The sequence below is a fragment of the Emys orbicularis genome, chromosome 1 (genome assembly GCF_028017835.1).
Source record: "Emys orbicularis isolate rEmyOrb1 chromosome 1, rEmyOrb1.hap1, whole genome shotgun sequence".
Classification (NCBI taxonomy): Eukaryota; Metazoa; Chordata; order Testudines; family Emydidae; genus Emys; species Emys orbicularis.
Genome location: NC_088683.1, coordinates 144909228 through 145017208, shown reverse-complemented (window position 1 = coordinate 145017208; position 107981 = coordinate 144909228). Strand labels below are relative to the sequence as shown.

The window sequence follows — 107981 nt, the reverse complement described above, 5'->3', positions numbered from 1 at the left end:
TTAAGGCATCTCATTTTCAAAATGTAACCAAAGCCTATTTCATGCCCTTACAGGATGAGTTTTGCTAATAGCAGATATCACTGACTAAAAATCCAACACAAACGGTGAATCAATGGGAATGATGTCATCAAAGGATGACATATCCCCTCTGGCTTGGGTAACAAATGAAGTAGCTGCCCATTGGTTCTCAGACAACCAATCAGAAAGTATGTTTTCTCTGTCTGCACTGAGGTTATAAAAGGCTGCAGGCTCAGACAGGGTCAGCATACTACTGTGGTGATTTCAAGAGGTGGCTTAGCCAAGCCACACTTTGTCAGGCCAGTCATAATCAGGCCAGACCAGGAAGAAATCAAAGAAGGCAAAATAAGAGCGAGAAAACCAAGTGAACAGAGCCAGGAACAGAAGGAAAGAGAGTCAGGCAAGCCAAGCAAAGAAAGACACAGGCAAGTGGAGCCAAGCAAGGAAAGATCCACTGAAGCCAAGCAAGTCAAGAAAAAAGCTAGGCAGGCCAATTCCTGAGGAAAGACTCAGGTAAACCAAGCAGAGAAAACAAAAGAAAGCCAAGAAAGTCAAGCCAAGTGTTGCTGGAACACTAGAAGTCTGCAACATGTCTGAGACTGAGTCAGAGTCTGAGCACTCTGGGGAGACCTCAACCGCAAAAGACCCTAAGGCCAAAATCACCCATTCTTCCTGGGCTGGGCTGCAGTTCTCTGTCAGTCGCATAGACAGATTGCTCCGCAAAGGACAATTTGCAGACCGTATTGGAGCTGGAGCCCCAGTATATATGGCCGCGGTGCTTCAATAAGTGACTCATGAGATTGTGGATATTGCTGGGGAAGTCGCTGCACGCAGCAAGAAGCGTGGGATTTCCCCACGGCACTTGCAGCTGGCCATTCACAGCGGCTCAGAGCTCAAGAAACTGCTGGGAGGTGTCACCATCTCTCAGGGCGGAGTCCTGCACTTAAATCAGCCTGTGGTTTTACCTTCCAAGAAGAGGAATGGCAGGAGAGCCATCAAGAGAAGGATTGCCCCTGCTCCTGTCCCTGTTAAGTGAGAACAGAGCAAAGGGGAGACTGCCACCCCAGATTTGGGAGAAATGACATTGACTTGATTGCAAGGCTCTTTTCAAATGCATCAGTATGGTCTAATAAAAGCAGTTAAAATGCCTGGTCTTCTTTTGTGAATTAATTTCCTCTTTTACTATCCTACAATTTTAAGGGATCATTCAGTTGGTCAGGTAGCTGCATTGATAATATGGTATAAAAGCCTAGAAAGATAGAACTCAATCATTTCATTAAGAAATTTACATCAGAAATTGTCTAAATGGTGTCAAGTATCAGAGGGGTAGCCGTGTTAGTCTGGATCTGTAAAAAGCGACAAAGAGTCCTGTGGCACCTTATAGACCAACAGACGTATTGGAGCATAAATGTCTAAATCGTGTAGATTCTGGGAGGTGATTTCTGTGTTTTTTTCAGGCATTTCCCCAATAGATTGAAGATTAGGAACATTTTTCCCATAGTGAAGTTGATGTGTATTGCATGTTTTGTGAAAACAGAAGAAAGAACAAACTCATGACAGAAAAATTTAATCCATTACACAGGAAGGATAAAGCCTATGGGCCTGCTTTTTCTTTTTGTTTTGTTCTTTTTAGTTACCCCATTATCAGAGACGCTAAGCTGTGGCCACACTCAGGAAGTCCGGGTGCACTATATCCTGAAGCCAGAGGCCGTGGGGGAGCAGAAGGAAATCGTCTTTTACTATTTGGTAAACCTGGACATACTGATCTTTTCTATGTATAGGTGACAACAAGAGATAGGCTCAAGTGCCTGCCAGACAATCAGTCCCTGGACAGTAATTCTAGGTGGGGCCCCAAATTGTGTGTGGCCTGGGGCAAGAACTTGTACCTATATTATCCATAATCCTTCACACTCTTTTCCTTGGGCTGATGCTCTTTGCTGAGACCCAGTGCTGGATACCAACATTTTATGAGGAGAAGAAGAGGAACTGGGTTCTATTGCCCCTGATTAAACACAAAGAATTTTGCTAGCAGAGATCAATAGAGCAGCTCTGCTGGCTCCAGCCACCTGAGGCCCAAAATTCCTGACATTCCTCTCACAGGTTCCCCCATTCTAACACCTCTCCTACTCATAATACCCATAACAGGAAGGCTTCTTCTTCCATGCAGGTGATGGCCAAAGGAGGCATTGTGCGAGCAGGGACCCAGGCTCTGGCTGTGGAGCATGGTGATGGTGAGCTCTCACCACCCCTTCCCTTATCTTTGTCCCGGGAGGCTAGGCCACTGTGACTGAAACACAGGCTGCTTCCATATGCAGTGAGAGGATCATCATGTGCCATCCCCTGAGATGGGGGAAAAAAGAGGGGGAGAACGAATTTCTTTCCTCTATAGCCATTCTAGCTCTGCAGCTCTTGCCGAGCTCTAATCCCGCCCCAGCGGCTCATATCTCCTGACTGATCTATTCTTTGTCACTGATGTCAGTCTCAGGAGACTCTCATCTTGAGTAATTCAGGCTGGGTTTGCTTTAACCCTTGTGTAGAAATCCACCCAATCTGCATCCCTTCCTCAGCCACCAGGCTCTTACAAAATCCTCCCTTTTATTTTCTGGGGCACGTGGGGCTTCTGGGTTCCTGAGGGACACAGTTAATGATGAGGGTCTAGAAACTAGATTGAGTCTCACCAAACTCAGGTCACCAGTATGTGCCAAAGCAGTAAGAGCCGATGTTCTCATCAGTAAATCAAGTTCCATTCCCTGTGTTTCCATGTGGTCGGAATCCCAGCCGTAACAAGTTTGGCATGAACGGAAGCCTAGAGACTTCTGAGGCCCCAGACCCCTCGGTCTGCTAATCCACGTAGGTTAGAGCCAAAGGGATCTAAGTGGGTCCTGGGTTCAGATCCTGCCCTGGGATCCCAGCTCTGGGTGTGACCTGGGGGAGGCACATTCACTCCTCTGTTCCCAGCTAGGAAATTGGGGTGACAAAACCAGAGCCCAATGGCAACCCCAGTTGTCGTGTGTCAGGGGAGGTGCAAACGGACATAGGGCACTTGGCACAGACTCACTGGAGATGCCTGTTGTGCTGTAGCCTTGGGATAACCTTTGCCTTCCTCCCATGGAGCCCAGCTGAGGTTCCTTCAGTGCCCTTGGAGACAGGGCTCCCTCCTCTCCTGCCTGAGATCTCTGGTGCGGTGCCAGCTCTCTGCCGCAGGGCCTGGTGGAAGTGTGAGGAGTCTTGGTTGGGTCTCACACAGCCCTGATCACATCTCCCTTCCCTTGTGTCTTCCAGATGAATTTGCCATTGCTGAGTACAGCGCCCCCTGCAGCAAAGGTAGCATATGAAAAAAAAGAAAAGAAAAAAAAAAAAGAAAAAAAAATTAATGGAGATATCCTATCTCCTAGAACTGGAAGGGACCTTGGTCATCGAGTGCAGCCCCCTGCCTTCGCTAGCAAGACCAAGTACTGATTTTGTCCCAGATCCCTACGTGGTCCCCTCAAGGATTGAACTCACAACCCTGGGTTTAGCAGGCCAATGCTTAAACCACTGAGCTATTCCTCCCCCTAGAGAGATGACTATGAGGTTTTCACACTGCTCAGGGCTGCTCAGTGAGAACAGTGCTGAAACCCAGCCTGAGTCTCCTCAGCCTGTCTGAAGGGTTGTAAAAGTTGCTGTTCTCTTTTGCCCCATGTCCTGGGGTGGTCTGCCAGCACCCCTAAGTGCTCAGGGGAGAAGGGAACACCAACTCCCCGGCATTGTCAAGTTCCAGATTCAGGCCTTGAGTCTGAGGCAGCAGGCTTGGTTAGTCCCAAGATTACGTTCTCCCCCTCAGTCAAAACAAGTCTCTGCTTCTTTCTGTGTCTGTTGCTGGGACAGAGCAAGAGTAAGTCCTTCCAAAACCCAAGCTTGGGATCCCTCTTCTCATCAGGGCTTTTTTTAAACAGGCTGCAAAGCAAAACAGATTGATGAAAAACCATCTTCCAGGGTTGGGGTGACTCAACACTGCTGGGAAAGGGGTCGGGGCTGAAGCCCTGAATGTTCTAGGGATGCGTCCGGCCACTGTGGTAGAGAAGCCATAGTCTGGTCAGGGCAGTGTCTCTGCAGCTCCAGAATGAGGTGACCTACAAGAGGGAAAGCTTCCCCTCCATGAGTCATTGACTCCTCTGTAACTCTCTCACATTCTCTTTTCCCCATCATAGCCAATGTTGAGCAGGAAAATGCGTGAGTGATGGAGTTGTATTCTGGGCCCTGCTGAATCCTCTCTGCTCATCTCTGCATGCAGCAATTCCCCCAGGCGAAGTGGTTTGATATAGTGGTGAGGAAAACCCCTCAGCACCATATAATTAATGTTATAAATAAATTGTCATGATTCTGATCAGATGCTTGTGGCCTCTTTCCTGGTTACTAAGGTTTATCCCTTCTCCCCTGCTGGGATCAGATTGCAGGATAGTCTCAACCTTAAAACAGATCCAGAGCCGTTCCCAGCCATCGGTGCCAAGGAGGGGTTGGCAGGACATCAGAAGTGACTGGAGACAGAGGGTCTCTCTGGGAACAGCCCTGGTGCCTGTGATCTGTGAAGATCTGTGCATCACATGGGCCTGTTTAGTTGTGCAGGCAGGGAACAGACCCTTCCCTGATGGCACAATCCTGAGGAAGTTCTGAGGTTTCCTATCCTGTTTCCTGCACTGGGGATGATCTTGGCCTAAGCTTCAGTTGCAGGGCCAAACTCTTCCCTCAATGACATTTGCAGTCAGTGGCGTGGTGCAGGTGTAACTGAGGGGAGATGTGAAGACCCTGGGGGCAGAATTTCTCCTGCTGGGTCTCCGTTGCAGCTGATGAAGGAAAGAGCCCATCTTAGCTCTCAGAGGAAGTTTGTGGCACTGGCAGTGGGGAAAAACAGTGTTTTACTCATAAAATGAGTATGGTGTGTGTGAAGAGTTGAGTCTCAGCAGTCTGGAAAACGGGAACATGAGCTGGCCATGGAGAAGGGAGTTGGAATAGTGCAGCCAAGAAGTAAGGGAAGCAGAGGTGAGGATTTCAGCGTTGAGATGGGGCATGTGCGCATGCATGCACAAAATGTGCCCATCCACATCTACATTGTAGCCCTAAGTATTGTTGAGCTGGCAGCATAGGCACTGACTTATTTTTCCCAGTGGGTGCTCCACTCCCACTCCACCCCAAGGCTCTGCCCCGCTCCACCTCTTCCTGTCCCCACTCCGCCCTCTCCTCCGAGGCTCCACACCAGGGCCGGCTCCAGGGTTTTGGCCGCCCCAAGCAGCCAAAAAAAAAAAAAAAAAAAAAAGCCGCGATCGCGATGGTAATTTGGCAGGAGGTCCTTCGCTCCAAGTTGGAGTGAGGGACTGCCCGCCGAATTGCCGCCGAAGAGCTTGACGTGCAGCCCCTCTCAGGAGTGGCCGCCCCAAGCACCTGCTTGGCAAGCTGGTGCCTGGAGCCGACCCTGCTCCACACCAGCTGCCAAACAGCTGAACGGCAGCCCAGCTGTGGCTGGCGGGTGCTGACCACCCCCACTGTTTTTTTTCCCCATGGCTGCTTGAGCCCCGGAGCACCCATAGACTCAGCACTTATGCCCGATTCTCTCCTCACTTGTAGCAGTGTAAATCTGGAGTGACCCCAGTGAAATCAGTGGAGTTACACTGGTATATAATTAATGAACCACAGGTGGTTCACCAGCCTGGGAAGCAGTCTAATGAGTGGCGCTGTGGTTCACCAGCAGTTATAAACCCAATTTGACAAGCCAGAGAAGGCAGGTTAGACTGGCAGTGCCAGCAGGAATCTGAAACCCATTTCTTGAGTTGAAGAGGGTACTAAGCAAGCAGGGGTGAGTCTCATATATTCCCCATGGTCCCATATATGGCCAGTTTACATGCGTCAGCCATAAATATGTTAGTGTTGCTGAGGCCAGAAGTTAAGGTTTTACGTTATGGCGAGTTGAATGAATGTGTTGTTTACCATGTATCTTTATCTATTTCAAACGGAGGGGCGTTCCTTGTGGGGTGTTAAGGTCTGGTGAACAAGGTTTTCCTAACCTCTCTGTTCCCTGTGTGAGGCGCATCTGTAGCCAGCACAAACAGCCATGGAGAGCTGCTAGGCGTGCTCACCAAGCTGGGCAATCATTCCAAACATATGTGGGCTTTTTAAAGGGGGGGAATTGGCTTCTGGTGTATGTGACCCCTGGGAATTGGTATTTACAATTGTGACCAGACTGGTCAGTGTTGGGCATTGGGGCACAGCTGCTGGAGGACTGCGACGTCTATACTTGCACTGTGTCAACCACAGTAGGGTCGTCCATGACTCAACATCATTTGGGGAGGTGGTGTTACTGTGTCACTATAATGGGGCACCTACATCAGCAGGAGGCAAATCTGAGTGTAGCCTCATGCACAACTAGGTTGACGAAAGATGACTTATGTTGACCTAACTTTGAAGGTTAATCTACACTACAAAGTTTGCCAGCATAGCTATGTCCTCTAGAATCATGAAGAAGAAGAAAAAATTCACACCCCCGGCTGACATAGCTATGTCAGCAAAAACCCTGCTGTAGACACAATTATGCTATGAGAAGAATGGTGTCAGCTTAGCTAATGTTGTTTGGTGAGGTGATGTAGCTATGTTGACAGAACTCCTGTCAGCTTACCCTATGTCTCCATGAGGGGGTTCTGCCAGGATAGCTATACTGGCAAAGGCGCTGTAGTATAAACAAGGCCTGCGTTAACCACATTTTTGGGCAGTTAATTTCCCTTGTTTCTGAAGGAAGAGGCATTAGTGAGGGCGCATGTTTGGAGGGCACCTGTGGGAGGGGAATGATGATCTGTCATGTTAACTACCAGCTCTGCCCGCCTCCTGGCCCCACCATGCCCGCGGTAGGGCTGGAAGGGCCATGGGAAGAAAGGAGGATGGTAACTGATGGGCTTTTAGGAGCACATCTACCGGCTGGAGGCTGCAAGAGGAATAGGAGGGAGTCCAGGCTTCGTATCCACTTCAGGGAGCTAGTGCAAAGGAAGGGGCTCTCCGTAGCCCTCTGCAGTACAGGAGAGCTGTTGATGTGTGGAATGGCCCATTCATCTCAGTGGAGTCTGCTCAGATGAATTAGGAAACACCAAAGAGATGAATAGTCTAACACAATAGCTCTGGGTGGTGTGAAATGACCCATTCATCGTAATGGGAGTTCCCCTCTACCTCAGTTTCAGTTGTGGAATACCATTGTTCAAGGTAATCTCACTATACATATCAGTTTTAGAGCAACTGGAATATTAAAATATTTTTATTGGGGGGGGGGCAGTATCTGAGGAATGCCTGAACCAAATTACTCCAAACTTGCCCCATTGCCCCTGTTGTGGCATACAAATATCCTAGATAATCTCATTATGCATGTGGATTTTAGAGTACTTTGAAAATTAATAGAAGTTCATAATGCAGGGGGAGGACATATATTGGAAACCTCTTGATCAAATGTCCTAAATTTGCACCATAAATTCTACCCCAGCCCCATAATAGCTTTTTAATTATTGCTTTCCCAAAAGGGAAGTGGATGGTGGAAATTATCCACTATTGATCCCAAGAGAGTAATATCAGGATCAGAGCCATAGTTTGGGCGCCAAGTATGTGTAAAAAAAAGTTATAAGAAGTGTAAAATGTGGATGTTGATTCCACCCCCCTGAACTCTGGGGTACAGATGTGGGGACCCACACGAAAGACCCCCTAAGCTTATATTCTACCAGCTTAGGTTAAAACTTCCCCAAGGCACAAATTCCTTTCCTTATCCTTGGATGGTATTGCTGCTACCGCCAAGTGATTTACACAAAAATTCAGGGAAGGGTCACTTGGAATAGGGATCCCCCCCCAAAATATCCCCCCAAGCCTTTTCACCCCCTTTCCTGGGGAGGCTTGAGAATAATATACCAACCAATTGCCTTAGCAATGTGAGCTCAGACCAGACCCTTTGTCTTCAGGACACTAAAAACCAATCAGGTTCTTAAAAGAAAAACTTTATTTATAAAAAAAAAAGTAAAAGAATCACACCTGCAAAATCAAGATGGAAGGTAACTTTACAGGGTAATACAAAGATTTAAAACACAGAGGATTCCCCTCTGGGCTCAGCTTCACAGTTACAAAAACAGGAATAAAACTACCTCTGTAGCATAGGAAAATTCACAAGCCCAAACAAAAGATAACCTAATGCATTTCCTTGCCCTACTTACAATTTCTGTGGTTTTAGATGGATTATTCCAGGTATATTTTCAGGAGATATTGTACCTGCTTGGCTTCTCCCTCCATCCGGAGAGGGAACAACAAAAGAGAACAACAACAAATCCTTCCCCCCCAGATTTGAAAGTATCTTCTTTCCTCATTGGTCCTTCTGGTCAGGTGCCAACTAGGTTATTTGAACTGCTTAACCCCTTACAGGTAAAGCAATCCAGTACAGCTGCCAAGGAGGGATTTTATGCTACTACATACATAAAGGTTGCTACCCTTCCCTCTATATTTATGACAACAACATAAAACAATCTTGACTACTAAACCAACCCTGTGGCTATTTTCAAGAGAAGGTTTTTTTGAGGGCCTTCCCCCTAATCAACTTTCTCTTATCCTAACCTATTATGTCATGCTCCCAGCACTCTATTCTATAGGTACATGCCATGGTGGAAAGGGACACATTTTCACATCTAGCTCCAGTCCCACAAAGTCAGCAGTTACCCTGATTTTGAGGAATTAGGAATGTAATGGATAATTTCATTTTTAAAGGTGATCTATAAAAGGGGCAGTAACTGAGACTGTGCCATTGTTTGATTTTCTTCTCTTGTGTAAAGAAGGCATGATGATTTGGGGTCTAGGTGGGTTTTTTTGTTTGTTTGTTTGGGGGGAGGGAAGATACATTTATGTTGCCTCCTTTTATATTAAAAATCTAGGTCCTGTCTAGCCTGGAGTACTCATACTTTGGCTTTGTCTAGACTAGAATTGGTGGCCTTGTTATAATTTTAGCTAATTGATTGTAAATGCTAATTATGTTGATAACTGAGGCTCTCCACAAATGTTTGTTCCGGACCACCAAGTTTTGTGGTTTGTCCAAGCTGAGCCCCCATGTCCTGATACTCTGCAAATGTGTGGGTCTAGATTAGCATTTACAATCATTTAACAAGCAATTGTCAATCAATTACAACAGGAGAACAAAAAGAATGAGGAGTACTTGTGGCACCTTAGAGACTAACAAATTTATTTGAGCATAAGCTTTTGAGGGCAAAAAACTCTGTGTTCTATCTGATTTTGTTAATAACTATTTAACTTCAGTGCCAAATGAGTATTTTGGATAAAGGATGCATGTGTGCAAGGAAGGAATGAGAGAGACAAATTTCCCCCCAAATTTTTACTATCCTGGGGGACTAGGACAGTCCCCCTTTCACCCCCTAAGTGGCACCCCTGAGGACAGACACCTCCCCACCCGGGCAGAGCTGCTTAGCACTCGCAGAAATGGGGGAAGGCAGTGGCAGTGACTCTGCATGGGCCCCCCAAACTGCACCCATGGTGGACTCCCCTCCCCCTCTCCTGACACTGCAGTGGACCCCACCCACTCCAAGCCCCAGGCTCCCTCTGCCTGGAAGGACACTCACCTAGTGCTGCCTGCAGTTGGAACAGACTGGGAGCTGGAGACTGCCCAGGAGATTTAGGTAGGAGGCGGGGCGACCCAGGTGAGCAGCATCTCATTGCTGCTGATCAGGCAAGGCTTCTGCAGAGCAGAGGGAGTCCTGCACTCCCTGCTCACCTACCACTAACCCTGGCTGGAGCAGCTCCCTGAGGCTGCTGGAGGAGAGGCCCCACTCCCCACTGAGGGCTGAAGCAGGGCTGGGTCAGCCCCTGCTGCAACCAGCTCAGGGGCCACAAAACAGCTGATGGGGGGCAGGGCTGCATTCAGGGGAGCCTGCCAAACAGCTGATAAGCACAGTCGCCTACCAGCTGATCAGTGGGGGCAGGGCTGCCCCGGAACTGCTGATCCGTGGCCGGGGCCGCAGCACCACTATTGCCGGTGGGTGCTGAGCACCCACTAATTTTTTCCCATGGAGTCGGTACCTATGGCTGGCAGGATGCTTGGATTCCAGTTGTCATGTGTTGAAAAGCAATCACAGCTCAGGAAACCGCTGATATTTTAGTCTTCCCCACAAACCAGCTTCCTGGCTGTAGAAGTGAAAATGGAATCATGGGCAGAGGAAGGAAGAGAGAGAAAGGATGGTGGTTTCTAGTAAACACCTTCTCTAACCAAACAGCCAGCTTATTAGACACTACACCGCAGTACAGATAAAGCCATGTTAAGAGCAGGCAGGCTCTGATTGTGCTCACAAGAAGAGATGTCCTTCTTCCTATGTAATAACAACCTGCATTCTTCTTCAGGCTGGAGTTTGATGCTGTGGTTGAGAGTCCTGGACTAGTTATGGAGAATCTTTACTCCTTCTCGTGACACTTGCCGTTCCTTTTTTTGTGGATGCAAGGGCTGCAATTCCCACTTACAGGTTGGGTGCTGAAATTGTCCAGAAAGGACACTCAATTCTATGTCAGTCTCTGCCAACTCCACACCAGCTTACCACTACCCCATCTGTCACGCTGCCTGGAGTGGCTCACAACCATGCAGTGCCGTAACAAGGGCGAGGCGAGTGAGCAGGAGCGCCACCAGCTTTTCTGCCGCCCGAGGTGGCGGAAGGTCCCGCCCCGAAATGCCGCCCCCCACAGAGGCGGCGGAAGGTCCCGCCGCCGAAATACCACCGCGGTCACTGCCCCCCAAATTGTAGCGCCCTAGGTGTGACGAAGTGGGAATGTTCGTGATGTGTTATTTGAATGCTGAGTGGGGAGTATTGACCTGGGAAGGTTGCAGGGGAGTTTTGCTGGGGCTGCCTGCACTGGGGAAGGGAGGATACCTGAGCATGTAACATGAGAACCCAGGAGGGGGGTTGGAGGCCAGGTGACACCTGTGCCCGGGAAACTGGACAAAGGACACAAAGGCAGGGGGAGGAGCCGGGAAAAGGCCAGAAAGGAGGAGGCTGAAGGGAGTGTGGAGGTTTGGGAGCTGGCTGGAAGATGGAGAGTGGGGACCCGACAGGGCTGTGGCCTCCCTGGGGCCCCCAGATGGACCTAACTAAAGGGGGAGGGGGCTGTTGTCGGTACCGGCAAGACCTGTTTTGGACTGTGTTCCTGTCGTCTAAATAAACTTCTGTTCAACTGGCTGGCTGAGAGTCATGGTGAATCGCAGGAAGCCGGGGGTGCAGGGCCTGGTCTCCCTAATGGGTTGTGACGGCCCTGTGAGTGAGGCACTTGCCTCGGGCGCACAAAGCTGAGGGGCGCAGAAAGCGGCAGAGAAAAAAAAAAAAAGCTGCTGGCACAGAGATATTTAGGGTGATCTCCCGGCCGCCCCCCCGCGCCTCCCCCGAGTGTCCCCCAGCCTAGGGTTACCATACGTCCGGATTTCCCCGGACATGTCCGGCTTTTTGGTGCTCAAATCCCCGTCCGGGGGGAATTTCCAAAGAGCCGGACGTGTCCGGGGAAATAGGGAGGCATAAGCCAGGGTCCGCCCAGCACGATCCGCCGGGTCCGCAGCGCAGCCCAGCTGCCCCAGCTACAATGCTCAGGTGGGGCTCGGGCTTCCCTCGCGGGCGGGGACCCCTTTCCTGTGGCCCCGTTGCCCCGCGCAGCTCGGAACCCGGCGCCGCGGGAGCTGTTTCCTGCGGGGACAGACAGGCCGGGGAACGTGCTCGGCGGCAGGAAGGAAGCTGTGGCCGGGGCTGCAGGGACCTGCGCTGCCGAGCGTCTGAAGCCCTTGGCAGGCAGAGGCTGCCGGGGGAGCAGGGGAGCAGGGCAGGCGGGGGACGCAGAGGCTGCAGGGGCAGGGGAGTGCAGGGGCTGCAGGGCGAGGAGTAGCAGTGCAGGCAGGGGCATAGAGGCTGCAGGGGCAGGGCAGGCGGGGGCGTGCAGGGGCTGGGCAGGCGGGGGGCGCAGAGGCTGCAGGGGTAGGGGGGTGCAGGGGCTGCAGGGCGAGTGGGGAGCAGGGGTCTCAGAGGCTGCAGGGGCGGGGGGGGTGCAGGGCGAGTGGGGAGCAGGGGTCACAGAGGCTGCAGGGGTGGGGGATGCAGGGGCAGGGCAGGCGGGGGGCGCAGAGGCTGCAGGGGCAGGGTGGTTCAGGGGCTGCAGGGCGAGTGGGGAGCACGGGTCACAGAGGCTGCAGGGTTGGGGGGGTGCAGGGGCAGGGCAGGCGGGGGGCACAGAGGCTGCAGGGCGAGTGGGGAGCAGGGAAGCACTTAGCAACCCCCAACCAAGATCAGAGCGGGAGGGAGGAGGGGGAATGCAGGGTGCTCAGAGGAGGGGGCAGAGTTGGGGCAGGGGCTTTGGGGAAGGGGCGGGGCTGGGGTGGAGTTGGGGCGGGCCGGGGGTGGGGAAGGGGCGGAGTTGGGGCAGGGCCAGGCCCCCGTGGAGTGTCCTCTTTTTTCAGTGTTGAAATATGGTAACCCTAGTATCAGGCCCCGGCTCACAGCTGAGTATTTCTGTTTCCATCCTGTAGCGGGCAGAGAGACTCTACAGTCCCACAGTTCATGTTTACAAGTAAGGAACATCCCGCACTAGTCGCTAGCTGGAAAAGGTGAGGGCTATTGAACACAATGGTGCTTAGCAGATCTTTTCCCACAGACCCTTTCCCCCTGGCTGGCTGTGCAGGGCAGAGCCCTAGCTGGATGGGACATACCTTGGCCTGAGAAGTCTTGGGTGAAGCTGTGATCTGGGGCTGAACAGGGATAAGGTGGTTGGGAACAGAGAGGCCAGGAGCCATTGGTCAGGTTGGTGAATTCATTTATTTATAATGTTTGTTTCCCTCTTCTTGCTGCTGTTTTCTCTGTCGCTCCATCCATCCACCTCAGCCTGCGCAGGGGCTAAGCAGGTGGGACGTGGGAGGCTGGGAACACGACTCCATCCCTCACACATTGCTCTGCTCGGCTCCCACTGTGAGGGGAAAAGGAGCGGGAGAAGAAAATTGCCACGCCTCCCCTAGGCCTTGATACAGAGCCAAAAACACGCATCCAGGGCTGGGCACGGCTGCTCCACCGCAGGGAGCATAGCACTGCCAGGGCCCTGGACAGGAGATTCTATGGCCCTGACCTCTCCCTACCAGGGACAGGGCCTTGCCTCATCTGCGTCCACACGGAGTGTCTCAGAGCACTGGGGAGGTGAAGCACAGGATCCAGCGCAGGCTGTGTCAGCCTAGGGTCCAGCTGGAACCATCCCTGCTGTGTCTGACACTACAGAGCGGCTGGGATTCACCTGGGGCCACAAGATGCTCGGTGCCATAGACATGCTGAGGCTCAGCTTGGACATTTGCTTTGGGAGCGAGGTGCTGATCTGAGGAGCATGTTCTTCTCCCCACCACTTTGTTCCTATGGTACCCAGCGCAGACTGGAGTGAATCCATTTACACAAGAGCCATCAGTGCCCAGGGGAGGGAAGGGAGCTCCCTGCACGGGGACTGAGCAGCTGCCTGTGGATCAGCACCAGGGGGAATGGAGCCCAGAGAAGCCCCTGGATGCTGAGATCCTTCCCTGGGCCTCTCAGACCTGCAGAACAAGGGCTGGGAAAAGGAGGCTTCTGCTGAGTCCTGCTGTTGGGAGACCCTCCCCTCCTCTGTCTGTCTGGCTCTCCTGTGCTTTGGTTCTTTCATTCACTCTCTGATCCTCCCTGTCACGGATATTTTGGCTCCTCTGATCCTACCCAGAAGCAGGAAGTTCAGACCCAGCTGCTGGGGAAAGGGGGGTGCAAGGAATCTGAGCTTATAGGACAGGCTGAGCGGCCTCAGGTTCTTATTTGATCTGAGCCGGGACAGCCCATCTCTGAAAACGTCACAGAAACAAGTGACCCAGTGAGATGGCAGGGACTTGCTGGCTCTGATTGGGCTGGAGCCTTCGCCCCGCCCCAGGAAGAGCCTCTCAAACCACTGCAATGACACAGTTTCAATACGGCTCACGAGGCAGAGGCTGCAGCAGGGAGATGTGTAAAGTGAGGGATGAAAGGAGCATCTATCCCCCGGAATAAGCAAAGACGCCATCAGTGCAGGCAACAAACCCCTGTGCAGGGGAAAAAGCCACCAGCTCCGACTGCACCGGGGATGCACGCCTGGAGCTGAGCTCTCGCAGTGGGGAGTAGATCCGGGGGTGCGGTGAGTAGGACGAGGGGAGGAAATGGCTCTTCATACGCTACCTTTGCTGCAGGGGGCGCTGTACTCAGCGATGGCAAATTCATCTGGAAGACACGAGGGAAGGGAAATGTGATCAGGGCTGTGTGAGACCCAAGCAGGACTCCTCACACTTCCACCAGGCCCTGCGGCAGAGAGCTGGCCCCGCACCAGAAATCTCAGGCAGGAGGGGAGGGAGCCCTGTCTCCAGGGGCACTGGGGGAACCTCAGCTGGGCTCCATGGGAGGAAGGCAAAGGTTATCCCAAGGCTACAGCACAACAGGCATCTCCAGCAGGTCTGTGCCAGGTGCCCTTTGTCCGTTTGCACCTCGTCTGACACACGACCGCCGGGGTTGCCGTTGGGCTCTGGTTTTGTCACCCGATGTCCTAGCTGGGGAGGTGGAGGAGCGAATGTGCCTCCCCCAGGTCACACCCAGAGCTGGGATCTCAGGGCAGGATCTGAACCCAGGACACTCCCAGATCCTTTTGGCTCTGACCCACCTGGGTTGGCACCTTCCCTCTACAGTGCGGGAGGGGTCTGGGGCTCGTGGTGTGAGCATGAGGCCAGTGGAATATGATCCCTCGCCCATAATCCCGGTGTGGCCCACACTCTCATCTGGGAGAGGGGTGACGCTGCTGAGATGGGCCTGTTGTGTCCAGAGATGAGAGGGGGACGCTGTCTGCGTGGGGCAAACCGGTGTCAGGATGGTGGCGGCAGGGCCGTTTGGGTTGGAAGCAGGAGGAGAAGGGAATGGGGTTTGCCCTTGAAACTGCATGGGCAGTCGCTGAGCAGGCAGTGCTGGCGTGAGGTTCCCAGCTCAGCCCCAGGCCTGTCCCCACCCTCAGGAGGCAGCACGGGAGTGGGGAGGTGGATCATCGAGAGAACGAGGCCAAACACAATCCCGAGCCCAGCGGGTTCCCCTGTGGCTCTGACTGTGGCCTCTTCCTTCCCTGTGACAGGCCCATGGGGGCTAACGTCCCCCCAGCACTGCCCCCACACGCACCCGTCTCGTAGTAATCATAGACTTTCACCAGTGCCGGCTTCAGGCTCTGTACGGGGAAGTCCTGCTCCACCGCGAAGGAGAAGCTCTGAGTCACGTTGCTCACCTGGGGTGTGTGTGGGGGAAACAGACGAGACTCAGGAGGCAACTCTGAGCCACTTCACCCTCTCCTTCCCCATCTCCCCACCCCTCATTCTGCAGGTCCAGCATCTGCCCCCCTTGGCTGCAGGACCTGGCAGGGATTCAGGCCCTGAGGGAGAAGCCCTGCCGCCCCGATCCTCATCCCCCAGGTACAAGCCGCTCTTCCTGGTACCCATAGGCTGGGGGGAGAACAGGAAGGCCCCAGCTCTATATGTTGGGGGGGAACAGGAAGAGCTGCACGGAAATGCTGGGGAGCAGCAGCAGCTGTGCAGGAATACATGGGTTTGTTTTCCCCGGCCCCGCCTGAGAGATCCCCGCTCAGTGCCTCTATCAAAGGTATGTCAGGGGGTGACTCTCCCTGGCCCATCCCGGCCCCCTGTGAGCGCTCACCTGCTCCATGTAGAGCAGCACGTGGTTGGTGCTCAGTTCTGTGCGGTAAATGTGGTGATGTCCTTCCAGCTGCCAGCGGTAAAGAGAGAGAAGCAGGATGTAACTGAGCTCCCTTCGAACCACCCCAGAGCCCTAAGCAATGGGATGCTGAAGCAATCTCAGAACTGTTAGCAATTATCTTTGAGATCTCTTGGAGGACGGGTGATTTCCCAGGGGATTGGAGGCAGGCAAACAGAGTATCTATCTTTAAAAATGGGAACAAAGAGGACCCAGGAATTCATAGACCAGTCAGCCTAACATTCATACCCAGAAAGATACCAGAAGAAATTATTAAACAGTCAACTTGTAACAGGATTACAAGATAAAGCCAGCATGGATTTGTATGTCAAGAACAAATTGTGCCAAACCAACCTCAGTTTCTTCTCTGAGAGGGTTATGGGACCAGTGGATAGTGGGGGCGGGGAGGGAGAGGAAAGCAGTAGTCATCATATATCTTGATTTTAATAAGGCTTCTGACACAGTCCCACATGACATTCTCATAAGAAAATCAGGGAAATGTGGTCTAAATTAAATTATTATAAGATGGATGTACAAGTGGTTGAAAGACTGTACTCAAAGGGCCGTCATCCATGGTTTGCTATTAAACTGCTAGGGTGTATCTAGTGGGGTCCTACAGTGGTCAGTCCTGGGTCTGGTACTATTCAACATGATCATTAATCACTTGGATAATAGAGTGGAGAGCATGCTTCTAAAATCTGTGGATGACACCAGCTGGGCGGGGCTGTAAGCATTTTGGACAGGATTAGAATTTAAAACGACCGTGCCAAATTAGAGAATTGGTCCGAAACCAACAAGATGAAATTCAATAAAGACAAATACAAAATACTACACTTGGGAAGGAAAAATTAAATGCACAACTACAAAATGAGGCATAACTGGCTAGGGGGTAGTACTGCTGAAAAGGATCTGTGGGTTATAGAGGATCACAAATTTAATATAAGTCAGCAATGTGATGCAGTTGTGAAAAAGGCTAATATCATTCTGGGGTATATTAACAGGACTGTCATATGTAAGACATGGTATGTAATTATACCACTCTACTTGGCATTGGTGAGGCCTCAGCTGGAGTACTGTGTCCACTTGTGGGCACCACACTTTAGCAAAGATGTGGATAAATTGGAGAGAGTCCAGAGAACAGCAAGAAAAATGATTAAAAATGTAGAAGATCTGACCTATGTGGAAAGGTTAAAAACTCTGGGCATGTTTAGTCTTGAGAGAAGAAAGCTGAGGGGGAACCTGATAACATATTTGAATATTCTTAAGGTTTGTTATAAAGAGGATGGTGATCAATTGTTCTCCATGTCCACGGAAGGTAAGACAAGAAGTAATGGGCTTAATTTGCAGCAAGGGAGAGTTAGACAATTTTTCCTAAATCCAACCTAACTGTAATGGTAATTAAGCACTGGCACAGGCTTCTAAGGGAGGCTGTGATTTCCCGTCCCTGGACATTTTTAAGGACAGGTTAGACAGACACCTATCAGGGATAAGCTAGGTTTACGTGGTCCTGCTTCCTCACAGGCGGCTGAACTTGATGACCTTTTCTGGTCCCTCCCATTCCTACAGTAGAGTCCTGTGTGGGACTATTTTTTAATCCCGCTCCCGCTATTATGGCAACGGGTCCTGCGGGATCCCAATCCCATTGCAGAGCTCTACACTAGTCCCACACAGGGCTCTATCCTATAGCTCTGTGATTCTTTGCTGGTGCCTTAGACACTGACTCTGTGGGTGCTCTGGGGCTGGAGAACCCATGGAAAAAAATAGTGGGTGCTCAGCACCCAATGGTGGCCCACTGATCAGCTCCTCCCCTCCCCCGCCCCAGTGCCTCCCACCCACCGGTAGTCAGCTGTTCAGTGGTGTGCAGGAGGCTCTGGGGGGGGGAGGGAGAGAAGCAGGGGCAGGAAGAGGCAGAACGAGGGCAGGGCGGGCTCGGGGGGGGGGGGTGGAAAGAAGGCAGGGCGGGGGCAGTCCTTGGGGGAAGGTGGCAAGTGTGGGCAGGGCCTGGGACACAGCAGGGGTCAAGCACCCTCAGGGAAACCAGAAAGTCGGTGCCTCTGGCTGCTGCTTTAAAGGAAGAGGCAAAATCTGTACTGTGGCCCCATGGGCAGTGCATAATGCAGGCTGGGAGAGGCTAAGCATCCCCAAACCACCGCTAATGCGCCCAGCCGTGGCCTCGGGGCTGGGCTGCAGCAGGCTCCGAGCTCCTCCAGAGCTGGAGATTGGGGCTGCTTGGCCAGGCCAGTTGGGGTTCCTCTGATTGTGGTGGGGGACTCAGGGCTCCTCTGGCCCCAGTGGGTGAGAGTGTGGGGGCATGGGGGTGGGGCCTCAGGCAGAAGGAGCAGGGCAGGGGTGGGGCCTTGGGTGGAAGGGGCAGAGCGGGGGCTAGCCTTCTCGAACGGGGGTTTCGTGTGCCGCCTATGTATGGCCCCACCCAGCTGGTGGAATGATATGTGAAGTATCACGGTTTGAGACCTGTGGGGCTGGGCCACAATCAAGTGCAGCATCAGCTCATTGTCTGACCCATCTCCTGAGGGGAGGGCTGTGGCTGTGGGCAGGGCTGGGCTCTGGGCACTGCCTCCCCTGTGCTGCTCACAGGCTTCATTAGTCTGATGGCATCACACCTCAGGGCCCCTCAAGGGATACCTCCCAGCGTCTGAGTCTCCCTGAGGAGATGCAGGGCCCAGGGTGGGCTCAGGAGTTGCAGTGTGTGTGTGGGGGCGGGTGTTAGAGCTGGGGGAGAAGAGAGGGATGCAGGGAGGTGGGGGCTCCTCATTCTCTCTCCCAAGCACCCCGCGAGCCCAGCCTGATTTCCCCTTACAGGAGCACTGCCCCCTCCAGGGGAGACTGTGAGGTGCCTCCAGCCAGGCCTGCTCCCCCTGTGTGTAACAGTTTATCAGGGAGTCACTGAGTGGGAGCTCAGGGGGATGGGATGGGACGGGGAAAGAGTGGGGAATCAGGGGAGGGTCAGAAAGAAGATATGAGGTCAGAGAGACGGGAGACAAGGGGGGGTCTGACGCTGGACAAGGGACTAGGGAGGTGCCAGGTTGCACTGGTAAAATGAGGGGTTGGGGTTTGGAGCTGACCGGGGCCAGAGTGGGGTTGGAGTCAAGGGGCCCTAGATGCCCACTGGGTGAGGTTGGGGTTGTGGGGAACTGGACTCCACTGGGTTGTGGGGCAGATACCCCTGGGGGGCTGCAACCCATACACAGAGCAGGCCATTACCATCCTCACTGATGACTTCATAGGTACGAATCCTGACAGCATCTTAACGTCAACGATGACCATGTTGGAGACGGGGCGTTTCCCTGTGTAGCTGGGAGACCAAGTGGGAAACGAAACAAGGTTTAATACATCTCAGCACAGAGCTGATGCACCTCCCACCCTGCCTGGCTCCTGCTAGTCCAGTGCTGGTCCCTGGCTCCCTGCTCTGCCACTACCTGTCATTCCTGCCCCGCGGCCCAGCCCCGCTGCTATCCCAGTCCTGGGCTCCCCACACAGCTCTGCCAGTGCCCCTCAGTCCTGCCCTTGGAGCAGTGGAAGTTTGTTGAAAGTCCCTGAAGCAAGACAGCATCCTTTCCAATAAGGGGTTCAGTTAAATTACTCCCATCGTTGGTGGCAGGAGGAGGAGGGAACAATTTAAATCAGGATTTAAATCACTTGTTTTTTTTAAATTATTGATTTAAAATAGGGTTGAGGGTTTGTAAAACCAATGTAAGTATTGGTGCTACTGCTACTTTAGATTTGCAGTTTGTGATGAACTAAGTTATAAAGACTCGTGTTTCTAAATGCCACTACGGCTAGGGGGATCCTATTTGAATTTGACTGAACTTCTAGACAGAAAAACAAAATACTGGAAGTGAAGGCGCTCTTTCTGCAAACTGTTTAGCAGGTACTGTAGGGGATATATAGAACAGGTCTGGTATGAATGATTAATAACTAGTGATTCCTTCCAGCCCTCAAAAATGAGAAAAGCTATCCACCTCTGTTTATCCCAAAATAGGATGCACTTAGGAATAAAATGGTTCACATCAGGTGAGACCCCCCCTTTGTCTATGGACCCACAGTTCAGCCAAGGTCAGGAGTTGCTCTCCCCAAGAAGAGAAACTAAAATGGCTAATGAGAGTATTGTTAATCACCTAGAAAAGAATCTCTCATTCTTTGCATATGGACAAAACCTCTTTCTCCCTCCTAATCTAGCTAAAAAGAACTCCAAGTTATCAAGAAAGGGTCATTCCCTGCTTTCCTATGCAAAGTGGCCCAAGAGATGGGTGGGGAAGCTGTAAGTTAAACAAACCAGAAGTGTGGCTGTAAGATTGAAGGTCAAATTGGGTGAACTGCCCGTTTCCCCAAGAAATCAAAACGATTATCTTTCCACCCCAAATTAGAAGCTGAACATTGTTCTTGCTAGTAAATATTAACCTTTCATGATTTTTGTATGTTAAACTCTCGTAATAGTTTTATATACTAACCAAAAGCCTTTTCATTTCTTGTATCTATATAGTTATTGCCATATACATATTGAAACTAACCCAACGGTGAAGGGAAGATGATGGAAGGAATGCAATCATTTACTCTGGTTTTTACCCCAACTTCACTAATATAGCTCAGACAGCAAGGGAAGGGAACCCCTCAAAACTACTGAAAGGTATCTACAGAAGTATGTTATCATAAACAAGACTGTGTAATTAATAAGGGATGCTTATGATCCAAGACAGGGTAGGCCCACTGCTTAGTGAAGAGGGAGATACAGCTTGCTCAGGAAGGATAGACAGGGGAAAAAGGGAGGAGGTGTTGCCTTATATATTAAAAATGTACACACTTGGACTGAGGTAGAGATGGACATAGGAGATGGAAGTGTTGAGAGTCTCTGGGTTAGGCTAAAAGGGGTAAAAAACAAGGGTGATGTCATGCTAGGAGTCTACTACAGGCCACCTAACCAGGTGGAAGAGGTGGATGAGGCTTTTTTTAAACAACTAACAAAATCATCCAAAGCCCAAGATTTGGTGGTGATGGGGGACTTCAACTATCCAGATATATGTTGGGAAAATAACACAGCAGGGCACAGACTATCCAACAAATTCTTGGACTGCATTGCAGACAACTTTTTATTTCAGAAGGTTGAAAAAGCTACTAGGGGGGAAGCTGTTCTAGACTTGATTTTAACAAATAGGGAGGAACTCGTTGAGAATTTGAAAGTAGAAGGCAGTTTGGGTGAAAGTGATCATGAAATCATAGAGTTTGCAATTCTAAGGAAGGGTAGAAGGGAGAACAGCAAAATAGAGACAATGGATTTCAGGAAGGCGGATTTTGGTAAGCTCAGAGAGCTGATAGGTAAGGTCCCATGAGAATTAAGACTGAGGGGAAAAACAACTGAGGAGAGTTGGCAGTTTTTCAAAGGGACACTATTAAGGGCCCAAAAGCAAGCTATTCCGCTGGTTAGGAAAGATAGAAAATGTGGCAAAAGACCACCTTGGCTTAACCACGAGATCTTGCATGATCTAAAAAATAAAAAGGAGTCATATAAAAAATGGAAACTAGGACAGATAACAAAGGATGAATATAGGCAAACAACACAGGAATGCAGGGGCAAGATTAGAAAGGCAAAGGCACAAAATGAGCTCAAACTAGCTACAGGAATAAAGGGAAACAAGAAGACTTTTTATCAATACATTAGAAGCAAGAGGAAGACCAAAGACAGGGTAGGCCCACTGCTTAGTGAAGAGGGAGAAACAGTAACAGGAAACTTGGAAATGGCAGAGATGCTTAATGACTTCTTTGTTTCTGTCTTCACCGAGAAGTCTGAAGGAATGCCTAACATAGTGAATGCTAATGGGAAGGGGGTAGGTTTAGCAGATAAAATAAAAAAAGAACAAGTTAAAAATCACTTAGAAAAGTTAGATGCCTGCAAGTCACCAGGGCCTGATGAAATGCATCCTAGAATACTCAAGGAGCTAATAGAGGAGGTATCTGAGCCTCTAGCTATTATCTTTGGAAAATCATGGGAGACGGGAGAGATTCCAGAAGACTGGAAAAGGGCAAATATAGTGCCCATCTATAAAAAGGGAAATAAAAACAACCCAGGAAACTACAGACCAGTTAGTTTAACTTCTGTGCCAGGGAAGATAATGGAGCAAGTAATTAAGGAAATCATCTGCAAACACTTGGAAGGTGGTAAGGTGATAGGGAACAGCCAGCATGGATTTGTAAAGAACAAATCATGTCAAACCAATCTGATAGCTTTCTTTGATAGGATAACGAGTCTTGTGGATAAGGGAGAAGCTGTGGATGTGGTATACCTAGACTTTAGTAAGGCATTTGATACGGTCTCGCATGATATTCTTATCGATAAACTAGGCAAATACAATTTAGATGGGGCTACTATAAGGTGGGTGCATAACTGGCTGGATAACCGTACCCAGAGAGTTGTTATTAATGGTTCCCAATCCTGCTGGAAAGGCATAACGAGTGGGGTTCCGCAGGGGTCTGTTTTGGGACCGGCTCTGTTCAATATCTTCATTAACGACTTAGATATTGGCATAGAAAGTACGCTTATTAAGTTTGCGGATGATACCAAACTGGGAGGGATTGCAACTGCTTTGGAGGACAGGGTCATAATTCAAAATGACCTGGACAAATTGGAGAAATGGTCTGAGTTAAACAGGATGAAGTTTAACAAAGACAAATGCAAAGTGCTCCACTTAGGAAGAAAAAATCAGTTTCACACATACAGAATGGGAAGAGACTGTCTAGGAAGGAGTACGGCAGAAAGGGATCTAGGGGTTATAGTGGACCACAAGCTAAATATGAGTCAACAGTGTGATGCTGTTGCAAAAAAAGCAAACATGATTCTGGGATGTATTAACAGGTGTGTTGTGAGCAAGACACGAGAAGTCATTCTTCCGCTCTACTCTGCTCTGGTTAGGCCTCAGCTGGAGTATTGTGTCCAGTTCTGGGCACCGCATTTCAAGAAAGATGTGGAGAAATTGGAAAGGGTCCAGAGAAGAGCAACAAGAATGATTAAAGGTCTTGAGAACATGACCTATGAAGGAAGGCTGAAAGAATTGAGTTTGTTTAGTTTGGAAAAGAGAAGACTGAGAGGGGACATGATAGCAGTTTTCAGGTATCTAAAAGGGTGTCATAAGGAGGAGGGAGAAAACTTGTTCACCTTAGCCTCTAAGGATAGAACAAGAAGCAATGGGCTTAAACTGCAGCAAGGGAGGTCTAGGTTGGACATTAGGAAAAAGTTCCTAACTGTCAGGGTGGTTAAACACTGGAATAAATTGCCTAGGGAGGTTGTGGAATCTCCATCTCTGGAGATATTTAAGAGTAGGTTAGATAAATGTCTATCAGGGATGGTCTAGACAGTATTTGGTCCTGCCATGCGGGCAGGGGACTGGACTCGATGACCTCTCGAGGTCCCTTCCAGTCCTAGAATCTATGAATCTATGAATCTATGTTCTGTGATTGATAAGAAGTATTTGTTATTACAGATGGGTTCTCTAATGGATGGAATAATGACCCATTGAAACACATTTTTAACTCATTAAGAACTTTCAGTTGTTACAGCTGTTAGTAATAATGACTGGATTAGACATTCCTTTTCACTCATCAGTCAGGTAAATGGAGTTCCATAAAGAAAATTCCATCAGCAACTAGAAAAACAGAACATATGGTAAAAATAATCATGGGAAAGTACTTTTTCCTCCAAAAAGAAGTTTCTTTATCTCACACTGTATAAAAGGAAAGAGGGTTGGAAAGTTAGTTTGGGAATGAACACTCTCAGCATTCCACCAGGTACAGAAGAAGGGAATATATGTGAAAGAAAACAGTCGATTATAGTAAAAATCTTAAATGAAACAAACTGTACCATAGAATCCCTGTGGATATAAATTCCATGTTTGAATAATAAGAGTACAGCAGTAGGAATATGCTACTGACCACCTGACTTGAATAGTGACGGTGAGTCACAAGAGTGAAATGCCTGCAATTTTTTAAAAACACCATAATAGAGGCTCAAATTATATGTATATCCCAAATTAAAAAAAGGAAGAGGACCAAAAAAGGGCCACTGTGGCTAAACAACAGAGTGAAAGAGGTTGTTAGAGAATAAAAGGACATCTTTTAAAAACTGGAAGTCAAATCCGACAGAGGAAAATAGAAAAGAACATAAACTATGGCAAATCAAGTGTAAAAGTAAAATTAGGCAGGCCAAAAAAGAATTTGAAGAGCAACTAGCAAAAGGCTTAAAAACTAACAGCAATTTTTTTTAAGTACATCAGAAGCAGGAAGCCTGACAAACATCAGTGGGGTCACTGGACAATCAAGGTAAAGGAGCACTCAAGGAAGAAAAGGACGTTGTGGAGAAGCTAAATGAATTCTTTGCATTGGTCTTAACTGCAGAGGATGTGAGGGAGATTCTTATACTTGAGCCATTCTTGTTGGGTGACAAATCTGAGGAACTGTCCCAGTCTGAGATGTTAATGGAGGAGGTTTTGGAATAAATAGATAGATTAAGCAGTAAATAGTCATCAGGACCAGATGGTATTCACTCAAGAGTTCGGAAGGAACTCAAATAGGAAATTGCAGAACTACTAACTGTGGTACGTAACCTATTGCTTAAATCAGCCTCTGTACCAGATGATTAGCGGATAGCTAAAGTAATTTGCCAATTTTTAAAAAAGGCTCCATTGGTGATCCTGGCAATTACAGGCCGGTAAGATTAATTTCAGTATCGGGTAAATTGGTTGAAACTATAGTAAAGAACAGACTTATCAGAAATAGATGAACACAGTTTGTTGGGGAAGAGTCAACATGGCTATTGTAAAGGGAAATCATGCCTCACCAATCCATTAGAATTCTTTGAGGAGGGTCAACAAGCATGTGGACAAGGGTGATTCCGATCTTGGGAGACAGGCCAGTCCTCGCTTACAGACAGCCCCCCAACCTGAAGCAAATACTCACCAGCAACCATACACCACACAACAAAAACACTAACCCAGGAACCTATCCTTGCCACAAAGCCCGTTGCCAACTCTGTCCACATATCTATTCAGGGAACACCATCATAGGACCTAATCACATCAGCCACACCATCAGGGGCTCGTTCACCTGCACATCTACCAATGTGATATATGCCATCATGTGCCAGTAATGCCTCTCTGCCATGTACATTGGCTAAACCACAGTCTCTACGCAAAAGAATAAATGGACACAAATCAGACATCAAGAATTATAACATTCAAAAACGAGTCAGAGAACACTTCAATCTCCCTGGTCACTCTATTACAGACCTAAAAGTCGCAATTATTCAACAAAAAAACTTCAAAAACAGACTCCAACGAGAAACTGCAGAACTGGAATTAATTTGCAAAATGGACACCATTAAATTAGGCTTGAATAAAGACTGGGAGTGGATGAGTCATTACACAAAATAAACTATTTCCCCATGCTAATTTCCCTCCGCTGGGCTCGGGTAAACAGTGAGGTGGCAAGCTTTTCAGATAATACAAAATTATTCAGGATAGTTAAGTCCAAAGCTGACTGCGAAGAGTTACAAAGGGATCTCACAAAACTGGGTGACTGGGCAAAAAAATGGCAGATGGAAATTCAATGTTGATAAATGCAAAGTAATGCACATTGGAAGACATAATTCCAACTAACATATAAAATGATGGAGTCTAAATTAGCAGTTACCACTCAAGAAAAAGATCTTGGAGCACTGAAAAAAAATCTGCTCAGTGTGTAGCAGCCTTCAGAAAAGCTAACAGAATGTTAGGAACCAGAATGTTAGGACTGGGATAGATATTAAGACAGAAAACATAATGCCACTGTATAAATCCATTTTATGCCACATCTTAAATACTGCATGCAGTTCTGGTTGCCCAATCTCAAAAAAGATATATTAGAAAAAATACAGAGAAAGGCCACAAAAATGATTAAGAGTATGGAACAGCTTCCATATGAAAAAAGATTAGAAAGACTGGAAGTGTTCAGCTTAGAAAAGAGATGACTAATGGGGGGGATATGACTGAGGTCTATAAAATCATGAATGGTGTGGAGAAAGTGAATAAGGAAGTGTTATTTAGCCCTTCACATAACAAAAGAACCAGGAGTTACTCAATGAATTTAATGGGCAGCAAACTTAAAACAAACAAAAGGAAGTACTTCTTCAAACAGTGCACAGTCAACATGTGAAACTCGTTGCCCGGTGATGTTGTGAAGACCAAAAATATAACAGGGTTCAAAAAAGAATTAGATAAATTCATGGAGGATAGGTCCATCAGTGGCTATTAGCCAAGATGGTCAAGGACGCAACCTCATGCTCTTGGGTGTTCCTAAATCTGACTGCCAGAAGTTGGGCCTGGACGAAAGGGGATGGATCACTCAATAATTGCCCTGTTCTGTTCATTCCCTCTGAAGCATCTGGTACCAGCTAGTGTTGGAAAACAGGATATTGGGCTAGATGGACCTTCTTTCTGTATTCTGTACAGAGCTGTATTAATCTTTGGTTAAATAATCTCATTTGAGCTTGTTATTTGACAATCTTGAATCAGTATTAAATTCAAACTTGCAACATTCTATATGTGGAAAATATCTCTTGTTCTAATACATAATGTGAAATGCTTATGTACAATAAAAGAATGTGTGGAGTGTGTCCTCCAAATTTAGAAGATTATAAGGGATTTTGTTGGTTTTCATTGTAAATAATTGCTGTGGTCTAACAGTAATAGGAATTGTCTGGCACAAGGAAGAAGAAATGTTAAAAGATGTAAACCAGGGTATAACCTGGGAAAGTGACAGAAATTGCTTAAAAGCAGGGATCCTAATTGATAGTAGGGGCTAAAAATGAAATACAGTCCTTGAAATGAATCAAACATAAACCGCCTCCAATAAGAAAAGAATTGAAGAAATTTGTTATACACAAATGCCATGTACTGGATACTAATGGAAGCAGCAAGCAAATGGAAAGAATATGAATAAGAGGATGCTCCTTACCCTCTTAGGAGCCCTGAAACTAGGATATATAAACTGTATTTTTAGTAAAAAATTCTCCCTTCGCAGCATAAAATCTCTGTCACTTCAGATCCAAACTGGTTCAGTGTTAGCACTAGAAAGTTATTTCAATACACTAGCTAAGTCATTGTGAGCTTTTTGATACGCACTTTCAAAAATAGGAGCTTAAAGTTAGGTCTGGTCTACACTACAGACCTATACCTATGTCACTCTAGGGTGTGAAAAATCCCAACCCAAGTGATGTAGTTATATGGATCTAACCCCCCATGTAGACAAAGCTAGGTTGGTGAGAGAGCTTCGCCTGTCAACATAGCTAGTGCCTCTCAGGGAGATGGAATAACTACGCCGATGGGAGAGCTCTCTGCTGTCGGTGTAGAGCGTCTTCATTCAAGTGCTACAGCAGTGTTTTAAGTGTAGACTTGTCCTTAGGCTCCGAAGCCCATATTTTGGCATCTAAGGGTGGGTATTGTAAAAGCACTGAAATGGTTTAGGAGCACAAGTCTGACTGAACTTGGCCTGTAAATCCTGGTGAAGGAGAATGGCTGGGTCAAAGCATTCAGCTGCTGTGACTGGGGGCAGTTCGCTCTGTGGGAGGGTGGTGGTGGTTGCAGGTACAGGACAGGCTACTGTCCAGGCAGTTTTATGTCTGAGTTTGTGTTGCTCTCACATTAAGGATGTGACTTGTCTTTTTCAGTCTCAGAGAAACAAGCCCAGAACAATCACTCTAACAATTTAGCGGGAGAAAGTAAAGAGCTGGCAACACAGAAATACAAAATCTGATTGACATTGAAAAGAGCAATTGCAATTAAGAAAATATCATGATTTAATTTTTGGAAAAATATTGATTTGTATCAACTTTTCTGGGGGCTCCCCTCACCTCTGGAATGACTCGTCCCCAGCCCTAGGGCTGCTCCGGAAGGTCCGGCCCTGCGAGGGGGAGTTACCTGATGTTTATGGCGATGTTAAAGGTCCTTTGAGCCCTGGCGCTGTCACATGTCTTGGGGACTGTGTGCACCTCCAGCGCGAATGGCGCCTCGCCCGGCTTGGGGAGCACATTGTACCTCAGGCTGGTCTGAAAGAGAATACATGGTTCTCTGTGTGTCTCCATCTGTCCATCTCCTCTATCTCCTTCCCTCTGCTCAGTTTCATTCTTTCCTTTATCTCTTCTCTCTCTCTCCCACTTCCCCAACTCTCTCTGTCAACTCTCTCTCCTCCTCACACCTCTTTCCTATTTTCTCTTCCTCTCCCCCATCTCTTCCTCTCTTTTCCTTCCCTCCCTCCCCAATCCACCCCATCTTGCCATCTCCAATGGGAATGAGATGGGCTCCCCTCAGCAGCAGCCTCTCCCTCTCCACTTGCCCCAGGGCCCCATACCTGCACGTAGACACATCCTTCTCCTGTCACCCCCGTGCTGTAGTCCCCTGGCACCTCTGGCAGTGCCACACGCTGGAGCAGCAGACGGTTCGTGTGATCCACCTGGAACTGGGACTGGAAGTTCCCTGTGGATTGCAGGGTCACTGTGGATGCTCCTCCGCTCTTGGCATAGGTGGAGACTCCATATCGGGACAGTGCCTTGAGTGCCACCACTGTGTCCTGCCAGACAAGAGATGGGCCCAGGTGCCCAAGGGGATGAATGAGCCATTTCTATGGGCCCGGATCCCTCACTCCACTGGCTCTTCCTACACAGCAGTGCCCTGATTTTCCCATTTCCACTCCTCACTCCCACAAACCATTCACTCTATTCCCTTGGGCCCAGATCCTCAAAGGTATTTAAGCACCTTTCTCCCACTGAAAGCAGCCAAGTGTCTAAGTACCTTAGGGAACCTAGGCCTTGGGATCTCTGATACTCCACCACAGGCATCTGAGGGAAGATGCCACCACCCTTGCCCCGAAGGGACAGTTCAGGACCAGGTGAAATAGGAGCTGCCTGTAGCTCAGAGAGGACCCTGGTGAGGCAGCCAGGAGGCTCAGTAATGGAGTATGAGAAAGTCTTTCAGCCCTTTGGGTATCAAGCCAACCAGGGAAATGGTGGAACATGGGGCCAATGATTGGTCCTGTCTAGAGAGGTCACTCCCTGAGGTCCCAGCCTCCAAGCACCAGCATGGCCTGCACCTGCTCAAAGGGGTAGGTGGCACCTCCTGTTTGGTTGTCACTCAGGATGATGCTCCCCTCCCCCCTTTCGGGTATGTCCGGCAGTGACTGGCTGCTGCTGCTTCTCTGGGAAGGCCTCTGCTCTTGATCTGAATTGGCCTGGCTGGATGGGGTCAGTGCTGGGGGGAGCTGGGGATGGCACTGCACTACCTTGTGAGTGCTCAGGGCGACTCTTCTGTCCTCCATACACAGGAGCATCACTCGTCCAGTCTCCTGCCTCATTAGCCCCCCTGGGCCTGTGGGTATCTGATGTAGCCATGCTCCATGCTGTGACTATCCCATGATCTAAACTAAACTATACAGCCAGGAGACTGCCACCCCTTCCCACTCCCCAGGTCAGCCTTCCCCTCCCGCTGGATTACTTGTCTGTCTCCTGCCCTCTCCTGTCTGCCTCCCACTCCTGCCCTGGGTGTCTGAGGCTCGGGATGGGAACAGCTCACCTGGGTGGAGGAGAAGCCCCCATTGGGATTCTGCTGCTTGCTGATCCACTTTGCAATTTGAGCTGCTAATGACAGGTCATCTTGGGATGGCGCCGGCTGAGTGGTGAGGTAAGTGAGGAGCACGTAGGACGTCATCTCCACCTTGGCGGAAGGAGCACGGAGGTGATAGAAGGGGAGATCGGCTTTCGGCTCCTTCCCAGGCCTCTGCCAGTGAATGGAGCCATCTGCAGCGGGAGAAGGGAGAGGGAGGGCAGGAGAGAAGGAAATACAGATGCTTAGTACATGCCATTTCTAAGGGGGTTATTGACCTTCTGCTGCTGCGGGTGGGAGAACAGAGCCCCCCGTGCTCATTTGGCATATTGACATGAGACGTGAAAGGATTAAATAGTCCCTCACTTGCTGGTCTAGTGGATTTATACAAACCTTGTGGTACGAACACTCAGTGACTAATCAGGCTGCCACCTCTGTGCCTACATCCCCTTTATCTTATGAAGGCACATCCCAGGAATGGACAGTAGCAGCCTTTATTGGGCTCTTTGATCCAAAAAGTGTGAGGTCGCTAAGTGGCCCCAGGCGCTCAAGGCCAAAGGGTTACAGCAGTGACGGTCACACCCCACTCCAGCAGGGTGAAGAGCCCATAAGTCCTTGTCTTATCAGCACAGTCCCAGTTCTTCCTGGGATTTCCTGGGACACCAGGACCTTATTTTGGGCCCCCCGGAATGATCTGTTTTTTCATTTTATCAGTCCAAACATCAGGCTTCTCCTCTTCGTTTGTCTCTTGCTGTAGGGAGCAGACGTCACTCTGGGCTGACCAGGGGCCATCGCTCCCATGGAACGATTGTCCAGAGCGAGGAGCAGTGAATGGAGCGGAGCCAGCGAAGACACCGGCAGAGCTGTGCTATTGCTCAGTGGGAATTGTACCATTTGGTCAAGTTTCAGGATATGCTCACTCACAGCACTGAGGTGGGGGGGGGACCCCCAGATACACCTGTGTCGCTACAAAGTTAGGCACCGGCAGCCCCGGCCCCAGCTCTCGTTTAAAAAAAGTTCCCTTTGCCTTTATATGAATATTTCAGCGCCTTAAGAAAAGCCACCATCAAACCGTCCCCACAGGAACTTGCCCTAGGGAAAGGGGACCCAGGCCCAAATCTCTTCTCCCTGGTGATGACCTCTATGTACTGGGAGCTGTAAGGCATCTCCCAGTATCCTATAATGTGCCTCCTTGATGCTTCTCTCCATGTAATGCCCCTTGGACCAAACCATCCTCTGCCTCACCTGCTGCCCCCTGAGCTGCTCTCGGTGCTGGCCCACCCCTGGGCTGCTGTAGCCACCAGAGCCTGTGGGGGGGGGAGGAAGCTAGATGCCACTGAGCTGCTTCCTCCCCCTGCAACAGGCTTCCCCCTCAAAATGGGCGACAGTCCTGGGGGGGAGAAGGGGGACACACAGGAATCCTCCTGAGGCAAAGGGGGAGAGGAGGGTAGAGACACCTGGACCCAAAGGAGCAAGGAGAGGGAGAGGGAAGGAGAAACCAGGGGAGAAGGAAAGAAAAACCTTGGGTGAGAGATCCTAGGGAGGAGGGCAGGAAAGGGAGGGAGAGAATCTGCACACATGGGTGTGGGGGGGAGGGGTGAGGGTGGAAGGGAGAGAAGACGCTTCTAAGACCTGGCCAACACACAGATTTTGTGCCACTACAACTATTTTGGTTAGGGCTGTGACTTTTCTACTGGTACCTCTAGTCTGGGCACAGTTATACCAGCATAAAGGTGTCTTGTACTGGTAGAGCTGTACGGGAACAGTTCTATTGGTATGAACACCTTCACACTGCTATAATTGTATCCACACTGGGGGAGTCACACCACTTTAACTATACCAGTACAGATACAGCAGAACGAATTTTGAGGGTAGACAAGGCCTGAAGGTCCATCTACCCTGGGGAAATGCTCTGTGTTAGAAAAGAAAATGCATTAAGCAGCACGCTGGTCAAGAATACTTGGCACCTAGCATAGACAGGGATGGCTGGGCTTATAAATTCATTTGCTATTTGTAAATTTAGGCTATGGGGTGCCCTCAGGTGAGCTACAGCCAGCTAATGTGATTCGGTTGGCCACGACCAGCTGCTGTTTTTCACCCCACCTGATCCTGTCTAGACAAGGTGCTGAGTTGTCTTTAGCAGTGTGTCAGCTAATGCATTTTCTAACACAGTGAGTTTCCTCACCTGCATGAGGCCTATGAGTGTGGGGCTGAGGATCTGTGTTTGTGGGGGCTAGGGCAGGGGACAGAGAACCCAGGTGTCTGTTGTGACGGGAAGGAAACATGGAGTGTGCGTGTGCTGGGACCCTGCATAACAAGTCCCATGTGCACTAGGGTTGGGGGCAGCCTGCGTGTGTGTGTGAGTGGCTTTCGGGTGGGGGAGAAGGAGCCTGTGTGTGAGTGGATCCTGGGGCAACCTTGCACGTGCTTGTGCATTAGCTTGTGCCTGGGGCAGGCTGCAGTGTGTGTGTGGGGAGAGAGAGATTTGTGGGGTACAAGACAGCAGGACAGTATGCCTTTGATTTTGTGGGCTGGGAAGTAGGGAGTATGTGAGAGCTTTTGGTATGGGAGGCAGGAGAGAGTTTGGGAGACTTGGGGGAAGGAGGAAGAGAGCACGAGGAAAAGAAAGGAGAGACCAGTTATTTCACAGTATAGAAAAGGGGAAAACAGACTGAAACAAACAGAGGAAAAGCTAACAAGCTCCAGAGTAGAGAAAGGGGGCAAATGGAGGGAAGGCAGGGACAAAGGAAAGGGCAAACGCAAGGGAGACAAATACAAAGGGAATGTTGACATTTTACCTAATAGGTAGATTGGATACTGAAGGATACAATCAATGACCCAGTTTAAAAGGGCAGGGATACAACATGCTGTGCTGTCAGAAATGTGCCGGGGGCCGGTCCTGGCTGCTTGGGCTGCCTCTCTCTCAATCTTGTTTCTTCATGTCAAATAATGTTCTCCCTCCTGGTCCCTCCTAACTTTCCCCTGCTGTGGTTTCCCCTCTGAGCACCTGTATATGATTCTCAATACATGGTCACCTTACAAGTGGGGGATGTAGGGCCAGTGGGCTGGGATGCAGGAGAAGGGCCCGTCGGGAACTCTCACCCTCTTTCACAGCTTCCTTGTCAAGCGAGTCCAGCAGTGACCTGCGCTTCTCCTCCTTCCCCGCCAGGGCAAAGGCGTAGGCCAGTAGCGCCCTGGTGTACACGTGGTTTCCTCCCTGCTCTGCGGCCGTCTCCAGACAGAACAGAGCGTTACGGACCACAGAGTGCTGTGTGGGGAGAGAGACATGGGCTGAGAGAGGGAAGGGAGAGGTCACCATGGAGGTGAATTCAGTCTGTGAGCTAAGCAGGCAGGAAACAATATGCACTTTTTCCATTTTATGAAGTATTTTTTTCCGGACCTTCTGACACATGGGTAACTCTAAACAATAACTGATCTTTCAGAGCCATATTCCCCAGGACACTCTCTCGCTTTCACCACTCCAGCAATGTGTAGTGGCTGGTTTACAGCTGCGTTGCATCACTAGGCTAGCACTAAGCATCCAGAGTGAACCAGTGATTGGTGAATGGCGATGGTGTACTGGGGAACCTGACCCTTTAAATTTGTCCTGTGGTCAGTACTCACTTAGGAACATTTGAGAAGCAAAGTTTGGAATCAGACATTTCCCATAATGACATTCCAAGGGATACCAATGTGCACAGGTGCATACACAGCAGGGCAGTTCATCTGTTTTCGTCAATGGCTGAGAATGGAAAGTCCAGCAGACAGTCCCATTTTCAGTGGCTTGAAACTTTTTCAAAATGTTTTGATCTGAACCTTCCTAGCACTTGGTGTCTGCTAAGAGAGGGAATGAGCTCAGCTGGTTTTGAGACAGGAAAGCCTGAAAACAAAATGCCTTGGGGTTTATACTCCTTCTAACTGAGAAGGGCTTAATCAGGACATCAACTTTCCTCAATTAAATATAGGGGATCAGGTTAGTCTAATGACAGTGGATGGGAACTGGCTGCCACGTCATCAGGACAATGTTAACAAGCAGGCCATGTTGGGCCACATCCACTTGTCTTGTCTGACTGCAGCCAGTAGCACCACACATCTAAAGCCTGGTCTAGACTCAAGTTACAGAACTCAGCTTTTCTGGGCATAGCCTGGCACACGTTCACACTCAACTTGCCTACTGACAAAAATCCTCCACTTTTGGGGGCACACTGACTCCCTTTTCTGGAGTGGCATAAGCCCCATGTCAGTGGAGTTATATCAGCACAGTGGTAAGGTGCATGCTCACTGGAAGTACCAGTGTAAGTGGTCCTTCCACTGCAGTCCCACAGTGCAACATTCCCTTTAACAGAGGCTGTCTGGCGGCACTTTTGAACCAAGGGTCCCAATGATGGGAAGCCCGCCTGGCTTTTACACAGTCAGCACATTCTCCACAGCCACAGCTGTTCCTGCTACTTGCTACCTTTTCCCACGTGCTGACTGAACATTTCCCACAAGCACAGCGAAAGCTACGCAGCAACATTTCCCCACAAGGCAGTGCTGCTGAAAGTGGCACAGAGGACACTGGGATGCCTACCCACAATGCACCACACTTTTGCCAATCTGGGGTATACTAGGTGAACACAACGCGCTGGCACAACTGGCCCAGTGTCAACTCACTGCACCAATATAGTCTTTTCGGTTGCTCGCTGATGATAAAACTTTTACCAGTGCGATTTCTGGGTGTGGAGCAGACCTAACTGAAGGAGAACAGAAATCAGCCCTTGATGGGGACCCATTTGGCTGGTGCCAACTGCCAAGGGGTTAAGTGTTATTTACCCAAGTGTTAAATATCTGTAAAACTCTAAGCTGTAGGCTTGTAAGAGAGGATCAAGCAAACGCCGCCTCAAAAGTTTTTAAATAAAGATCATATAAAAGGATTAGAGATGAGACAGAACCAGCGCCCTGGACTGGAAGGGAAGCTGCAGGGAAATTCCAGTTCCAGATTTGGACCTCAATTTAAAGACTTTTCTGACTGGATTTCCCCGTTTTTTAAAGGCTTCTCTCTCGGGATGGGAGGCTGTGACTTGGGGGTCCCCAGCTCTGTCGGTGGCTTGAGGGGTTACAGGTACGTACAGTGACGGGCAGAGGAATCTCCAGCAGCGCGATGGTGATGTAGGCAGAGAGCGTGACCTCATCGTCCACCCCGCCCTGCAGGGAACCACAGAGAGAGACATTAACCCTGAAACCCCGCCCACTGGCCCCTCCTCCCAGGGGCGTTCTACATCCCTGTTCTTCCCACACTATGGTAGCTTCCAGGTATCTGCCCCTCTTCTCCCTTCCCCTACCCATGGTCGCTCCATGTACAGTATGGTTCTCCCCCGCTCTTGCCTCCCTTGGTAGATCCCATCTGCCCCATTTCCAAGCCCCCTGCCCCAGCCCCATGTGCTGCAGTGGCTGAGCTGTTCCCATGCACAGTTGCAGGCTTTCTCCATGTCACTGGAGTCCTGTATGGGTCCCATGACGCCCATGGGAAGCCAGCTGGGTGGATACGTCACCTTTATGGCATTGTTCAGGAGCGTCCCGGAGCTGCGGAAGCAGCCGTTGTCCTTCTGCTTGCCAGCGAGCCAGGCCAGGGTGTCCTGGATGTGCTTCTCCTCGATGAAGATGTGAGAGCGGGCCTGCGCGAAGGACTTGAGGACGAAGGCCGTCAGCCTGCGACAGAGAGCGGGCAGCAGTGAGAGCTCCCTCCCATGCCCTGTGCTCGCTGGAGGGGACGGGGTCCTGGGGCATCGCCAGCCTGAGGGGAAGCAGCAGGGGCCGGAGAGCTGGTGGCCATGGGCCAGGGAACCATTATCTCACTCAGCCACCTACTGACATGCAGCAGAGCCTGGGGGCAAGACCCAGCAGTCGTCTGACAGGCCACAGCAAAACTGCCCGTTTTAGGACAGGAAGTGAGCCAGCTTCCTGCATTGGTTTCAAATGGCCGGGGCACAGTTTAGGGGGTAGAAGGTTGTTGTCCAGAACCCTTGGGAGAACAGCCCTCAGCATCTTCAGTGACCAGGAATGGCCAGGACACTGGCTCTGCACTTTCTTATTATAAAAACAGCAGCACAGCACCCCCTAGCATCAGACTGGGGTCAGCACTCAGAGATACAATACTCCTTACTAAGCCACCTGCCCCGCTCCCTGCAGCACAGCGCCCCCTAGCACCACACTGGGACAATAGAGTCAGTAGTGGCAGAGGGAAGAGCAACCCCTACAGAGCTGCCCACCCACCACTCCCTGCAGAACCTGTTTCTTCACCCAGCAAGGCATGCACTAAGCATTGAGGGGCTGTGATGGCTCCACCCTGAGTTACCAGCCACCTCATTATCCTGAGGGCAGTGGTGGCTAAATTTTCCATCGGAGGGTCAAACACATAATTTCAGAAAGGACAAGTATCCACAATCAGGACTTCTGGGTGGATTCTCTGCCCTGTTCTGACCCCTGCACCCTGCTCACGTAACACAAAGGGAGCTGAAACTACCAGCAAGTCACCCAGCAGGGGAATCTTTGGCCAGCCCTTTTACGCCATCCTCCGTATAGCCCCTGGTACAGAGAGTGAGTGGCTGGAGTGTGCTGTGTTCTGGACACACCTAGCTGATGTATGGTCCTCAGGGTACTGTGGCCAGCTGGAGCAAGTTAGAACAGCCCCCAGGCTGCTCTAACCTGAGCTGAGCAGGGAATCAGAGGGCTGTAAATGGTTATTAATCCAAAATCGCAGGCCTCTAGCATATGAACTAAAGGAGATCTCCCTTCCCTACCACCTCCCATAGTTGCCTTATCCCACATCATCAGCTCTAGAGCTCCTCCCCTCTCCTCCGCCCCTTCATGATCAACACCTGTTAACAATGGGCAAGCTCCAGGTTATAACAAGAGAAGGGAAAGAATTCAGCAGCACTGAAATCTTACCAGGTATTCCCTGATTGCCCATAACGTGGCCCAAATGTGCTGTAGGAGCCATCCCAGTGTTTGTAATTCAGCTGTGTCTGGTAACCTGAAAGGGAGAATGAAGTTGGGTTTTACTGCAATAAAGTCCAGCTAGGAAAAGAGAATTTTCAGCCCTGTCTACACACAAACATCCTACTTTAATTGTACCAGTAGCGTTAAAATGCTGGGAATCCCCCAGTGTGGATGTAGTTAGGATAGTATAAAAGTGCTAATACCAGTACAGCTTGTTCCCAGATGGGAAGGGGGTAGAACTGCATCCACACTAGGGGTTGTACTGATTAAATTATTTTGGTAAAATATCACCTCCTAACTGAAATAGTTACACTGCTACAAAGCTGGGTTTAGATCAAGCCTTAGACGCAGAAGCAGGTCCGATGTAGAGTACACAACCCAGGCAGGCCTCCCATTCCTAAAAACAGCCTCAGTGGTTCAGCAGAGAGGCCTTGGTCTTCTGTTAGGTGTTAAATGAAGGTACAGGAAACAGGGTTATGATGTGTATCTACTAGCCACCTATACCAGGTTCAAGGATCCCTTTGCAGCACCTAAGATAAATGGGAAGGCTGTTTCTGAAAGATTGCTAGCCCTCATTAAAAGCAGGGTGGAGCAGAAATGGAGAATGAGGACTAATCAAAGGTGTGACCCAAACTGGGGCTGTTCTGAAAAGTGACTGTGTGGAAAGGGCCCCTTGTCACTCAGCAGCTCTGCCCCGTGTGTGTTCAGAGTCATGGCTACTGGCTTTACTGGCAAAGGTCATGTCCACATTAGGAATAAAGGAGCATTACCAACATTGCTAGCTAACACGTGTTTCAGTCCTAACACAGACAAGGCACTTGTAGTTTCACACATGTTAGCTGGCTGAGTTAACCTTAGCGAGGAGCCTAGAGTTTACCTTGATCAACTAACATGTATTAAAACTACAAGTCGGCTAAATGTGTTACAAATAGACACATCTCCCCTAGTGAAAACAAGGCTTAAACCCAGGTTTTGCTCCATTTATGGCTGCCAGACCTGCAGAACCAACCCAGCTCTTCTTCTCCGCCTTGCATGTCATCAGCAGAAATGCACCCAGTGCAGTGCAGCACCCAGGCTGTGTCATTCATCCACATGGACCCATCTTCTCCCTTCAAGCACTTCCAGAGAGTAGAGTTCTCTATGTTCCTAGATGTCATCCTAGATCTAAGCATGCTACCGTGCTATGGCACCCCCTGTTGGGAAGTGATCTATTGTAACACCAACCATTAATGAAGTAACTACTCGGAGTAGCTCCTGGGAAAGGGAACCTCTGACCTCTGGTGCAGGATTGGCGGGGAGGGGGTGTCAGAGGCCCTGGTTCAAAGGTGAATGATGAGGGGTCAGTTATGACGGTGCTGCCAATACACTGGTGGCTAGGGAGGCCTATAGGCCATCTGGGGAGCCGAGTCTGGTTTGCTGGGGTAAGAGTGAATTACCACTGGGCTCACACACTGGAGAGCAATGGGATGACAGGGCTGAGAAAGTACAAGTGCGTTCCCCCTCCCACCCAAGAGACAGGTGGTCCTCTCAGTCCGTCCATCCTTCCCAGTTGGAGCATTATCTGAGCAAGGCAGACACAAAAAGCTCGGAGCACAACCTTGGAAGGGAGCAGGTGAAGAAACAAAAGCCCCGTCCCTTCTCACCGCTGACTAAGTATCCGATGGCCTTGGATTTGGTCTCCTCGCTCAGCTGCCCCGTCTTATTCAGATAGTCCAGGACGTAGATGTTGGGGGCAAACAGGACCATGTTCTGCTCCCCGCAGCCGAAGGGCATCTGGAGGAGCTGCTGCAGGTTCTGCATGGCTGTGCCCAGGATATCGCCTGGGGATGGAGATACAGGGAGTCAGTGTGGCCCAGAGCCGGCCTGCGGAGGCAGAGTGCACCACAGAGCAAGGATGCTAGTGTGAGGCATCCATAACAGGCTTGTGAGATCACAAGCAATAGGAGGGAAAGAGAGAGAGATACACAGAGAAAGGAGGAGACAGAGAAGGGACACATGAAAGGCAAAGTGAAGGGCGTGCTGCTGGAAGGACAGATGGGAGCACTAGGCTGGACGAATAGCTAGAGTCGTGGGCCCAGAGACAGAGACGGGGGAAGGAGAGAGAAAAAGGGGTGAAGTGCTAGCAAGAGACTGCAGCAGTGGGCAGCTGGGGGATAAATGGAGGGGCTGTGACAGGTGCACAACGGGGTGAGGAGTGGAACGGGTGGAAAGACCACTAACGTCAGGCACGGGGAAGGGACGGCAACAGCACCCAAAGCCGGGCTCTTCTGACTGCCTCACTTACCCAGCACTGAGAAATAGGCTCTGGCCGAGCCCTGCACCACATTCTCTGGGAGCTTCAGGGACATTGGCTGCGGCGCTGTCTTTCCTGGGGAAAAGTGACATAGATGGGATTGTAGTAAAATCCCCCCGTGTAGCAGTGACCAGGCCCCAGCACAGGAGCTAGGACACTGCCCCTGCTGCTGTCTTTCCCCTGGCACTGCACAGGGGCTCCCTGCCTTTAGCAGCTCCATTCCTCCATAGCTTTATAGTGAACCCCCCACGCATCCCCAACTCCCCTCTCAGGTGTGGATCCCCTCACCTCCCACCCCAACCCTCCACATGGAGCGAGGTGCCACCACCTGGTGAGACAAGGGAACTGCAGTCTCCCGCTCTTTCCCTGGCACCTTCCAGTTTGTAATTTCACTCCATGGAATCAGAGAGTGCAAGAAGGGGAAAGCCCCATTAAATCCCATCTAGCCCATCCCCCCAGGAACCGTTCCCTAAGACCTATACTTCCAGCCCTTCCCTTGGGGGCCATTCCAGCCCTTCAGTGTTAGGAAACGTTTCCTGGTTATCCAGCTGGAGGTGTCCCACTTTCTCAGTTCCATATTACTGCTTCTAGTTAGCTCTTCCCCTCGGACACCCGGGGTTTCCACCCTTCCCTTTGCAGAGGCAGGTCAGGAGGGGTGGGACTCTTACCAGCTGCACAGAGCAGGAAGTTGTAGGTCGTTTCCTTCTCAAACCCTTCAGGCTTCGGGTTGGGGAGGAAAAGGGAAGAGGAAGGAAAATGAGAAAGGTGAGAACCTGCAGAGACATTGAGCACCTGGTGGCAGAAACATCTGGGCAGGGGTGATGGAGAGAGATGGGGAGAAGAAAATGCTGGGGAAAAGAAAGAAAGAAAGAAAGAAAGAAAGAAAGAAAGAAAGAAAGAAAGAAAGAAAGAAAGGAAGGAAGGAAGGAAGGAAGAGCAGGGCATGAATCAGAGAAAGAGGGAGACTTGCAAATTCTCATGTAATAATAATTCTCATGAAGCCAGCAGATAATAGATGGAAATCGGCTACTAACAAGTTATTGCCTCCTCACTCCCAAGGGGAGGATATTGCAGTGTTCTACCATGGGTGATTCGTTGCTGCTAGCACACTGTAAAACATGGACTTTCCTTGTTACACAGAGAGAACTTCCAGCTTTACACCATGTGCTGATGCTGATAATATGCTGTGATGCTAATGAAGGGATGTAGGGGCTCGATCCTGCCAAGTGTTTAACTTTAAGGCTGTATGAGGTCAATGGGACAAGTCATGTGCCTAAAGTAAAGCTTTGCTGGGTCAGGGCCAAAGTGCTCAGTGCCCTGAAATGACATATTGTAGTGACTGCAGGGCCACCTAGAAATTCACCATTACACACTGTGGCCAGTTAGTCCTGTAGGGCTACAGTAGGGATACAACTCAGCTCCTCCTGCTCCAAAGGCCCAGACCCCCATGGCTTGAACTAAAGAAGAAGCCCTGTTATTTATTGAGATGACCACAACAATTTTGACTAAAACGCAGGAACTAAATGTTGTTAAAAAAGTGGGTTTAGTCAAAACATTTTTAGTTTTTGGAACACACCCCTCCCCCGCAAATTTTCTTCTGAGAATAGTCGGTTTTCCCCCTTTTTATAATTGTTTTCCAACTTTTGCCAGGTGGTAAATAGAGCCAAGTGTGAAAATTGGGCTTTCCCTCTCTTTCTTCACCCACTTAGCATCCAGGTCCACCCCCTAGCCCCGGCTCTGCTCCAGCCCTAGCACTAGCTCCACCCAGACCTGGAGGACCCTGCATGCTGGATGCATTACACACAGCTCCGGCCAGCTGGAGGGAGAGGGACAGCAGTGGCACAGCAGCGGAGTGCCAGATGCACATGCCGTGCAGCAGCAGGAGGAGGGCGGGCGGCTGAGTGGGTGGCTCGGCGGTGGCAGAGGAGATCCTCAAAAAAGGTCAGCCTGCCGTGCCATCTCAAGGAGCTTCGCCCGGCATGGGGCTGTGGGACGGGATGGGTGCCGGGAGCTGTGAGCGCTGGAGAGTAGCATCTCCTTCCAGAGCTGGGTGCGCATGTGAGACCTCTGGGGGACCCTGGCCAGAGCATCCATTGCCCCCCGCAAGGCCAGTTGGAGGAGGTGGGGGGGAGGTGGGACCTCGATCCCTCCTGCTCCCCCTCTTCCCCGTCATTGCCCGCCCACCCAAAGTCGGGGCCCACCCAAATGTCCCATGTTAGCTATGCCACGGTTGTGCCAGTGCTTAACCACCCTTATAGTTAGAAAGTTTTTCCTAATATCTCACCTAAATCTCCCTTGCAGCAATCTAAGCCAATTACTTCTTGTCCTTGGTGGACATGGAAAACAATTGATCAACATTCTCTTTCTAGCACATATTATTCCTGGGCGAATTCTGCACCAAAACTTTAAAAATTCTACTTACAATATATTAAAATTCGACATATTTTATGTGTCAAAATAACGCAATATAATCACACCGGTTTCAATTATTTTGGTAATTTATTTAAACTACAATCCAATGGATGGAGAATAGAAGTAGGGATCATTGGAGGAAATCCCCAAATCCTCTTTGTCTAATAGTAATGTAGCTAGGCTTGACCCTTTATTTCTAGTTATTAGTCAAGATATAACAATGTTATATGCAGCCATAGGTTCATATTACATCATAGGGAACTGAAGAGCAAGTGAGGGCTGGGGAATCAAACTTATAGTTTATATTGGCTACTGTCCCTCTCCAGAAAGGTCAGAAGTAAACAGTTAATGATGTACATTTTGATAGGAAAATGTTTCAGTCCAAAAATTTAGACCAGTTCTAATCACTCAAGCACCATAAGCATTTATAAGGCCACACCGTCATTTACAATAGGGCTTCTTTACACCACTCTGGCAATGTAAAGGAGCCTTAAAACTTTTACACCTGTTTTATGCTCCTGGGGGAATTCACTAAGAATGGGAACAATTCACTAAGAATGGGAACAACTAAGCAGGCAGGCTGCTACATTATGCTCTGCCTCAGGGGACAGAGCCTGCCTCATGCCTTCCTCCAAACACCCCAGAGCCCTGTCCCTCCACGCCAGGCCTGTCACAATGGCAAGCCAGAGGGACAGAGTCTCTCTCATTCATTCACTTGCTCGCTCACCTGCCCGCCCAGTCCTCCCTGCCCCGCACCGTGCTGATTTATGTCTCCTCAGCTCAGCTGCTCCAAGCCGCCAGGGACGGGGGAGTGACTGCACTTCCCTTTGCTTCCCCTCAGAAGTCATTTTTGTGTGGGGAACCAAAGAAATCTGCAGACGACATGGTGCAGAATTCTCCCAAGAGTAACATATTTGAAGATTGTTATCTTGTTCCCCCTCAGCCTTCTCTAGATTAAACATACCCAATTCTTTCAACCTTTCCATATAGATCAGATTTTCTAAACCTCTTATCATTTTTGTTGCTGTCCTCACTCCAATTTGCTCATGTTTTTCCTAAAGTGTGGCACCCAGACCTGGCCACAGGACTCATTCTTACCTTGAAGCTTACAGAGTTGTTTTTTCTGGGTTGATACAATAATGTGAATCATATCTTTGCCTTACTGAAAAAGGTGGGATGCATTTCTGTAACTCAGAGAGGAGCTGCAGTATTAGATCATGTGTTACTGCTTACATCACACAATTTAAAAATGATTAGTGCTTTCCTATAATGGAGAGAGGAGTGGCCACCTCTATCACGTGATATTGCTCTGATCAGACATGTAACAAGTTATCACTACTTCCCTATTACATAGAATAGCTATGGAGGTTTATATTATGAGATATTGTTTATGCTGGCTGGGTGTCATGTCAAAAAAAAAAAAAAAAAAAAAGGAAAAGCCAGGGGTTCCTCATCACAAAATACTGTAAGAGACAAACATTTATAGAAAAATATGCAAAAAAATCATTGGCTCACATTACCTTGAGCACTTTTTAATTGTTTGCAATCAAATGATTTAAAATAAATAATGATAATTTACTAATCATTCACAAATGTTTTAAAATGAAGGCACTGTCCCATATTCCACTACACTGGTCACATACAGCACAAGATTTGTTACAGTTCCTGGAAGTGTCCTGTTTGGGAATGGGCCGGCAGGGTTTACAAGTAGATCTGGGAGAAATTTTTTGGAAAAGCTTGTTTTTCGCTGTAAAATGCAGATTCGGATTGACAAAAACATTTCTCACATTTGTGCTAAATTCACCAAATTGTTTCAGTTAAAAAAATCAAAACATTTTGTTTTGACATTTTCTAAACAAAATATTTTGATTTTTCAATTCAATATTACTTTTTAAAATTTTAGTTTAATTTTATGTTGAAAAAAAGTAAAACAATTTGAAAAAACAACAGTATGATTCACGTCAGGTCGTTATCAAACTTTTTGTTGGACTTAAAACTACATTTTTTTTGTCCATTTTGGTTCATCAAAAAACCCTGAAACATTTTCATTTGGGTTGACCCAAAACGATTCTTTTTTTGATTTTTCAGTTGGCAGCAAACCAAAAAAACCAGTTATTTGCACAGCTCTATTTACAAGGACCACGATCCACGTCCACAGCTAATGTAAATCTGCAGAGCTGCATTGAATGTAATGGCACTATGCCAATCTACACTGCTGAGGGCTCGATCCCATGACTTGTTATGGACAAAACCTAAAAGTCATGGTTACTGTCCCAAAAGACATGGGCTTTGCTTATTATTTCAATCACACGGTGTAACAAGATACCAGTATTTTTCTGTAAGAAGTTATGCAGTATTACACTTTATACTGGCTAATATAGTGACTTATCGCTGCTTCCCTTTACAGCATTAGAGAACGTGTTATTGCTGAGATCATATTAAGTCATTATGGCTTCCCTATAAAACCAAGAAGTCCTGCAGCATTATATCACTTGTCACTACACAGCAGTAAGTTATCATGGCTTCTCTACACCACAGAGACCAAACCACCCACCTACCTCCACTAACAGCTGTTTGATCACCGTGTCCTTCCGCCCTTTGTCCAGGGTCTCCACTACCTCGTTCCTGCAGGGCAGATCTGTCTTCAGGGCCTCAGCGCTCACTGAGAAATCCACATTACCTGAAACAAAGAAGGATAAGTGTTCTGCCAGGCACTGCAGCTACAGAGGTGTCAGTGTCATTCGCTTGGTGTTCTGCTTTGATTACATGGAAACCTCTCTATAGAGGGCAGAGCTCAAGTCACATGTAGATTAGCACTTTAGCACAGCTCTGCGGCAGCCTTAGTTCCAACCCCTCGGCTCCAATGGCTACATCGAATGGGGCTGGGCAAGATGGAGAGGAGGGGAGTGCAGGGTCATTTCTTCAGATTCTGCCGCCCAGACCCCTGCATGGTGTCAGAGCCATCATCTTCCTTTTCCAGAAATTTCAGACCCAACCAGTCTGTCAATCCAGGTATTTATATGGCCCTCATCGCAGTAGTCAGATGGGGAAACTGAGGCACAGGGACACTGACTTGCCCAAGAGCTGGACACTGAGTCCAGGTCTCCTGAGTCCAGTCCAGTGCCTCAGCCACAAGGCCAGCCTTCCTCCTTGGAGCCACCAGAAATCTTATCCAGAAATTTCAGTGCCACTTGGTCCCTTTCACAGAGGTTTTGGAGCCATCCATTAGTTCCTGATCCGAGATTTTGGAGTTGCCAGGTCCCTTACCCAGAGATTTTGGGGTCACAGTCCAAGACATTGTTTTCCGACCGTTCACACAGAGACAATAAGATTCTTCTTCCTTCTCCACAGGGGTAGCCCGGAAGTCATCAGATGGAGCCAGTGAGATGCTGACCTGTCAATCATACAGGGAGGTGCCATCAGGCAGGGAGAGAGAGGGGTTCGAAGGGTTTGGGGGTAAATGGAGATGGGACAGTGCAGGGGAGGAGAGGGGGCAGGGAGTTTGGGGGCCACAGGGATTTGGTGGGGCAGGGATTGAGGTGGGGAAAGCTGAGGGGTACTGAGGTTTGGGGAGGTGCAGGAGACTGAGGATGGGCAGAGAGTTGGGTGCATGGCTCTGAAGAAACAGGTGATTGCAGGGCCTGAGGGACCCGGGACCAGTTCTGGGAATAAAGACAAAGTGGTGACCCCAAATTTACCACCTTGGTATGAGTCTGAGAGCCCTCTGGTGTCTTGTTAGGGGAGGAGGGGAAGTGCTGGCTGTGGGGGGCGGGGGGCTATCTGGGAGTAGCTGAGAGGGAACAGAATTGGGGACCATCAGTGAGCGTAGCGAAGGGCAGGAAAGGGATGGGGAAGTGGATGAGAGGGCCTTGGGGGCCCTTAACACTGTAAAGTTTGTTCCCGCTTCACTTTATCTAGAATGAAACCCATTTAAATAAAAGCTGAGAGAAAAGTCACCACAATTTTGCAGGGACCCCCTTCCTGAGTCCCCTCCAGTCCCTTGTGTTGGAACAGGAATACACTGCAGGCTAGTGGGGCTAAAGAGTCAGTGCCGTTTCCATGGATGCAACAGGCCAGCGAGTTTCCCAGCGCTGTAGTGCAGCTGGGGGTGTTGTGCGGCATGAGGCCAAAGGCCAAGCACATGTGTCCATTCCAGGAAGCCTGGAGTCTCCACTAGAGTAAGGGGTGATGCACAGTGTGTGGTCACCCCAGGTACCTTGCTTACCATGGGGTCATGAGATAGGCACAGGAGGTCTAAGGCCAGCTGCCTTCAGCCACACAGGAAGTTGGTGTCAGGTATATCTGCAGCTCGCAAACCTTTGTCAGCCAAACAGATTCCTTCTTTCATAACGCCCACTCTGTACCTCTGTAGTAACACACACCTAGGAGCCAATCGGATTCTTCCTTTCCATCACCCATTTCTTTCCACTGTAATAAGACACTTTCCTAGGGGCCATCAGCTGCCTCCCTTGGATGGGAAGCCATGCTGCAACTGGCCCATGTGGTCTCCTCCCTGGCCCCTGCTGAGCAAAGCTGCGAGTGTCCCTTATCCTGATGCAGCGGGTCAGGTAGTTGAAGACAGTGGCCCTTAGTGTGAAAGCCTCACCGCGCACCACAGAATAGGGCAGGGTGAGCTCCACGAAGAAGGGCTGGAAGGCTCTGAAGGACACGGTTGGGGACAGGCCAAAGCCAGTGTCACTTGAAGTGCAGAACGCGTTGGCTTTCCATTCTGTGATGGTGTCGGGGATGGTCACGGCCAAATCAGCACTTCCGACAGACCTGGTGACAAAACAAGAACGAGATGGGGGGAGCTTTCCTAGCTTTGGGGGAAACAACTGTGTCCCTCACAACATCCTGAATGAACCCCCCCCCCCTTTTGTAACTGCCTTGGGAGCACCGGGGGTGTGCATGCTGGTTGGTTATTGTAGGCTCACCGCAGAACACTTCCTCCCATCCTATCCTACATCCAGCTCCACAGAAGAATCATCCAAATAACAAGACTGGGGGTGGGGTTCCACGGTGAACAGAAAATCCCGCAGGACACACGGATACAGAAAAGGATGAGATGCATAGCTAATAGCGACTTCTGCTCCAGAGCTGGGACCAAAAAGAAATTACACCTCCCTCCGACACACACAAACAAACACACACACACACAACAGGGGATTGTCCATTGAGATCCACACAATTGTCTCCCAGTTACTGAGAGGAGAAGGAGTCGCTGTGGTGTATTAGTAGAAGTAGTTAACTTACTTCCTGTCTTTCCTCTACCTGCCCATCTATCCCTCATGCTTGTCTCTCTCTAGCCTATGTACAAAAGATACTCCATCTATCACAGAAGGATATAAGCACATCTCATGGTGTCTGAGCAACTTCTTCTGAGAGTCTGTGTAACCCAGTTGACCACACTCACCACATCCCCTAAACATCACTTACTTCACTGGAACTAAATCCCAAATCCACGTCTCAGGGAAATACTTCCGGATGGTCTCCACTGGGCCATGAATGAGATTTTCCATCATGCCAGCAACTAAGGTATCTGCATCATATGAGAGCCTCGCTTTAGATGTTGGAGGAGGTAAGGGAGAGAAAGGTGATATGTTAGACCCCATTCTATATCATGGCACTTTGTTTCCAGTTAGTAACAGATTAGATTCTAAACCCTAGATTTGAAACCCCCTCTTTTCAAATTCAGACCCAAACTTAAACCTATCTCTGCTTGCAACCAATCACTCCCTTCCCCACCCCACTCTCCCAATGTCATCAGCTGTCTTTTCTGAATTTCTTTAGAAGCCATTGAAAAAACATCTCTATTGCCCTATTATGAGCTCAGCACTGTCTGTTTTCTAAAGACTTCTGCACTTCTTATAGGGGTGGTATGGATGGATGAACATGTTTATTCCAACTCCACCAATCATGGAGCATATGGGAAGCCCAGACATAATAACTGCATTGAAGCAGCCCTCAGAGCCCTGCCTATATCCACTTCAAATGGAATTAACCTGTGGAACTCACTGCCCCAAGCCGTTATAGATGCAAATAGTTCAGTGAGTTTCACAGAAAAAAATCCTGTGTCTGTATATGACGAAGAGTAGCAGCAACACTAGTGACACCAGCTAGGATTCAGATGATCCGGGATATCAGTCCTCGTGCTTCAGGGCATAAGCTAATATCCAGCCATAGATCAGGAAGAAATTTGCCCCATAGCACAGTGAGGTGTAATACAGAGGTTTTCCACCTTCCTCTAAAGCAGCCACCATTGGCCACTGTATGAAGAGGGACCTTGCGCTAGAAAGACGACAGTGCTGATCCAATATGGTCAGGAGGAAGGACACTGCCATATACAGACCAGTAGTCTGATGTTCTACAGTAGGAATGGGGACATTGGATTAGAGGGTCAGTGATCTGATCTAGTTAGTCTTCATTTCCACTGGTGTAACTGAGAGCATAATTAACACTAATATTTAGACATCTAATCTCAAGAGCTCTTCACAAGACTGTGTAAGTATCATTAGTTCCCTTTTACAGATAGGAATATTGAGGCACAAAGAAGTGACGTGGTTCACCCAAACTCACATAACCAAGGCAATGGCAGAGATGGGAATGAAATTCAGATTTCTGACTCCCAATTCTAAACCCTCTCCACAAGTTCACACGGGGTATGCCTACATTGCAATGTAAGCCCAGGGTTATGAGAACTTGAATTAGCAGACCCTGGGTTTGTCAATCCAAGTTTTGAGCGTCTAAACTCACTTGTAACCCGAGGTTAGGAATTGTTGAACCCTGGGTCCCAGCTTGGGGTTCCAGCATTTACACTGCATTATGTGGGCCCGTGTCCAACCACCTCTATCCCAGACTTCCTAGCGCTCTCCGAAAATGCGGAGCCCTTTGTTCATGGAGCAGTGTGGGAAAACTTGACTGTTCACCAAACTTCACTGTCCCATGGACAAAGAAAGTTGATCTATGGGATGCTTTTGGCAGACTCCCAGAGCATGAGTCCAGTGGGGCTGTATCTACACTGCAAAGCAATAGAGTTTGAACCCTGGGTCCTGGCTTGACTCAGGGTCCTCCTTCCATCCCTGTGGGGTCCTGGGACCCTGGGTCCAAGCCATGGGTTTGCACTATTTGTGCATAGATAGATGGGAGTTTAGGCCTCAGCCTGAGTTAAAACCTTGGGCACACCCCTTTGAACTTGGCCCTCTCTCTGCTTAGTTTTTCTTCTGGCGCTTGCTATAAAATGGAAATGTGGAAGTGGAAATCGTCCTGTCCCATAAATTCAACAAGATTTAGCAGCCATTTTGTGCCAGTGCAGCACAACTACATTAGGGGGTGCAAGGTGCCACTGCATCAGTGTAATTACAACAGTGCATATTTCCTTAGCTGGTGAGCAAGCAGTGGAAATGGACCAGATTCCTATTTCAGGACTGACTTGCTTGGATTTCGGCCAGCACAGCTGAGAACAGAGTCTGGTCCTACTGGTCTAGTTTCCATGCAGAGGAGAGGGTGAAAGGGAGGGGAGCAGGAAAAGCACCTAACAGGGGGGTATAAGCGGGGCAAAACAAAGCAGGATATTTTACCAGCAATACCATATGCTCCAGGTACACCGTACGTTCTCTCCATGCAGGGTCTGGGCTTATGGACCTTGGTGCTGGTGAAGACTTTTAAACCCATCGCCTGTAAAAAGATAACCCAGACAGCTATGTGGTAAAGTAAACCATATGTCAGGAGATAAATGTGCCGTCTGGACTGGACCGGCATGTGACGGGCTTATCACAGTGCAGGGATGGGTCATTCCAAGAGCAGATACTAAGGCCTGAGACGTCAATGCCAGTGTGGCTGGCGGGAAGCCAAGGGTGAGGTCTATGTCAGTGAAAGACGCCGGATCAGCAGCTGGTGACGGACGTCCTGTGTATCCTCAGAGCAGGTTCATCAGAGGCATGAGCAGTGCAAGCTTGCGCCGTGCACTCAGCCCCTGCCAGCTTGCCTCGGCCCTGCCCTGGAGGGAGTTCAGTCTCTCTGGCCCAGTCCATCCCCTGCCTCTCTGCTGAGATGCCTAACAGTCATTGTCAGGTGTGCTGGGGTTTGGGTGATTTGGGAGCAAGTCCCACTGGGAACAAACCTGAAATCCCGCAGGACACCAAACCCTCACTAGCTGGGGCTGGGTAATTACCCTGGGTGCTGGCTCAGAGCGGCACTCCGCACATGTGTGCATGCGTGTGCGTGTGCAGATAAAATGGAGACTGGCACTTCACAGAGACCTACATAGATGGGATAGAGAGCGTGTGGGACAGGATCTCTTTGACAAAATGGCTGCAGAGGCTGAGTTGCCCATTTCTGGGCTCTATTTCTTTGCCCCAGCTGTTAGGACGTCTCCTTTTCGTATTTATATTAGTGATGGGAAACCTCTAGAGTTCAGTGGTTGAGAGAGGCATTCAGGCCTCAATGCTGGGGGGTTCCCATCTGGGGTTTTCTGGCCCAGCTTTAGTTATTACCTCGAATGTGCTGGCTAACAAGCACCCAGCTCAGACAGCATCAGGTGAGGAAATCTTCTGAACTAAAAGCGATTTCACACACCAAAGGGAGACGTGGCGCTCACCTTGAGAACATTGTAGGCGTCCCCTTCACCATCAGGAGAAATGGGTCCATAGATGAATCCGTTTATAATGACGTTGTCGAGTTTCACACAAGGGTTATCATCTTCTTCCTCCAAATGGTGCTCCCAGTAATTATAACCCCTGATCTCCTTCACCGGGAGCAAATCATACACCTGTGTGGACACACCTTGATGTCAGTGACCACAGGCCCAATAATAATAAACCAGCGTGTGCCACCCTAGCGATCACAGACAACTTTAAACTAATACACCCGTGTGTGCAATCCCAGTTACCAAGGTTGATCCTACAATAACAAACCCTACAGTAACAGAGCAGAATGTCTGACTCCAAGGCTCAGCACTGACTTTTCCATAATAACCCAGTGTGTGCTGACCAGTGCTCACCAGTGCTCACCAGTAATAAATCAGTATGTGTGATTGTGTCCTCACAAGTGGCCCCAGAACTATAAACCACTGGGTGCAGCAATAGTTTTCATGAGGGCCCTACATAGATCAAGCAGTGGGCACAGCCCCTGTGCTGACAAGGGACCCTACAATAACAGACAGACTGCTCTGCCCTAGCTCTCACGAGTGATTCTCGGCACTTTCCAGACAAGACCAGCTCTTGCACCTGTTGATCACTGGGCCAGGCTGGCACTTACAGAGCTGGGCGAGAGCTCGGCTTCAGGCTTCATGAGGAGGACGCTCTTGTCCACAGCACGGACGGCGCACAGGGAGCCCGGGGAGGCTCCGACCCGGAGGTGAGTGTCGGAGGCGGGGAGGCCCTCGTCCGGAGAGAAATGCAAGTCAACCTGCAACGCCAGGAAAGGAGTGAGAGGAGCTACTTCTCCAGGTACCTTCACACTCTGCCCCGCAGCACAGCTCAGTCCTAGAACCGCCACACACAGCTCTGTCAATGCCCCTGAACTCTGCCCTGCAGCCCCCACTATTCCAGTCCTGGGTTCCCCACAAAGCACTGCCAATGCCCCTCAGCCCTGACCAATGCAATTCAAACATGACCAGCAGCGCCCCCATACGTCAGTTCAGCTTCCACCCTTATAATTCTGCCTATGCAAATTACTCCTGATGTGCATTCATCTCTCATATTCAATTACTGATCCATGGTCAGTGCCCGATGGGCTCATGGAGCCATTGAACATTTCCTGAGTCTTCCTTGAAATTTGCAATTCCAGGTTCCACAGGTGGGCCATTGTCCATGGGGTGAATGTGAGTTATAGAAACCGGATGCTCACCTTATTGGCAAAGCAGTTTTCAATCTTGAAATCTTCGGAATTGGCGATAACGTCCCCGCTGGGTAAAGTGGTGTATACAAGTACCCGGGCCAGGGGGGCGATATCAGGCCTCACGGGGAGCCTCAGCTCAAATACCTGGATAACTGGCAAACAGAGAGAGGGGGCGGGGGCTAAGCTATAGAGAATCAGCTCCAGGGCCACACATTTCCCTAGGCTCCCTCATTATTGCTGCAACATCAGCCACCCTGAAAAATTCACTATCCAAGGGTAAGAGTTTTGGCGCATAGTTGAGGCCTTTGACTCTTACTGCAGACACCCGGTGCAGGATGTTCAGGTGAGATGGGTTTGGTGGATCTCAGCATGTCCCCTAAATCCATATCAGCTAGAGTCTAGCACTGTCCTCCATCAGTGCAGGACCCCCCAGCCCATGCAATAATGAAGGCGAGGAAAGAAGTGCATGTTGTACAGTGGCTCTGTGTGGAGAGTTGTGCTCACAGAGCTGCAGAGGGGGTGGGATTCCATACTTCTGCTCCTCAAGGTGGAATTTGCCCAGCCAGCCTGAATCATTCAAACTGGGGATCCTTCAGACTGCCATTAATGAAATGAAATCGGTCAGGGGAACTGTATGTGTGTCAAAGGGGGGAGGGATAGCTCAGTGGTTTGAGCATTGGCTTCCTAAATCCAAGGTTGTGAATTCAATCCTTGAGGGGACCATTTAGGGATCAGGGACAAAAATCTGTCTGGGGATTGGTCCTGCTTTGAGTACGGGGTTGGACTAGATGACCTCCTGAGGTCCCTTCTAACCCTGGTATTCTATGATTCAAAGGGAGAGAGAGAGACCATGACTAGTGAGACAAGAAGGAAAGAGAGAAAGTGAAGAGGAGAGAAGGGCGCTGTTCTCGGCACTTCCTTCAGACACAGCAGCTCAGCCTCCCAGGACAGACAGAGAAAGGGGTGAGGAGAGCTCACAATAAGAACGGGCCAAAATTTTTCAGATGATTTTTTGTTGTTGAAAAACGCAGACTCGGATCAACCAAAACATTTCACAAATTTGTGTGAAATTCACCAAATGGTTTTGGTCAGGAAAAAATCGGCAACAAATCAGAAGGTTTTGTTTCGACATTTCCTAAATGGAAGATTCCATTATTCAATTCAAAACAACTCCTCATTTACAATTTCCCTTCAATTCTATTTTAAAAAGATTAAAGCAGCTCAAAAGTGAAATGGTTCAGTCACCCCCAAACAATTGTTTTTTGAGGTTTCTGGTTCGGTCAGTGAACTGGGAAACCAGTTATTCACACAGCTCTACTCACGTTCTCCATCCCCCACAGGATGCACCTCGGTGCCTGCCCTCACGATGCCTCCTTTGGCCATCACCTGCCAGGAAGAAGAAACCCTCATGTTACAGGGGTGCTGGTGGGAGGAGGGAGATGCTCACGGCGGAATGCTGGGGGTGGGGGGTGTCTATACTGATGCCTTCCTGTGGGGAAGGAGCAGAAAATCCCGCAGAGCCATACAGAGTCCCAGACCCAGACTGGAGTTTACCGGGACCTCGACCAAGTCAGAAATTCTCTCTCCCTGCAGAAACCATCCACTGGCTGGCCAGTTCTGCATTTCCTTCACTGGCTTTTACATGTAAATGTCAAGGTCAAGAGAACCTGGCCTCAGGGCAGTTTGGTGACCTGGGACATATATGGGTGTCTGGCCTCCAGTGCTGTGTCATGTGTACGGAGGTAGAGGTCACTAGGTCCGGGCTTACCACATAGTAAAAGACGATTTCCTTCTACTCCCCCACAGCCTCTGGCTTCAGGATGTAGTGCACCCGGACCATCTCATTGGAGCCGCAGCTTAAAGTCTGAGACAGGGGCTCGATTTTGAGAAAGCTCTTACTCGGGGAGTAAAAGCGTGTTGCTGTGTGAATGGCATTACCATACACAGGGGTGATCCAGTCTGTGTCATAACAGTTCAGTTCAGATTCATGGTTTGCCTGATAAAGAAGAACGTTTTTACATCAGATCAAAAAGTGAGTAACAAGTCTACTAGCATTTCAGAAGGAAAAAGTGGGTAATTTTAAAAACATGTTCTTGGCAGATTTTTCAGTGCACAGTGCATTGATCTGCATTTTCCATGCTCATGTGGCGAAAGAGAGATGGAGAACCAGAGGGACAGCGACAGAGTGTGTGCAAGACACAGAGAGCAAGGGACAGACAGAGAGAGAGCAAGACAGAGAGGAGGAGACTGAAATTCCCAGCCAACAAACTCTTTGTTTTATCTCCCGATGGGCAGAGAGATCAATAAACCAACGGACATCTCCCCTGGAGCTTAGTCTTTGACACCTCCCATCCCCTAGCTCCCTGGATTCAGCCACTCACAGTGATTTGAATGGAGTTTTCTGTGAAGTTGACAGTGTCTATAGAAAACGAGACTCGGCCCTCTTCATTCGTTGTGTAGTTGGCTTCATAATTGTTTCTCCCTATGGAAATCCAGATGGTTTTGTTGGCGATTGGAGCATCAGTCCCGTCCACCAGCTTCACCTAAAGGAACAAATCCAATCTCCGTTGCTTTTACTACTCAGGGAAAGCAGTCCCCACAGTCCTAATGACCCTTTGCCCACGTTATTCCCCTGAGGCAGCACCAGAGGGTGTTTCCTACAGAGCTGACCAAGGGCCAGGTGTGTATGAATGTGCTGGGTGAGTCTGAACCACCTGAGGAGGTGGCGCGTCCTCACAGAGTGTGTGATTGGGAACATGGGAAGGACTGTGCTGGCCACACCAATGGGCCTTCTCCTCTGTATCCTGTCTCTGACAGCACTAGGAGGTCAGAGGAAGGCGCTGCAATTCCCACTAATGGCAAGGATACCGCAGCATGTGTAGAGGCAGAGGGAGATGGCTCCTGTTCCGTGGTTTATGATCCTCCCACGTTTTCCCTTTTCCATTTGCAAGTTCTCATTCTCCACAGGCAAGCACACTCGTGTCAGGTAATTTCCTGGGCTCTCAGAGGTTCCCTACCTGCCTGGAGAAGGGGATCCCTGGTATGTAATGAGAGTCCACCTGCTCAAAGCTGATTTTGCTCATGGTGCCTGTGATCTCACTGGAGTCTGTCCCAGTTAACTCCACCCCTGCAAGAAAACACAGCAAAGAGGGGCTTGAACTAATGCACTGACCTGCAGCACCTCCAGATGCTCCAATCCTGCCCCATGTTGTCCAGTTCTGCCAGTGCCCTTCAGTGCTGGCTTGCAACACCCACTGCTATTGCAGTGCGGCCCCACAGCTCCAGCAGGGCAGCATGATGCATACCTGTACCCTCTTCCGTGATCTTGCCTTGCACCTCAATTTTCATCTCATAACTCTTTCGCTTGAGCTGGAATATTTTAGTCTTCACCACATTGGAGACACAGCCTCGAACGTCTGCCTGAGCCAGAGACCAAAGAAGAAATTACCATGGAAATCCCTGTACAATTCAGGTCCGTGTGAAACAGGAACAGATACCCCAGCACCCAAGACATTTGCCTACTGCTTGGTTTGCTTTAATGCCATCCTCTTATTGGCTTGATCCGGCCTGACTCCCTCTCTTCCCTTCTTCCTCAACAAACCAATCAAGGCATCTCTGGTCCCCAGTGATGTATCTAACATGCTGCCCTCTCTGATGCACTTCACCCCAAATTCTCCAAGTTACACACCTGGTTCCCTGATTGTTTAGATTACATCCCCTAGATCTGCAACTTCCCATTAGTGTGATAAATCTCATTGTGTCTTTTATCCACCCTTGGAATCCTCTCTCTTTCTCCATGCACATTCTTTCTCTCTTCCTTCTTCTCTTTCTTTCTCTTTCTTTTCCTCCAACTATCTCTGTCTAACCTACCTCTATTTTCTCTCTTACTTTCTTCTCCTTCATATTCTCCCTCTCTCTCTTTATTGCTCTACCCCGTTCTCTCTACCTCCTTGCCCTGTCTCTCTCTTTCTTCTTCTTCCTCTTGAGTTCTCTCTCTCTTCCGGATCCTACACTTCCCTCTTGCTTTCTCCTCTGCTCTGCTCCTGCTCCCCTCCCCATCTCAATCTTGTTCACTGATACAAAAACCTCTCAGGGTCTTCTATTTCCCAGATAGAAGAAATACACACTTGGGGGTGAATCCTGATCTGACTGATGTCAATGGGAGTTTTGCCATGGATTTCAATGGGGCCAGGATTTCACCCGAGGGGTTTTTCTTCACAATTTATATCCCCCAGCCCTGGCCTCACCTCCTTCTAACCAATACCTCCCTCCTGTGAGACAGAGCCCAACCCAGAACACAGAATCCCAGCTGAGGTCTAACAATCCCCTTTGACAGACACAGATCGCCCTCCTCAAGACAGTCCCTCCTGCCTAAGGGATGGGCCTTGGACTCACCTGTCTGGTGAATTCCTCACACACAGCCTCGGCCTCTCTTCCATAGCAGTGTGACCTGGACTGGGAGAATCTCCGGCACACACGGACATTCACCAGGCCGGGGACAGGGGTCCCATAGGTGTATCTGTAACCAGAGAGGGGTTAAAGAGACACAAGGTGCTTAGACAGGGAGACAGAGTCAGTCAGAAGTGGCCTTTTGGGGCCCTTTATACCATTGCCCCTGAGGACTCTGTTGCTGGTTTCCTAATGTCTATTCTCTGGAGCTTGGTCTAGTCCTGTTTTTCAGTGACTCAAGTGATGGGACTCCAGCCATTTCCCGGGGGAGATTATTCCATTACCCAGCAGGCTTACCCCATTAGGAAATGTTGCCTGATACTCCGGCTCTTCTGCCCCTTAATCAATTGAATTTCCCTTCTCCCAGCTCCCTCCCATTTGGCCACACCTTTCTGGTACGGAAGAGCCCAGACCTGCAGACAATATTCCAGGTGCAGCCTCCTCAGAGCTGTGGGGCCCAGAGCTGAACAGTGTCTTCCAGGTGGGGTCGCACTAAGGCTGTATAGAGAGGGATTATCATCTCCCGTCACCGCTACACGACACCTCTGGAGCACTGTTTTCAGCTCCAGGCACCTCTTTACCCGAAAGCCATCGACAAATTGGAGAGAGTTCAGAGAAGAGCAAGAAATATGAGCAGGGAGCTGGAGGGAGGGATTTATGAGGAGGGAAGGAAGAGTTAAATCTGGCGAGTCTGGTTACGAGATGTCTAAGTAGGGGCATAATTTCTGCCTACAAGTGTCTGAAGGAGGCATCACCAAGGACGGGAGCAGGATTATTTAAGGGGGCACTTGGGGGGTCTGATTAGGAAGGATGGAAGGATGTTACGAAAGGGAAAATTTGGGTTGAATAACGGAGAAAACCTTTCTGAGAGGGAGTTGTATGAGGCTGAGGCATCGTTTCCTGGGGCAGGGGGAGGAGCCCCATTCCTTGGGATGTTTAAAGCTTGGGCTGGGTGCAGAGTAGACAGTAGGGAACAATCCTGCCCAGGGTGCCTGGGGATGGAGAGAAAGTGACCCCAGGGGTCTTCTGCAGCTCTGGTTTCTGGAGTAGCAGCGGGAAGGCAATGGTGGACAAGCACAAAGAACGGTGACTCAAACCCCGCGACTCACAGACCACAGACGGCCACTTTCAGCTCCTCATTCTGGATGGTGATTTTCTTGGGCAGCTTCACTGACACCTCGTACTTGGGCAGCACTGAGGGGGAGAGACGGGCCGGAGTTGAGCAGAGTGGTGGGAACACATGTACATCACTGTCACTTCCCCACTGAGTGACAGACACAGCCTCTCCCCCTCCCATCCCCAACGCATGTTGCCAGATTCTCAGCCTGCTACAAATCACCACAGCTCCATGGCCATCAGAGCAGCTGTGCCAGCTTACACCAGCTGAGGATCTGGCCAGGGACTGTGGAACTGAAGAGAAAGACACCGTAACCCTGCTCCCCTCCCCTTTGCTCCCCTTGCCCAACCCCGACCGTCGGGCTGTCGTTGCTTTAGAGGCTGTATTCCAAACTATGCTACGCAAGTGATACCTAGTGAGGGCCCGACTCCCCAGTGCACCATCGTCACTCACCAGATTTAAAGGGCCACATTCACTGTGTGCTCTGGCTGCTGTGCTGCTCCAGTGAAGCAAAGCAGCCATAAGCCTGGTTACTTTGCGTCCCTGGAGTGGTACAAAGCAGACGGACAGCACCAGTGAATCTGGCCCCGAAAGTTCAGCCATTTTAAACTTATCCCTGCGTGAAAAGAGTCGGATAAAAGCTGTTTCATAACACGGTAAAAGCAAATATTGTTTCCTGCTGGCTGAGCTCACAGAATACATTCGCCTCCTGGCTGGGCACTAGACTGTCAAGTTTCAGCCCCAAAGTGAATTTTCTCAGCAGTTCTGAACTAACTGAATGAGGGGTAATAATGGGAGAGAGACACTGGTGGGGGTGGGGTGAAGAGTGGAGAGCAAACTCAATAAGAGCTGCTGTAGGTATAAGGCTCAGGCAAAAGCCAGCATGGTTTGGAGTGGCACATGCAGAGGCATCCCAAGCAAGGAGGTGACAGTCTGTCCAGAGCCAGGTCACACTGGAGCACTAGAACCAGTGAGATCGGCCCAGTTGGAGCACAGGCTGGTCACTGTGCCCGCACTGCCATGCTGACTGGTGTTCGGAGCTCTGCGGGTTTGCCCTACAAGAGCACTGCTTTAAAGCCCTTCAGTTGCGACACCATGTGGTACCTATCCCGCAGTTCCCAGCACAGACCCCAGAAGAACTGGATTCTGGGAAGTTTCAGAATGCCCTGTCGGACAGCAGTGAGGGGAGTAGTGGAGCCACTGTTACTAACCCGTTCAGAATGAGCTGGTTCTTAGGCTTGCTGAGAACAAGCTCTTGGAATGCTTGTAAGTGGCTGGAGGTTTTCTGTGGGACGATTCACAAGTGGTCGGGGTGGGGGGCTGGAACTGTACATTTCCCTAGACTAGACAGAGCTGTAATTTCTCTCTCCTTGAGTGATTAGTGGCAACCGCTATAATTAAAGTTCTTTGAGAATCTACCACTCCTGCTGGCCTCATTTTCCTTTCCTCATAAACCTTCCGAAAGATTGTCCTTTGGGGCTGATGTTTTCCAGGCTTGGTCTCCAGCCAAAGTGTCTTTATTTATTTATTTTGAACACATGACGATGTTCTGGGTGTCAGGGGCCGCAAGGACAAAGGTGTGAAGACCCGAGTGGGAGAAGGGTAGAAAGGAGAGGTGAGTTAAGCCAGTTTCATTGGCAGAGCACAGGGGGAGAAAACTGTGCCACTGTAATGCAGCATGCACATAGTTTGTTCTGCATCCGTACCATATACTGCACACAACTGGTAGGAAAGACCCTACACAAAAATAAAGCTGCATTGTACTGAGGCTGGAATCACAGCCCAAATCCAGTAGGCCCGAGGAATAGGCCTTTGTATTCAGATCCAGATACTCCCGGGCTTACAGTGAATAGTGACCCTGGCAGTTCAAGTGCTGAGGAGAAACCTAAACACCACTGGATGGGGGCTCAGATCCTGATCCCTTAAAGCCTCCATTGTTTTCCTGGCCCATTCCTCAGATCACTCTTCACTCATCTACACCCCAGACAATCCTGAACTGGATTTTTGTGCCTGGAATAGATGAATCCCAGATGGTTGTTCCTGCTTCCAACACCCCCAACCCCAGCACGAGTGGGACCCTTCCTTACCATATTCCTCCACAGAGATGTTTCAATAAGTCTCTTTCACAGACTGGATGCCTTCCTAGTATGAGCACAGTCCTACCCCTGGTACAGCCCTTGTTCCAGCTCAGGTGATAGCTAGGGGATTCCTCATGATGGCTCTCTCTTTGTTCTGTTCCACCCATTTAGATATCTTTTGCATAAGGCGGGAATCCTTTGTCCCTCTCTGGATTCCCACCCCCTCCTTCTCAATGGAAAAGCACCAGGTTAAAGATGGATTCCAGTTCAGGTGACATGATCACATGTCACTGTAAGACTTCATTACCCACTTGCCAGCACACAGGTATACAGGGAGACTTACAAGTAAAAGAGAGCCATCTGCAGACGATTGTCCTGGTTAATGGGAGTCATCAAGATTCCAAACCACCATTAATGGCCCACACTTTGCATAATTACAATAGGCCCTAAGAGTTATATTTCATATTTCTAGTTTCAGATACATGAGTGGTACATTTATACAACTAGGATGACCACACTCAGTAGATTATAAGCTTTGTAATGATACCTTACAAGAGACCTTTTGCATGAAGCATCTTCCAGTTACATTATATTGAACTCATTAGCATATTTTCATAAAATCCTATAGAGTGCAACATCACACAATGGATTTGGCCTGATGTGAGGGGTTCTCTCCAGATGCTGTTTTTCAACCGGTCTCAGAAAATAGCTCACGAACAAGAGAAGCGGCTAATCAAAGCTGAGAGTGACAAATGGTGAACACTTGGGTTTCTGGAATGGCAAAGAACCCTTCCCATGGGCTTGGGTGCCATGAGGGTTCTCTAAGAGACGGGAAGCATCACCAAGTTAAGGGCTCCAGAGAAACTGGCCAATATTTTCAAACTTTAGGATGCCTGAATTTCCGTCCCTAAACCCACTTTTAAGCAACTAACTAAAAGTGACCTGATTTCCATAGGTGCTGAGCACTCAAAACTCCGAGTGAAATCAACAGGAGCTGTGGGTGCTCAGCTCCTCTTCAAATCAGGCCACGTATAAGTTATTTAGGTGCCTAATTTAAGGCATCTAATTTTCAAAATGTAACCAAAGCCTATTTCATGCCCTTACAGGATGAGTTTTGCTAATAGCAGATATCACTGACTAAAAATCCAACACAAACGGTGAATCAATGGGAATGATGTCATCAAAGGATGACATATCCCCTCTGGCTTGGGTAACAAATGAAGTAGCTGCCCATTGGTTCTCAGACAACCAATCAGAAAGTATGTTTTCTCTGTCTGCACTGAGGTTATAAAAGGCTGCAGGCTCAGACAGGGTCAGCATACTACTGTGGTGATTTCAAGAGGTGGCTTAGCCAAGCCACACTTTGTCAGGCCAGTCATAATCAGGCCAGACCAGGAAGAAATCAAAGAAGGCAAAATAAGAGCGAGAAAACCAAGCGAACAGAGCCAGGAACAGAAGGCAAGAGAGTCAGGCAAGCCAAGCAAAGAAAGACACAGGCAAGTGGAGCCAAGCAAGGAAACATCCACTGAAGCCAAGCAAGTCAAGAAAAAAGCTAGGCAGGCCAATTCCTGAGGAAAGACTCAGGTAAACCAAGCAGAGAAAACAAAAGAAAGCCAAGAAAGTCAAGCCAAGTGGTGCTGGAACACGAGAAGTCTGCAACATGTCTGAGACTGAGTCTGAGTCTGAGCACTCTGGGGAGACCTCAACCGCAAAAGACCCTAAGGCCAAAATCACCCGTTCTTCCCGGGCTGGGCTGCAGTTCTCTGTCAGTCGCATAGACAGGTTGCTCCGCAAAGGACAATTTGCAGAGCATATTGGAGCTGGAGCCCCAGTATATATGGCCACGGTGCTTCAATAAGTGACTCATGAGATTGTGGATATTGCTGGGGAAGTCGCTGCACGCAGCAAGAAGCGTCGGATTTCCCCACGGCACTTGCAGCTGGCCAGTCACAGCGACTCAGAGCTGAAGAAACTGCTGGGAGGTGTCACCATCTCTCAGGGCGGAGTCCTGCACTTAAATCAGCCTGTGGTTTTACCTTCCAAGAAGAGGAATGGCAGGAGAGCCATCAAGAGAAGGATTGCCCCTGCTCCTGTCCCTGTTAAGTGAGAACAGAGCAAAGGGGAGACTGCCACCCCAGATTTGGGAGAAATGACATTCACTTGATTGCAAGGCTCTTTTCAAATGCATTAGTATGGTCTAATAAAAGCAGTTAAAATGCCTGGTCTTCTTTTGTGAATTAATTTCCTCTTTTACTATCCTACAATTTTAAGGGATCATTCAGTTGGTCAGGTAGCTGCATTGATAATATGGTATAAAAGCCTAGAAAGATAGAACTCAATCATTTCATTAAGAAATTTACATCAGAAATTGTCTAAATGGTGTCAAGTATCAGAGGGGTAGCCGTGTTAGTCTGGATCTGTAAAAAGCGACAAAGAGTCCTGTGGCACCTTATAGACCAACAGACCTATTGGAGCATAAATGTCTAAATCGTGTAGATTCTGGGAGGTGATTTCTGTGTTTTTTTCAGGCATTTCCCCAATAGATTGAAGATTAGGAACATTTTTCCCATAGTGAAGTTGATGTGTATTGCATGTTTTGTGAAAACAGAAAAAAGAACAAACTCATGACAGAAAAATTTAATCCATTACACAGGAAGGATAAAGCCTATGGGCCTGGTTTTTCTTTTTGTTTTGTTCTTTTTCTTTTGTTTTGTTTTATTTTAGTTACCCCATTATAAAACCATTGACTCGTTTAGAGTACTATCAGATTTATACAGTATAAGTGATACTAGAATCAGGCTTTCTGAAATTATTAAATACCTGGAGCGGTTCACATAAATTTTGATCACCTTTTTAAAGGGAAAACATTACAAACTTTTCAGCAAACAGGTATACAGGGAGACTTACAAGTAAAAGAGAGGTTTCAGAGTAGCAGCCGTGTTAGTCTGTATCTGCAAAAAGAACAGGAGTACTTGTGGCACATTAGAGACTAACAAATTTATTAGAGCATAAGCTTTCGTGGGCTACAACCCACTTCTTCGGATGCATATAGAGTGAAACATATATTGAGGAGATATATATACACACACATACAGAGAGCATGAACAGGTGGGAGTTGTCTTACCAACTCTGAGAGGCCAATTAAGTAAGAGAAAAAAAACTTTTGAAGTGATAATCAAGATGGCTCAGTACAGACAGTTTGATAAGAAGCAAGTGTGAAAATACTTACAAGGGGAGATATCTTCAATGTTTGTAATGGCTCAGCCATTCCCAGTCTTTATTTAATCCTGTGTTGATTGTGTCTAGTTTGCATATCAATTCCAGCTCAGCAGTCTCTCGTTGGAGTCTGTTTTTGAAGTTTTTCTGTTTTAAGATAGCCACCCGCAGGTCTGTCATAGAATGGCCAGACAGGTTAAAGTGTTCTCCCACTGGTTTTTGAGTATTATGATTCCTGATGTCAGATTTGTGTCCATTAATTCTTTTGCGTAGAGACTGTCCGGTTTGGCCAATGTACATGGCAGAGGGGCATTGCTGGCACATGATGGCATATATCACATTGGTAGATGTGCAGGTGAACGAGCCCCTGATGGTATGGCTGATGTGATTAGGCCCTATGATGATGTCACTTGAATAGATATGTGGACAGAGTTGGCATCGGGCTTTGTTACAAGGATAGGTTCCTGGGTCAGTGTTTTTGTTCAGTGATGTGTGGTTGCTGGTGAGTATTTGCTTTAGGTTGGGGGGTTGTCTGTAAGCGAGGACAGGTCTGTCTCCCAAGATCTGTGAGAGTAAAGGATCATCTTTCAGGATAGGTTGTAGATCTTTGATGATGCGCTGGAGAGGTTTTAGTTGGGGGCTGAAGGTGACAGCTAATGTTGTTCTGTTATTTTCTTTGTTGGCCCTGTCTTGTAGGAGGTGACTTCTGGGTACTCGTCTGGCTCTGTCAATCTGTTTTTTCACTTCACCAGGTGGGTATTGTAGCTTTAAGAATGCTTGATAGAGATCTTGTAGGTGCTTGTCTCTATCTGAGGGATTGGAGCAAATGCGGTTATATCTTAGAGCTTGGCTGTAGACAATGGATCGTGTGGTGTGTCCTGGATGGAAGCTAGAGGCATGTAGGTAAGTGTAGCGGTCAGTAGGTTTCCGGTATAGGGTGGTATTTATGTGACCATCGCTTATTAGCACAGTAGTGTCCAGGAAATGGACCGCTTGTGTGGATTGATCTAGGCTGAGGTTGATGGTGGGATGGAAATTATTGAAATCATGGTGGAATTCCTCAAGGGCTTCTTTTCCATGGGTCCAGATGATGAAGATGTCATCAATGTAGCGCAAGTAGAGTAGGGGCGTTAGGGGACGAGAGCTAAGGAAGCGTTGTTCTAAGTCAGCCATAAAAATGTTGGCATACTGTGGGGCCATGCGGGTACTCACAGCAGTGCAGCTGACTTGAAGGTATATATTGTCCCCAAATGTGAAATAGTTGTGGGTGAGGACAAAGTCACAGAGTTCAGCCACCAGGTTAGCTGTGACATTATCGGGGATACTGTTCCTGATAGCTTGTAGTCCATCTTTGTGTGGAATATTGGTGTAGAGGGCTTCTACGTCCATAGTGGCCAGGATGGTGTTTTCTGGAAGATCACCGATGGATTGTAGTTTCCTCAGGAAGTCAGTGGTGTCTCGAAGATAGCTAGGAGTGCTGGTAGCGTAGGGTCTGAGGAGAGAGTCCACATAACCAGACAAGAAGTAAAAGAGAGCCATCTGCAGACGATTGTCCTGGTTAATGGGAGTCATGAAGATTCCAAACCACCATTAATGGCCCACACTTTGCATAATTACAATAGGCCCTCAGAGTTATATTTCATATTTCTAGTTTCAGATACATGAGTGGTACATTTATACAACTAGGATGACCACACTCAGTAGATTATAAGCTTTGTAATGATACCTTACAAGAGACCTTTTGCATGAAGCATCTTCCAGTTACATTATATTGAACTCATTAGCATATTTTCATAAAATCCTATAGAGTGCAACATCACACAATGGATTTGGCCTGATGTGAGGGGTTCTCTCCAGATGCTGTTTTTCAACCGGTCTCAGAAAATAGCTCACGAACAAGAGAAGCGGCTAATCAAAGCTGAGAGTGACAAATGGTGAACACTTGGGTTTCTGGAATGGCAAAGAACCCTTCCCATGGGCTTGGGTGCCATGAGGGTTCTCTAAGAGACGGGAAGCATCACCAAGTTAAGGGCTCCAGAGAAACTGGCCAATATTTTCAAACTTTAGGATGCCTGAATTTCCGCCCCTAAACCCACTTTTAAGCAACTAACTAAAAGTGACCTGATTTCCATAGGTGCTGAGCACTCAAAACTCCGAGTGAAATCAACAGGAGCTGTGGGTGCTCAGCTCCTCTTCAAATCAGGCCACGTATAAGTTATTTAGGTGCCTAATTTAAGGCATCTAATTTTCAAAATGTAACCAAAGCCTATTTCATGCCCTTACAGGATGAGTTTTGCTAAGAGCAGATATCACTGACTAAAAATCCAACACAAACGGTGAATCAATGGGAATGATGTCATCAAAGGATGACATATCCCCTCTGGCTTGGGTAACAAATGAAGTAGCTGCCCATTGGTTCTCAGACAACCAATCAGAAAGTATGTTTTCTCTGTCTGCACTGAGGTTATAAAAGGCTGCAGGCTCAGACAGGGTCAGCATACTACTGTGGTGATTTCAAGAGGTGGCTTAGCCAAGCCACACTTTGTCAGGCCAGTCATAATCAGGCCAGACCAGGAAGAAATCAAAGAAGGCAAAATAAGAGCGAGAAAACCAAGCGAACAGAGCCAGGAACAGAAGGCAAGAGAGTCAGGCAAGCCAAGCAAAGAAAGACACAGGCAAGTGGAGCCAAGCAAGGAAACATCCACTGAAGCCAAGCAAGTCAAGAAAAAAGCTAGGCAGGCCAATTCCTGAGGAAAGACTCAGGTAAACCAAGCAGAGAAAACAAAAGAAAGCCAAGAAAGTCAAGCCAAGTGGTGCTGGAACACGAGAAGTCTGCAACATGTCTGAGACTGAGTCTGAGTCTGAGCACTCTGGGGAGACCTCAACCGCAAAAGACCCTAAGGCCAAAATCACCTGTTCTTCCCGGGCTGGGCTGCAGTTCTCTGTCAGTCGCATAGAAAGGTTGCTCCGCAAAGGACAATTTGCAGACCGTATTGGAGCTGGAGCCCCAGTATATATGGCCGCGGTGCTTCAATAAGTGACTCATGAGATTGTGGATATTGCTGGGGAAGTCGCTGCACGCAGCAAGAAGCGTCGTATTTCCCCACGGCACTTGCAGCTGGCCAGTCACAGCGACTCAGAGCTGAAGAAACTGCTGGGAGGTGTCACCATCTCTCAGGGTGGAGTCCTGCACTTAAATCAGCCTGTGGTTTTACCTTCCAAGAAGAGGAATGGCAGCAGGGCCATCAAGAGAAGGATTGCCCCTGCTCCTGTCCCTGTTAAGTGAGAACAGAGCAAAGGGGAGACTGCCACCCCAGATTTGGGAGAAATGACATTCACTTGATTGCAAGGCTCTTTTCAAATGCATCAGTATGGTCTAATAAAAGCAGTTAAAATGCCTGGTCTTCTTTTGTGAATTAATTTCCTCTTTTACTATCCTACAATTTTAAGGGATCATTCAGTTGGTCAGGTAGCTGCATTGATAATATGGTATAAAAGCCTAGAAAGATAGAACTCAATCATTTCATTAAGAAATTTACATCAGAAATTGTCTAAATGGTGTCAAGTATCAGAGGGGTAGCCGTGTTAGTCTGGATCTGTAAAAAGCGACAAAGAGTCCTGTGGCACCTTATAGACCAACAGACCTATTGGAGCATAAATGTCTAAATCGTGTAGATTCTGGGAGGTGATTTCTTTGTTTTTTTCAGGCATTTCCCCAATAGATTGAAGATTAGGAACATTTTTCCCATAGTGAAGTTGATGTGTATTGAAAGTTTTGTGAAAACAGAAAAAAGAACAAACTCATGACAGAAAAATTTAATCCATTACACAGGAAGGATAAAGCCTATGGGCCTGGTTTTTCTTTTTGTTTTCTTCTTTTTGTTTTGTTTTGTTTTGTTTTCGTTACCCCATTATAAAACCATTGACTCGTTTAGAGTACTATCAGATTTATACAGTATAAGTGATACTAAAATCAGGCTTTCTGAAATTATTAAATACCTGGAGGGGTTCACATAAACTTTGATCACCTTTTTAAAGGGAAAACATTACCCACTTGCCAGCACACAGGTATACAGGGAGACTTACAAGTAAAAGAGAGCCATCTGCAGACGATTGTCCTGGTTAATGGGAGTCATGAAGATTCCAAACCACCATTAATGGCCCACACTTTGCATAATTACAATAGGCCCTCAGAGTTATATTTCATTTTTCTAGTTTCAGATACATGAGTGGTACATTTATACAACTAGGATGACCACACTCCGTAGATTATAAGCTTTGTAATGATACCTTACAAGAGACTTTTTGCATGAAGCATCTTCCAGTTACATTATATTGAACTCATTAGCATATTTTCATAAAATCATATAGAGTGCAACATCACACAATGGATTTGGCCTGATGTGAGGGGTTCTCTCCAGATGCTGTTTTTCAACCGGTCTCAGAAAATAGCTCACGAACAAGAGAAGCGGCTAATCAAAGCTGAGAGTGACAAATGGTGAACACTTGGGTTTCTGGAATGGCAAAGAACCCTTCCCATGGGCTTGGGTGCCATGAGGGTTCTCTAAGAGACGGGAAGCATCACCAAGTTAAGGGCTCCAGAGAAACTGGGACTTGGCCGGGGAAGCCAGAAGTGAAGTCTAGCACTGGCTTGGCAAGGAGACTGGGACTGGGGATGAGAAGCTTGAGGAGTGAAGACTGGAACTGGGTAGACAAGATGAATGGGACTTGGACACAGAGCAAGGGATGGGGGAAGAGACAGGACTGAGACTGAGACAGGGACAGCGTGGAGGGGATGGGGCAGAAGGGGTTAGGTGTGGGGGAACAGGGGAAAAAGAGTCTGTCAACACTAGAGCACAAACCTCTCCAGAGCCTGGAATGGAACCCAGTATCCCTGAGTTTTGCCATTCCCCTGCTGTCAGCAAATATCTGTCAAACCCTCCAAAAAAATCTTCTGATCCCCGTCTAGTGCTGGTCCACAAAAAGGGTGACAACCTACTACTGCTGTCAGTTACTCCATTAGCTCAAGTGGCAGAGGTTTGTGCGGCGAATCTAAAGGTTCCAACCCTGCTGACAATCCATGTGGGTGCCAACATGATTCCGCATCCTGGAACGTCTATATTTTCAGTTTGCTTTTTTAAAAACCTAGGAAATTATGCACAAAACTTTACTTCTAAGGAACATTAAGAAACTGCCTAAGAAGACCACAGACTCGGTTCAGTGGCGAAGGCACTTGGCCAGGTTTTTTGCTGACAAAGCACAGTACTAGCTCCCTGGATCAATGTCTACAGTTACAGTGGCACGTCTGTGCCCCTTACAATGGACTTGGCTAAGTGAGTGACGAGACTTTCCACTTCCCCCTCCCCCTCTGAGGCCAGAAAAAGACATCCCCTCTGTGACCTGTCTTTTATACAAACAAGTTACGCATTGCCCCTCTGACATGGCTAGTTACCACCTTTTAACATGTCCATGTTGGTTTGATCAAAACATATCTATCCATGACCCTGTCATCCTGACCTTATCTTTAGGAGGGTCATTTTTTTCCCTTTCATCATCTCTGGGGAGTATGTTTACACCAAAACCTTGTTTCAGGGTGTTCTGGTATTACCCTTCTGGAATGTGTTTATTGCCACTTCTCATGAGTGTTTGTGTTTTTGCAACACCAACCATGTTTTTGCCAAGTTCATGTCCTGGACAATGAACCTGCAAGCATTGTCACAAAAGGGACTAATTAAAGTTTCACAGGCAAGTACAAGTCTGGCATTCTGAATGTTTGAGTGCTTCACTTTGCAAATGTAACTTTCTTTTTGATTCATAGCTGTATAGATTTTAGGGCCTGAAGGGAGCTTTAGATCATCTAGTCTGACCTCCTGGATAAAAAAGACTATAGAATTTAAACCAATTACTCCTGTACCTCATCTGAATATTTGTCAACCCCTCCAACAAAATCTTCTGATCCCCCTCTAGTCCTGGTCCACAAAGAGGATGACAACCTACTACTGCTGTCAGTTACTCTATTAGCGCATGTGGCAGAGGTTTCAAACCCTGATGACCTATGTGGGTGTCAATATGATTCCACATCTTGGAATGTCTATTGTTTCAGTCTGTTTTTTTAAAACCTAGGCAATTATGCACAAAACATTACTTTTAAGGAACATTAAGTTTGAAAAGTTGAGCTGTAGAAAACAAGAAAATGGCAGAATTAAAATTGTTTTTGCAACTCGATTTTTGCCCACTTGTATGTATGCATTAAGATATAGTCTTTCATTACATGATAACATGCTATTTTCTCCACAGGACCCCCTGCCTCATTCAGTGCACAGGACAGACAGTGCTCTGAATCAGGGCTGTGGAGTGAAGGAGGCGGTTGTCTATAGGACCCCTGCTTCATTTGTTGCAGAAACTGTAAAGTGTGCAGTGTGTGAGGCAGGGGATTGCAGAAAGAGACAGGAGGGTCTCTTGTTAAGGCAGTTGGATGCTGCCCTGGGGAATTAGATTCTATCCCTGCCTCTGCCACAGAGTTCCTATGTGATGCTTGGCAAGTCACTTAAACCAAATGTTTCCCAGGTGGTCATTAATTGTGTGTTCCTCATTTTATGGGTGGCCCCTTTGTAACCTTGGGGGTCTGATTTGCAAGAAGTGCTGAGCACTCGCTGCAGTAAATTTAAGTCAGTGGGAGCTGTGCTGTATAAGGCTAAGTACTCTGAAAAACCAGGATCTGGATAAAGCAGCAGAGGGTCCTGTGGCACCTTTAAGACTAACAGAAGTATTGGGAGCATAAGCTTTCGTGGGTAAGAACCTCACTTCTTCAGATGCAAGTAATGGAAATCTCCAGAGGCAGGTATAAATCAGTATGGAGATAACGAGGTTAGTTCAATCAGGGAGGGTGAGGTGCTCTGCTAGCAGTTGAGGTGTGAACACCAAGGGAGGAGAAACTGCTTCTGTAGTTGGATAGCCATTCACAGTCTTTGTTTAATCCTGATCTGATGGTGTCAAATTTGCAAATGAACTGGAGCTCAGCAGTTTCTCTTTGGAGTCTGGTCCTGAAGTTTTTTTGCTGTAAGATGGCTACCTTTACATCTGCTATTGTGTGGCCAGGGAGGTTGAAGTGTTCTCCTACAGGTTTTTGTATATTGCCATTCCTGATATCTGACTTGTGTCCATTTATCCTCTTGCGTAGTGACTGTCCAGTTTGGCCAATGTACATAGCAGAGGGGCATTGCTGGCATATGATGGCATATATAACATTGGTGGACATGCAGGTGAATGAGCCAGTGATGTTGTAGCTGATCTGGTTAGGTCCTGTGATGATGTTGCTGGTGTAGATATGTGGGCAGAGTTGGCATCGAGGTTTGTTGCATGGGTTGGTTCCTGAGTTAGAGTTGTTATGGTGCGGTGCGTGGTTGCTGGTGAGAATATGCTTAAGGTTGGCGGGTTGTCTGTGGGCGAGGACTGGCCTGCCTCCCAAGGTCTGTGAAAGTGAGGGATCATTGTCCAGGATGGGTTGTAGATCACTGATGATGCATTGGAGAGGTTTAAGCTGAGGACTGTAGGTGATGGCCAGTGGAGTTCTGTTGGTTTCTTTTTGGGGCCTGTCTTGTAGCAGGAGGCTTCTGGGTACACGTCTGGCTCTGTTGATTTGTTTCTTTATTTCCTTGTGTGGGTATCGTAGTTTTGAGAATGCTTGGTGAAGATCTTGTAGGTGTTGGTCTCTGTCAGAGGGGTTGGAGCAGATGCGATTGTACATCAGTGCTTGGCTGTAGACGATGGATCGTGTGGTGTGTCTGGGGTGGAAGCTGGAGGCATGAAGGTAGGCGTAGCGGTCGGTGGGTTTTCGGTATAGGGTGGTGTTAACGTGGCCATCGCTTATTTGTACGGTGGTGTCTAGGAAGTGGACCTCCCGTGTAGACTGGTCCAGGCTGAGGTTGATGGTGGGGTGGAAGCTGTTGAAATCATGGTGGAATTCTTCCAGGGTCTCCTTCCCATGGGTCCAGGATCTGGATGTTTCAAGTTGGGCACCAAAACTTAGGGATGCTTTTGATAATTTTGGCCATAGTGTCTCTGGACTTCAGTTCCTCACATGTAAAATGGAGATAACACTTCCCTACCACAACAGGGTGTTGTGAAGAGAAAGTAATTAATGTTTGTGAAGCACTTGGGTAATATAGAAATTAGCACCATAGACAATCTCATGAGGAAATTAATAATTCAGTATTCAGAGTAGTGTTTGGATGACGTGCAGGACATAATGGCCACACATTAAAGAGTGAGTATAAAGAACAATTGACCATCTACCCATCCATGAGCACCATGTGTCCTCTGCACTGAATGAGGGAGGGGTCAAGTGGAAAAAATAGCATCTGACCATGTAATTGAAGACTGTATCATAATGCAGAGTCACAAAAGGGACTAATGAAGGTTCACAGGCAAGTACAAGTCTGGCATTAAGAATGTTTGAGTGCTTCACTTTGCAAACGTAACTTTCTTTTTGATTCATTGCTTTATAAGTTTTAGGGCCAGAAGGGAGCTTTAGATATTCTAGTCTAACCTCTTGGGTAACACAAGCTATAGCATTTAATGCACTTACTCCTGTACTGAATCTAATAACTTGTGTCTGGCTAAAGCACATCTTCGAGAAGGCATCCAGTTTTGTTCGGAATACTTCAGGAGGTGGAGAATCTTCTGCTTCCCTTGGTAGTTTGTTTCAATATTTCATCACCATCACTGTGAAAAATGTATGCCTTACCTCTAATAGGAATTTATCTGGCTTTGTTGTTGTTATGCCTTTCCCCACTAGATTGAGAAGGCCTTTAGTATGCAGTGTTTTATCCCTTCTAGGTCATCTTTTTGATAAGATAAACAGATTGACCTCCTTAAATCTCTCACTGCAAGGCACATTTTCAAGCCCCCAAATCCTTATTGTGGTTTTCCTCTGCACCCTTTCCAATTTTTGAACATCCTTTTTAAAATATGGACACTAAAACTGGATGCAATATTGGTCTCACCAATGCTGTACACAGAGGAAAAATCACCTCCCTATGAGAGCTGGTAGGAAATTATCTTGCAAACCAGAATTGCATTGGAAAATACCAGTTTGTTGAACTCAACATTTATCATGGAACTGAGCCAGATTCAGTGAATTTTCTTGAAACCACAGGGAGGGTCAGGTGGAAACCAACATGGATCCCTGGTCGGTTCCTGTTAACCCTGCCATGCAGATTGTTCCAGAATTGAAAACCCTGCTCTTTCTAGGGTCTGAACCACCAGGGCAGCCCTGCCAATGCTTTCAGGCTCTCTGCCATGGGAAAGGAGACTGAAAGCCCTGGGAGCCCCAGCTCTAACCAAGGCTCAGCTCCAGGGTCTGCATCAGGGATCCTGGAAGTCCTGAATGGGTTCTGGTGTCCCAGGGTCTGCGGTTCCGGGGCAGCCCTGCCTTGCAGAATGTCCTGGATTGGATTATTTGCCTACTTAGGCAGCCAGCTGACCAAGGAGTCTGGAAGCCCGGGGGTCCCCAGTCCAGGGCAGGCCTCATGGGGAGTCTGCCCCAGTGCCCCAGCAGTGGCTGTGAGAAATTGTCGTTTTTGTCCTGATGTTAACAGTGGTGAAACTGTCAAGAATGTCAGTGTCACTCCACATCTCTTGCGGTTCCAGGGAGCAAATTTCATGTTGGAAACACCATCTGCTGTAGTTTCCAAAACAAAATTTTAGGGTCATTTCCAGTTCACAGGAAATTTTAAAATTGTGAAATTTCCTGTAGACTAGAAATCCTGCATTTCAGCCAGCTCTACTCACTACTCCCCTGTTTATACATCCAAGGATCATCTTAGCCCTTTTTACCACAACATCACACTGGAAGCTCAAGGTCTGTTCTTTGTCTAATATGACCCCTGTAAAGAACATGGGCAATATCTGTATTTCTGTGAATATTATGTGCACCTCAGTTCCTTTTATTGCTATTTTCACATTTCCTACCAGGGTTCAAAGTGTAAACCCCGTCTGAGCTCCCCACATGTCCCAGGACGGCAGATAATGGCTCTAGGGAACCCAGTCACTGGTAATTAACTGACAATACAGGTGTCAAGGCCTTTGAACTTCTTCCTCTGACCAAGCTGAGCACAGCCACACCTTGTTGGGGAGGAGCCCCCAAGGTGGAAATCTTAAACAGAGAGCTTGGGAATTGTTAATAGAGGAGCCCTGATGAACAGAGGGGATGAGGCAGGATCTGTAGGGAAGGAGATTGAAACTCGGTCCCCAGAAGCAGGGGTTCCTGGGATAAGTTATCAGCCCAGGTTTTGAGAGAAATGCTGAGCTTTAGGTAAAACATAGGCCTGTAGGCTTTCAGTTGCTTTATCCCGCTTCTCTGTGATTGCTGTGTCCCTATGGGATAAATAAATAATAGCACTGTCCTGAGTCTGGCACTATTCAATGTTTTTGTTAATGACTTGGATGATGGAGTAGAGAATAAACTCATAACATTTGTGGATGACATCGAGCTGAGATGGGTCGCAAACACTTTCGAAGACAGGATTAAAATTCAAAATGATCTTGATAAATTGGAGAATTGGTCTGAAATCAGTAAGTTGAAATTTAATAAAATGCAAAATACTATAATTAAGAAGGAAAAATCAAATGCAAAAACACCCCCCCCCCCAAAAAAACAAAATAGGGAATAACTGATTAGGCAGCAGTACTGCACAAAATGATCTGGGAGTTACAGTGGATCACAAATTGAAAATCTGTGATCCTCTTGCAAAAAAGAGAAATGTCATTCTGGCTTGTATTAACAAGAATGTCATATGTAAGACACAAGCAGTGGTGCAAGTACGGTGGTACGTTCCGGTATGCCCTGCCAGTAAGATATTTATAGCAGTATGGCGTACCGGAAAGACACAGGAGGAGCCCACCCCTAGCCCCGCCCCCAGCCCTTCCATACAGCTGCATTCCCTGAGTCCTCCTGCCTGGGGTCTGTACAGCAGATATGTTTATTGAACATTTCTGCCTTTTTTGCATCATTATTAACAATTTAACCATCTCTATTTGTAATGGGCCTACACCATTGTTATGATTTTTTGTTTGTTCCTAATATACTTAAAAACTCCGACTTATTGTTCATAGCCCTGCCAGTCATGGATTTTACCCTGATGTCTTTAGCTTCCCTTATCAGTTTTCTACATAGCATAGCAATCAATATACATTAGAAGTTATCTAATTTCCCCTTTTTTCCATTTTTTATGCATTGTCTTTTTAGTTCTATTGTGGTTTGGTGGCCAAGTTAAAGCAGCAATGAGCTTTATGCCAGTGAAGCACCCTAACTCCTAAAGGCCCATTAATAATTTTCAACCTTCATTGACTTTCTAGGACACATTAAGCCTCGGCTAGTTGGAGGGGACGCTGCCTGCTCAGGACGTGTGGAGATAATACATGGAAATACGTGGACCACAGTCTGTGATGCACACTTTGATCTCAAAGTTGCCAACGTTATCTGTAATGAACTACAGTGTGGAATAGCTGTATCTATCCTAGGAGGAGCTCACTTTGGAGAAGGACAAGGAAAGATCTTGACTGAAGAATTCCAGTGTGTGGGGAATGAGTCTCTCCTGCTCTCCTGTCCCAGGAAATCACAAGAAAATCAGACGTGCTCACACACAAATGATGCTAGTGCCATATGCTCACGTAAGAATTCAGCACAATGTCTTTAAAATCCCAATGATGTGTATTCTAGATTAGGGTGAAGCAATATACTGATCTCACTGTGTAGGGAGCTGGTTTGGATAGAGTTGGATCAAAAACCCAAACAAGCCAAGATACTGAGAAAGGGATCAATTACCCCTGACTTTCCTTTCTTTAACTATTTGCTATGAAATAGTTTTAGGCTCCCTCTCTAAATCCCTTCTCCCTTCTCCCCAGGGTACACAGGGTTCCGGCTGGTGAACGGCAGCACAGCATGCTCAGGGAGGGTGGAGATCCAGGTTCTTGGTGCCTGGGGAACCCTCTGTGATTCACGCTGGGATTTACTGGACGCCAACATTCTCTGTCATCAGCTCGACTGTGGGTTCGCTGTATCGGCTCTGGGAGGAGGGTATTTTGGGAAGGGAAATGGCTCTGTCTGGACAGACACATTTCACTGCAAAGGGACTGAACCCCATTTGGGCCATTGCCCTGTTACTGCCCTGGGGGCCTCTCAGTGCTCCCATGACAATGATGCCAGTGTGGTTTGCTCAGGTAAGTGTAATGCTGGATTAAGGACACCTGCCCGTCAGTGTGTGACACTGCCCCCAGAGCAAGGGAACTTCAGGGCACAGCAAGGGGAGGGGGAGCTAGATCCTAAAGCATGTATAATAATAATAAAAGTATTAAAGATAAAATTAAAGTAAATATTATCACAAAAAGAATAGTGATGACCTGGGAATGCCCTGGATTCTCCAGTAAAAACATCAGCAACTCTGTCCTTCCACAGAGCAGCGGAGCAGGGGCAGCACTTTGTCCTTCGGGTTTCATAAATGTCAGCAATTCTCTGTCCTCATCCTTCTCCAAATCACTGCTATAGTAATTAGAGGGGGAGCTACTAGCAATTCCCAATATGGAGGTTGCTTCACACTTTATATTATAAAATACTCTCACCACCTTCTTGAGAAGATTTTATGCCTTCATTGTTTGCAGCAGGCCTTTGGAATTTGGGAAGGAGTAATGCTGGGGTCAGGGAGGTGCCTGCCCCAAGTGCAGAGAAATCCCTTCCAGGTTTGGCTGAATTATAAACTGCTGAAAATAAACATTTCTCTTCTCTCACTTGAGTTCCTGAGGATATTTTTGGTAGCATGCCACAGAGAAAGTAGCACTTTATCTCACTTTGGTGTTTTCTAACTTTTTTCTCACCTTTCCAGTTGAAAAAAAAAATCAAAAAGATTCCCCCCCCCCCTGCTTTCTTACACTTTTTAATTTTTTTCTAACTTTTTACAGTGGAAGAAAAGATGAAAAATAGAAAAGAGGAGAACTTGTAAATCCAAATATGAAAAGGAAAATTGAATTTTTCATTTTCAAAAAGTTAAAATGAATCAACATTTTAGTTAGAATCTAAACAAAAATTCTCATTCCATTTCCACATCCCAATCTCTTTGATGTGTTTAAAAGTTGAAATACTGCATTATCATAATTAACAGGAAAAATGTTGGGTTGTTGACCAGCTCCAATATTTACCTTCTATAAAAACATTAAAAAATTAAACAGTGTTATTAGTCAAAACCAAATGCACAAGAATTAGGAAATATCAGAGTTAAGGTTACCCATGCAATGTTAATTCAGCCTGCCCCCCCCCCCTTGTGCATATCCATTATGACACAGTCTAATTGCATGCACGCATCCTATTATTCCTCTCCATCCCACCAGCTCCTGCCTCCTTCAGTGCACTGGAGGGATGGTGATCAGGGGCTGAAAGAGCTGTAGAATATTTCTTTTTATCCTCATCATTCAACCTGTCACCCATGGCCTTACTCACTATACTTACCATACAAACACTGCACTGAATACAGAATTATTAATTTCTTCATGATGTTCGTCAGCGTAGTATCACAGTGCACCGCAAGCATTAATGAATTTGTCTTCATAACACCTCTGGGACATAGCAGACTCTTATGATGTCCCTTTCAAAAGTGACTTAGGCATGTAGAAGCCCAAGAATAACATTTTCAAAAGTGCCTAAGTGACTTAGGGACTTAAATCCCATTTTCTCCAATAACGTAGGAGCCTAAGAACCATGCAGACTTCTCCCTCTTGCTGCCTAAGTCACTTCTGAAAATGGCATTTAGGCTCCTACATCATTTAGCTGCTTTTGAAAATTTTACATACAATGATTAAAGCCAAACGTCCAAACTCACTACTTATTTGGAGTGATTAGGCACCAACCTGAGACCATTGGGGCCTGATTCTTCAGAGTACTCACCATTTCTATAAAGTGTTAAAGCAGGTGGTAACATATTATTATTAGCTCCATTTTACAGCTGGTGAAACTGAGAGAGAAAAGCAAAGTGACTTGCCCAAGGCCACCCAGTGAGTCAGCAGCAGAGATAGGATAAAACAAAGTGTTTTGACTCGCAGCCCTGTGCTCGTTCCACCTGACCACACTGCCTGACTGCAGAAGAACTGATCAGCCACATCTTGTCTTGACCCTAGCGGCAGTTGTGAGTGTTCAGTACTTCTGCTAATCAGACTGCATAAAAACTGGCTTAAGAGACCTGCTCAGCATCATCTGTGAAGTCTGTGGCAGAGGCAGGAACAGAACTGAGCTCTACTGAATGACGGTCACTGCTCTTAACAAGAGCATCCTAGTTCTTCCTGTGCTCCCCTGCTCATTCTCTACAGGCCTTCCAGTTTCTAAAGTGAATGAGGCAGGGATTGTACAGGCAATAGCCTGATTCTGCACAACCCCGATTTATCCATCCTGGGCACTGAATGTGGCCAGGGCCCTGCAGGAAAAATATTTCACTAGAAACCTTAATTGTAATGGCCAGCCAATCTGGTTCCCTTGTGGATTTCAATCTTCTTCCTAACAATGTACAAGTAGCTTCCAGGAGTCCTCGGCTGCTGCTGCTGCTACCCCAGGGCTCCGGCAGCGGGGCTCCGGGGGCTATTTAAAGGGCCCGCGGCTCCCCTGCTTCTACCGCCCCGGCCCTTTAAATAGCTGCCGGAGCCCTGGAGTAGTGGCGGTGGGGCTCTGGCGGCAGTTTAAAGGGCCTGGAGCTCCAGCCGCTGCTGGGAGCCCCAGACCCTTTCAATTGTCGCCTGGGGAAGCCGGGCTGCCCCAACCCCCCCGTTCCCCGTCGCCTGACCGCCCCCCCAGAACCTCCGCCCCCTCCAACCACTCCTTGTCCCTTATCCAACCCCTCCTCCTAGCTCCAGCCGGACCCCTTACCATGCCCAGCCCTTTAACAGCCGGTTCTAAACAGGCTTCTAAATTTAACAACCAGTCCCCGCGAACCGGTGCGAACCAGCTCCAGCTCACCATTGGGTCTATAGAGCCGTAGAATTTTAAGACCCAAAGAGGCCATTATGATCATCTGCTTCTCCCCCCACCAAAGGGATCCCTCCTGCTTAATGAAGTTTCAGTTCCCCTCTCTGCCCCATCTTCTCATCCATGTACAGAGTCTTCATAGGGCTTCTTGCCTGGCTGTAACTGGGATCCTTACAGAGAAACCTACTGCAGAAGCCCTGGATTTCAACCTTCTTCCAAATAACAGACACGTAGCTTCCAGGACTGTCTCCCACAGAGCCCAGAATCACTGGTGCCATTACAAACCATGACTAAGCCTATAGCGCCCTGCCCAGCACTCTCAACAGATGTCAACTCTCCTCTTCACAGCTGATACTTTTGTACCTTGGGGACAATTCACCCCACAGTTCTCCTGCTTCTCACAGAGGCTGCTACCTGCATTCCTAACTGAATTCCCTGCAGCCCTGCCCAGCCTCTCCTAACTAGCTACCCAGCCCATACCCTGGTTCTCGGAGGGAACTCCTCAGCACATGAAGATGCTGATTTCTCCCTACAGTTGCTGGAAGGAGAATCCCTTCTAAGGAAAAACACCTGGTCCCTTCCGTACGAGCTCCATCTGCCATGATCCCATCTGGCCTTCCTGAGGGGCTGTGGTACCCAGTTATATCCATAAGCCTCCTCGGAAAGCCCCAAATCTACTCTCTACCCTCACACCACACTAGTGGCATAGCTAGGACAGGAAACCTGGGTGGGCCCCAGCTTTCAGGGGGTGGGCAATGACAGGAGGGGCAGAGGGAGGGATCCAGTGCCCTTGGGAGGGGGCAGGAGGGAGGGGGATTGCCTCCCTCCACCCCTTCCAGCCGGCCCTTACCGCTCAGCAGGTACCCAAAGCTGGGGCTGCCCGGGGCACACAGGCTGTGGGATGTGCCTAGGGTAACCGGATAGCAAATGTGAAAAATTGGACAGGTGATGGAAGGTAATAGGCGCCTATATAAGAAAAAGCCCCAGATATCAGGACTATCCCTATAAAATCAGGACTTCTGGTCACCTAGGCGCGCCCTTGTGGTGAAGGGGGGTCCCGCCGGGGCTCGAGCTCCACCCACCCTTCCTGACCCTGGCTCGGTGTCTGTCAGCCCAACCGCGTCCCTTTCCTGCCGGTGCCGGGAGCTGCTGCTCCAGTCTCCGGCCCCAGCACTAGCCCTGCATTTCAACCACCCCTACCCCCACAAGGCACACCCTCCACGGGGCTAGCGCTGGGGCCACAGACCAGGAAAGCTGGAGAAAGACACAGCCAGGCAGATGGACATCGAGCCAGGGATGGGAGTCCCAGCCTGTGGATTCGGGGGCTTTGGCCCTGAGTTAGGTGGGCCTGGATGCTAACTGGGTGGGCCACAGCCCACCCATGGCTACACCCCTGCACTACACTAGCTGTACACAGGAATTCTCCTGCTCCAGTCTTAGGGTGAACTCCTGGCTCCGTTGAAGTCAAAGGAGGTTTTAGCATTGCCTTCAGTGGGGCGAGGATTTCACTCTTAGCCTTGAAATGTTATTTGGCTACCAAGATCCTTGAGCTGTTTGGATCCAGTGCACACACACTGCACCCGTCAGGTTGCCATACTAGTACATACTGTACCTGACACAGTCAGTGGGTGTCCCCTGCACTGACTCTGCTGTTGTCTTTTAATATTGTCAGTCTCTCCTGGCTGCACCTGGGTCTGAACTCGGTGAGTAATTCCTAACTTACCACCTTGCTATAGAACTCACTGATTCTGAGACGCACGCAAAGACTCAGATTCACATCCCAAGGGAGTCACAATATTCACCAACGGAGAACGTCCCCTTCCCTGCCCCACACACAACCTGCTTAGTGTGGTGTGGATTGATCAGCTGGAATCTCACGCTGGACTCAGAGATGACACCACACTTCAAAAAGAACAGGAGTACTTGTGGCACCTTAGAGACTAACAAATTTATTAGAGCATAAGCTTTCGTGGGCTACAACCCACTTCTTTGGATGCATCCGAAGAAGTGGGTTGTAGCCCACGAAAGCTTATGCTCTAATAAATTTGTTAGTCTCTAAGGTGCCACAAGTACTCCTGTTCTTTTTGCGGATACAGACTAACACGGCTGCAACTCTGAAACCACACTTCAGGGGACAGCTCCAGTCAGAATCACCAGTGCCAGGAACTATCTAACACTAGGCGCTCCTGCACTGGACCCAGGGGAACCAAGAAAGTTGCCACCTACTGAGCAAAGATCAGAGGGAACTAAGGGAATTTGCCAACAATAACCTGTTCCTGACCAGGATGAACCTTGCTCTTCCATTGGTCAATTCCCTCAAGGCAAACTTGACTAAATCATTTACGACCCACCTGTAAAATGCTTGTGCAGACACCATTCACTGGCTTCCAGTCATTTAAACCTGGATAAAGTGACTACAAACCTCAGCAGCCATTCCACCACCACACACAGAGACTATTTTCCCAATCAGTAATCTGCAGGAATTCCCTCACTCACTCATTTAGAGGGTCTGTTGGCAAGCCCTTGTGTCAAGCTCAGAGTTTTACAATCCTTATAGCACCTTCCATTTATAGATTCAAAACAATAAGTGTCTTCTGACAGAGGTTGTTCCCTTTAACATTGTGACACATTCTGATCACTGGCTTATACCTTCTTATTGCGAAACAGTCCATAATTTCATGCACACTCTGTATTATTTCTAGTGTATAACAGGGAGTGTTATTCACTGTGTTTCCCATCTCTCCTGAGCCCAGGTCGCTCTGAATCACTCAGACTGCTGAATGGAGAGAGCCGGTGTGATGGGAGAGTTGAGATTTCCCTCCATGGTGCGTGGGGCAGAGTGCTGGATGACCAGTGGGACATGGACGATGCCAGCGTGGTGTGCAGACAGCTCCAGTGCGGAGTCGCTGAGAAAGTTTATAACCCACCTAAGTCTGAGCAAGGAACGGGCCCCGTGGGGCTGAGAAAGGTCCACTGTGCAGGAAATGAGACTTGTCTGACTCTCTGTGACAACTCCATGTCTGAGACAGCCCAGGCAGCGATTGCTGAGGATGTCGGTGTCGTTTGTTCAGGTGATTTATTTCCAAATCTCACAAACATTCTCTGTTCAGTGGGAAAATACATATTAACAGCTGGGATCTATCCCTGCAGGGAGCCGGCGGATCAGATTGGTGAATGGGGCAGGTCGCTGTGCTAGGAGAGTGGAGATTTATTACAATGGCAACTGGGGGACAGTCTGTGATGATTTCTGGGACTTACCGGACTCCAATGTCATTTGCAAACAACTGGGATGTGGACATGCCATCAGTGCAACTGTCTCTGCTCATTATGGGCAAGGATCTGGGCAGATCTGGCTGGATGATGTGAACTGTTCCGGGAACGAATCTGATCTCTGGGCGTGTCCTTCCAGGGGCTGGGGCCAGCACAACTGCAGACACAAAGAGGACGCGGGAGTTCTCTGCTCAGGTCTGTTCTGTGAATGCTCTTGTGACCCTGGTTACCAGGCAATATAATGGAGGGGGCAGATGTTTAAGGAGATCGCTGAGAATGATACTCTCCCTGACTGTTTCTGCCTCCCTTTCCCTTGTGTAACTACCTACCAGGGTCACCAATAGAAAGTCCACAGCTCCCACCCAGAGGTATTGGAGATATTGCAAGATTTCCTTAATGTTAGAATGCTGTGTCTCAGGTGTCTGAAGGAGACTATATCATGGAAAGCAGTGACTGAAAAGGATGTGGGGTCGTAGTGGAGAAATAACTGAATATGAGCTCCCAGTGCCATGTTGTGGCAAAACGGGCTAATGTGAACCTTGGATGTATAAACAGGGGAGTAGTGAGTAGGATTGGGGACTAAATGTTACTGTTGTATATGGCACTGGTGAGACAGATACTGGAATACTGTGTCCAGTTCTGATGTCCACAGAAATTGGAGAGGGTGCAGAGCAGAGCCACAAAAGAGATCTGAGGGCTTGAAGAAAAGCCTTACAGTGAGAAATTTCAGATGCTGAATCTGTTTAGCTTATCAAAACGATCAAGAGGTAACTTGATTACAGTGCATAAATTCCATGACAAGGAGAAGATACACTTACTAAAGGGCTCTTTAATCTAATGGAGAAAGGCAGAACAAGAGTCGATGGCTGGAAGCTGAAACCAGACAAATTCACATCAGAAATAAGGCCCAGGTTTTTAACAGGGAGGGTGATTAACCATCAGAACAAACTACCAGAGAAATGGGGCATTCTGCATCTCTTGAAGTCTTCCTGTCTAGAGCGGATGCCTTTCTGGAAGCGATGCTTACGTCAAACTCAAGTTATTAGGCTCTATGCAGCTGTTTTACAGAAGGTCAAACTATTTGATCTCATGATCCCTGTCACACTGTCTGGAGTGGCTCACGGCACTGAGTGCCCACCTCTGTGCAGATGGTGAGAAACAAGGCAAACTGGTGGTGTGTTCTATAAGTAGATTTCACCAAGACACACCACATGTGTCTGACGAAGTGGGCATTCACCCACGAAAGCTTATGCTCCAATACGTCTGTTAGTCTATAAGGTGACTCTTTGTCGCTTTTCACCACGACAGTAACAGATGTGAACTTCTGGACCAATGTTCTCTCTAATTTTTTACATCCATGTGCGGAATGGATTTTGTTATGTGCACCAGTATAGAGATGATGTGTGTCGGGGTTGGGGCCGAGGGGTTTGGAGTGTGGGAGGCGGCTCAGGGCTGGGGCAGAGATTTGGGAATATGGGGGGGATGAGAGCTCTGGCTAGGGGTGTGGGCTATCGGGTGGGGCTGTGGATGGGGTGGGGCAATGGGGGTGTGGGCTATGGGGTGCAGGTTGCCGTGGGGCTGCAGCGGGAAGAGACCTCCCCCAAGCCCTTTCTTGCTGCAGCAGCCCTGGGCCAGGGGAGAGGCACCTCTCCCCCCTGTGGCAGCTCTGGCACTGGGGAAGAGGTGCCTCTCCAGTCCAGGGCCCTGTGGCTGTGCGCCTATGCGGCCTTTGATAGCCTGCTGTGCGTACACATGGCTGCGCAGCTTAGGGGGAACTTAGTCCTGTATCACTGTATCTATCTTACTATGGAGCCACAGACAGTCCCCTTAGACTCTCCAGTCTATGCTGTCACCCAGACAAACTGGACTTAATGATAATTGGTCACTTACACCAAAAATCACACCACATTCAGGTTTCTTCCTGTCCGAAGAGACCAGTCACTTACTCAGATCAGTTGGTACCCTGGATCTTATAACTAAGACAATGCCTGTAGCCAATCCTGTAACAAACTATATAAAGGTTTATTAACTAGGAAAAAGAAATAAAAGGGTTATTCAAACAGTTAAAGCAAGCAAACATCTACACACAAATGAGTTACCATTTACATCCTAGGAGTGACAGAGTTGTAGTGATCTGTCAATTCCAAATGTCCTTCAGCGCTGACGCAGGGGTAACCCCTTGGGGTCTCTGGCTTCAGTTTGGTGTCTCTAGCCCTGTCACAGTTCAAACAGCCAAAAAGATGAACAATCTTCACATCTGCTATTTTTATTTCCCCATTCCAGCCTTCAAAGGGATGGGATGAGGCCTTCTGCATGTAGTACATGCAGGGGATGGATGCGGGGGATCATTCCCGTGCCTGAGTTCACAAGTTCAGAGCAAACATGTTCAGTTATAAAGCAAAACTTACATATTTTCTTGTAGCATGGACCACAGCCATTGCAAGTGAGATTAATGCCTGCTGCAACTAACCACCATTTCATAGAGTCTAAACACTAAATACATTCTTACAAGACTAATACCTATTTTGAGCAAAACTAACATACAGGTGACCTGGTCTGGTCTTCTGCTACAAGATTGTAGCCTGAGCAAGAGCTGGCATCTGGCCTGCCAATGTCACAATCCTTCCCGGCCTTTATCTATTACAATCTGAATGTAGCTGCTGGTAAATGGTGGCCTTCCAGAGATGCCCACTGTATTTCTAGGGGGCATGTAGTGTGTAAAAGAGTCTCTCATTCTTGGAGTGGTTCTCTAGCAGTAGCTCTTGCAGAATGATGCACAGGATCATTAGCAATCACTGAGATTTCTCTCTTCACTCCCCAGTTCATTTCAGAATCAGACGATTTAAATTCCCTTTTTGTGCATTTCCTTCTAGAGTTCACAGATCTGAGGCTGGTGAGCGACAGTGACTGTGCTGGGCGGCTGGAGGTTTTCTACAATGGGACGTGGGGCAGTGTTTGCTCCAATGGGATGTCTGGAGCCACCCCAGCAATTGTCTGCAAACAGCTGAACTGTGGGGATGGAGGGCAGATTGCAAGAGACTTGGAATATGGAGCAGGTTCTGGTCCCACGTGGCTGGACCACGTTGCATGTAGTGACCAGCACAGCTCCCTCTGGCAGTGCCCGTCAGAGCCCTGGAATCCAAAGTCATGTGATAACCGAGCAGAAGAGACCCATATTTCTTGCACTGGTAATTCTGAAACTACCTGCATGCGCGTGTGCAAACACACATGTACGCGATGTGTTCAGTTAATTGAAGGGTTAGGTAGAACTTTTGCTGTTGTTCATGTCTCAGTGTAGGCAGATTTAAATTCTCAACACAGGATACAAACATATTTTCATGATGTTTTATAGGAATAAGCATTTGTCTGATTAACAAACATGGAACTTAATCAATGTCGGCCTGTGTGTCTGAGTAACAGCTGAATAGTAAATTAATTAGGTATGAAATGACCCAGAGTTCACATTTCAGTTCATAAAGTGCTGAAATTAGGGGTTTAAAATACAGATACATTCTACTCCTACATCACATGCACAACCCAGTGCATTCACCTCAGCTTTTTCCCTCCATAGGAAAAAAAGCAAAACCAACTCAGACCCTGTTTGCTGAATGCCCGAACTCTCCAAGCTGCACAGGTATCTCTGCTTCTCTGTGTCTCACCCTTGGTCCCTAAGGACTTTCCCAGCTGTCCCAGTAACATGTGAGGTTTCTGCATTTCCAGACCAGGAGAAGTTACGTGTCGTGGGAGGAGAGGACAGATGCTCGGGGAGAGTGGAGGTTTGGTACCATGGCTCCTGGGGAACAGTTTGTGATGACTCCTGGGACATGGCGGATGCTAACGTTGTGTGTAAACAACTGGGCTGTGGATCTGCTGTATCTGCCCCGGGCGAGGCTGCATTTGGCGAGGGGACTGGTCCCATCTGGGTGGAGAAGGTGAACTGCAGAGGGACAGAGTCATCTCTCTGGGACTGTCCTGCCAAGCCCTGGGGTGACAGCAACTGTGGTCATAAGGAAGATGCTGCTGTGAATTGCTCAGGTGAGTGACAGGAGATGTTTCTGCTACATGCTGTAATTTTCAGGGAGGAGGATGGATCAGCCTCTGCCCCCCTATCCCTTTGGTCCCAGACCAGGCCTTTCCATCTGCTGTGTGCAGGAGCATCATGGATGCTGTGGGGTGGCACCTTTGTGGGGTCAGATTGACTCAAACATCAGCCCACATAACCCCTGCATCCATCATAGACCTCAGTGTGCTGGTTTGTAACTAGAGTCCTCATCGCTGCACAGAGCACAAAGGACTTGGACCCTAAATCACTAACAAACAGGCCCTGTGCTGCTGTGATGGAGTTTGTGGAGGTGACAGCTGGAGACAACCAGGGACTCTCAGAAGGGACATTCCCTCGGTAACAAACATGTCACCTCCCCCTCGCTCCAACCTCCAACTCTCCTTCCTTTCCCTTTGCAGATCTGACAGAGAGGACAGATTCTCCAAATACCCCAGTGAATGCATCTCCTTCCTCCCATCAAGGGTTAAATTTCCCTGGTGCAGGGTCACAGAGGAGGAGCTGCAAGCTGCAGCCTGAGGGAAGGAGCTCCTTTCCATGGCCTGTGAAATCTGAGGGCGAAGGACACCCGGGTGGGAGCTGCAGGCCCTGCTGAGCCAGAGGATTCCTGTCTTCTGGCTCCAGCTGACAGGGCAGGGCCCATGATTTAAAGAGCAGTCTGTGAGCTGCCCCCATGGCACATAGACCGTGTCCCAGCCTGTTACCCTGCTGTCCTGGGCCGTGCAATGACTGACTGGGGAGCTCCCCAGGACCCCCCCTCCTCCAACGCTCACAGGTTAATCTCTCCCTGTTGCATGTTCATTTCCATCCAGCTCCCCCGCGCCGCCCTCTGACTGACAGTGGAAGAGTCACGGTACCCGTGGTCGTCTGCATTATCCTGGGGGCCCTGCTCTGCCTGGTCTTAATCATCCTGGGGGCGCAAGTGCGAAGTGCCAGGGCACAGCTCAGAGGTGGGTCCCGATTGGTGTCACTGTGTGAAATGTCTCTGCAATGGGGCTACTATAATGTGGGTGCATAACTGGCTGGATAACCATACTCAGAGAGTAGTTATTAATGGTTCCCAATCCTGCTGGAAAGATATAACAAGTGGGGCTCCGCAGGGGTCTGTTTTGGGACTGGCTCTGTTCAATATCTTCATCAACGACTTAGATATTGGCATAGAATGTACGCTTATTAAGTTTGCAGATGATACCAAACTGGGAGGGGTTGGAACTGCTTTGGAGGATAGGGTCAAAATTCAAAATGATCTGGACAAATTGGAGAAATGGTCTGAGGTAAACAGGATGAAGTTTAATAAAGACAAATGAAAAGTGCTCCACTTAGGAAGGAACAATCAGTTTCACACATACAAAATGGGACGAGACTGTCTAGGAAAGAGTACAGCAGAGAGGGATCTAGGTGTTATAGTGGACCACAAGCTAAATATGTGTCAACAGTGTGATGCTGTTGCAAAAAAAGCAAACATGATTCTGGGATGCATTAACAGGTGTGTTGTGAGCAAGACACGAGAAGTTATTCTTCCGCTCTACTTTGCGCTGGTTAGGTATCAACTGGAGTATTATGTCCAGTTCTGGGCACCGCATTTCAAGAAAGATGTGGAGAAATTGGAGAGGGTTCAGAGAAGAGCAACAAGAATGATTAAAGGTCTAGAGAACATGACCTATGAAGCAAGGCTGAAAGAATTGGGTTTGTTTAGTTTGGAAAAGAGAAGACTGAGAGGGGACATGATAGCAGTTTTCAGGTATCTAAAAGGGTGTCATAAGGAGGAGGGAGAAAACTTGTTCACCTTAACCTCTAAGGATAGAACAAGAAGCAATGGGCTTAAACTGTAGCAAGGGAGGTTTAGGTTGGGCATTAGGAAAAAGTTCCTAACTGTCAGGATGGTCAAACACTGGAATAAACTGCCTAGGGAGGTTGTGGAATCTCCATCTCTGGAGATATTTAAGAGTAGGTTAGATAAATGTCTATCAGGGATGGTCTAGACAGTATTTGGTCCTACCATGAGGGCAGGGGACTGGACTCGATGACCTCTCGAGGTCCCTTCCAGCCCTAGAATCTATGAATATATGAATAGCAGGGGGGCTGCAGGGTGTGAGGGTGAGGGGCGATACCAGGCTGGGTGGGGTGGATGAGGGGGCCTGTTAACTCCTCTCTCATTTAATATTTCATTAACTGTCTGGCAGTGGAACAGCCCAGCCATGAAATCTGGAGATGATACTAGCTAGGGAGCGTCACAGTTTCAGAGAAGCTGCATCTGTATCCCCTCCACCCTCCGGAGATCCACTCCAGGAGTGTCTGCTCAGGCCTCCAGACGCCACCTGTCACTGGGTGGAAACCCCCTGTCCCACCTCCTTGTGGCCAGGGGTTTTTAATACTGCACAGCCCCCTGCCTTCCACTGTGATACCCCCAGCAAACCAGTCTGCCTACAGGCCAGCCCCCATGCTGTGCGTTCTCCCCAAGGGCTATGAGCAGTGTGTTGCCAGCAGTTACAAGTTACCACCCAGCTCTCTCTCAGCAGACTGCACCTTATTATTAGGATAACAGTTTGACAGAGAAAACATTAAAAACAATAAACATTCCTTCACACTTGCTGAACATAGCAGAAATCACCCATCTTCCTCATGGGCAGCCTGGGAGACCAACATCCCTCCAACGATTCAGTGTTGGGATCCCCATGGACAGAAAGTCCTGCCCATTTGCTGAATCAAAATGAAGGCCCTGAGTCTGTATAAACTCAGCCTTTCATACCAGAAGTCTTTCTTTGTCTCTTGGTCTCTGATAAGCCAGTTTGAACCAGTCTGTGTAAACCACCCTGAAGGTTGTTACCTTTCTGGAGTTGTTTACAAACTCAGTGATTCACCTTAATCACCCCCCCCCCCAACAAACACACACACTGTACACACTGTACCCTCCCACATACAGTAGAACATAAACCATTCATAGCTTTAATATAGTGATTCCCAAAGATACTGCCTGGAGTTGCAGTATCTGTCACAGGGAGGGATTCTGAATATCATGAGTAGAGACATCATGGAAAAGGAACCTAGAGAAATTGCAAATATTTTCAGTGGAAAAAAGTGTATAAAAATAGAGCTGTGGTAAATAGTTGTGAAGAGAGTGATCCAGTAGAAAAGACAATCTTAGGAAGGAGAAATGTGCAAAAGGAGCATTATACTGTATTGTACTCAAAGCTGGCACTTGTAGGGGATTTTACATTTATAACACACTATACAAACATTAGCTAGCAGCTCCTTTGCAAGAAGACTGAGAATGGGATTGCCATCAACATACACGTAACATTCATAACTTTTCAGTAAGACAATGACTATAATCAGACTTCATGGTTCAGGGCTTCAGCCAGTTGCCTGCAGGGGTCAGGAAAGAATTCTGGGAAGCCCCCATATTTTGTTTTGTTTTGCTTTGTTTTGTTTCTTGCCCTCTTCTGAATTATCAGACATTAGCTACAGATGGAGATGTGACATTGGATGGGCTGGACCAGTCCTTTGAGGTGATTCAGAGAAACCTCTTTCTAAGATCTCTGGCTGGTGTGTCTTTTCCACGTGCTCAGTGTCAAACCGATTGTCAGATTTGGGGTCAGGAAGGAATTTTCCCCCAGGGCAGATTGGCAAAAAGGGACCTCGGGGGATTTTCATCTTCCTCTGAACCATGGAGCATGGATTGCCTGCCAGGATTATCTAGGCATCTCTCACCTAGTCAGTTCCTTGCTATTGCAGGGGCCTGGGACATTGGTGGTACCTTAATCGCTCCTGCTTTCTGCCTGTGGCACACAAGAGTTTATTCTGCTGAGGACTGAAATGCTTTAGTCTAAGTGCATCTTTGGGCTGAAACCTAGAGGTATCTGGGTGAAATGCAGTGGCCTGTGTTATACAGGAGGTCAGACTAGATGTTCTAATGGTCCCTTCTGGCCTTAAAGTCTATGAAAAAAAAGTGTTATCACCATTTTGCAGATAAACACCAGCGTGCGGGAAGAATTATTTAAGCTGCTCCAAAGGGGAATAGCCCGGAATAATGGGATGACATTAAAAAGGGAACATCTAAGGTGAATGTGAGGAAGCTTCCTGACAGACCCTGGGAACGATCATCAAAGGGTTGTTGTGGAAAGAAACCCTGTCACCTCGCTCATTTAAATTCCAGCAGTGGGAATGTGCTGTAGGGTTCAGGCTCGCACTGGGCCCACGGGGGAGGGGCTGGAGGATCCCATAGTGTTTCCCATCTCTGGTTTCAATGACCCAGTGCAAACCCTGACCTATGTTTTCAGGCTCCAGAAGACCCTTGGATCCCTTCTCTGAGGCCGTGTACGGGGAGATTGATTATAACCTGATGAGAGAGAAGCAGGAGATGTTCAGTCGCTCAGGTCTGTGTGTCTCACTCTTAACAGGGAGCAGCTATCTAATGTTCTTTCCATCTGAGGCCCTGACCCAGAGTTAAATCACTGCAGCTTCATCCCTGTGAGCTTGTCACTGGTGCTGGGCACAAGTCTTCATTGCAAAATGTTTTGGTGAAAAATGCAGATTCAGGAACACCGAAACATTTCACAAATTCCTGTCAATTTCACCCAATGGTTGCAAATACACAAATAGACTGAGGGAGATGGGCTTCCTTCATACCATACACTGAGTGTCCCAATTCTAGGGACAGTTAATGTCACTCTGCCCATCCTGCAGCTTTGGAGTGGAACCAGTGAGGGGTCAGGAAAGCGACTGTCTGGGGCCAGGCTAAACTATCATTTGAAAACTGCTCTGGAGCATTGGCGCAGGGGATGTTCTGTGCCCCACTCCCACCACAAGCACTGGTCTGCTGGGTCAGCTCCCTCCCTGCCCCCAAAGCAGAGAGATCAGCCCAGGAGATCCTCATGACTTTGAGTCCCGGCCCTTTTATCCTTTCTGCCATTTTGTCTCAATGTCTGATGGGAACATCCTGCCAAGGGCTGTGCTGTGGTGGGGCTCTGGAAACATGCTCAGGGCATCCCCCAGCACCACTGCCAAAATGGTTACAGTGAATCACAGACTCTGCTCTGGGCTTTTCTTGGCCTAATCTGGAAACACCCCGGAGAGCTGATCGACTGATTCATGGGGGAGAGGGGTATTTACCCTTAAGAAGGAGGAGTCCCCTCTGTGGCTGAGGAGGCCAGGACTATTGTGGAACTTCCCTGGACCAGCAGCCAGAGACGTGCCCTTCACTCACCCCAGCATCTTTCAGGTCAGATTGTAGCATCCCCTCAGTCACATTTACTTCAATAACATGGAGATTTCTCTTGGGGAGTCTGTGTCAGCTTCTCACCGCTCAGAGTCCCTGTGAGTCACCATCTCCCATAGAAGAAGGAATAGACTGAGACTGGAAATCCTGCCTCTGGCCCCGGGTGTGTTTCCAGTCCCACAGTTCTGCTGTTCTCACTGTGATGAATTTCTGGTTCTCGTCTCTCCAGTCTCCTATTCAGGTGACTCAGTGACGAAGCTGCAGTATTACACCGGGGACAGCGAGGGGGAAAACGATCCTGGATCAGAGCAAGGTAATGGGGGAGGGGCAGACTCAGGCCAAGAGACCCAAATCTGGGCAGAGAACAGAATTTCTATGACACTTTCTGTAATCGCAGCCATTTTCCCTCACACGGTTCCCATTTTACACAGTCGGGTCTAATCCCACTGAATAGGATTTCTGCCAGAATCTCAGGATGGGAACATGTCAAGGCTCCTTCCCCACTCTGAACTTTAGGGTACAGATGTGGGGGCCTGCATGAAAACTTCTAAGCTTAACTACCAGCTTAGATCTGGTTTTGCTGCCACCACTCCCAAGTGCTAACTCCCTTCCTTGGGTAGCCTTGAGAGACTCCTCCACCAATTCCCGGGTGAACACCGATCCAAAACCCCTTGGATCTTAAAACAAGGAAAAATCAATCAGGTTCTTAAAAAGAAGGCTTTTCCTCTCACATGCCATGATAAACAGCTCTAGTATAAGGTCCACCTGACCTAAAGTGACGCTGTTGGTGCCAGGGGCTGAGTGTGGTGTTTGCTGTTCCAGAGGGAGCTTCCCCAGGGGGGTCTCAGCTGGATTACGATAACGTGGAGGAGCCTGCCTTGAACGACGTCTCCCAGACTCCAGACGGCCGAGGTGAGCAGTGAATCAGCCTCCTGGAAGCAATGTCACCCTGACGAAAAACTAATTGTATTTCCCAGTAGGGACAATAGTGGTTTGTTAAGAAAACCACAAAGTTCACCCACCAGTGTTGTCTATTGGCATAATGTGGGGGCGCTGACCAAGTGCATTACAAGAGCTGTGTGGAGGCCCAGGGGTAGGGAAGCATGTGATGTCCTAGGTCAAAATAGACTTGCAGGGACGGAAGGAGCAGTTTGCTCAGGAGTTGCCCCCACGGTACTTGGCTCGGGTCACTGACCTGTGACCCTCACTGCCATGAGCACTAGGGTTACTCACCATCTGTAAAGACAACGCACCAAAGCAGAGACCTTTACATAACAGCAATGTTCCCTGCCAGCCTTTCTTGGCATGCAGCTATGGCAGCTTATATACATCTGTGTCAGAAACGCTGTGACTGGGGGTGGGTGGGACAGAGATTTTACACCCAAAGTCCCATTTCTGACCCTTATTAGCTGTCTCAGCTCCCAGTGCTGTCAGCACACTGGAGACTGATGGCAGTTTATGGTGTAAACTTTATCAGGAGAACGCATTGAAAAGACATTTTAAAAATGAGGTCAAGTTTAGGAAGCCGGGAACAAACTCTGGACAATTCCAAGTCATTTACATTCATGATTATTGTAACCAAATGCCTTGTGGAACAATCCCTCTGGACTAGACCCCAGTCACCTCTTTCTAGAATTTCCCCTTGTCATCTGGGAGCTCTAGGATCCACTCAACCAGCTATTGAAATGTATCAAATCAATGTGATATGTAAACCCCCCAGTCTGAGGTTCCAGAGGAGGGCTCCTCTTACCGCCCTCAGGTGGAAGTTAAGTGCTGAGAAATCCCCAGGGACCAGTGAGGCTGGTGCATCTGCAGCTTGTAGTTTAATTATGTCTTCACTGTGACTATTCCCTTAATTACGTCACTTCTTTACGTCAGATGCCCCTGCTTTGCCTGGAGATATCCCAGGGGATGGTTATGATGATGCCAGAGAAGTGTCTGATCCTGAAGGTGACCCTGCTTTGGAGCAGAATTATGAGCCAGGCACTGGGGCGAGTGACAGGGACAGGGATTCACAGACAGGTGAGTGGAGAACTGTTTACACTTCACACTGTGTCTGCAGAGTGGGAGGGCTTGACATGTGGAGTACACAGCAAGGGTACAGCCCTGGCCAACCCAACGCCTGTGAGGCTTCGGTGCCTGCAATGGGGAAAGGAACAGCAGGGTCCCTGCTGGGTGGTATTTTGTGGTCAAAACCAGCAAGATACCTAGGAACTTTCTGCCTCTAGGTTCCAATCCTTGTGAGGCTGCCACACCCTGGATGTGCTGGATTCCCACCAGTTCATTGTGCATGTATCTTTTAGGCAAAATCCTATGAATCAAAGTCCTGTTACTGCTGTGCAAATGTTAAAAAGACAGGACATGTCCTGTAAAAGTCGGGTTTTGCCCATTGTCCTTGGCCAAAATCTCCCCCCTTCCCAATTTTGCCATGAGCAGAGACACCATAGGATATCCCAGAAGAGGTGCAGTGGTGATGAAATGTGCATTGCTTAGTACGTGATAAGAATAACTTGCTTATGTTCATTGTTAGGGCAGAGTGAAAGTTATGATGTTCTTAAATAAGCGCTTCTGGTTGGTAAGTGCTTGGGTTTTCTCCATGAAGTAACAGGTAAATAGAGTTATCGCTTGGCAATATTAGCTGTTCTGGAAACCAAAGGTTTTACTTTCCAGACTATTTACAGAGATGATGGATTAGAACTTGTCATAGAGCTGCCAGAAGACTGAAGGGGAAACAGTTCCTAACCATTACTGTAGAGCAGAGATTCTCAACTGTGGCACACAAAATATATTCTGGAGTGGCATGAGAAGCCAGAACAGAGAGCGGTGTCTCCTTTCCGGGCACCCAGCTTTGAAGGCAGCGCTGCCACCAGCAGCTATGCAGAAGTGAGGATGGCAGAGTATGGTGTTGCCACTCTCACGTCTCTGCTGCTGCTGATGGTAGTGCTGCCTTCAGAGCTGGGCAGATGGAGAGCTATTTACTGAAATGGCTCTTTTTTATTCAATGCCCTTCTGTTTGTAATATTTAGTGAGAGCTGCATGTTGATCTTTTTTAATCAGTGTATGTACTTGTGTGGTTGGGGTGGGGGGCGTCAACTATGATGGACACAAAGAAGGGGGGTGATCAAATGAGTTTGAGAACCACTGCTGTAAACTCCACCTTGCTCTGCTGCTGCACATCACCATAGAGTGGATCCACTGACTGTATGTGTCTCCCTTGGCATTTTCAGGTGGGAGTCTGCACTCGCTAACGAGTGAAGCTGTCTCTGGGAGGGACAGGGAAACCCCGTTCCTGCTTCCTGGAGACACAGGTTATGATGATGTGGAACATAGCGACACAGGGGGATCAATATCAGAACGATTTGATTGGAAAAAATAACCTTGTGATGATGTAAATGCTTTGCCTTTTTCTCTCAGAAATGCATCCTCTGCTATGACGGCCTAGAGACAGTCCCTGCCTGGTAGATAGACAAAGCAGGTGTTTTTATACGATTTGTGTGAAGTTGCAGGAAATATTAGTGGAGTTGGAAAAGGTTCATAAACTTCCTTTGTATAATTTTCCATCACTTGAAGAGGGGGGAAGATTACTGCTGTTTTTGCCTATAATTTCTTCATCTTTAAATTTGCCTTTTTCATATTAAATCCTCTCTGAATTCTTCCCCGTAGTGGAAGTTTTTCTTGCCAGATGAACTGTGCAGTTTCCAGGGTTCATCTTGGGGAGAGGCTGAGATACAACAAACCAATCAACATGGGTGGGCCACCTCTGGATATTGCTGGCTGTTTGACGTTGGGGGGTTGGGGGGAGGTTACACTGAATGTTCTATTAGGCATGTGTTAAAAGTGGAAAACCAGCAAGAGAATATTCTGAGATGAGCAACAGGGTTGTTCCTAAACCTAGTACAGATCTGTAACCTTCATTGAATCCAAGGAGATAAATGGGAAATTCTCCCTCATAATTCACACCTGAAATTAAACAAACAGTGAAAAGAATTCCCCATTAGCAATAAATGTGGAGGATGAATATTTCTGCAAGGACAATAAATGAATTTTATAGAAAATAATGACAAGAGGAGGGTTAATAAGAATCTGGGTTTCCACTGAAGCAATAAAGCTAAAACAAGTAACCAATCACTGAGTTGTTACTAGAAACCCTAGTAAAACTGATCATGTTCACACAGTGCAATATTTATTTCCATGATGATCTACAAATATAGTTTAAAATCGATGCTGAGCTGAGTACTGACCAGTGGAGAAGCCAGAAGTTTTCTCTGGATGAACCTTCAGTGAAATCAGTATCAGAACTCACGCAGAGTACATCGCTATTTCACCGAAATGTCTGTCTTTCCTTTACCACAAATCCTGCATTCAGTTTGGTCACTTCATCAGTACACAAGTACAATGGCAATAGAAATGTCAAGAGAAGGCACTTCCAATCATCTGCATTCAACAGGGCCAGGGGTCATATGAAGAGACAGAAATACAACAATTTACTTTCAAAAGGAGAAAAATAAAAGGACATTCTTGAGACATGCAGTAGGGCATACTGACCCTTGGAGAGTGAGTAGGGAAATCTCAGGGGTTGTGCTACCCTGTTCCAGAGGTTTTGTCCTCAATACAGATGTGTGGGACAAAGGAAATCACCACAGAGAGAGGAGGCGGCCCCAGGGCAGATGTTTGTGCTTTGGCAGGGAACCCAGGCTGCTGACGCTGCCTAGGGCCTGGGACTGGAGTCTTAAAGAGGGAGCTGGTGAAGGTTCCCCTCTTCTTTCAGGCTGAAGGAATCCTAGCAAATGTTCCTGGGTTGGTCAGGCCAAGGATAGTTAATTATTTTTTGTCAAGATCCAGATTTCTTGGTCAAGGTAGAGTTAAGGTCCAGACTCCAGAGAAACATTTTTCACACCACAAGTGCCCCTGTTCAATGAACACATACAATTCTGTGTAATATACCCAGGGCCTATTGCAGGGGTAGTCAATAGGCGGCGGACTGCGGACCAAAGCCAGACCGCCAGAGGTTTTTGACTGGATTTCAAAACTCTGGGGGGCCATGGGCACTTAGTATGTGGGGAGGCTAGTTAGGGTTACCAACTTTCCAATTTCTGAAAACCAGACACCTCTGCTCCTCCCCCTCCCTCAAGGCCCTGCCCTCTGCTCATTCCTCTCCCCCCACCCCCTATCATCTCTGCTCTCTCCCCTTTAAAATTAAAACTGGCATTTGATTATCACTAAACAAGGTGTAATTGCTTTGAATATTTTGAAAAGAAAAAGTTAAAACGGACAGAGACATGTTTAAGGACCTGATTCTGAAAACCCTATTTCATCTGACTGCTCCTTACTCCCGTCAGCAGTCCAATTGAAGTTGATGTAAGATCAATACGATTACTTGCATGAGCAAAGATTATTCTTGTAATGTGCAGGATTGAGCCCAAAAATTGTTACTGTGGAAAGAAATCAAAAGAACTGGGCCAATTCCATCCTCTGAAGAGTATATAACTTTTAAAAGCTTATAATATGTACTTTATTAATAGACTGGAATGGCTCCAAAGTTATTCGCAAGCAGAGATGCGTTTGCAGACTGGGATCCATAATGATTCATTTGTAGAAGAGAAATCTAAGGAAAGTCCACCCTTCCCTCAACTATGCATTCTCTAGCCCTGAACATTCACTAACTTCACAGCCAGGGGGATGCATTTGTCCTTTCCTCTCTATATTTTTTCTGTGCTTTGCATTAGTCTAATTTTCTAAAATCTATTATGACAAACTATTTATCTCAGGCCACAGCTTGGAAACTTTGGTGTGCCTTTTCCACTCCTCCTCCTTTGTAGGAATTTCACTAATAACTCACAGTGTATAATAATCCAGACTTTCTGAAGTGAATTCACAGCATTCCCTTAAAATGAAAATTTCCTGGCCTCAAAGTCTGTGTATTACAACTTGAGTGTGAATCCAAAAATAATAATAAAAGCCTCATGTTATCTACCTTATCTATAAAAAAATATCAGGCTTCAGAAAAACTGGGAAGCATCCCAGGCAAACTGAAAACTGTGTCATATGTCTTTACATATTGACTTTAAACAGCTGAACCTTTTAAAATTGTCAGCATTATTCAGCATAAGTATCCATGCTGTTTGCACCAGTATTATAGGGTAACAATTGTTATGTTCTCATTTTTCTCTTCTTGCACAAAATACCTTAAAAAAAGAGTAAATACATTTTGGACAGCATTTGAAAGCACCAGAAATAAGTAAATATCTTTGGGGGCGAAAGATATGTCCTATTCCCATCCTCTCTCCTCCTGGGCGGGTGTTTAATTTGGATTTGGATTTTTGTTGCACTGCCTCCAGTAGCCCTGTTTAGGTGCTGGGATCTCATAGCCTTATTGAGGGGCTAATTCCTGGTCTCTGAAGCTGGGGAAATTTAGAGGAGACATTAAAGAGAGATTTTAAGCTTCTGACTGGAAACATACAGCCCAGTCCAACCACACACACAGCACATCACAAAAAACATATACAGCACAACCACACAAACCCAACAAAAACACATGCACACAGAGCACAACCCAATCCAAATACAGGCACAGCACATCACAAAACATACACAAAACAGAAACACACAACCCCAACACAAAATACCCATACAGCATGATAAAAAACATACACACAAAACAACCTCACACCCCCAATCCAACCACACACAACAAATAATCCAAACACACACGCCACCACCAGCGTACACAGCACAACACAAACACACAACCACAGCCTTCCATCCCTACCCCACAGCACGCACAGCACTGTCCTCCAATCGCCAGGTCTTAGCTGCCTTCGTGAGCCTCCCAGAGCCCTGCAGCCCTGCGGGGCACCCAGAGACTCCCCGCGTTACCTGCAGCAGCCGGGTGAGTCACAGCCGCTCAGTGGGGACAGTTACTTCACGCCCTGGGACCTGCTGCCGGGAAGACCGGACCGGAGCCAGTCCTGGGGAGCGGGCAGGCGGAGCTGCGGGCTGGAGAGGGGGTGAGAACGCAAGGGACAGGCAACGAGCTGAGCTGGCCTGGCCCCTCTCCTGCCCCCGGATTCACCTGCCGCCTGCAGCGCTGGGCTGGGTGAGGGTCACAGCCCTGCTGCCCCCCGGCTCTCTGGCAGCCAAGTGCCACGCTGCGGTGAGCAGTGCCTGCCTGGCCCCCACTGTTCCGCCACCCCTGCAGGCAGTAACCGGGCTCTCAGCACTCCTAGGGCTAGTGCAGGGAGAGGGGTGAGTGGCCATGTGCTGGCGGGCTTGTGGGAGATGGCACCCGGGACTGACTCATAACTTGGGGGGGGGGCAGGTGCCCCCCTCCCTAAATGGAGCCCTGACAGGTGTGCGGCGCACCAGAACTGGGGGGCATCAGCTGAAACCCTGAGCTGAAACCTGGAGCCCTGGCATGCCCAGCAGGGCTCCATTTGGGCGTGGGGGGGGCATACGCCCTCCCCCACTTACAAGTCAGCCCCGGGCGCCAGCTCGCACAAGCCCACCAGCACATAGCCAGTCACTCTTCTACCTGCACTAGACACACACCCCACCCCCGCCCCCTGCACTAACTGCCCAAAGCTGCAGGCTTTAACTGAAAACCACTTAGTAGGTACTCCTCTCTCCAGCACCCAGATAACCAATTCCCAATGGGATCCAAACCCCAAATAAATCCGTTTTACTCTGTATAAAGCTTATATGGGGTAAACTCATACATTGTCCGCTGATAGAGAGATATGCACAGCCATTTGCTCCTCCAGGCCTTAATTACTAACATGAAGGGCAAAGGGGTCCAGGAGAGCTGGCTGTATTTTAAAGAATCCTTATTGCGGTTGCAGGAACAAACCATCCCGATGTGTAGAAAGAATAGTAAATATGGCAGGCGACCAGCTTGGCTAAACAGTGGAATCCTTGCTGATCTTAAACGCAAAAAAGAAGCTTACAAGAAGTGGAAGATTGGACAAATGACCAGGGAGGAGTATAAAACTATTGCTCAGGCATGCAGGAGTGAAATCAGGAAGGCCAAATCACACTTGGAGTTGCAGCTAGCAAGAGATGTTAAGAGTAACAAGAAGGGTTTCTTCAGGTATGTTAGCAACAAGAAGAAAGTCAAGGAAAGTGTGGGCCCTTTACTGAATGAGGGAGGCAACCTAGTGACCGAGGATGTGGAAAAAGCTAATGTACTCAATGCTTTTTTTGCCTCTGTCTTCACGAACAAGGTCAGCTCCCAGACTGCTGCACTGGGCAGCACAATATGGGGAGAAGGTGACCAGCCCTATGTGGAGAAAGAAGTGGTTCGGGACTATTTAGAAAAACTGGACGTGCACAAGTCCATGGGGCCGGATGCGCTGCATCCGAGGGTGCTAAAGGAGTTGGCGGATGAGATTGCAGAGCCATTAGCCATTATTTTTGAAAACTCATGGTGATCGGGGGAGGTCCCGGATGACTGGAAAAAGGCTAATGTAGTACCCATCTTTAAAAAAGGGAAGAAGGAGGATCCGGGGAACTACAGGCCAGTCAGCCTCACCTCAGTCCCTGGAAAAATCATGGAACAGGTCCTCACGGAATCAATTATGAAACACTTAGAGGAGAGGAAAGTGATCAGGAACAGTCAGCATGGATTCACCAAGGGGAAGTCGTGCCTGACTAACCTAATTGCCTTCTATGATGAGATAACTGGCTCTGTGGATGAGGGGAAAGCAGTGGATGTGTTATTCCTTGACTTTAGCAAAGCTTTTGATACGGTCTCCCACAGTATTCTTGCCGGCAAGTTAAAGAAGTATGGGCTGGATGAATGGACTGTAAGGTGGATAGAAAGCTGGCTAGATCGTCGGGCTCAACGGGTAGTGATCAATGGCTCCATGTCTAGTTGGCAGCCGGTTTCAAGCGGAGTGCCCCAAGGGTCGGTCCTGGGGCCGGTTTTGTTTAATATCTTTATTGATGATCTGGAGGATGGTGTGGACTGCACTCTCAGCAAGTTTGCAGATGACACTAAACTAGGAGGCGTGGTAGATACACTAGAGGGTAGGGATCGGATACAGAGGGACCTAGACAAATTAGAGGATTGGGCCAAAAAAATCCTGATGAGGTTCAACAAGGATAAGTGCAGAGTCCTGCACTTAGGACGGAAGAATCCCATGCACTGCTACAGACTAGGGACCGAATGGCTAGGTAGCAGTTCTGCAGAAAAGGACCTAGGGGTCACAGTGGACGAGAAGCTGGATATGAGTCAACAGTGTGCTCTTGTTGCCAAGAAGGCTAACGGCATTTTGGGCTGTATAAGTAGGGGCATTGCCAGCAGATCGAGGAACGTGATCGTTCCCCTTTATTCGACATTGGTGAGGCCTCATCTGGAATACTGTGTCCAGTTTTGGGCCCCACACTACAAGAAGGATGTGGAAAAATTGGAAAGAGTCCAGCGGAGGGCAACAAAAATGATTAGGGGTCTGGAGCACATGACTTATGAGGAGAGGCTGAGGGAACTGGGATTGTTTAGTCTCCAGAAGAGAAGAATGAGGGGGGATTTGATAGCAGCCTTCAACTACCTGAAGGGGGGTTCCAAAGAGGATGGAGCTCGGCTGTTCTCAGTGGTGGCAGATGACAGAACAAGGAGCAATGGTCTCAAGTTGCAGTGGGGGAGGTCCAGGTTGGATATTAGGAAACACTATTTCACTAGGAGGGTGGTGAAGCACTGGAATGCGTTACCTAGGGAGGTGGTGGAGTCTCCTTCCTTGGAGGTTTTTAAGGCCCGGCCTGACAAAGCCCTGGCTGGGATGATTTAGTTGGGAATTGGTCCTGCTTTGAGCAGGGGGTTGGACTAGATGACCTCTTGAGGTCCCTTCCAACCCTGATATTCTATAATTCTATGATTCTATACTGCATCAATGTTATATTTGGGGTTTGGATCCCATTGGGATCTGGGTGTGTGGGTGCTAGAGACAGGAGCACTTTCTAAGCTGTTTTCAGTTAAGTCTGCAGCTTGTGGGGGATGTGGTTCAGTCCTGGGTCTGTGTTTGTAGCAGGCTAGCGTGTCAGGCTCAACAAGACAGGGTACTGAAGTCCCAAGCTAGCAGGGAAAATGGGCTCAGAGGTAGTCTCAGCACATCAGGTGGCAGTCCCAAGGGGGTCTCTGTGATCCCACCCGTCACAACCCATTCCAGTGCTTCACCACCCTCCTAGTGAAATAGTTTTTCCTAATATCCAACCTAGACCTCCCCCACTGCAATTTGAGATCATTGCTCCTTGTTCTGTCATCTGCCACCACTGAGAACAGCCTAGGTCCATCTTCTTTGGAACCCCCCTTCAGGTAATTGAAGGATGCTATCAAATCCCCCCTCACTCTTCTCTTCTGCAGACTAAATAACCCCAGTTCCATCAGCCTCTCCTCATAAGTCATGTGCCCGAGCACCCTGATCATTTTTGTTGCCCTCCACGGGACTCTTCAATTTGTCCATATCCTTTCTGTAGTGGGGAGCCAAAAACTGGACACAGTACTACATCTGTGGCCTCACTAGTGACGAATAGAGGGGCATAATCACTTGCCTCGATTTGCTGGCAACGCTCCTACTAATGCAGCCCAATATGCCATTAGCCTTCTTGGCAACCAGGGCACACTGTTGACTCATATCCAGCTTCTCATCCACTGTAATCCCAAGTTCCTTTTCTGCAGAACTGCCACTTAACCAGTCGGTCCCCAGCCTGTAACAGTACATGGGATTCTTCCATCCTAAGTTCAAGACTCTGCACTTGTCCTTGTTGAACCTCATCAGATTGCTTTTGGCCCAGTCTTCCAATTTGTCTAGGTCACTCTGGACCCTATCCCTACCCCCCAGCTTTTCTACCTCTCCCCCCACTTTACTGTCATCCGCGAACTTGCTGAAAGTGCAATCCATCCCATCATCCATCTTTTAATGATATTGAAAATATTGAACAAAACCCACCCCAGAACCAACCCTTGGGGCACTCCACTTAAAACCGACTGCCAACTGGACATCAAGCCGTTGATCACTACCCATTGAGCCAGACAATCTAGCCAGCTTTCTATGCACCTTATAGTCCATTCATCCAATCCATACTTCTTTAACTTGCTGGCAAGAATACTGTGAGAGACCGTATCAAAAGCTTTGCCAAAGTCAAGGTATATCATGTCCACCACTTTCCCCATATTAATAGAGACAGTTATCTCATCATAGAAGGCAATCAGGTTGGTCAGGCATGACTTGCACTTGGTGAATCCATGTTGACTGTTCCTGATCACCTTCCTCTCCTCCAAGTGTTTCAAAATGGATTCCTTGAGGACCTGCTTCATGATTTTTCCAGAGACTGAGGTGAGGCTGACCGGTCTGTAGTTCCTCGGAATCGCCTTTTTCCCTTTTTTAAAGATTGGCACTATATTTCCCTTTTTCCAGTCATCTGGGACCTCCTCTGATCACCATGAGTTTTCAAAGATAATGGCCAATGTCTCTGCGCTCACATCAGCCAACTCCCTCAGCACCCTCGGAGGCATTGCATCTGGCCCCATGGACATGTGTATGTCCTGTGACAAAGTTCTTCCTCTATCTTGGTGGGTCCTGCGCTTATTGGCGGATTTTCTTGCCTCAGAGATTCACCATGTGGGTTGGGGAACAGCCCAGAGACCTTCCCCTCTGGAAGAACCCACAGTCCAGGTCAATTGGGAGGTTTGGGGGGAACCCGGGCCCGCCCTCTACTCCGGGTTCCAGCCCAGGGCCCTGTGGACTGCAGCTGTCTAGAGTGCCTCCTGGAACAGCTGCACGACAGCTACAATTCCCTGGGCTACTTCCCCATGGCCTCCTCCCAACACCTTCTTTATCCTCACCACAGGACCTTCTTTTTGGTGTCTGTTAATGCTTATACTCCTCAGTCCTCCAGCAGCACGTCCTCTCACTCCCAGCTCCTTACACCCACACCACAAGCTGAAGTGAGCTCCTTTTTAAACCCAGGTGCCCTGATTAGCCTGCCTTAATTGATTCTAGCAGCTTCTTGATTGGCTGCAGGTGTTCTAATCAGCCTGTCTGCCTTAATTATTTCCAGAAAGTTCCTGATTGTTCTGGAACCTTCCCTGTTACCTTACCCAGGGAAAAGAGACCTACTTAATCTGGGGCTAATATATCTGCCTTCTATCACTCTCCTGTAGCCATCTGGCCTGACCCTGTCACAGTCCAGTTTTTCTAAATAGTCCTTAACTTGTTCTTTCACCAAAGAGGGCTTCTCACCTTCTCCCCATACTGCGCTGCCCAGTGCAGCAGTCTGGGAGCTGACCTTGTCTGTGAAGACAGAGGCAAAAAAAGCATTGAGTACTTCAGCTTTTCCATGTCATCTGTCACTAGGTAGCCTTCCCCATTCAGTAAGGGCCCCACCCTTTACCTGACCTTCTTCTTTTTGTTAACATACCTTTAGAAACACTTCTTGTTACCCTTCACATCCCTTGCTAGCTGCAACTCCATTTATGCTTTGGCCTTCCTGATTGCACCTGATTACACACCCCCGCATGCTCAAGCAATATTTTTATATGTATCCCTAGTCATCTGTCCAAGTTTCCACTTCTTGTAAGCTTCCTTTATGTATTTAAGCTCACTGAAGGTGTCTCTGTTAAACCAAGCTGGTCGCCTGCCATATTTGTTATTCTTTCTGCACATCGGGATGGTTTGTTCTTGCGCCCTCAATAAGGCTTCTTTAAAATACAGCCAGCTTTCCTGGACTCCTTTCCCCCTCATATTAGCCTCCCAGGGGATCTTGCCCATTAGTTCCCTGATCTCACTAAATCAATTCCCAGCCATTGCGGGGGCCTCAGGTATTGGTGCCCCTCAGTCCCTCCTAGTCTCCGCGTGTTGCACACAATAGTTTTTTTTCCCGAGGACTGTAACACTTTTGTCTAATTCAGATTGGTGGGCTCTGTGCAGGGGAGACTTTGGTGGCCAGTGATGTGTATGGGGGTTAGAGCGGATTATTTAGACTGTTCATGGGCCGGGAATGGCGAACCCTGGGAGCTGCGGGCGGCCATGCCTGCAGACAGTCAATGAAAACAAACTGTCTTGAGGCCTGCCAGCCAATTACCCTGACGGACCACATGCAGCGCGCGGGACGCAGGTTGCCCACCGCTGATCTATGTTATGACTATGAAGTTGCATTGTCTGACCTGTGGCTGCCCTGGTGTTCCCAGGTGTTATCTGGACTGGTGATCTGCTAGGTCACTCCAATCCTCAACTCTGGAAGCCAGCCTTACCCTGCTCTGCTGTGAGAACCTCCACTTCTGGGCTGTTCACTCACAGCCTCTAGCATGTAAGCTGCACCCAGCTACATGAGTGAGCACTTTTGGCCAGCCGCTGCTTGGATTGTTAACCAAATGACACTAGCCAATATCTCCAGTCCCCAGACACAACCCTAGGAACCTCCGTCTTGCAATGTCCAGTAATGTCCGCTGGATGCTGCAAGCTTATATGAGTTCGTCAATTTAACGAAGAAATTGATATGTATCAGGCTTGTTATCCCAAGGGGAGTCTCTGACATGCTTCAAACCAAATGCACTGCTTCAGGTAGAATAAACAAACAAATTTATTAACTACAAAAGGTAGATTTTAAGTGATTATAAGTCAAAGCACAACAAGTCAGATTTGGTCAAATGAAAAAAAAAAGAAAAATGCATTCTAAGCTGATCTTAACACTTTCAGTGCCCTACAGACTTAGATGCTTCTCACCACAGGCTGGCTGGTTGCCCTTCAGCCAGGCTCTCCCCGTTGATCAACGCTTCAGACGCTTGGGGGTGATGTCTGTAGATGGAAGTTGAAGAGAGAGAGAGAGCAAGGCAAACATCTCTCTTTTTTATCATGTTCTTTCTTCCCTCTTGGCTTCCACCCCCTTCAGAGTCAGGTGAGCATTACCTCATCATAGTCCCAAACTGACCAAGGGAAGGTGGGTGACTCACTCGAGAGTCCAACAGATCCTTTGTTGCTGCCTAGGCCAGTGTCCTTTGTTCCTGTGAGGCTGGGCTGGGTTTGTCCCATACATGCCCTGATGAGGTGTGAACTGCACCTCTGCTTCTGGAGAGTTTCGCCTGGGCTTATTTTAAACCATGAGGACACATTTTCAGCCTCATAACTATGTACATGAAATTACAACCTATCCCAACAACTCTGGGATTTGTGTTCTCTTTGGCTAAAATCAGAGACTTGTTCACCAATGGAAATGGTGACATTAGAACAGTTTTGCCCAGTTCTCCCAGAACCGCCCCAGGAGTGGGTTTGCCGCCACCAAGAAGGCAGTATGCTTCGTAGAGAACTTCTTGAGTCTGAAATAGAGAATGAGCCTCTGGGGAAACCTGGGCAATCGAACATCCATGGCTCAGGTCGAATGGAGAAGGGGGCCCAGGCCTATGGAAACCCCTTGTGAAGGGCTACATTGGGCCAGAGTGTGCACCTGTAGTATCCCCAGGGACTGAAACACAGGCCACGCCCTTGCAAGGGGCCAGCTGTAACGAATGAGGGCCGACCACTGAAGGAGACCCGGCTGAGAAGATGGGGGTGGGTGGCGTCCCTAGATTATTTCATTTTGGGGTAAGAAGACCATAGGTATTAATATTGCCCTTATATACAGTGTGTCTGTGCCCATTTCTGTTCCTCAGAAATGTGTGGAGAACTGCTTGGGCTGAAGGCTTATGTGGTCCCAGATTCAGTGAGGGGAATGAGGTGCTGGGCTTGGCTGACACAGATTTGGGGCAGATGTTCATACAAGAGCAGTTAATAGCACTACAGATCTCTAGATCTGTGCATGTAAGAGGTATTCGTGGGGACATTCAGCCCTACCCTAGGGGCAGGAGATCGAAATGTTGGTGGTCATGGCCCAACACCTAGCCTACCTGATAGTATTGGTGCAGGGCTGGGGACCTGTAACTGTCTTGTGAGGGTGGCTGGGAAGGCAGGGTTGGCACTCAACCTGAAGCCCAAGGAAAGATTAAGCTAAAAGAAATTTTCCCCTTTTCCAACCCAACTGTTCAGTTCCAAACCAAAGTCCTGCTGGGAGCAGTGTCAAGCCCATAGGGTCGGGGTGCAGTGTAGTTGGGAGCTCCCTATGGAGAAGTCACAGGAACAGCCTCCTCCTAGGGACAACCCACTGGTCTTAGAGGAGGGGCCCAACTACATACAAAGTCAAAGGGAGGACCTAGTCTTCAGCGGGCTACATGGCTGGTTGGCTAAGGCAAATGGGGTGCTGGTTGATCCTGACAATTATGCCAAGTACTCCCATTTTGAACTCAAAGTGGATCTCTTTGTGAGGGTGATGTCGGACAAAAAAAATTGGGGGCCACCAAACACAACTCCTGATCTCAAAACTTTATCAGAACCAGCTGTTAAAACTGACCCAGGATGTACTGTGATCTGATCACGTGGTAGCAGAGAAGACCCCAAAGAAGATACACACCCACTTGTTTTTGTAAGAGGTTTATTGTGACATCCAAGATCATTTTGCCCCCAGCCAGCCCACAGGGCCTCCTCACTCCTCTTCCATTGGTGAGCAGACCTTTTCACAGAATTGGGGTAGACTTCATGGGGTCCCTGAAACCAAACTCAAGCCACTATTGGTTTATTCTGGTGATTGTTGATTATGCCAATTGGTACCCTGAAGCCGTAGCTCTGTGCTCAGCAACATCACAGACAATAGCTACCCAATTAATGAAAGTATTCGCTAGAGTAGGATTTCCAACTATTCTCCTGATAGATCAGGGCAGAGCCTTCACATCCCAGTTAATACATAAGGTCTGAGTTTTCCTGAAATTTCAGTTGTTAAAACTTCTGTTACACACAAACAGATGGCCTGATAGAGCAGCTTAACCATACATTAAAGGAGCTGTTGCAAAAATGTGTAACTAGAGAATCCCAAATTGTGACAAAAAATGCCCCTGTATTTCTTGCTCACAATCCAGGTGGTCCCACAATCCTCCACCAGCTTTTCACCTTTTGAATTGCTGTACAGGAGAAAACCTCAGAGGGTACTGGGTCTTTTACAGCAGTCTCGGCAGGAACAAGACACTTCTAGCCAGAACAGGGGTGTAGCCATGGGTGGGCTTGAGTGGGCTGCAGCCCACCCACTTGGCATCCAAAGCCCACCCAAATCTGAGCAGGGGTGTAGTGCTGCCACAGCATCACTCGGGCACTTGAAATCCAGGATGGAGCTATGCTCTTGCCCTTCAGAAATCTACTTTCCGGCAGCTCTCCCTTGCCATTTTCTGAGCCGCCCCATGCACGTGCGCAGCTCGGCAGGTGAAGGCCTGTGTCTGGGGGCATTAGGGCTAGGCAGAGAGTGTGATGTCGGGAAAGAAGCTGAGCTAGCACAGTCTGTCATTGCCCATCCACCCGTAAGTTGGGGCCCACCCAAATTTCCACTCCTAGCTACGCCACTGAGCCAGGATGTAATCCAGTGTGTCCTCAAGTTGAGAGAGAGAGAGACGGGATTTCGTAGGGGGCTTTGCTAGGGAGAAGCTGAGAGTGGAACAGCACTCCCAGGAACAAGAGTACAGTAGAAACACCTGCCTCTGGGTTGACCAGCTGGTGTATAGGGTTCTCCTGCTGCTACTTTCTGCTGAACGCAAACAGCTGGCAATGAAGGAAGAACCTTTTGAGATCCTCAGACAAGTCAGGGAGTGGACTATGGGGTTAGATTGGTGGGCAAGTGACTGGTGTCACAGATATATCATTACAACCTATTGAAGCCCTGGAGCACCCAGGAGGTGTGTCTTGCCGATGTCCTGATGCCTGAGGCAAAATTTGGTGCCCAGGGGTCAGAGACTGAGTAGTGCACAGAGGTACCCATCATGGAAAACCTGCTCCTGGCCCACCAGGAGAAGGCCAGAAAATTGGTTAACTATTACATGGACGTCCTTACTACTTAACCAGGGTGCACCCACCTAGTCGAACACCACGTACATCTGAAACCTGAGCGCTGTGTCTTGTTCAGCATCTTGGTTGTAGAGTGGTGACCAATAAAATTATTGCTATGGGAGATATTGAAAGCAATAGGATGGGATTAGCTTTGGCTGAAGGTGGAAGCCATAAAATTGCTCTGGTAGCCGTTTCCTCCCCTTCTTCCCCAGTTCTTTGCCAAGATGGATTCAAAGTGGAGGGAAAAAATGTAAACATACAACTAGTGACTCTTTCTAACTACCCTTGCAATTCTTCCTTGTGGAAAAGTGCTAAAGGGGTACAGACCTAGCATGCTCTCCTTGGTAACACAGTCACTCCAATGTAATGATATAGATTTATACCTTGACTGGCATGAAAGCATCACCCCAGAGGCAGGAATTATGAATCCCAGGGCCAAATTAAGTGATATAGCCCCTTCTGGACCTCAGTGCTTAAACTTCTTGCTCTGTGCATTTGTGTCATTATGTCCTGGCTGCATGGGAAGAGAGAAGAAAGGATAATCTGCTCTGTTGTTAGGAAGCCTCTGCATCCTAGTCCAGCATCCTGGTAATGTTTGCCCTAATTTTCCGCCATGCCTGATAGGTGGTCTGTCAGGTTCCCAGACAACGCAAAATTGCAACAGCTGCCCCTGTCACTTACTAGCCCTCTCTATTCATTGATACTCTGTTTAGGCACCCGAAGCCAAAACATCTCCTTGCCGTAGATAGATGGAATTCTTCCACTGGCCTGGAAACGTAGCCCCCTCTTCCACTCTGGGACCTCTAGCATATGAATCGTCCCGGACAATTGGAAAAAGGCAAATATAGTGCCCATATTTTAAAAAAGGAAAGAAAGAGAACCCAGGGAACTGCAGACCGGTCACCCTCACTTCAATCCCCAGCAAAATCATGGAGCAGGTCCTCAAGGAATCCATTTTGAAGCACTTGGAGGAGAGGAAGGTGATCAGGAACAGTCAACATGGATTCACCAAGGGCAAGTCATGCCTGACCAACCTGATTACCTTCTATGATGAGATAACTGGCTCTGTGGATTAGGGGAAAGCAGTGGACATGATATATCTTGACTTTGGCAAAGCTTTTGATATGGTCTCCCACAGTATTCTTGCTAGCAAGTCAAAGAAGTATGGATTGGATGAATGGACTGTAAGGTGGATAGAAAGCTGGCTAGATTGTCAGGCTCAACGGGTAATGATCAACGGCTCAATGTCTAGTTGGCAGCCGGTATCAAGCAGAGTGCCCCAGGGATTGGTCCTGGGGCCGTTTTGTTCAACATCTGTATTAATGATCTGGATGACGGGATGAATTGCACCCTCAGCAAGTTCACAGATGACACTAAACTGGGGGGAGAGGTAGATACGCTGGAGGGTAGGGATAGGGTCCAGAGTGACCTACACAAATTGGAGGATTGGGTCAAAAGAAATCTGATGAGGTTCAACAAGGACAAACAGAGTCCTGCACTTAGGAAGGAAGAATCCCATGCACCGCTACAGGCTGGGGACCGACTGGCTAAGCAGCAGTTCTGCAGAAAAGGACCTGGAGATTACAGTGGACAAGAAGCTGGATATGAGTTAGCAGTGTGTCCTTGTTGCCAAGAAGGCCAATGGCATATTGGGCTGTTTTAGTAGGAGCATGGCCAGCAGATTGAGGGAAGTGATTATTCTCCTCTATTCAGCCCT

The 107981-nt window shown here is 48.2% G+C and overlaps 1 protein-coding gene and 1 pseudogene across 1 annotated transcript; one reads left to right on the top strand and one right to left on the bottom strand.

The window, feature by feature from the left end:
• Nucleotides 1-12894: 12894 nt before the first annotated feature.
• LOC135886613 (alpha-2-macroglobulin-like) lies at nucleotides 12895-58638 on the bottom strand (annotated as a pseudogene).
• Nucleotides 58639-72612: 13974 nt separating this feature from the next.
• On the top strand, nucleotides 72613-92751 carry LOC135886527 (scavenger receptor cysteine-rich type 1 protein M130-like). Its single transcript, XM_065414302.1, has 14 exons — nucleotides 72613-72652; nucleotides 73182-73496; nucleotides 73731-74045; nucleotides 79581-79898; nucleotides 79978-80301; nucleotides 82980-83285; nucleotides 83669-83731; nucleotides 83818-84132; nucleotides 84970-85107; nucleotides 88438-88533; nucleotides 89605-89688; nucleotides 90198-90287; nucleotides 91254-91397; nucleotides 92603-92751. The coding sequence occupies exons 1-14, from the start codon at nucleotides 72613-72615 to the stop codon at nucleotides 92749-92751; spliced, it is 2697 nt and encodes an 898-aa protein (XP_065270374.1).
• The last annotated feature ends 15230 nt before the right edge of the window (nucleotides 92752-107981 follow it).

Coding starts and splice junctions, on each gene's coding strand:
- LOC135886527 (XM_065414302.1), top strand. CDS start 72,613: ATGTCATATGTAAGACACAAGCAGTGGTGCAAGTACGGTG. Junction 79,899..79,977: donor TGTCGGTGTCGTTTGTTCAG/GTGATTTATTTC, acceptor CTATCCCTGCAG/GGAGCCGGCGGATCAGATTG. Junction 91,398..92,602: donor GGACAGGGATTCACAGACAG/GTGAGTGGAGAA, acceptor TGGCATTTTCAG/GTGGGAGTCTGCACTCGCTA.